The following is a 121,896-nucleotide window of genomic DNA, read 5'->3' as shown; positions in this document are numbered from 1 at the left end:
CAGACATTACCTCGTACGGTTACGAGTTGGTTCCAATTTTTTTTACAGTAGTTGGTTAAAACAACTAACAAAAACGTACTGCTGTATTCGATCAAACATGGCTACTTTGCGCCATTACGTAGTAAAATTATTCAGTCTTCAAAATGCTTGAAATAATTTGTAAATAATTGCCACATAGCCCATATTAAAGTGACAATGCACTTCCAAATAAATATGTAAATTAAAAATAATTTTACCATAATAATGAAAATTTTTACTTTATTTTCAAAATGAAAGATTAAAGAACAACTTGGGTAATACCACGTGATGGACGGGTATCTGAGCGAATATATATCATAAGAACCGCATAATAGCCCTATGTGAAGTTTATCCGTATTTACATAGGATAAGCTATGGTATATAAAGGGACTCGCACTAACTAGGACCGTTAAGTTCCACTAAGAAATGGTTCAATAAAAAAAAAAAAAAAAAAATGCATTTAAATAAATAAATATTTTTTTTAGTCATCAGGTTACTTAAACGACATCCTATGTTTTCGCAATACACATGATGAACAGTACCTTATTAATTTAACTTCAGTTTAAAATTGTGCTAAGAAGTTAACGAAACTTAGACACTTAAGCTTCGCCGTCAAAAAAAAAAAAAAAAAGAGAAGATAAGCGAAAAGCATACCCCGTGTTATGGGTACTAGCTGATATATCATAATATACGAGTACATTTATATAATACGTATAAATACTTTTATAATGTACATAATATACAATATATATATAATCCAGACACTGGAAAACAACAAACTACGCCGCGACAAACGTCCTGCAATTTTTCAAGATTTATAAAATATGCTTCTAAAATCTTTTCAAAATCCATGCACTTATCTATCTTAAACTGCAGAATTCGTTAAAAAGTTCACTAAGCTACCAACATAACGAATTTGCTCAACTTCCAGTGCAGTACTCGTAGCTAAGTAGGTACTGGTGATGATCTATCATAATAAGTAGAAAAGTAAATAGAAATTATTTGGGGTTTTTCTTTTTGTGTTCATTTACTAATAATTAACTAATTGCGCAATAGTATTACGCATAGATTGCACAAATGCAATAATAAGTGTTTGTGGGCAAACAATATCCTCACCTCAATCCTGATTGTTTTGTAAATGGTTTGTGTGACAGTGTGCGTTCGCATTATATGCGAATACCAAATACAAACCTCGACGCTCATCTGCAATAGTTAATTCGGATATCGAATGATCCCTATTTAATAAGCTGTGTGTGAAGTCACAAAACACTTTCCCGGTCAACGGGATATTCACTAATTAGCGTCATAATGTGATGCGAAATCCCATACCTAAACTTTAATGTTTGATATTAAAAGACTAGAAGAATCATTGAAATACATTCTACACCGAAATACTAGGGTTTCCTTAGTGGCCTACACAACTCTGGTTTCCACTCCACCTTAATAGTTTCAGATATTTATTACTCAAATCCAGCATGAAAATTTTCTACTAACATATTTCGAAGATCATCTTCTCTTATGTAAGAGTTTTACTGGCTGGTTCATCCAGAATCTATCTGTTCTGTGTCTGTCCTGATACTGGGCATGCTGACAGAACAATAAAACAGTCTATCACATCGCTGAAGCTATGGCATATTGCTATATCAATACATAACACCCACGTTTTTGAACCCTTTAAGCTTGTTTATCCTTTAAGCATGCTTACCTTCTTAATTAGACAATTTATCAGTGGTTGTAGTTGTGTGACTACAGCAATCTCAATCCCTACCGGTCAGACTTGTCAGCCTTTAAAGGTGACAATTATAAGTACTGTCGAATGGTTGAATGCTCATTCTTAGAAGGGCTTATAAACCAAAACCCCTAAATATTGTAACACTTGGGAACCTCAAGTTACCGATTATTCCTGGGAAGAATCCAAAGAATCTGGTAATTTTATTAGCACCTGTAGACAGGGTTCACACACTATCTTTAATAAAGTTAAATCTTAAATTGTTATATAATAACAGTGTCAAAATAATATCAACAAATATCATAAAATCTGCTGCTGCTCCAGGGACCGATCAGTCTGTTCTATTTTTGATATATCACACCAAACGTCGGATAATATCTGTTAAAAAAGATATTTAAGACCTTCGGGCACAGATTAGACTATTAATAACATACAAGTGATCCCATCAAGTGAAAGAATGCAAACTGGACAAGATCATCCCTCTATTTTGCCCGATCTTACTAAAACACTTCTTGGATAAAGCGGAATCCGCTAGATCCATATACATAAACTCTTAATATTGTTATATGGTAGATTGATAGTAATAAGAAATTTAGTTCTTGATTGTAACTCGAATAGAAATGAATGATAAAAATCATAATTATAACTAACTTATGATTTATTTCCAAACTTTCTCCCTTTCGCTCTTAACATCTACCTTTGTTTAATTATCATATATGAACAAGGATGCAAGGAAATATAATATATGATCAAACGAACTTCCAAGTGAAGTTCGATCATTATTATATGAGTTGCATCCTTGGAATATATGATCACCCACCTTCCCAGAAGCTCTCCCAAATAATACAGGAAAGTTTGTACAAGTTACAATACCTTCTCTTAAATAATGAGAGATATCCAAGATGGAGGTCTGAGGCGGCATTACGAGTAATAAGAAGTACTTTTTTGACTTCCTATTTTAATTTTCTTTAAAAATAGTGCGCATAGTTACCAACCAAATAAGGACACTACCTTTGTTTAATTATCATATATGAACAAGGATGCAACTCATATAATAATGATCGAACTTCACTTGGAAGTTCGTTTGATCATATATAATAAAGACCTACTTAATACAGTCATAAATCACATTTAAGTACATACATTTTGTTACAGTTTTAACTATAAATATCCGTATACATATTTAGATATATATAAATAAAGTCGGTTATATCTATTATAATTTGGTAAAACGGGAAGTTCAAAGGGGTTCAAAAACTAGCGGGGGAAAACGAGGCGCCATTTTGATATTTTTCGAAAATACATTATATTAGCTGCAATAAATCATTTCATCGACTTACATAAGAGCCCATGACATTCATAGAGCCTCCATGTCCTCATTGGTAAAAGAATTTTGGAAATCAGCCCAGCAGCTCCATAGATTACTGTCTAGAACCTCACTAATTTTACTTCTTTATAATTAACTAGCGGACGCCCTCCTTAATCCGATCCTCTTGCAAAATCCTTCTTAATTGTTCTTCTTTCTCCTTCAAAATTGTTCTTAGGGGACGTCTAAACTAACTATAAACTTTTTCTTCCCAGACAAATTTCATCTCTGTAATATGTCAAGTAGATTTCGTGATGACCTTTCGCATTTATATATTTAGATTATCTAAGTACCTACAGGTTTTTATATCCTCAAAATGTGCAATGGGACGGCAGTTAAAAAAAACAAAATGGCGTACAAATCGAACCCCTTTATTGCATTCAGTAAACGTATTTAACTATATGCTAGAAAGTATTAAACAATTATAGTTCTTTAAAGAAAATATTCGTATTAATAAATATTTAAAATTGACATGATAATAATTTACACTGAAATATTTCTAGAAATGTATTTTTCTATAATACTTTTTTTTAAACATTGCTTCACAGTACATCGTAATGATATAAATTTTATAACAAGACCTATCTAACATTTTTTATGATACGATTTTTTTTTGCGACCATTCGATTAAATGGACTCATAATTTCTGCTATAACAAACACATCCATATAGCCCAAAATATATTATATATCATATGTCTGTATCATTTAAATTTTATATATCGATATTTATTTCATATATCCAGTAATAATCGGTGGTCGCAGGCTATTGGGTGCTATTATAAAATTGTAAAAATTATTTCGATTCCAACATTTTGGTTTTGTATTGCAGTATGTAATTGGTATATCACATAATAAATTATATTCGTTATAAGCAAAATTAAACCAGTCGTAAAAATCCATTTTTTTGTCATTTTCTTCAGACATAAATGTCTGATGCGGTGGTTTTGGTAGTTTTTGTGGCATTTTTGGTAGGTTTTGTGGCGTTTTTGGTAGTTTTTGTGGCGTTTTTGGTAGGTTTTCGTGTTGACGTCTACCGACGGCCCAGTCCGGTCCACAGCAGCCCAGGGTCGTGGTGGTTCGCTCCAGGGTATCCATGCGCCTCCAAGTCCGATCTGCGGTTGTAAGATCTACGTACAAATAGTTTTTTGAATATGGGCGATAGTAAAGTCGATTGTTACAAGAAGTAACGTAAGTAAGTAAGTTTATTTAGTTTCTATTTGCTTATCAGTCCTAATAAATAAATGATAAGGAAGAAATGCTTACTATCGGTTGTTAGATAGTAAGCATTTTTACGGGCGGGCTAACTTGTTTGGAGTAGGATGAAATCCACACTCCTTTCGGTTTCTTTACGACATTGTACCGGAACTTTAAATTGCTTAGCAATACGTCTTTGTCGGTAGGGTGGTAACTAGCCACGGCCGAAGCCTTCCACAAGCCAGACCTGGACCAATTAAGAAAACCTCAATCGACCCAGACGGGGATCGAACCCAGCACACCACTGCGCCACGGAGGCCGTCAAAACTTGCTGTTTATAGTAATAATTGGTGGACCATTATGGTCAATGGAAAGCCATTGCCATTGAACAGAGAAACACTTGGTTAGACATGCAACGAACACGGCCTGTTAAATGCCGCCCTGTGACAGTCATCATTATCATCATTATCATCATTAACAGCTTTGGCTCAAATGTTAATTACGGACTTCTTCTCATATTGAGAGGGGTTAAGCCAATAGTCTACCACGCGGGCCCAATGGAGATTGACAGACTTCATAATATACCTAGAGAATTAAGAAAATTCTCAGGTATGCAAGGTTTCTTCACGATGTATTCTCTTTACCGACACGTGATATTTAATTTCTTAAAATGCACATAACTGAATAGTTGGAGGTGCATGCCCCGGACCGGATTCTAATCTATGCCCTCTGATTCGAAGGCAGAGGTCATATCCACTGGGCTATCACGGCTCAGGCCTAGTTCGGACTACTTTAGTATTTTATTCGAGTACGAACGATTTTTGGATTTACCGCTCAAAAATCGTTCGTACTTCACTAAAATACTTAAGTAGTCCGAACTAGGCCTTAGTAGTAGTCAGTCACTTAGTAGTAGGTACTACTTAGTAGTTTACAGTAGGCCATTGAAATTGGCTATATATTATAGACCTACACTCCCATTGCTTTCCATTACTCGTAAATACTGTTAAGATCGGACCTATGACTTCTGGCGAGTCCAGAATCGTGGAGCTATTGAGGATCTACAGGTAGACAAACAAACACTCACCTCATGTTGCCAGTGGGTCGCAGAGGTCGCAGTGCGTGGAGCCTTCGGATACCGCTTCCACCACCACCGCCACCTCCTGTAAATAGTCCTACTTATCACCAACTACATCATCATCATCATCATCATCATCATCATCATCATCATCATCATCATCATCATCATCATCATCATCATCATCATCATCATCAGCCTATGTTGCTGGCTCACTAAAGAGATTCACTTTTATAGGAGAAGGCTATGCTGCTCCAAATGAGGGTTTTTATTTAGTTAAAGAGTAACAAACATCCAAACAAACATACATCCAAACATCCATACAAACTTTCGCGTTTACAATATTAGTAGGATCTTTTTAATGGTCTAAGAGTAGGATAAAACCTAAAAAATACATAAGTTAATACATAAGTTAATACATAAGTACATACACTCAGTTATTAAAAATTCATCGTATACATATAGATAATTGTGTAGTCAGTGGGAATCTGCCATAACACTGAACCACCGCGCTATCTAATAGTAACTTTTCCAACACTTCCAGTCCCCGGCGGACAGACAGACATGCAACTAATTAAACTTCGATATCGAATGTCTACGTACATAATATTATGTGTATTTCACTTGGTCGTCAGTAAGTAGACCCACCGGCAAATTCACTAACATTGACGTAACATGCTAGGTACATTGCTAACTATATAATTAACATCAAATCAATATCAATCGCATTTTTTGTATGCCAACATGCACCTCCAACTTTTCAGTTGTGTGCATTTTAGGAAATTAAATATCACGTGTCTCAAACGGTGAAGAATAAATATCGTGAGGTAACCTGCATACCAGAGAATTTTCCTAATTTTCTCCATGCGTGAAGTCTGCCAATCCGCATTGGGCCAGCGTGGTGGACTATTATTAACCTAACCTAACCCGTCTCATTCTGAGAGGCGACTCGAGCTCAGCAGCGAGCCGAATATGGGTTGATAATGATGTATAATACTTTATATCTCCGGGCTTCTTCTGAGAACTAATTAGACGAACGAAAACTCGGGATCCGAGTCTCGAACCCAGAACCTCGAAGTCGAATAGGCTAACCCACTAATATTGTTAAGGCGAAAGTTTGTATGTTTGTTACTCCTTCACACCGTAACTATTGAACCGAATTGACTGAGACAGTCTAGATTAAAACATAGGCTACTTTTCATTACGGAAAATCCATAGCTGACGCATGGTTTGTGAAAACCGAAATTTCACGCTAATGAAATTACGGGCTTAGACTGCATGGGAAATAATTTTTCACATGAATTGGATTATGAATGAAAAATGTAACGCCTGTGGGAAAAGGAAACCCACTTTTTAAATTGGAAAACCATTTGCGAAATAGTTTTTTTTAATTCTTTATAAGTTATCCTTTGACTACAATCTTACCTGATGGTAAGTGATGATGCAATCTAATATGGAAGCGGGCATGAAGCGGGCTAACTTGTTAGGAGTAGGATGAAAATTCACACCCCTTTCGGGTGGTAACTAGCCACGGCCGACGCCTCCCACCAGCCAAGTTCCATTAGGTTACGATATGATGTCGCGTGGATACTCGAACCAGTCATATTATATAATTCAGTATTACATTATCAACCTATATTCGGCTCACTGCTGAGCTCGAGTCTCCTCTCAGAATGGAAGGGGAGGATAATAGTTGCCACCATGCTGGCCCAATGCGGATTGGCAGACTTCACACACGCAGAGAATTAAGAAAATTTTCTGATATGCAGGTTTCGTCACGATGTTTGATATTTAATTTCCTAAAATGCACACCTCCGAAAAGTTGGATTATAATAATGATAATTCAGTATTATAACATTAAAACCCTCGAAAGTAGTGCAGTATAAGTTTTATTTTCCTTTTCATCCCGCAATAATCATTAAAACAAAATCGATTAAGATAAGCGGAATATGGAATATTTGAAGGCTAAACAGTTGTTACAAGTATGTTACAAGTTTGTGCGAATGTAGAACAAGTTTTCCTATTAACTATTTATTGCGGCATTACTTGGAATGAAAATGGCCCAAACTGAAATATATGACATTGCGGAAAATGGTTGCTTGATAAGAACTTGAAGCAAAATCAAAATAGGGGCACCCCGAGACCCCGTCTTATTTGCCCTTTTCCCTTAGTGTTTTTGAAACAAAATTAAGGCCGATTAGGTGAAGCTGAATGAAAGGATGATTAAGCGATTCTTCTGGCGTAATCAAATTAAAACACTTGACGTTCTATTGTAGATTTTTAGTGGACTCAAAGGTGATTACTAAAATAAGAAAACTAATGTCGAACAAAGGTTATGATTCACAACACTTGACAGGACAACTTAATTAACAAATCAAACAGTAACCAAAATAAGACCCTACAATGGCAGAGAATGACCTTAAGTGAAGTCACGTACTTGTGAACGATGTGAGTAGGGTTAAAGGCGCCTTTGACATATATCTAACACTCCCCTTTTCCACTCAAGTCACTCTCCTCGCCTATCAATCAAGTAATTCATAAAGAATTACACAACCAGAGATGTGGACGGCTCGAACGCCACGAGCACACTGAAGCTGTCCGTACCGCAAGTCGTTGTAACACGGCGATAACAAGATTAATAACTTTTTAACCAGATTTATAGTTTAGTCTTATAATCATACGAGTACATATTATTAGTGCCTGTAGTAAATAGCATGTCAACAGCTTGCAGACTGTTGATATAAAAGAATTCAGGAATTCAGTTGTTACCGGATGTTATCAATATTCTGACAGCCGGATACAGTCTGTGACACGTGGTCATACCAGTGTCGAACACGATGTCAATATACCAACTATTGTAGTGACTAGTCTATAAATATAAGCGTCTCGTGACAGTGGGGCTCATTTTAGTATTACAACGATAGCAATAGGGTACTAAGTAGATGAAGTATTCAATTAAGTGGAAGTAATTAATTGAGTGATCAAATTAGTGGTTAAGTAAATTATCAGTTTGTACATTACAGTGCAGTAACCTATTGTTATATTCCTATTTCCTAGTAAATATGGACATCGTACCTGTAACTATGTTCCGCTATTTAACTATATCCCTAGGGATGAAGCTATCTCAGAATACAGAAAACCACCAGAAGCCACGTTTAGATGTCATTCTATAGTGCGCAGAGTGTCCAAAAATTGTACACAACAGCCTGCACTAGTCGCAATTCTCACCCGCGTAATGTTGCTAGTACATGAGGCTGTTAAATTTTTCCCTATTTTGTGGTAAAAAATTATAATGTTAAAAGGAAAACAATAAGTGTACAGTTCATCACATTAAATGTTAACTTGTATGGTAAATAATAAAAACAGTGGGACCGGTTTTCTAGTGATTGCTAAGAGTCAGCAAGAAAATGAACTCTAAAAAATTTAAGACAAGGACAAATAAATAATAGATATAATAAGACGGTTATTATAGAACTTATCAACTAACAAACTAAAGAAATACATATTTACAATAATAATTTTATATATTCCATATAATTATATTATATTATTATTATAAATATGTATTTCAATCGTGTGCACAGTTATTATTATCTCGTCTTATTTCTCTAATTTTTATGCCTCTTAAAATTCAAGTATAAATAAGGCCATTGAATTGGTTTAATATCTTTTAAGAATGTGTTTTGAAGATAAAAATATTTTATTTAATCCTCTTGCTCAAACAAACAAGCAAACAAGTAGGTACACAAACAAACAAAAGACCAAACAAGCACACGAAAACAAACAAATGTGCAAACAAACACACAAACAGACAAGAACGAACGAACTTATTATAATATAGCACGCCATTGTTATTTGTAAAATTTTAAAGCTTTAAGATTATTTTACACTTTCTTTATCTGCGCTGATTACCACAATTTTATTTCAACTTAATTGCCGGAACCTATGCCTACCTATTTAGTTGATTAATATTTTACATAAATAATAAATCCTTGATTTGAAATTAAAAGTAGGGAAAATCAAAACAATTACATTGGCAACACTTACAAAATGAAGTCATCGGTTTCTATGACAACTAAATTCACGTAAAAATTATTCATTATTTTAACATAAGAATATTTATTTGTGCTACTTACACGTGAAATGTGATCCTATTCAGTTTCTTTTTTTTACCAACGGCATTTTTACACGAAGGAATAGCACAAGACGGCTTAATTTAATTAAATTTGTCACCTGTATAGCACGTCAAACAACACGACAAACACAGAGTGAGTAATCGTAAAATGTGTACTTTAAATGGCTTCACTTCTTTGCGCTATCACTCCTTCTGGTGGTTTTCTGTATTCTGAGGAAGCTATATTACGTCTGTATATATATTATATATTTTTATATATATATATATATTTATATATATATATATATAGCCTTGATTATATATATATACACGAAACGAAACGAGTAAGTACCTACGTATTATTAAAGGATGAGATATTTGGATCAATTTTCAATATCTCAAGGTTTTGATTTTTAATCTGTTAGTGACTTTTCTCAGAAAATGTGACAAAATATAGGTCTTCTATCATCGGAAGACGGCTTGGCTTTAACTCGAAACCATAATAAGTAGGTAAACTAACAGTAGTCAACTTAGTGTGCTACAAAAAGCAACGAAAATTTTCGACAAAAAAATGTGCCCTTTTTGACTTTCGATTAAAATTAGACAGACGTTTCCTTGGACATTTTCACGTGACATTTCTGGCATTGCGAATATATCAATTGATGAATCAAAGACCTTGTGAAAAAGAGCGAACGAAATGATCAAAGCTTCTCAAAGTAGACGCCTAAACAAATCGTTTGAACATTTTCACTTACTAAAATGTGTGATTACGTAATCATACGTCAGTAAAATTTTGTAAAGTAGGTAATTGTGTTTAATATATTACATTTGGGATTAACCTTATTTATAGGTAGGAAAATGAAAAATAAAATATATTTCACCTTCCTACCCCTTCCTACCTTCCTACCTTCCATATTGATTTCAGTATTTTTGTATGTAAGAACACTATATCTCTCATTCACAGATTTTATACTATTAGATTTACTAGCGCGTCGAAACTGAGGCGAATAAAGGCGACTAAATTAAAAAAAAAGGACGAAGTTTACGAAATATAAGGGATTGGACTGGCATAAAGACAGTCGAATAACTTTTCCACATAGCCATGGAAAAGGACGAGGAAAAGTTTAGAAATCTGACCGCCGACCTTCAGTAACGGGGAGGCACTTTATGAATAAGAAGATGTATAGAAAAAAAAACATTAATTAACGTGTGGATTGCGACTACATATACCGGGCGCCGAGATTCTTTTGTATAATATTTTGTTGGCCCTATAAACGAATAGACAATAAAATAAACAACTACTAAGCAACAAAACATTAAACCAAATATATTAATGTCTAAATAAACATGAGTGTAATTGTATGAAGGATAACAAAAACATTGTTTAATTCTATATTTTGATAATAACGCTCGATGGCGTTTTCAGCGGAACGATGACATAACAGACATTAAAAGTAACTTAGCGTTTCCTATGACAACAGAATTATACGAATTTTGGTGGTTAATATTTACCTATTGCAAAAGTAAATAGATATTATGACCAGGGGCGTAGCTACCGTCGTATCAGCCGTATCAAAGATACGGCCCCTCGGTCTACAGGCGCCCCTTATGTCATCATCATCATCATCATATCAGCCGATGGACGTCCACTGCAGGACATAGGCCTTTTGTAGGGACTTCCAAACATCACGATACTGAGCCACCTGCATCCAGCGAATCCCTGCGACTCGCTTGATGTCGTCAGTCAACCTGGCCCCTTATGTGTGTAAGCAAAAATGTGTAAAATGTAGCCAAATATTTTGCCTAGTTAAGGTCCGTTTATATCTACAGACATTTACAGTGCCAGACGCGTGCCATGGCAGACAAAATAATATTCTTCTATACAGTGTGTATTGACGTATTTATATCCATCGTAAAAGGCTGCGCTTGACTTTGACGTTGACGTTGACAGACTATAGATATAAATACATTTGAATCGTTTTAGGATTGTCGCAATGTTGCTGGTTTGTCGGAATTTTACCGAATATTATACTTTGAAGTGTCTGTAGAGAGCCCACATTTTGTTCCTCCGTCCCCATGTCTCCCGTAGAATAGCAAGATACTAGTACAAAAACAACATACATTTACATAGGTAAAGTCAGTGTCATATTTGTTTTAAACAATCATTTTTGTTTCTTTTGTGAAAAAGTCATTGTTTCCTTAATTTGAGCCCTTTGATACTGGGCCCCTCCAAGACACGCTACGCCACTGTCTAGGATCCTACTATAGGATGGGAGAACAGCACGAGCGAAGAAGGAAGACCTGAATAAGCCTACATCAGGGTCAAAAGTATTCGGACATTTTCTTTCTGCCCAACAAGGGGACTTACTCAGTAAACAATAAAACATATTAGGTAATAAAGGTTTCTAAGGTCCAATCTAAGGTTTAATTTTTAGGTTTGCATGTAGTACTTCCTCAGAGAGCTATGTCACAAACTCTACTATTAATAAAACATAACAAGGTTAATTTTTGTATAGTGTTTATTTAGTATGGCAACCACGTCGCAGAGACGAACGTCTGTCCAGAGGAAGATTAATAAACGCGAATTAAAAGGTTAACGATCCGAACGTGTGGACGTTTTGTCTTGATGAACGTTCATTTCTGATGAAGAGATGCGTAGTTGGTTACTCTATGGAGTTACGTCACTTCTACCAACATTTGAAGCAATGTTAAATGAACTCTAACATGGCTGAGTTTGTTGTGAGCTCTTCTCGGACTAAGGCGCGTTTGGAACCCTCGTAACTTTAATTTTAAGTTTTGGACTATTATTACCACCATTACATTAATGGTAAGCTTTATTTTCACAATTTCACAAAAAATATATAATTATTTATGAATAATTCATACTATAGACAATAATATTTAACTAGGCTAAACTTATTATAAAAATAAAATAAAAGGAAATATCATTATATCTACCACTATAAAATTAAAATAAATTAAAAGATTAGATTAAATTAAATTATGACATAATCCTGATCTTTCAAAAGTGCTTGTTAAACTAAATGAATTTTGAACTTTCAAGCACAGCTTATACTGTTATTTAATAGACTATTTTCAAGTTAAAATTTTGATTACACACACATGCATGATAAAAAGAGAGTCATCTCTGTCCGAATTCCATAATTGGCTAGTTACCTATGGCCAAAGATTTTACAATAGAGATATGTCACTAACGTGTCAAAACTGGGGCGGACAAAAGCAACTAATTGTCTTAACTTCATAGAGACGTTATTAATTTCATAGAAAGTTATTTTTTTTAATACCTAAATATTGTATACAATGTCGAGTTGTGTGTTCAGGAACTATAAAAACTGTATATACAATATACATAAATAATATAAATATATATTTTTTTATTCTTTACAAGTTAGCCCTTGATTACAATCTCACCTGATGGTAAGTGATGATGCAATCTAAGATGGAAACGGGCTAACTTGTTAGGAGGATGATGAAAATCCACACCCCTATCGGTTTCTACACGACATCGTACCGGAACGCTAAATTGCTTGGTGGTACGCCTTTGTCGGTAGGATGGTAACTAGCCACGGCCGAAGCCTCCCACAAGCCAGACCTGGACCAATTAAGAGAACCTCAATCGACCCAGCCGGGGATCGAACCCAGGACCTCCGTCTTGTAAATCCACCACGCATACCACTGCGCCACGGAGGTCGTCAAAATATAAATATACAATGTAAGTAAACACAAAATTATGCGTAGTGGAATCGCTAAATTCGGATAACGTTTTGCGATGATTGTAGGCACGTATAACATGTCTATATAGTCCAGTTATTTTAGGTTTCATCTGGGGAAAAATTCCTAGTGAGCTGAATTTTTGTATACACCTTTATTGCGGCGTTATTATGAAGTTGTGAAAAATCGACATCGATATCGTGCCGGCTAAAAAAATTACAGAGGTCAAAAGGTCACGAAAATCAGTTTTTTGCAAATATTTCGCGACCTATTGCTCGGACGTCAATAGAGGTCATTATAAAAATTGTTCCTCATAAAATTGTCTACAAAAAATGTCTCTTATAGTTTTTCTGTAAAATTAACGGTTTTCCGATCATAGCGCTAAGAAAGCGACTATATTGTAACGATGCACTCGTTTCCTCACCACCTTCGAGGTAGAATGCAAGGCGCGTTTTTTACATGGTTTCCCCCGTAGGCATAATCCATGATATATAATGAAAGTTTATTTTAATTAACAATTAATATTTTTTTATCAAAATTTTGAAAAATACCGAAAAAAATAAATTTTTGCGAATAATTTTTTTTTTATTCATTGTCAATATTTTCAGCTTCACTATCGTTATTGGCTACTGACAAAATGTTAAGTGGAGTTATTTCTTGATTTAAATCTACATCTTCATCATTTTCATCATTCGTTGACTCGGCGTTTAAGCATGACTGGCCGCGGCAATGCCCACAAACTTTTGAGCATCTCAATCCAATTTTTTTGCATCCACATTTGCCGCCACAACCTTTTGTACAATTACAAAAGATTGTATTCAGTAGTTCATCGGGTGCTGGTGGTAATAAAGTCATTATTGGATGCAGCATATCATTTTTTGACTCCCAACCCCACTGTTCTGGATCGATGTCTCTTCCTAGCCAGGTTTGTATTTGGTAATATGCTCGAAAAATATGCTGTTGAGCTGAAGAAGTAGGTGGTAATGAAGGAAATTTTACAGCTGTACTTTGTCTTGTTAATTTAGCAAAGCTGTAGCTTTTATCTGTAATTATCAATTGAATTTTCTGATTTTGGAGCACCGTATACAGCTAGTAGAAAATGTATTCCAGTATTGACAATGACATCTCGAGAGCAATTTTCTTGTTGGAATATTTCTGTACAATTGTTTAAATCGGGTCTTTTTTCAAACATCTTCATGACTTTCAATTTTCCTTTCCCAAAAAGTGCTGAAGTTGTATCGCATCCGGTCATGGCATGCAGAAACAGAATATTTTTTTTGCAATGTGGATACTTGTTGAGGCTATCAGTCGAGTATATTTTTGTTTCAGCATTGTTTTTTCCTGGTTTTTTGAAAGAAATTGATGTAGATTGATCAAGTATTTGAGTGCGTGCTATGAGTATACTCAGTCTGACTGGCAGTAGCAGGTATAAAGGGACGGGTCTCGGAACAATGAAATACGAAACATCTGCCATTGAAGGTCATTAGAATGAGATATAGTACGTCTTACTAAAAACCTAAACCCCTATACGATAAATATATCTTTCTGGAAACATCTAAATGTAAAATAAAAGATTTAGAGACATTTACAAACATTACTAAAAAGCAATAGAGTTTACGCCTTGGTGTACGGTATACAATACCGTATGTGAGTGCATTCTTGCCGCTTTCTCAGCGCTATGATCGGAAAACCGTTAATTTTACAGAAAAACTATAAGAGACATTTTTTGTAGACAATTTTTATAATGACCTCTATTGACGTCCGAGCAATAGGTCGCGAAATATTTGCAAAAAACTGATTTTCGTGACCTTTTGACCTCTGTAATTTTTTTAGCCGGCACGATATCGATGTCGATTTTTCACAACTTCATAATAACGCCGTAATAAAGGTGTATACAAAAATTCAGCTCACTAGGAATTTTTCCCCAGATTGGGGTATAAAATGCCTAAAATTACTGGACTAATAGTATAAAATGCTGCATATGGCTATGACACTAAGACAAAATTTTAAGCCTTCATAAAATGAGGAATATCCAGCTATCACAGGCTCTCTGTTTAAGCAACAAAGTCAATTTTGTGTTTACGCTCTATAAAAGAACATATAAAACGATCGTTCGCGACCAGCCTTCGGAAGTATTGCACGCGACTTGCCTTTAAAATGACACGCCTTAGGCTGCCAGTCCACCGAAGCGGAGCGAGGCAGCGGAGCCGAGAAACGGAGAAATATTAACCAATAGGATTGCACGAAATCTCCGCTCCTCTTAAGTGGACAGGGACTTGCGTTGCGAGCCAGTTTAAAAATTCATATGTAACCTATAAGCGGAGCGGGGAGACAGTGGAGCGGATTACCAATATTTGATTAGATTTTTATTAATATAGAAAAGATTATATTAACCAATAGGATTGCACAAAATCTCCGCTTCTCTTACTTCTTACACTTACCTCCGTGGACAGGGACTTGTGAGCTAGTCTAAAAATTCATATAAAACCGGTAAGCGGAGCGCGGAAAGGGAGCGGGGCTTCTTTTTATTCTTCTTTGTTTAACGGGGGTTTGTTTAATATTGAACATGCCACCCTCATAGGAGCCACATTATACATACAATAATACCTTATTTACCTACTATTAATCGCTCTTACTTAAATTAAACAACATTCTAGCCTCCTTAGATAAGGTTTGGGCTAGGACCCTGTTACATTCACCCACTTCTCGTGAATTACTCGTTCCGAACACAATCCACCAATATGTGATAAACGTCTTCTATTATTCAATGTAACATTTAACATTGAATTTATTTTTTGCAACTCAGCTCCGCACCCTCGCTCTGCTCCGGTGGACAGATACACTACGCAACGGTGCTCCGCATTAGTCCCTCTCTCCGCTAAGCTCCCTCGCTCCGCTCTGGTGGACAGGCAGCCTTAGTGTAGTTTAAGGTCGCCTTTACTGGCAAATGGGAAGCGGGAAAATACGTACTCTTCATCTAAATACGATCCCTTATTGTTTGTATCCGAGAATAGTGTGAACATACCGGAAGTTGTGGTGTATGCTAATGATTTATTTGTGCTATGCTAGGGCATTGACGCAGGTGACTGCCGCGATGGTCCAGTGGTTAGACTATGTGGTTTCGGATCATGGAGTCTTGGATTCAAATCCTGAGTTTTTCTTTCTTCAAGGAAATATCAGTTAAAGTTGAGCCTGGAGTTGGATAGTTACACCCACGTTACGCCGTCGGTACAGATCATTTGATTCAGATCATAATCATAATATGATTTTAATATTATCTCCTTGAACCCGCTATCCGGCATTGAAGCAGCGTTGTGGGTCTAAGCTCCATATTCCCCTACTATAAGAAGAGGGGCCTGGCCATGTAGTGAGCCGTTGAAATAGTCTGAATACTGATTGCCGTAGATATTTGTAACGTTACAAAATTATAACTCGTATTGTATTCACAGATTAATCAATAATAATAGGATTGTATTGTATTTCTCTAAAAGAAGACACAAACGGATACCCGAATCGAAAAATATTGTTTTTTTTTATTATTACTATTCTTTACTAGTTAGCCCTTGACTACCATCTCACCTGATGGTAAGTGATGATGCAGTCTAAGATGGATGCGGGCTAACTTGTTAGGAGGAGGATGAAAATCCACACCCCTTTCGGTTTCTACACGGCATCGTACCGGAACGCTAAATCGCTTGGCGGTACGTCTTTGCCGGTAGGGTGGTAACTAACCACGGCCGAAGCCTCCCACCAGCCAGACCTGGACAAATTAAGAAAATCTCAATCTGCCCAGCTGGGGATCGAACCCACGACCTCCGTTTTGTAAATCCACCGCGCATACCACTACGCCACGGAGGCCGTCAAAAGAAGAAGAGAAGAAAAAAATTGTCTTAAGAACCTAGCGTTCTTTTTAAAGACCGCAGCAGGGCAGCTGTCAAATAATCTATCTATCTATCTATCTGTATTATTTATAATACCCCACACGTCTTTGTCCACATTTTAATGTAGGTACATACTCATAGTAAATTACAGCTATTTACTAGTTATAGTCTCTGACCTAAACTGCGGACGGGCAGACGTACATGGCAAAACTATAAAGGTTCTTTATTGACTACGGAACCCTAATGAAAATGAAATTGGTCCCCTACCACTTACACTTCTGACAATAAGGTTACGTCAAAACTGGGCATCCATGTCTTGCATTAATCTTTACTAATATTACAAAACTGAAGAGTTTGTTTGTTTGTTTGCTTGAACGCGCTAATCTCAGGAACTACTGGTCCGATTTGAAAAATTCTGCCAGTGTTAGATAGCCCGTTTATCGAGGAAGACTCTAAGCTATATATTATCCCCGTATTCTTAAGGGAACAGGAACCACGCGGCTGAAACCGCACGTCAGCTAGTTAAGTATAAATTACTTGCCCGAAGATGGAGCTTGCACCACGGTGGGAGGTTCCTGGAACAGGTTGGACCTCTGCTGAGGAGACAGAGAGGCCAGGGTCTCCAGGTTGTCGCGCAACGAGTCAAAGAATGAGCCCACGTCGTTCAGGACCCCTGAAAAATTATGATTTAAGCTCGTTTTCAACATGACATAGAGGGCTTCTCAAAGCTTCACGAACCCCTGTTAAAATTTCCACGTGACAGCGAAACCCTTAACTAATGGGAATCCCATTGATTCAATGTTAGAAGTAATTTTGGACAATGTTAACCTTAATTCTGACTTGGTATCAGTTACGTAAATCTTATCGTTAACCTCCTGCTGTCGAATGGCGAACCCCTAGGGGTTCGCGTACCTCACTTTGAGAAATTTTGACATAGAGAAGCAGTGAACATTGGGATCCTCATTGATATAGAATAGAACAAAGAAGAGCAATGTGTTAAAACCAGTTATAGCCAACTGAATTTCCAAAAGCGTTTGTAAAGTGACCCTACTTGAAAAATACAACCGACTTCAAAACCTAAAAACGTGCTTAACCACTTAACTAAAAAACGTAAAATAAAATCATAATGTTCTACCTGCTGATCAGTATGAAGGCTGTGTTAAGCCGGTGATGTGTTAATTAAAACCATGCAAGAATATATAGATTAAGGATTTCAGACAGTGCTGTATCATGTGGTCCTGTCAGAAACTACTTAAATTAAGACAACACCGGTATTAGTATTAGCCTACCTAGGTAGGGACCTATGGTAGGAGCAAGGGCCGACGATCAACTTTTATAAAATGGGGAACATCTGACTGCACAAACTCTTAGTACATATCAATACCTACTAGTACTACCTTATTAGGCAAACAGAATGTTTCCTTGTTGTTCAATGATAGTCCACTAATGACATAGAAAGCAAACTGGCACAAACAAGGCAGTAAATAAAAAGATTTATACCAAACTGGAGCAAGGTCGGGGTTTAGCTGCGTATTCTTTGTGTTCACAATAAAGTTATGAAATTACGAGTTTTGGGGAAGTAAAGCGCTGAAAATATGTCTCATTGTCTGCTTTTTGGTAACGTTGGGTGTCTTTTAGCGGTCACTTAAAGCTAAGTTACAGCGTTGACATATAACCTAACCGCGGAAAGTTTTCTATGTCGACGTAAAAAGTGATAACAGAGAGCCTAGTGGCAGTTTGTTACTGTGAATGTCACGTAACGTAAACGCGAATTTCTAAGGAATTGAAACAGCGCCATCTAGTGGCACTAGTGCACCACTGTTTCAATTTCATATAAATTTGCGTAAACGTCAACGTGATAGTAACAGTATGAAAATATTGAAAACTCCCACTAGGCACACAGTTTTAGGTTTGATTTGATATGCTCGTGAATCGTATTACTAATGATCTAGCATAATATAAAAGAAACATATTAGGCACACATATTATAAATAAAGCATAAACATTTAGTAAATATACACACGTGTAGTCATTATGTAGTTATGTACAGACGTGCATAGTGTAATGTCCAAGCAAAGCGGGTAAGTATATTATAGTTACCGAGACAGAAGTTGTCGAGTGACGCATATACAGTAATAATTCAGCGTTATTGTCTTCTGCACGTACCTATATGGCTCTACAGACGTGATGCGAGTGACAGGCGACGCTTGTATGTAAGCGTTATTGCTTGTAGAGTAAGTGTACGCGAAAGGCGAGTATTATGGTCACCGTGACAGATATAATAAATGCTTTCAACACCTACACGTGGTGTGACAATTCGAGTTTGAATGTTTTACACCACCAGTGGCAGACAGGCGTAGTGTACGTGAAACAGTATTATAGTCACCGTGACAGATATTGGTTGTCGGCTCTAATGTATTTTGTTGTATAGATTATATTCTGAAAGTTAGTTTACTACTAATAGTAAGGTACGGACAGGCGCGTTTGTTAGTGAAATTGAAGGACGGCGATTAAAGGTAAACTGAAACATGTTTATAAATTGTCTGTCTTTGAGTTGATTTGCTAAGCAACAGTTTTTTATTAAACGCACACGCCTTCTACTTCACTAAATCCCTACTATTGCCTTACCGAGCGCGGGCGTCGGAGTGTAAAAGCAAAGCGGGTATTATAGTCGCCGTGACCGACGTTGCTTACCGACGCCGACATACGGCGTGACTGCCTTACCGAGCTTGGGCGTCGGCGGCGACGAGTGTGCGCACAAGTGTAGTGTACGAGCAAAGCGGGTATTATAGTCGCCGTGACCGACGTTGCTTACCGACGCCGACATACGGCGTGACTGCCTTACCGAGCGCGGGCGTCGGCTGGCGTCTCCGACGGCCCCCGTTCAGGGCTGTAGCGACGGCCGACCTTTTTTCTGAGCCCCTGAACAATAATATTACTTTATCTATGCTGTATCAAAATATCCACAAAAAGAACATGGTGGTTCGATAAATTAATATTGAGATTTATAAGAGATGTTTGGTTGCTTGATTAAAAATTTATAACAAGTAGAAAATTCTCAACATGGAATTGTCATTATTATTATCCCACTTCTGACACCAAAAAAATGGGAGATGTTACATACTTTTTATTTATAATCTGTATTGTTTGTGTAATTGTCAATGTCAATGATATGTTACTTGTCTGTCTAATTTGTCTATTGTGTAGACAATAGACAAGACATGTCATGTCATAAAGTCTGTACACGTATCTATCTAACTTCTGACACCATGTAAGGTTTGTAATGATTAATAAGACGATTATATTACTTAATACTTACTTAATAGGATAGATACGTGTACAGACTTTATGACATGACAGTAGATAATAGACAAGACAATTAGACAGACAAGTAATATAACATTGACATTGACATTGACAATTACACAAACAATAAAGATTATAAACATTATGTATGTAACAATCATAATGATCGTTGAAAGTCAAACATTATCACAATTAGTCCGCCAATTCCAAAAAGTAAGCTTCCATCTTAGATTGCATTGTCACTAAACATCTGGTGAGGTGAGCAGTCAAGAGCTAACTTGTCATTAAATTAAATTGTTAGAAGATGGATGTGGATTATGATGACAAAAGAGTAGGTCATACTCGTTACCTCAGAACGTCATCATCATAGCTCCTAAGTCCTTCGTCCTCGGACCCCCTGTCGAGCCGGGGGTACGCATTAGCCAGTTCATCGATGTGCGGGGTCCTGTCCCAGCGGTGGTGGCCCACGCCCAGCCAAGGCTTCTCAACCAGAACACGTAGGAGGTCCAGCTTGTCAAGACCATAGTCCCTTTGTGCTGTGGTGATGGTTGCACCTGGTTTGGAAAATTTTATGTTTTTTTAATATTTTAATGGAAGGTACTTAGTGGTAAGTGTACATTCATTGTACATGCGTAGTGTCGGTGGTATATATAGTCTGGCAAGTTCGTTAATGACACTCCCATGATATGCGGGCGACGGGGGAAAAGACTGCGCGGGTGTGAAATTGTGCGTGCGGGGAAGTGAGGTGTGAGGAGATTGTTACACGCCCCCCGGCCCGCGCGAACTATCGGGAGTGTTACGAACGAAGTTGCCAAGCTATAATGTTGTGGTTGTTCATTCATTAATTAACTAAACTAAAATATGTTTTGAATTTTGAATAATCTATACTAACATTATAAAACTGAAGTTCGTTTGTTTGATTGAACGCGCTAATCTCAGAAACTACTGGTCCGCTTTGAAAAATTCTTTCAGTGTTATGCCCATTTATCGAGGAAGGCTATAGGATATATATTATGCACATATTCCTTCGGGACAGAAAACCACGCGGGTGAAACTGCGCGGCGACAGCTAGTACTTAATAAAATACATTAATTAAAATAAAGCGCACCTCACATGATGTAGGTATCCCATGATAAACTACCCTCTTCCCTACTTGTATCAATAACGAGGTTATTAAGTTGTTACTAACTAGCTGATTTTTAACTGTTGATTAATTAACAGTTATACAACTTAACAGCCACAATGTCCTACAAATTGCGTGGTATCATTCCAACCCTCAGCAATTTTTTATTTCATGGTAGCTAAGTTAGGTAACAGAATCAGGAATTTTCGTAAATAAAAAAGTTAATCGTCTCATCGATAATTTTCAATTAAATTAACTTGATAGTAATCTGTGGGGCAGGAGCGCCCAGACTCTCTACAAGGACATCAGTAAACGCCTCAGAGAGGCAACAGGCGACCCTCGGGCGGGCAGCTTTCTCACGCAAAGAATTTCAATCGCAATTTAACGCGGGAATGCTGCCTGCGTGATGGGCACCCTACCAAGGGCGGCAATGATAAGTATTTTTAGGTATGAGTTTTAATTTTAATTTATTTTAATTTTATAGTTGTAGATATATTTCCTTTTATTTTATTTTTATAATAAGTTTAGCCTAGTTAAATATTATTGTCTTAGCTAGTATAAATAATTGATTGTACTATTTATGAATAAATATGTTTTCATGACTATCATGAAGACTATCATGATTCCGAGACTTGGTCGCTAACTATGGGCCTCATAAGAAGGCTCAGAGTCACATAGCGGGCGATGGAACGAGCCATGTTAGGAGTATCTCTGCGTGATCGAATCAGAAATGAGGAGATCCGCAGAAGGACCAAAGTCACCGACATAGCTCAACGAGTTGTGAAGCTGAAGCGGCAATGGGCGGGGCACTTAGTGCGAAGAGCCGATGGACGTTGGGGTCCCAAAGTGCTGGAATGGCGACCCCGCACTAGTAAGCGCAGTGTTGGCCGACCCCCCACCAGGTGGACTGACGACATCAAGCGAGTCGCAGGGATTCGCTGGATACAGGTGGCTCAGTATCGTGATGTTTGGAAGTCCCTACAAAAGGCCTATGTCCTGCAGTGGACGTCCATCGGCTGATATGATGATGATGATGTTTTCATGAAAGTAATCTGTTGTAAAAAATGTTCTACGAATCCCGGAATAAGTATAAGAAAGATACGTGATACATGATAGCCTAGTAAGACGTGATAGCCTAGTGGAAATAACCTCTGCTTTTTATTCGGAGGATGTGGGTTCGAAGGCTGACCGGGGCATGCACCTCACGACTTTTCAGTTACGTCACAGAAAACATATGGTTACGTGCATTTTAAGAAATTAAATATCACGTGTCGCAAACGGTGAAGGAGAAACAACCTGAGGAAACCTGCGTAACTGAGAATTTTATTAATTCTCTACGTGTGTGAAGTCTGCTAATCCACATTTGGCCAGCGTGGTAGACTAAGGCCTAACCCCTTTCATTCTGAAAGGGGACTCGTGCTCAAGTGTGAGCTGATTACGGGTTTTTAATGAAGAAAGGTACAATTATTAATTAACAAATTTATTAACGGTTAGCAAAACTTCTAATTAACTTAGTTTTATATTGAAGTTAGTGTAACAAATTACTCTCACAAGAATAGTTTAATTATTATCCTTTGAACATTCCTAATTTAATGCTCGCAAGAGTTCACTCGATACTCGAGAAAATGTCATTTAAGCTCATCTTTGATGGAAATTTTCAAGGAAAATTTTAATATCAACTGTGGGAGTTTACTAAACTAGTTATGGATGATTGAAAAGATTTTCACCAAGTTGTTTAATTTTGCAGAGGCGATGCGGCTTTTCGCTTTGATAAAACTTGTTGTAAACAGGAATAATGCCTTATCATTATCATCTTATTTTAACAGTTTACAATAAACTCCTATAGGAGAGGGGATATGGAGCTTCAGCCCACCACCCACGTAAATAAAAGGGTTAAAATTGGGATGTAATGATTTTCTCGTTGACAAATTCGTAGGCTACTAGTTTATAATATATACATGGCCTGGTTTTATCGCTTTTTTATTCTTAACAAGTTTTTTATTCGTTACAATCTCACCTGATGGTAAGTGATAATGCAATCTAAGATGGAAGCAAGCTAGCTTGTTAGGAGGATGAAAATCCACACCCCTTTCGGTTACTACACAACATAATATCGGAACGTTAAATTGATACCGCCAGTACGTCTTTGTTGGTAGGGTAACTAGCCATGGCCAAAGTCTCCCACCAGTCAATCCTGCATTAAGAAATCCTCAATCGGCCCAGCTGGGGATCGGACCTCCTCTTTTAAATCCACCGCGCATACCACTGCGCCACGGAGACCGCCAAAAACTACAAAAATTGTGACTGCAAATAATAGTAAAATTCTATATTGCAAGCTATGAGACATCAGACAGGGAAGCGCAATAACTCATAAGTCAATAATTAAAAAAAAAAAACCCGACTGCTTAATCTGCTCGTACATAGTCATCTGCCTCGCGAATTCTGTAGAGCGGTTAATAAATAACGTTTTTCTAATTTTAATTTTATCAAACATGGCCATGATACCATTTTCAAATCCTCTTGATGAGCCCTTGAAAGTGATACCAATAAAGCAATTTTCGAAAAAAAAAAAAAAAAAAAATTTTACCTCGAGTCTATAGCGTCTCACATTCGTTGTATTAGGTTTTTTTAACTTAAGGAGTATGTAGGAGCACAGACATGATAGACAACATACATTCAGCCTTCCTAGAATGAGATATCCAGCTTCAAATATCCTCGAAAAAATAAAGGGAAAACGAAGGCCTGGTCATTGACGCAAATCTTGGCTCAAGAACTTACGCCAATGGTTCAATATAAGTACCAGATCTATGTTTCGGGCAGTGAATAAATAAAATTAGCCTTAATGATTGCTGATCTCCGATCTCACTCTCTCAATCCATGATCTATTTGATTTAGTGACAAGATTTTCGACGACCTCCGTGGCGCAGTGGTATGCGCGGTGGATTTACAAAACGGAAGTCCTGGGTTCGATCACCGGCTGGGCAGATTGAGATTTTCTTAATTGGTCCAGGTCTGGCTGGTGGGAGTATTCGGCCGTGGCTAGTTACCACCCTACCGGCAAAGACGTACCGCCTAGCGATTTAGCGTTCCGGTACGATGCCGTGTAGAAACCGAAAGGGGTGTGGATTTTCATCCTCCTCCTTACAAGTTAGCCCGCTTCCATCTAAGACTACATCATCCATCAGGTGAGATTGTAGTTAGCCCCTGGCTAACTTGTAAACAATAAAAAAAAACGTGGGATTTACACACTGGTTTTCTTTTACAAGCAATAGATACAAAACGTAGGAGTTAATAAGGGCGCTCAACCCCTGTAACGCGACCGTGATGAATCTCTACAAAAATGTGAACAATAAATCAAATTCGCATGCAAATTGCCGCTCGATTTTCATGTGAAAAGGACTTTTTGAGGGTCGTTGACGGAGGACAAATGATATGAGTAATGTAGATCGAGGACAAGCACCTACTTATATTACATTTGAATGATATGGAAAATAACAACCGCGCATTTATAATATTCACTAGCGGACGCCCGCGATTTCGTCCGCGTGGAAATCAATGTAAACTTTCAAGCCCAATTTCACACTTTATGGGTTGAATTTTAAAAATGTTTGAATTAATAATATATACATAATATTTCGTATTTTTTTTATGATTTATGAACAAATTTTTAAAACTCTAAAAATACAAACTTTCAAGCCATATTTCACCCCCTTTTTATTTTATTTTTGCAATAAAAAGTATCCTATAACCTTTTCCGTATTATGGTCTTAAACCGCGCCAAGTTTCATTTGAATTCATTCAGTAGTTTCAGCGTGATGCCCGAATATCAAAAAAACACAGACAGACATATAGACAGATAGGTAGACAGACAAAACATCAAAAAAAATATTTTTAGCTTCAGTATCGATAATGCCCCGCAGCAAAAATTTTAAAAATATCTTCAATGTACAGAATGTACAAAATGTACAGAAGTCGTATTATAAGTATAGATTCTAGATGGCGCTGGCTTCCTTTATGCCATGCTAACGTTTGTTGTTACAAATGGTACAAGTAAAATCTCAAATTGCGAATAAATGTATAGAAATCGGCGAGTTTTGTTATAAGTATCGATAGATATAGAAGATAGATTATTTTCATTCTCTTATCCCTCTACAGGGCCAAGCCTCTGTTGGTGGGCTGGGGGTTCGAATTTTAAATGATCATTCATCATCATTCAATTTCAACACATATTCGACCCACTGAGCTCGAGTTTCTCGAGAGTGGTTAGGCCAATAGTCCACCCCGCTGGCCCAATGCAGATTGGCACACACAAAAAGACCTGGCCGTAGACATACATCTTGGCACAAGAACTTACGCCAATGGTTCAATATGAGTACCAGATTACTGTTTCGGGTAGCAACGAATAAAGTAAAATTAGCCTTAATGATTGCTAACCTATCATAGGAAATAGCACAAACGGAAGAAGAAGAATGATAAAATAAACATAATTATATTCATTCATTATCAACCCATATTCGGCTCACTGCTGAGCTCGAGTCTACTCTGAGAACGAGAGGGGTTAGACCATTAGTCCACCACGCTGACCCATTGCGGATTGGCAGACTTCACACACGCAGAGAATTAAGAAAATTCTCTGGCATGCAGGTTTCTTCACTGTTTTTCCTTCACCGTTTGAGACCGTTTTTTTTTAATTATATTATATACCCTGTAACTATGAGGATAGAATAATTGGGTACGTTTTGTACTAAGACAATGAGTAATAAGCTATTTTTTCGTAATAGGCTCATTATTTATTGGTGCTAAAGTACCAAAGACAGAGCAGTAAGGCATCATAGAGAGAGTGTACATTAGTCAGAACTTCGTCATCTTATAAACTGGCCAACTGACTACTGTGGCGCAGTAGGATTTACAAGACGGAGGTCCTGGGTTCGATCCCCGGCTGTGCCGATTGAGTCTATTGATTGAGTCTGGCTAGTGGAACGCTTCAGCCGTGGCTAGTTACCACCCTACCAGCAAAGGCGTACCGCCAAGCGGTTTAGCGTTCCGGTACGATGTCGTGTAGGAACCGAAAGAACTGTGGATTTTTTACCCTTCTCCTAAAAAGTTAGCCCTCTTCCATCTTAGATTGCATCACCACTTACCATCAGGTGAGATTGCAGTTAAGGGCTAACTTGTCGATAATAATTACTATAACGATTGAGGGTCTAGACCCTTGAAACTTGCTGCCTCCCAAAACCACCAAAGCTCTAACTTCATAGTTGCTTTACTAATGGTAGGAGCATGAGCTTAATAATCTATAATAATATTATAAAGCAAAAAGTTCGTTTGTTTGGTTGAACGCGCTAATCTCAGAAACTACAGGCCCAATTTGAAAAATTCTTTCAGTGTTAGATAGCCTATTTATCGGGGAAGCCTATAGGCCATATATTATCATCACATCACTAAAATCAATAGGAGAGGAGCATCAAAGAAGAATGTTTCAAAATCGAGGGATTTTTTCCTAATGAGAGCTGCGTGTGCTACGTAAACGGTTAAAGTTCATAAAAATCATGTATGACAGAATTTTTCCCCTTTAAAAATACTAAAAAGTCCGCGACAGTTACCCCAAGATTTGTGAAAAACAGAAAACCACGCGGACGGAGTCGCTAGCGTTCACTAGTCTTTTATAGCTATCTGACCTCACTGGCTCCTAGTCTACACGTCGTAAATACAAGACGATCTATTATTCTTCCAACACGACACGTGTGAAGCCACATTACAGTGAGTAGTCGTCTACTTCGAAATAAAACGAAACAGACGCGCTGTCCATCAAGTTGCAATGCCCATAGCAAAAACCATCGCTGTAAATTGTATGGTTATTCATTTGATATCTATTAGGCACTATACCACCATAGATAGTCTAAATTTTTGAAGCGTATGTATTTATATTTAGAGATACGAAAAATCATGCTTAAGAATGTTGATATACAATAAATAATTAACCGTTTTGTCTATTCCGTTTTATATTTTTATATTGAACTAGCGGACTAACCTGCCCAGGAATATGAAGAATAATTGTACCAAGTTTAGTTTAAATCCGTCGAAAAGTTTTTGTTTCTATAACGAACATTATTATAAGTATAGATGTTCAAGCATTACATTATCAACCCTTATTCGGCTCACTGCTGAGCTCGAGTCTCCTCTCAGAATGAGAGGGGTTAGGTCAATAGTCCACCACGCTCGCCAATGCGGATTGGCAGACTTCACACACGCAGCGAATTAAGAAAATTCTCTGGTATTGCTCACGATGTTTTCCTTCGCCGTTGTTCAGGCATACATTGGGGCAAATAAAATTTCCAACTTGGGCTGTAGAATGTTTAAATTTTTCTCGGACAATGACAGGTTTGAGAACAACTATACACATATAGGAATGTTTCTTATAATGAACGCCTGCTTTACTATTTTAGCAAAATATTATAGAAACGAGTATTTATTCTGAAGGCTGGCAATAATTTATAATAATTTTGTAATAAAATCGAGCTCATTAAACGAAGTCTATAATTAATCTCCAAACTAGAAAAATCTTTCAGTATTTCCGCAGATTGATTATCAAGATGATTCATCTAAATAATCTACGGAATAATACGGACAGACATTTTTTTTCTAGTGAGAGAATCCTATTCTTTTTAACCCTTATTCTAATCGAGTGTCAGTTTATAAAAAAATCTTAACCCGTAATCGGTAGATTAAAGGAGTGTAGGGCTTTTTTATAATTTAGCCAGAGTTAATATCAATTAGCTACCCCGTTAACCTTATCATAACTACGTATAATCAAGCTCTAAGATTAGTTTTATATGCATCTTTATGAAGTTTTAATTAAAAATATCTAGCATCCTGTAGGGGATGAAAATGCTTAACCTTATTAAAATATGCGTTTAACGTTATTAAAATTAAATTTTAACAAGAAGTCAAGGATTTCACAGTGATGTTCACTATTATGAAAGTTATTTGATGTTTCGTTATATAGCCTTCAATAGCCAGACTCTCGTGATATATCTGATAAAAATGATTTTTTTTCAGTCCATTTTCCTATCATTATACTTATACGTATAGTAGACTTTTGGCTGGTGGGAGGCTTCGGCTGTAGCTAGTTACCACCCTACCGGCAAAGACGTATTTTATCTCCGTATTCTACGGGGATTGGGTAAAGCCACGGGGCGTCGGCTTATAATATACTTCTTAAAGTACGATTATTAATTCCAGTCAGCAAAATAACAAGTGCAACTGTCATAGTCATCATCATCATTATCAACCCATATTCGCAGCTCACAGCTGATCTCGAGTCTCCTCTCATATTGAGAGGGGTGAGGCCAATAGTCCACCACGCTGGCCCAATGCGGATTGGCAGACTTCACACACGCAGAGAATAGGGATGATGACAGTTTTTTAAATTGTATATAAATTAAGAATATACTAATAGTAAAGCAATTTTGTAAAAGGAACAGGGTATCTGCGATCATTACTTTCGGAGCTACAGAGATTTAAAGAATCAGATTTGCGGCGCTGCTGCGGATCCCTGAAAAACGCCCCATACAAAATGGCTCGAAAAATAGGTCAGTCATAGGCAATGTAATGATCGTTAGATTTGTATGCGCGTTCAAACAAAATTACTAATATCTTTGTTATTTGTGCGTTTATCTTTATAGTTCATATATTAAAAAATGTCACATTTAATGTAAGGAAGCTAAAACTGTATGAATTTTCATCTAATTACGATAAAAAAATTTTAGTAGTTTTTGAAATTTTATAATCTCATTTATTTTGCAAATATCCAGACAATCTTTGCTTTTTGTGTATAAATTACTTAACATTGACCCTATTTACCCGAATGTATCATAAAAATCAATATATTCAAACCTAGTCATCATCCCCATTGAGAATATTCTCTGTTGTGCAGATTTCCTCACGATGTTTTCCTTCACCGTTTGAGGCACGTGATATTTAATTTCTTAAAATGCACACAACTGAAATATTGGAGGTGCATGCCCCAGACCGGATTCGAATCTCCTCCGGAATTGGAGGCAGAGGTCATATCCACTGGGCTATCACAGCTCAGTAATGTCATTGACGGCCTCCGTGGCGCAGTGGTATGCGCGGTGGATTTACAAGACGGAGGTCCTGGGTTCGATCCCCAGCTGGGCAGATTGAGATTTTCTTTACTTGTCCAGGTCAAGCTGGTGGGAGGCTTCGGCCGTGGCTAGTTACCACCCTACCGTCAAAGACGTACCGCTCGTAGACGTAGCGTTCCGGTACGATGCCGTGTTGAAACCGATAGGGGTGTGGATTTTCATTCTCCTCCTAACAAGTTAGCCCGCTTGCATCTTAGACTGCATCATCACTTACCATCAGGTGAGATTGTAGTCAAGAGCTAACTTGTAAAGAATAAAAAAAAAATTACTAAATTTTCATTTCAGTGACAGTTGCACTTGTCATTTTACTGATAGGATGAATCCTCCGACTAAAGAGTAGATCGTGCTCACTGCATGCATTGTTCACAAGCCGTCTTTGAGCGTCCTTACATTAAGAATTCTTTATTAATTACCCTCAGAGTTATAAAAAGATCGCCACTTTATGAAAACACGACGGGATTGCACTTTATGAGCTTTCGAAGGTTCTATTACAAAGGCTTCGCCGGATCAGGTGTTTTATTAAAACTTTTCAATGGAAATACCGGTTTGAATTGAATGTAAGATGATTCTTGACAAATAGAGCTTGTATTGGCTTCATTTGCAGTATCACTGACGTAGAGAAAGGCTTTTAAAAATCGCAATGATTTACCTTTTTTTTATTCTTTACAAAGTTAGCTCTTGACTACAATCTCACCTGATGGTAAGTAAAAATGCAATACAAGATGGAAGCGGGCTAACTGTTAGGAGGAGGATGAAAATTCACACCCCTTTCGGTTTCTACATGACATCCTACCGGAATTCTAAATTGCTTGGCGGTACGTCTTTGCCGATAGGGTGGTAATTAGCCACGGCTATACCTCCCACCAGCCAGACATGGACCAATTAAGAAAACCTCAATTGGCCTAGCTTGGGCTCGAACCCAGGACCTTGTAAATCCACCGCGAATACCGCTGAGTCACGGAGGCCGTCAACGTCAGCGTTGAGGCAAGGTTGTAGTGCCGCTAACTTTCCAACTCTGCTGGGATATCATTAGAAAAAAGAAAAGCTCAGTATATCATAACCAAACCAAGGACTCAACCTTAAGACCTCCTGATTCAGACTAGGAGGTTATGGGCAAAATGTAATCTGAATTTGATTTTGGTCAAAGACCAAAATTTTGACAGAATTCAGTGCTGGAATCGAATTTATTAACGTCCAGTAAAAAAAATTTCGTGCGAATCAGGGCTAATACCACCGGTTCGGGTTTTTGGTTTAACTATCTCTTTAAAAGTATTTAAATACCACTTCGTTCGCGTGGAATTCAGTCTTAAACCAACCCCGCGGGAACCATTGATTTTTTAATTGAGTAAAATCTACTTCCATTCCAAATTTTAGCCAAATCGGTTCAGATCGCAAAACAGGAACAAACATACACACTTACATACACATTCACACACACTTCAACACAAACTTTCGCTTATAGAATGTTAGTGTTAGCTGTTCTGCAGCACAAAGATAAGATTTTAGGGTTGTCAACACAAAACCCACGCTCCTTTATTATGGGTAGCGTACGTGGGTGTTCGAATTAAACGCCTTGGAAGCTTATTGTTCGGCTCTTTGGTGCCGCTTGGAACGGTGTTCGTAAAAAGGATAATTATTTTTTTTTTAATTTATTAAAAAATTTGCAATTTCTTACATTTAAAGTCATGCGACGCAATCTAAGATGTTCCCTGCCGAACATTTTCACATCTCATTTCTCATTTTCAGGCAGGAATTCTCCTATAAATCGGTTAATAAATCTCACCCCGGAGTTGGAAAAGAGTCGTGATAGCCCAACTCAACTCAACCTCAGGCCCAAAAAAAATTCAAACGATACTAATCTGAAAATTGGCCATAAATTAGTACATAATAAGGAGAGCCGTGATAGCCTAGTGGATATAACCTTTGCCTCCAATTCCGGAGGAGGTTCGAATCCTCGAATCGATCGAATCTTATTCTGGAGGGTGTGGATTTGAATCCGGTAGGAGGCATGCAACTCCAATTTTTCAGTTATGTGCATTTTAATAAAATAAATATCACGTGTCTCAAACGTGGAAAAAACCTCGTTAGGTAATCTACATACCAGAGAAGTTTTTTAATTTTCTGCGTCTGTGAAGTCTGTCAATTCGCATTGGGCCAGCGTGGTGGACTATTGGCCTAGCCCCTCTCATTCTTAGAGGAGACTCGAGCTCAGCAATGAGCCGAATATGGGTTGATAATGATGATGACACCCCCGTGCTTCGGAGAGCATGTCATTAACATTCAACATCTGCTAGTGACCGTTAAATTAACATTATCACCCGCCAACCCGCACTGCAGCAGCGTGGTGAGTCAAAGCTCCATATCCCCTCTTCTGTAAGGAGGACGGCCTGGCCCTGTAGTGGGTCAATACAATAGGCTGATAGGGATGATATTCTCTCAATTTTCTTTAACTTTGATAACGAAGTGCTTTCATACAACTTTTTCACTTCCATAATTACCATTAGAGGTTTGCTACTTTTTGTTTTAACTTGAGGTAAAAAAGACAGGTGTTTTCGAGCAAAATTGCAATATACAAAACTTTTTATGTTCGCAACGCAAAGTGCATCTTTACTTTGAGTGTGTCGAAGAGTGCCTTTCTTTAAATTTTTACAACAATTTTACAACACAAACTAATTAGTCTTTGTTGTTAAATTACATTTTTTTTAATAACTTATTTTTTTAAAGTTTCGAGTCTACATATGTTTTCTGTGCTACTATTGACGAGACCATAATGTTAAGATGAATTTTATATTAAGGTTATTATGTACATGAAAATTACGAGACAATTTAACTACACTATCAATAAGTCAAGTTAATATTTATATATTTCAATTAGGCACTTTTAAAACATCAGGTAATAAATATTATAATGGTGATAATAATCAGTTAAAACCAGTTGCTAAAAGATGCTAGACGCCATCTATTTCCGGAAGTCAGAAACTTCACCTCCTCAGAAATCAATTTTAATCAAATCCGTCCTTAAAAGAAACCCCCTAACTTTCAAGTCTGTAGAGCTTTTGCGATTATGTCATTCATACTTGTGATATTTCATTATGTAAACTTAATTTTACTGATAGCTTTGGTTAGGTCATAATGTATGTATAAACCATTTCATTACTTGATGTACAGAGCTCATAAATTTTCTCTCATAAAAGAAAAACAACGCAAAGGGAATCATTCCGAATATATTATTCAAAGTTTTCATACATAGCTGATGAAAGTACATCTGAGGGGCTTAAGGAAAAATGCTGTTGGCAAAATTAAAAGCGTCTTGATACTTGACGAAGAGATAAGGGTCTTGACAGATGATAGACTTTTGGTCTTGAATTTATTGGTCGATATTATTCATTGTCTTCACTTCGTGTTTTTTACAATCGTCTTCGACTGACCACCTCACTTGGGAATGACTTTTTAACTGAGAAGTTTGACTTCTAGGTCGTGTCATTTAAACATTGCAATGGTAAAAAACAATTAGACTATTGTACGGTTATTAATTCCAGTCAGTTAAATGACGAGTGCAACTGTCACTGATATGTCATTTTACTGACTGGACTGGTGATTTTTGTTAAGTACCAATTATTAGTTCGAAAGCATTCGCCTTCACCTATGTGATATAGTTCGAATCCTAGGTCGAGCTATAAAATATTGAGCTTTTCTTAGTAGCGGTCCAGAGCTGAAAAGTTAGTGGTTTAAACTTGCTTCAGAAAGCAAAAATAAACACGGTAAGTAAGATTATGACATTTTTTCAAACACGCACTGAATCTTAGTTTTATATCCTCTCTCCCACAGGGACCTGGCCAAGAAGTGGGCCATTTAAATAGTCAAATAATGATGAGGATTTCAATTAAATATTTAGCTTACAGTTAGTTCATTACAGTTATTCGGCGCTAACCAGGCTGTTTTTAGCTCAGTGCGACAACAAACGGCAAAACTAACCTCCGACAATAGGTCTGTAGTTTTTAATTGTATGGACGAGAATAGACAAAGTATTTCGCTATCTTCTTAATTGGTGGAACATAACATGGAACTTGTTATTGTGGTATTTTGGGCGTTGTTTTGCGGAAGTTCTTGGTTGTTAGTTCGTTACAGTAAATAAATAAAATAAATAAAAAAAATTTATAACTCGATTATCAGAAGAGAATGCTTTCAATGGGTCTATTATGTTGTTTTTTTTGTAAAATTTTGTTATTTTGTTTTTGGTGTAATAAAGTGTTTAATTATTATTATTATTATTATGTTTTTAACTGACTTGAAAAGATTTAACTTTATCCATAATGTTATAAACGTGAGAGTGAGTTCGTCACAATTTCACGGCTAAACCATTAAACCGATTTAAAAAGCTCCTTCCCAACAGCAAGCTATCTCATCAGCGAAGGCCATATTTCTCTATTCCAAAGAGTACGCTAGTTTCCTATAAACGTATCTCGTAACCACTGATTACTGAATTATGGCAACATCGAACATCGAAAATGCAGAATCGTAATATAATATGTATGTGTTAGTCACCAAAATAAACTGTATAGGACATAAAAGTTGCATACGGAAAATAAGCAAAATTAGGCAAGAAAAACTAAGCAAAAACTATTAAATACAAAATAAACAAATGAAAGTAAGCAAAACTAAGTAACTAAGCAAAATGAAGGAAACCTAATGCACTTAAAATATTTTCAAGTCCAGCCTCTTTAATCGAAAAGTTATTGAACGTCAAACTATTGATACTATTCCCTTAATTTATAATGATATTTATTTAATCCTTGAATAATGATTAGGATTACAAATTATAAGCATTACGTATTTACCAGCGTTGAGTTGAGATCTGATAATTTCTAGATGGGATTATAATCACAAATTCCACGAATCCTTAGATTAAAGGCGTATTTACGTATCCCATAATTAATGCCATTTGTTTCTAACCGACTTACAGCAAAGTAAAATATAAAATATTATTTTAAAAAATAATTTATTATTAAGGTACTGTTTGTACACATACGTAAGGTATGTGTTACACATGCTCTAAAATAGCATATATATCCTGTATGTATGTATGTATGTATGTAGTATGTATGTATGTAATATTCTTTATTACCTCATATCTTCCAGACCGCTGGACGGATTTACGTAATTAAGATATCGTTAGATTTGTCTCAATAACCCAAATGTTCTTAGACAGGTTAAACTAAAAAAAACAACAAAACGACTGTGAGACGCTATAGACTCGAGGTGAAATTTTTTTTTTTTTGTATATTGCAACATGGGTATCAAATTCAAGAACTTTTTGTGAGGATTTCAAAATGGTATATCATGGCCATGTTAAAAAAATACTACAATTAGAAAAACGTTATTTATTAATTGTATATACAAAATACGCGAGGCGAATGACTTTATGGTGCGAGGTTTATGAAGTGAAGTTATAAACACCTAAAATAGACTAAATTAAATATATTGATTATAAAAATCGGACAAGTGCGAGTCGGATTCGCCCACCGAGAGTTCCGTAGATTTTTTGAATATTTACTTAACCTCGGTTGGACGTAGGTAGGTATACATTATCGTACTTTGTAACATGTAACAAACGTAACAAATAAATCCGAAATTCAACATCTATCGTAACTAAAAAGTGTGAAATAAATAAATAAATTAAACAAATAAAAAACCCGACTGCATAAATTATACAAAAACTGAGAAGAAAAAAACAAGCTCAGTCCAGAAGTGTAGAAAGCAATTAGAAAACAGTCGGGACCTATTGCATTGAATAGAATGATTTTCGTTTACATTTTTAAAAGGTAGTTTAATTAATTTATTTATTAACATGCACGTAGTAATCGTGAACTGTAATAAGCATGTACGTATTAAAGGAGCATGCTTATCATCAGTTTCATCATCAAATAAGATTTTTTTTCGTTTTAAAGCTGACATAAATGAGATAGTTCCTAACAATATATGATGCAGATCGAATAATCTAATCCAAAGATATCGGCGTATTTCTATTGTAATAGAAATAATTAATTGTGGGGATATTTTCATTTTTTTTATTTATTTGTACTAGTAGCGGACTAATAGTTATTTTGGAAATATATTTCATGTAATTCAAAATTCAATTTCAAAACATATTTACATGGATTTCCACTCATTACATTTTAATTCATTAATTGTATTTCAAAAAAAGTAGGTATTACGATGAACTTCCTGTGAGGGCCCATGACCAGTTTAATTGAAACCTCATCATTATAGCTGAAAATCAAAGAGAAAAGCTGAAAATCGATGTAATTGGTTCTTTGACACAGTACAGACGACTGGCTACGAATTTGTTTAAAAAGCGGAAAATTCGTTTAGTGCAACTTGCAATACAATATACAGCTTTATGGTAGGAATGGAAATGAGAATGTAGGAAAGCATGGGAATGAGAGAATGGTAGGAGAATGAGAATCTTTCATGATTTTATGAAATTACAGACTATATTATCTGACTTAAAAAAATGTATATAAGCGTCAAATATGTTTTTTATAGATAGTAGATACGAGTACATCAGGTGCGGGTTCGAACACATTCTTTCCGGCGAATTGGAGGAAAACAATAATAATCATATCAGGTTATAATTATGTAAAAAAGTAATGAGCAAAATTTTTTTTAAATTAAAAAAATCGGTTGTCTGTAAAGTCAGTTTACTGACGATAGTTGAACGTGACAACATCATAAGAAAATACTGATGGAATGGTTGCATTTGTGAAAAGAAAATGTTCGTTTTTTTCTAAAATATTGTTTAATAATAATCTTCATAGACTAGAATATACTTTATTTCTTGTAAAAAAAGTCGGCAACCCTAGAGCGAGGGAACGACGCATGACGTTTTTTTTTTTAAGTGTGCAGCCGGTTTCATCGAATTATTAGACGTTGTCACGTCAAAAAAATAGAAAAGCCTGTCAAAAAGACTTTAAGAAACAAACGTTTTCTTATAGTTTATATACCAAGATATGGCTTCGCTTATTGATTAAAGCTGTGGCCCCGCGTCAAAAGCCGGTAATTATTAGCTCCGACATGGTATTTAGTTAGTCAGTTGTGTTTATGAATGGGGTAATTTTACCCTTTTGTAACTTAAGTAGGGTAGCGTAGGGTGTGATATTTGGGACACTTTTATTACATACCTAATTAGTTTCTTTTGTTGACAGTTGTATGAAGTTGTAATTCGCCACTACGAATATCGGTCACGGCTCACAGAGTTATGAAGATTAAGGGCCGAATAAACTACCTTTGGATTAGTCTTTTAACTTTCCAGAAGTTTTGTCTTGGTCTTTTATACTTAATATTATAGCGCTGCAGCTAGCTTTATGCTAAGTGACCTTTATTTTTTGTAGCTTAGGTTAGTTTTACTGACCAAATAAAAATATTTTTCTTTCTTTCTTTCAAGCTTACCACTGCCCACTAGGGTTGCCAATTCCTAGCATATCGAAACTTGTCTATCTTATCGAACTCTGAACTTGAATGCACGAGTTGAATACCTAGGTTTTATTACGGCTATTTGAAAATTACACATGAAAAAGCATATGCCACTCTTATTTTAGACAAATTTTTTGAAAAATGCAACCAGGTTTTGTCACTTATTTCGTAAAATACTATATTTTCTTCGAGCGTTATATATTTTTTACAGAAAAATCTGAAAAATCTTATATTTTTCTCAAGATTGACAACCCTACTGCCCACTGGGCCTACCAATAATAAATATTACGTGTCGAGAAATAGAGATCAATCAACCAATGGCGACGGAGTGGATCCAGCCCCCATCTCTTTCTTTCCAACGCAATGAAAGAGATATCGATATTTCTTCAGCTATTGGTTGATATTTCTCTTCGCGATATAGTTAGTTATAGTTAGTTGCGTGTTAGGCCTTCAGAAGCTGGTGACAGATGACACTGCTGGTGGTCCTAAGAGGTTTGAGAGTCAATTTTCAAGAAAAAATCCATCAACATTAACTAGTTTATTTTTGTTTAAAAATAATTCTTGTTATAATATTTGTTATGACCAATATTGGTACCACAGTCCAACGGGCGAGGATCGAACCTACGACCTTTTGGAGGCTTTTTTCGAGACTTCAAATATTTGTTCGTATCTACAAAGTTGCCTTAAGCTTTTATCTACAAAGGTACTAGATTAAAGGCTAAAGGGTTATAACTTCTAGGAAAGAAACAAGTCAATTAATTTGAATTAACGATGCTTTCCAGCTATGCTCTGTTCTTGGTAACGAAAAATGAACTTTACACACGATATCTCTGAGTGACAAACCATTTCAAATTACCCTAATTTTCTACGTTTCGTAGTAAGAAAGTGGGCATGTTAATGGTTTCAAATGAATGATGATACATTCATTTTTATGATTCATTTGACACGTAAATTGTTACTGAAAAATAACAAGGAATTTTGGGAGCATAGTTTCTCAACTAGGAATAACTAACAAAGACTAACTAACTAAGACTAAGACTAACTAAGACTACTGAAACAAAAAAGTGGTATTTCCCACAAATCTTGAAGCTACTCGCAAAGCGCCTTGTAAAATCAATCGCCATCGAACTATAAGTCAAATCAAAGTTTTTGTTAGAAAATATGATAATTTTCACAATTTCATTTCTCTTTGTGCCGTATTTTTTTAAAAATATCATTATAAATCCATATTTGGCTAACTACTGAGTTCGTGTCTCCTCTCAGAATGAGAGGTCCACCAATGCTGGCCCAATGCGGATTGGGAGACTTCACGTAGGACGAAAATTGAGAAAATTCTCAGATATGCAGGTTTCCTCACGATGTTTCGAAAACGTTTGAAACGTGACATTTAATTTCTTATAATGCACATACGAGTAGGTATAACTGAAAAGTTGGAGGTGCATGTCCCGGACTGGATTCGAATCTATACCCTTTGAAATCGGAGTTAGAGGTAATATCCACTGGGCCACTGGCAATCACTTTTCGGTCATTTTAAAATATTTAAATATTCCCGTCGCTCTCCAATTAATTCGAAATTCTGCATCAGGATTGGGTACGACAATAGTCCAATAGAAAATAGGGATCGAACCCATGACCTTTGAGGTTTACCGTGGACCTATTGAGGCTCTAAAAAGCATCTCGTAACGGGGGAAATGATATCCCTAGGAAAATATCAAAAAATTACGTTTCATACTTGATCAATTGAAACCCTTGAAATCTGTTAATAATCCAAATCTCCTTCAGTCCAAACTTCTATATAAAATAACGAAGATCTGTCTCTCGCAGGTTTTTAGTCCAATAGTGTGACTTGCAACACGAAAGGAGAAGGCAGAAGTTTAATAGCAATAAAAGTTTGTTTTAAGTAATTGAAAAATATACATAATGCGAACTTTTAACAATATTTACACCCACAGTTCTTTATGAGTCGTAAACGTCGAAAGGGAAAATTTACACGCCCGTGAATAAAAAGTATTAAAACAAAATTTAGGGGAAACTTATTTATCTACGTGCCTATTGTTTTGCTTTACTAGCAGACGCGTGTGACTCCGTCCGCGAAAGATTGTCTTTTTTCCTGATAGGTAACTTTTTTCTTTTGCAGTTTACAGTAGGTATGGTTACTGGAAGGAATCATCACGTAACGAAAAAGTGTTAAACAGAACGTATGTGTGTGTGTAATAATAATTCAAACAATATTAATTTGGTGTAGTACATGGAATAAAAGTCCAAAATATATCGATATCAGTTAATAAAAGTTAAGGATTTCTTATAAAACATCTTGTTGTACTCTAGTTTTCGAACGAAAACGTTTCTAAAACTAGAAAAATGTATGGGAATGACATTTGCTATCGACAAGTCACGTGATCGAGATCTGTCATTCCCATACATTTTTCTAGTTTTCGAAGCGTTTGCGATCGTAGAAAGAGAATCGACGTGCCATTTGTCTTATAATATGGTTTGTATCACGAGAAGTACGGAGGGTGAGAAGTATGTGTCACGAGTACAATTCCTTCTTGAATAAAAATATTTAATTACCTAATTAACATATTTTCTGATCTATGTTATTTTTATGGCACATAAAATTATACACGATTGTTTTTACGAAAAACATTTGAGCATTATTATAAGTCCCGTATCTTCTCCTTGTCCTTCTTTAACGAAGCGATAATAAATGGTGTGCAGTGACAATTCAAAATGGGCAAGCACTGGGTAGATTTATTGATGAAAAAATAAATTTCCCCGCGTTGAGTTTGTCTTTGGGCTAATCACATTAATATATTTGAATGTTTAATTATCGTGTGTGTTTGTTTATTACGCCGTAAAGTTGCGGCGTAATAAACAAACACACACGATAGCTTTGATTTGGTTTTTAAGGTTGCATTCACAATGAGTTCACAAGTACAGGAAATTGGACATATTTTGCTGGCCCTACCTATATGGGAGAAGGGTAAAGAGACGATAATGATTCAAAATTCACACCAACAATTTTCCATTTACGAGTAAATGCAAGGTTTCCTGGAAGAAATCGCTACGTAGGGATAAGGCGCCTTTTGTATCCTACTTCTGTGCTTTACTTTTTTCTTTCTTGTTATTTCTTATGTTGTGGTGTACAATTAAAGTATAAATAAATAAATATCGAATAAAAAGACACCCTAAAGCAAAATAATAAAGAAAACACGTTATAAGTATCTTAAAATGGAAAACGACTTTCTTTTTAGAAAAATTATTAAGAAAATTAATTAAATTTAGATAAAACTATAAGGCAAGTTGGGGTCCCAAGGTGCTGGAATGGCGACCCCGCACCGGAAAGCACAGTTTTGTCGGACCGAGGATATCAAGCGGGTTGTAGGGAGCCGCTGGATGCTGACGGCTCAAGACCGTTGTGCTTGGAGGTCCATGCAAGAGGCCTATGTCCAGCAGTGGACGTCTATCGGCTGATAAGGATAAGGCAAGGCACCCTTTGTATTTAGACTAAACTCCAAATACAAAAGGTGCCTTACGGAACGGCATAGTTCAAAATGGACTCCCCCTAAAAATAAAGATTAAAAATAAACAATTTTATATTTAGATATTGGAAGACAGCTCAAAGCAAAATAATAAAGAAAATACGTCATATAACGGAAAATGACTTTATTCTAGAAATTTTCGCGGCGACAAAGCACAAAAGAACTGAAACGTACACCGTGGAATGGATAATACGTATAGGTACGCGTAGGTGTTATGTAGTAAGAGCAACAGGTGGGTGACCTATTCTTACGACTTGCTTATAGGAAGCTTCGTGCCTCAGTTCTTTTTTGAGGAAGAATGATTCATTCATTCGTTCATTCATTCATTACCAGAAAAATTCAATGATCTAAAATTACAGGGTCAAGCCTCCCTCCTAATAGGAGACGGGATAGAGAGCTTACACCCAAGACTTCACACTACCATTTTTTTTAATTCTCTATAAGTTAGCACTTGATGGTAAGTAATGATGCAATATCTAAGATCTAAGCGAGGTAACTTGTTAGGAGTAGGAGAAAAATTCACACCCCTTAAGATTTCTCAACGACATCGTACCGGGACGCTAAATCGCTTGGCGTTGCGTCTTCGCCACCCAGCCAGATCTAGGCTAATTAAGAAAATCTCAATCTCCTCAGCCAGGGATCGAACCCAGGACCTCCGTTTTGTAAATTTACCGCGCATACCACTGCGCCACGGAGACCGTCAAAAAGGCCGTGTTGGTTTTTAATTTCATCATCATCATTAACAACCCATATTCGGCTCATTGTTGAGCACGAGTCTCCTCACACAGTGAGAGGGGCTAAAGTCTTAGTCCACTACGCTGGCCCAATGCGGATTGGCAGACTTCACACATGCAGAGAATTAAGAAAATTCTCAGATATGCAGAGTTCCTCACGATGTTTTTCCTTTACCGTTTGAGTCACGTGATATTTAATTTCTTAAAATGCACACAACAGAAAGGTTGAAAGTGCATGCCCTGGACCGGATTCGAACCTGCATCTTCCTAATCGAAGTATCTATCCACTATCACATCTCGGTTTTTAATTTCAATTATCTAAATTTAAAACTTATTAGTACCTTACTCTCTCTAAAAATGCGAAACCAAAAGGAATAACAATAACAAGTAATGTTATTCTTTCTTTAATATTTTACCGACATTAGATTGGAACCCTATGGGTACTTTCCAACGATGAAAATTGTATGTTTACTTTACTTTATTAAAAAAGTAAAAAATCGTTTTTTAATTACTACGTGCACGGGTAGGTATCTAATATATAGAGTATATTTTAAGTCTACGCCGACGTTGGTCCAGCGATTAGCCTGTGTGGTTTCGAATTGTTATTAATTAAGTCTTAGGTTCAAATCCAGAGTCAAGCAATGAAATACTGAGCATTTAAGTAAAAATTCTTTACCCACAGTGAGCCAGTTAATGGTGTTATAGCGCCAAGCTTTATAGAGTACTATCTCGGTCATTATAATTAACATCTGATAGTATATCTCACGTTGAAAAAAAATAGTAGATTGTATAACAATCTACTATTTTAAGGGGCTAAAAAGACCCATTATATACGAGGTATTTTTAGGGCCCGAGACGAAGGCGAGGGCCGCCTAAATAGAAACCGAGTTTATAATGGGTTTAGCCCCACGTGTTACACTCTGCTTATCACTACGATTGCGAGAAAATAAAATAGTTTAGTACGATATTCAATGATTTATATTAATTGAAAATTAAATGTACAAAGTCTACAATTTTGGATATTAAGGGAGATGCTTTTATCCGGCAACATAATTTCCGACTCCTGTGTCTTTTTAGCCCCTTGTATAACAATCTACTATAAGTTTTTAGTTTTTAGTGTGTCCTAGCATAGTGAACGAAACCGCAAGTATGTTTTGTGTGGTATGGGCAATTTCATTATTTTCATTTTAATAAAAAATCACAGAACCAATTTTCATGAAAATTAAATGGGACCAATCTGGAAGTACACTCTTTCAAACAAGAAAAGAATTCTCGAAATTGGTTAAGAAATAAGGAAGATAGGTAACAAACTTAAAAAAAATACGCGTCAAATTGAGAACTTCCTCCTTTTTAGAAATAGGTTAAAAATAATAAAATAGATATTCAAACTATTAGTACCTACCTAAATATTAAAAAAAATAATAAAAGTTAAATTTTCAATAAAAGTTAATAGTTTTTCAATAAAACACAAAATTGCATTGCAGTTGTTAGTAGGTTTTTTAGAACAGCAATTACTTATTGTTTTAATATAATTACGCTTTAAAATCTGTAAAATCAGTGTTGACAAATTAATTAGTTAATTAACTCAATAGCCTTGAACAATGAATAAATAATTTTTTCCTTATTTTATTCCAAGAAATTTTATATAGATTGCGGGCGAAACTTACCCAAACTGTAAGTTGAATTTATGAAACTCAACAAAAGAAAGCTACTAGCATTTTAATATATTTCTAGATTTATACCTATAGAAAAGGATTTTAAAGATCTTAAAGTTTCTGAAATTCCAAAAATCCAATTTTAAAGAACAAAATTATAACCAAGCACAGATTTTGGAAGTCTTTTATTAAACTGTAATTAAGACCGAATTTAAAAAAGTAAGTACTCGTAACTCCTAAAAGTTTCAATATTAAAGTAAGAGTAAACACAATTTAGTTTTTCAGAAAAGTAAAATCCGAATTAAAAAAAATTTGAATAACAAAGTTGCAAGCATCCACTTTATTTAGGGAACACACTGAATCTAAACAGATTTTCGAACGAAACGATTTTTTTTTAGTTGCAAGTATCACCGAATTTGAAAATGGAACTCTACAAAAGTTTGAATAACAAAGTTGAATCCACTTTATTTAGGTAACACACTTAATCTAAACAGATTTTCGAACGAAACGATTTTTTTAAATTGCAAGTATCACCGAATTTGAAAATGGAACTCTACAAAAGTTTAAATAACAAAGTTCACTGTTCAGCTACTCACCAGCCAGTATCGCGAAGAGAGCTGCCGCGGCTAGAGTCATCGCTGCGGTGTAACGCACGGTGCGTCGACGAGTGCCGCGCGTTGTCTCCGAGCGAGCCTTATAGCAAGGGTGGTCCGCCCTCGACCGCCCCCGTACCACAGAATACATAATCCCGTACTACGTTATACGCAGCGGGTGATATGCAAAATGTAGTTACAGAATACAACCAATATTAATAAAATTAGGTAATAAATAATCTGGTGAAAGCTGAAAATGATATAGTATCAATACTTGGACCTTGCTCACAAGATGAAGATGAATGAATGATTGAGTTTTTATCTCTCATTTATGTATTTGTTCTTTTTTTTAATTTTTAACAATGTTACAAATACGAAATATAAAACAAAACACTATTAACATTTTATAAAAAAAAAATCAACGCTCCCACAGCGGAACATTTGAATGCTTAAGCAACCGGCGGTCAGGGCTCCAGAGTGAGGAACCTCGTCACAATACGCGCCGTCTCAAGAATCACTGCCTTCTGTATCCGACTCTTGATCCAACAGTTAAGCGAAAGCTTTTTAAAGTGTTGGTCGAAACTTTTCGCTATTAGACTGCAACAACTATTGGGACAATAATAGTTGCCTCAACATTCCACATCGCTTTACTGTTGGAACAAGGGTCGAATACAGAAGTAATCCTTGAGACAGCGCGTATTGTGAGGTTCTTCATTCTGGGGGCCAAAACAGTAGAGCTTGGGCTCTCAAAAGACTCGTAAATAAAGGGTAAGTACTTAAATACTAGAAAAATATTATTTACCTACTTAAAATAGCATTAGTTTGCATTTCGTCCAATTGCATTAAAATAAGCTTAATAGCGTTAAGCCTCATGCATGTAACTACAGCAACAAACATCTCTTCAGACTGGAATAGAGCAAACAACAATCGAAGCAGACAAAACAAAATTACGACATAAATAAGTATGGTGGTAGTACCTACAACCCCGAACGAGCTTCGTCACTAAAGCTCTATTCTGTGTTTACTCAGCGAGTATCTTTTCAGCCAGCAGTATGCATTTCAAAAATGCACTGCTTTCCCTCAGAACTCATTACTAATCTATATCGCAGCCCGAGTTTCTCTGCGTGATCGAATCATAAATGAGGAGATCCGCAGAAGAACCAAAGTCACAAACATAGCTCAAAGAGTTGCGATGTTGACGTGGCAAAGGGCGGGGCATATAGTTCGAAGAGCCGATGGTTGTTGGGGTCCTGTGGCGACCCCCCACCAGGTGGACTGACGACATTAAGCGAGTCGCAGAGATTCGCTGGATGCAGACGGCTCAGGATCGTGATGTTTGGAAGTCTCTATAAAAGTTCTATGTCCTGCAGTGGACGTGCATCGGCTGATATGATGATGAAATGATTGCAGCCCGCAATGGAGCAGTGGCCCATATTCCCTGAAGAAGGCCTGCCCCCCTAGCCAAGTGGCACGTCGATTCTCTTTCTACGATCGCTAACGCTTGTAAGTCTAAATGTATGGGAATGACAGATCATGATCACGTAACCTGTCGATAGCAAATGTCATTCCCATACATCTTTCTAGTTTTCGAAGCGTTAGCGGTCGAAGAAAGAGAATCAACGTGCCACTTGGCTAGAAGGCCAGGCCCTGAAGGAATTTTCCATTGTGTACATATAGTGCTTACCCTAGTTAAAACTTTGTGTACAACACTGTCTACGTCTCCCAAGCAGCGCGTTCAACCAGCGTGCGATGCGCAGTATCCTACATAACTAGCAATTGGACCTAGGAGTTACAATTTAATTACGTACAAGTAACAATTTACGTTCCAACGAGCGACTCGCCCACCATAACCGCGCAGCTAAACCTTTTAGAACGAGAGGTTGCGACAACCAGACTAACCTCATGAAGGCTGAAAGTTTGTCAGCCTATGACTACCATGAGCATATGCCTACCATATTATGGAGTTAATAAGACCGTGGTGCTTTTAGAGGTTTTCAGATCCTCAATGGTTCAAGTATAAAACACATTTTTTTTATAATACGGGATATCATGAGGAAACATGTCTCCAATCACTAGAACCTTAGCTGTGTGACAACTTTTTTCTAGAACCTTAGTTTCGGCACTTTAATTGGCTTCCATACCTACGGTAGGAGCATAGGCTTACAAAGTTTCGGTTTGTACTATTATGTATTGTGCTTTCAGACAAAAAGAAGTATGTCTAGCTATCGCGAGCTGTTAACACATTTATTTATGGCTAATAATAGTAATTTCTCCATGTGTTCTCTGTAGCTGGAATAAGGAATATTTAATAGTGGATTCCATTTAAACCACTTTTTGTAATTTAATTTGTGCGTTTGAATTTTCTCGTAAATTTTCCTTAATGGCCGCCCGATCGCGGTTCTTTGGAAAACAATTTAATATCTAAATCGCTGTCAGCTTTTCTAAAAACAAAATATTAGTTACAAATTATAATTACTAATTAATTGAGGGTTTGAGAAAAACTTAACTTTTAAGAGTATTTAGGGTTTCAAAAGAAAAGACGGATTCCTTATAAGATCACTGTGGTACCCGTCTGTCTTTATTTTTTTTTATTCTTTACAAGTTAGCTCTTTACTACAATCTCACCTGATGGTAAGTGATGATGCAATCTAAGATGAAAGCGGACTAACTTGTTAGGAGGAGACTGAAAATCCACATCCCTTTCGGGATCTACGCGACATCGTACCGGAACTCTAAATCGCTTGGCGGTAAGTCTTTGCCGTTAGGGTCCACCGCGCATACCACTGCGCCACGAAGGCCGTCAAGACCCGTTATCTCGGAAACGCGTGGAGGATACGAGTTGAAGTTAAATCCATATACAAGTAGGTACTCCGGAAAGAAATCAATCTTTTAAGATACTGTAAAAATATTATATTGTTTTCGATTTATGACAAAAAATTATTTGTACGGAACCCTGGGTGGACGTTTCCGAATCGCACTAGTCCGGTTTTTGATTGTTCCGAAACCCGGTGGTCGGGTATCTAAAAACATAATTCAATTAAATTCAATCTCATTTTTGTTTTTTAAATTCTCCCCTTGTGGCTTCCAAAACTATTAAAATAATAGTATACTATTTGAACCAAGCCGCAGGTAAGAGCTAGTATGTTAACACGTTCACTGCGGTACGAGGTCAATTAATCTCGTACCACACCACAGTTTTAGTGCGAGGTCAAAAAACCCCGTATTGTACGGTACGAGGTCAATTAACCTCGTAACACACCACAACAAGTTTTAGTGCGAGGTCAAAAAACCTCGTATTGCACGATACGAGGTCAATTAATCTCGTATTGTATTGGTAAAGTACTGAAAAATCAGTGACGCAGCGAACGTGTTAATAAAACATCGCCCTGTTATAAAACGTATATGTTGGGGTTGCATGAGTTATGGCGTTCAATATGTGGTTTCTATTATCAACTTATACATTTTCCCGTAGTCCAAGAGGATATTGCATGTAATGCTTTATGAATTTATGCGTTTGATTTCATTCACAGATATAGAACATCACAGTAGCATGGGGTTGGATATATTGATGGTGTGAAATCTTCGCGCCTCGTACATACGACTGAACTCAATGAATATTATTAAGGGTTAAGATTTGATTTCATTTTATTTAAGTTTGTTACGATGTCACACAAAAACTGAATTTAAAAATTCTTTTTCTCAATAATTATTTTATACTATGTTACGTGCCTGCAAAATCACACAAATTTGTCTAAATTTTAAAGCCTACACATTTTTAAACTTCTTAAACATACAACTCGACTTTATAGACAATATTTGGGTAATATGTGTATATATAGCTAACTTGTTGAGGTCACCTTAATGAAAGAAAAATAATTATTGCATTCAAAGCTTCTTCTACAAAACAAATAAAACATTATTTCAAAAAATAGTATTACGGTACATTGGTATATCCGCAATGTATAACAAAAATCAGATCATTAACATCTTCACTGCAATAGCTGTTGTAATTAATTAACAGCTACAGCATCGAAAAAACTGATTCAAGAAAGAAAAATTTGAAAAATCCGAAAAAAATATAACTTGGTCACCCTAGGGATTTTTGGAAATCTATTCAAATTAGTTTTAGATAATTAAGTGGTGTATCTATCTACCATTTGCGTATTATCCAATAATTACGGGACCACCTGTATATGTATATAATGCAAAATATAGGCAAAAAAAAAACAATGGGGATGATGACTAGGTTTGAATATATTGATTTTTATGATTCATTCGGGTAAATAGGGTCAATGTTAACTAATTTATACATAAAAAGCAAAGATTGTTTGGATATTTGCAAAATAAATGAGATTATAAAATTTCAAAATCTATTAAAAATCTTTTATCGTAATTAGATGAAAATTCATACAGTTTTAGCTTCCTTACATTAAATGTGAATTTTTTAAATATATGAACTATAAATATAAACGCACAAATAACAAAGATATTAGCAATTTTGTTTGAACGCTCATACAAATGTAACGATCATTACATTACCTACGACGTCATTTGTTTGTGCCGTTTTGTATGCGGTGTTTTTCAGGGATCCGCGGCAGCGCCGCAAATCTGACCCTTTAAATCCCTGTAGCTCCGAAAGTAATGATCGCAGATAGCCTGTTACTTTTACAAAACTGCTTTACTATTAGCATACTCTCAATTTATATACAATTTAAAAAACTGTCATCATCCCTATTGTCACCTGATAATGATGTATAAATAGCTACCTATACCTTCACAGAAGTATTATATTTTAACTTTGTATTTGCAGGTAAATGTTTCGATATTTTCGCTAGATAGTAGATAGGAAGGTATTTGCGAAGATGTCTCTATTGTCATTAAAAATACACTGCACAATGGTAAATCTTTTCCATTCATCGTGCTATAGCTTCTCACAACTTTTCCAGGAAAATGCTTGCAGTACTCAAAAGAAGAAACTCATATTACCTAGTATAAACGTTACATTAGGTATATTATAGGTATCCTTTAGAAACCTATCCATTCTTAAAAATAGGCTGATAAAATGTTAACTGTGATGACTTTAATGACAATATCATCATCATATTTGTCTCTTATTAGAATGACGTGATAGCCTAGTGTCATATCACCTCTGCCTTCGATTCGGAGGGCGTAGGTCCGAATCCGGTTCGGGGCATGCACCTCCCAACTTTTCAGTTGTGTGCATTTTAAGAAATTAAATATCACGGGTCTCAAACGGTGAAGGAAAAACATCGTGAGGAAACCTGTCTACCTGAGAGTTTTCTCAATTCTCAACCTGTGTAAAGTCTGCCAATCCGCATTTGGCCAGCGTGGTGGACTAAGGCCGTAACCCCTCTCATTCTGAGACTTGAACTTGTACTCAACAATGAGCCGAATATGGGTTGTTAATGATGATGATGATGACGTTCGCATTTGACTATGAACTCACCTGATGGTAAGTGTAGATGAAGTCTAAGATGGGAAACTCTTGCAGGGGGTAGCTACCGCTACTAGCTGATGCCGCGCGGTTTCACCCGCGTGATTCCCGTTCCCAGGAATCCGGGGATAATATATAGCCTATAGCCTTCCTCGATAAATGGGCTATCTAACACTGAAAGAATTTTTCAAATCGGACCAGTAGTTCCTGAGATTAGCGCGTTCAATCAAACAAACAAACACACAAACTCTTCAGCTTTATAATATTAGTATAGCTACGGGCCCCCCGGACAATCTCTTCTAATATGGTGCTTCCCGGGAAAAATAACTGCAGACTTTTCATTTCAGAAATGACAAAACCAAAAAAAAAAGAATTTCTTTTTTTACCTACAAGTTCGAAACATCCTATATAGGTCAAGTCAGTAAAATTCTATCATATTTATTTTAAGCGAGCATTTTTGTTTCTTTTGTGAGAAATCTTAAACCTTCATTTAGGGGCCCCCTCAACTAATTTTGATACAGGGCCCCTTCAAAGCACGCTACGCCACTGCACTCTTGCCTACTAGCATCTTGTTTTAAAGATACCCAAGTTATGTAACAATCAGGAAATATGACGCGGTTTCACCCGCTTAGTTCCCGATTCCGTGGGAATACGGGATCAAATATGACATTCACAAATATCGTGGCTTTCTAGTGGTAAAAGAATTTCCAAAATCGATTCAGTAGCTTTTGAACTATAAATGTGCATAAAAATATAATTATAATAAATTACCGCGAAGCATTAAGGGAAACGAAAACAAGTTATGTCATGATAATGGTGGCAATTAAAGTCGAAACCTTAAAATTAAAGTTACGAGGGATCCAAAGAGCCCATAACAAACTCAGCCAGGGTTTACTTTTTTGCATAGTAGGTAATTAAAGTATAATAGCATAGGCTAACACACTTTCACTTTAACCTTACTAAAATGTGTTATATCTGACTATACGCTAACCTTACTTCCCAAAACGTGATATGTCAGGTCATCGCAGGCCCTCGGTCCATCTTGTAGGTATCGACGTCACTTGAGGCGGGATTAGGCAGCATTAACAGACGTTAGTGTCGGCAAGCCCGGCCGACGGATTATAAGATCACTATGCCAATACAATCTGTTGCTCAAATATTTACATTATCGTACTACTGAATCGACTTTTTGAGGGTTATTTTGCGCAGAGCCTTTGATAGTCTGCGGGTTCGATACTAAGGGTATCGAACCCGTAGAACCGTATTCGTGGCGCAGTGATAGATGGTGGATTAAGGCGGCGGTCCTGTATTCGTTTAGTCCCGGCTGGTCTGATAGAGGTTTTTTTAATTGGTCCAGATCTGGTTGGTGGGAGGCTTCGACTGTGGCTAGTTACTACCCTACCGGCAAAGGTGTACCGCCAAGCGACTTAGCGTTCCGGTACGATGTGTAGAAACTGAAAGGGGATTGATTTGGTGTCTTCTCCTAACAAGTTAGTCCGCTTCCAAGTTTCGTCTATGGTATGTGATGATGTAATCACTTACCATTAGCTGAAATTGTAGTCAAGGGCTAACTTGTAAAGAAAAAAAAAGGTAGGTCATGTAAAAACATTACATAAGATAACTTCTTAACTATAGTTACAATTTATTTTAGGAGCATATCTACAATGCTCAATAGCTCATACTCTGAAAAGGCCTACACATTATGTTACACGTAGACTATCATCCCACGCATCCTGTGACGTCATACTGCTACGCTCTACGTGGCTCTACGCCACATAGTGTTTCCACGCGACTTAGTGCTTTCGTCAAAGTCATCCGGATTCCGGGAAATTTTTGAATACTACCCCAAATACTAAACCGAAAGGGGTGTGGATTTTCATCCTCCTCCTAACAAGTTAGCCCGCTTCCATCTTAGACTGCATCATCATTTACCATCCAGAGTCCGAAGAGCCGATGGACGTTATGGTGCTGGAGTGGGAACCCCGCACCGGAAAGGAAGTCGATACAAAAGGCATATGTCCAGTAGGCCTTGCAAGACAACGACATATTTCGAGAACAGAAATAGACAAATGTCAACCAATATCTGCGATACAGAAAATAGTCATTTATTTCATTGCGTTAAGCGAAAGAGATTGGCCTGGGACTACACCGACACTATTGGTCGACATTTTGTCTATTTCTCTTTAGGAGATATGAAAGTCAAACTACTACATGCTCCTCTATTACATAAAGGCTATACCTTACCCGGAAATTCAAAGAAAACTCACTGCGAAAGTAAAGTAGGACATTTTTCCAAGTAGGTGGGTATTGCGAATTTTCCAAGATATTAAAGCAGTTTCACTCGTGTTCTTGCACATTTTTACCCTGACGACGTTTCCAGTAATTTCAATCTCATCTGGAAAATCTCGGAAAACTGCCTTCTTTAATTACTAAGAAGACCCTGGATTTTTCATTACCATTTCTTTTCTGTTTTTTTTTTCGGATGACTTTTTTGCAGTCGATTTTAGTAAAACACGGTATTTAATTTTATAAAAAAAACTAATATATACTTAGAGGTCAGACTCATGACCGACAGGTCAGGGTTCGATCCCCGCCCGCTACACTATTGACGGGCTCCTAAGACAGCTTTTTTCGATTAGGTAAATTAAAAAGTTACATTTAAAAGATATGGCAAATATTCTTATCAAGAAAAACTTAGATAGTGTATTTGATTGCGGGTATATATTAACACTTATTAGTATTAACCTAACTACGTTTAAAACTTAATAAAAAAATAGGGTTTTGATTTGTCAGACATATTGATATCAAAGTGTTCCTATAGTATAGGCTCCGTTTAGGTACGAATTCCAACAATATTTCAGAGTCACAAAATACGACGATATGCACCAGTACGAGTTTTAGCAAGTAATGTCCCATAGCAGCATTTCTCTCAAATTTCCATCTTCTTACCATAAAATATTAGGTATCAGCGTGCAAGCCATAATCAACATAAAATATATGTATGAGACATGGATCAAGTATCAACTACACTCAACAAATTGAATTCAGTGGCATCTGAGCTTGGGAAACCCTTTTCTTTTTATTTTATTTACCAGTTTTATTTTTATTTTTTATTTTTATTTTGCTTACGATCCATACTACTTGAATAAATGCGTAAAAAAAATACTTTGCTAGTATTCGCGGAAAATAGCAAATAAGTATGTAATTCGATATGTAAAAAAAGAAAAGGAAATTCATACCGCTTGATACACACGCCGGTTTCTCATATACCTATTCATTACAATAATTAATATGTAATATAATAAAATAAAGAGTTTATTAATAAAACATAAAAACTAAATTAAAACCAACGGCTTCATAAGATTAATAATATAGTAATCTCAAGTTTGCCTATCGAAGTTCTATACGAGTATACGAATCATTCACCCTAATTTATTATGTTTTGTACGATTTCACGTTGCTAAGCGACTAATCATATCTCTTTACTATGTTTAGGAACGAGTAGATATATCTAAGTATATTTGGAAGACGATTAAAATAATATGGAAACCATTGGCTTGATCGGCTTCTTTTTAACAAGTTGAAATTAAAAATTTAAAAAAACCCTTGAACGTCATGATTTTAAACGACTTTTTTGTCAGAAATTCTTTTCATCTTATCAAAAAAGTTGAAATGGTGCATTAAGTGAGCTGGATTAAAGAAAATTGGTCACTTACCTACTGTTTTGTTAATTTTTACAAGTACGTTTCCTAATTTAAATAGCTTTATAACGTTTAGCAAATTGCAGATTGTATAAATTGTCTATATTATATCGATATGATTTAAAAAAAACAGTTTTAACTTTTAACTAACGCACGTTGAGCTATTTCTACTTTCAAAAATTTCATTTTAGAAGCGTGATTTTTCGATTTTTGATCCAATAACAAACTTAAAACAACGTTATAAGTACATTAACAATGAGACAATAGCTGTATTCTTGGAACTATTAATAAAAACGTTATTTTTATTATAATCTGGTGGGTGGGTGAAGGCAATAATTGAGAAATTTCATATCCCGTGACGTTCTGTGACAGAATGATTTATTATTCACCTGCCCTTTTAATTTGATATCCATTTCAAGGATACAAAGACGCGGAATTAAGTGATCCGCCCACCGCGCAATTGACATCGTTGAATCGGATGTAGGTATATACTGTTATGCATATCATTATTAGCAATCCATATTCAGCGTACTGCTGAGTACGAGTACCCTCTCAGAATGAGAGGGGCTAGGCCAATAGTCCACAACGCTGGCCTAATGCGTATTGAGACTTTACTAAAAGCGTTAGCTTTTAGCGATCTCTGTTCTGTGCTTCACACATATAGAGAATTAGCGGACGCCCGCGACTTCGTCCGCGTGAAACTCGATGTAAACTTTCAACTACCCCTACCCTACCACTACCCTAACCTACCCCTACTCTACCCTACTCCTACCTTACTATATAATACTCCTACCCTACTGTATAATAAAATATTAAATTGTCATCCATACGTCATTACATATCTGTCATTATACGTCAATTACATAGCTTTCATTTGCGTTTTGCGTTTCATGTCAAGTCACACGGGAATGCTGTCCAACGGGATAAAAAGTATCCTATGTCCTTCTCCTGGCTCTAAACTACCTCCCTGCCAATTTTCAGTTAAATCGGTTCAGCCATTCTTGAGTTATAAGTGGAGTAACTAACGCGACTTTCTTTTATATATATAGATTAAGAAAATTCCCAGGTATGCAAGTTTCCTCACGATGTTTTTCCTTCACCGTTTAAGACACGTGATACCATCATATTATCACCACTGAACATTATTGATACGAACTCATATGTTATTCTATCAATAAAAACACAACAATGATGTTTTATGATTAATTTATTGAATATATTACAATCAATCTTAAACCAAGTATCTGTATACTACAGAACTAATTAAATTCAGTACATTAATAATTAAAATTTACAATCAATAAAAATACGTTAACAAGTTCGCTGCGGTACGAGGTCAATTGACCTCGTAAGTCTGGCGTGTTCAAGAATCACGAGGTCGATTGACCTCGTATCGCACAAATAAAGTTTTAGCATGAGTTCAAAGAAACTCGTACCGCACCAGAGAAAAGTACAGAAAAATCAGTACCGCAGCGAAAGTGTTAACAGTATAATGAGAACCTTTAAGGTAATGTCACCTAACAGCAACAACACTGTGACAACGAGGCGATATAACCGGATCAAACAATTTAACAAGATAGCATTTTTCAAAACCATTTTGACACAAATACAATAGTCTATCTAACAAAATAACACTTTCAATGACTTGCGCCAAACATAATCTAACGAAATAAAATAAAACTATTCTTTTCCATTGCACATCCATGTTTTTATGTATATCTGTAAGGTAATTTTCGGGTAGACTTTCATATAGTCCGAGTTTTAGTATGGCGTCGGCCATTTTGAAATAGTCGTTGAAATTTTGACATTTAGACGAGATACCTTTGAGTCTACCTTCCGTTACAGGTAAGTTTGGTAAATGCTTTTTGATGATTACCTGTAACAAACATTTATGAGTGTCAATTAATTCTTTACTACTAACTTTTAAATGTGGTGTGTTTTTATTATTTTTTAATAGTGGTATAAGTAAGTGATGATGCAATCTAAGATGGAAGCGGGCTAACTTGTTAGGAGTAGGTTGAAATTGCTCCTTACGATTAAAAAAAAAGAAAATTAAAAAAAAATGTCAACAGCCTATTGCATCTACGCCATTGTTTACAAAACATACCTGAATTCAATGATGTTAAATACTGTTAGATGTGTTACTAGGTCATGAAAAATGTGGCGCTCAAAAGAGGAAATTTCCACATCTCAATGTTAGTTGTGGTCAACAACGAACGTTATTTAAACAAATAATACCTAAATATCGTCTACAATGTCGAGTTGTGTGTTTAGGAAGTGTAAAAACTATATATACATAAATATATAATGGAATTAAAGACAAAATTGTGCTCAGTGTAGCCTATTGTTCGGATCACTTTTTGGGATGATTTTGTGGGGACGTAACCGATCTATAGTATTAGAGGTTAAAGTATGAAATTGCCGATTTGTACTGAAAATCTAAATTGTTTATTTTTTAATTTTTAACAAATTTATTTGATCAAAATAGTTGCCATTATTATCTATACATTGCTGCCATCTAATGGGAAGGTCATTAATGCCTTTGCGATAGAACTCCGACGATCTAGACTGCACAAACTGTGTGAAAGCATTTTGTACTGCCTCCTGGAAAGAAAACTTCTTGTCACCGCGTCGGAACTCGTATTCAAAAATCACTTGAATTTTCGCAGTATCCATCTTTCTTGTCTAAATTGAATAACAAAAACAATTGAGAGCCGATATTCAAATGTTTCACATTTTTTAAAAAAAGAACATCATAGAGACCATTTGAAAAAAGTTCCATTCGAAAACCTCAAACCATGAAGATTCTATGTCAATTCAAAAAACTATTGCAATAAAACGGCAATTTCATACTTTAACCCCTATTATAAAATTATCATTGCCTGTAGTACAGCGCGGTAGAGCAGACTTCTGTCAGGCAGTTGTCTGTGGCGCACCACTCTGTCTATGGACTGCGCTGCCAGCATGCGGGCATTCCTCCCCAAGTTGTAACCTTCACAAATAAACAGTTTATTAGTTATCGTACCCATATTCGGCTCACTGCTGAGCTCGAGTCTCCTCTCAGAATGAGAGGAGTTAGGCCAATAGTCCACCACGCTGGCCCAATGCGGATTGACAGACTTTACACACGCAGAGAATTAAGATAATTCTCTGGTGTGCAAGTTTCCTCATGATGTTTTCCTTCACCGATTGAGTCACGTGATATTTAATTTCTTAAAATGCACAAAACTGAAAAGTTGGAGGTGCATGCCCCGGACCGGATTCGAACCCTCGCCCTCCGAAATTGGAGACAGATGATAGTTTATTAGTATTTATATATTATTTTAAGTTGTATACATTTAAAGTGAAGTTTATTTTTTTACATTTATTTAAAAGTTACCTCTCAACCGTTCCGACATAGGGAATCCCATCCCCCACTTCCCATCCCCGTAGTCCCTCTGGAACACGTCGAAGGCCATCTCGTCGACATCCTCAGTGAGCAGGTGGTAGCAGCACGGCACGTTGAGTAGCGCGGAGATGTGGCCACTGCAGGCGAACAGTCGTAGGGAGGTAGGGCCTAGGTTGCCACATGTGTGGAGGCCTAGAGAAATCAAATTCATATTATTTAGTAGGTTTTTAATTTTGTTTTGTCAATCTCTTTTCACTTGGTCCAACAATGTTAGCGCCACTGAACTTATATAGTATTAAAAACACATCCAGCTTCCGTTTCCTGCTATCTATGGGTATCTTTAGTCAATACACTCTCATGTCCTTTTACGGTGGTAGAATCTTTACAAACAGTTAACTTTTCAAAAGTGCTAGTAAACTGAGCCTTCATGAAATAAATGATTTTTGAGTTTCTGGGCACACTTTCCCAAGTATATACAATAAAAGAATATCTGATAGAATATGACATGTTGCGACAGTGCCGCAAAGTTTGCAATTTTGACTATGTCATCAGTTCATCACCAATAATACCCTAAGCAAAGCCATCCTAAGAGCCATGACCTAAGCAAATCAATATATTCCAAAGTCTACTTAATCAAAAAACGATAACGTACCCGTTAAAAGCAATTTCATGTCGTCATTCGAGTGTTCTGGAAACTTCTCCCGCACGATCTGCAGCAGGTCTGTGTCGTTAGTGATGTAACTTTGTGCAAAGCGATGAAGATCCGTATCGATAGCCTCCGCTATACGCTCCGCCGTACCGTTCTTTATCCTCTTCGCTATTGCGTGCCACTGTTTCTGTCATAACATCCATTGTTATTAGCTGGATTAATTTGTTTTACAGACCAACATAACCAAATTTAAAAAGATTAGTATTAAAATAATTTTTTAATACTAATCTTAAAAAAAAATTCACGGGCTCTGAGTCGCGAGGGTGGACTCCGTTTTGCTCGGCTACAAAGACACAGCATTCCCGACCTGTGGAACAGATTTCCATAACAAGCCAAAGGGAGAGCTGCTGACAGGGAATCTGCAGCAAAATAGCTCTCAAAGAAATCATTAAATGATATGATAATATCAGATAAATCAATGGCTTATTGCCTATGAGCAGATCGCCATGTCGCAAAATATTTTTTTACACGGTGTTTACTCATAAATAGATTGATTCATGAGGAAAGGTTTGGTACATACATAATTTGTTAAGATTTCGTGAAAATTTATTGTAATATGGCGATGGTTGTTGGAAGAGCCGGTAAAACTCGAGCCGCCAGAAAGCTTTCTTTGAAAACGCTGCCTAATCCGTTAGAGATAACAAAAACATGCATTGATGAAATACCTCTTTTATTAGTCTACAAAAAGTCCGTAATGACATATAGCTATATTTCAAGGTAGCTTACTATACCTACCCATTTTATCTTTCTAAAACACGATAGCGGACGTATAGTTAAGAATATTTTGTAAAATTGGCTAGGGTATTACAAAGTGCTGAAGTGCGCAGTCAAGGTAATCTCCACCTGTTAACGCCAAGCCTTTTCGTAATACTGGAACATTAAGAGGTCCAGTAGTCAGGATCTCATTTGTGTTAACTTAGTAATTTACATAATTGGCGACCGTGACAGGACTTGTACAAGTGTGACCTTATTGTGAGTCGCCGCCCACCGCTCGCCTGCACAGTCCACACAGAGCGTCGCGCCACTCGCCACGCACAGAGACGCAACTACAGGATGATCTCTACCTGTACAAGTGTGACCCTCTTGTGAGCGCTGGCGAGGGTGCGCGGGTCGCAGTCGATGGTGAGGCTGGGCAGGCGGTAGGCGAGGCTCAGCGCCAGTAGTAGCGGCCCGCGCCCCCCACCCGCCTCTACACAGTGCGTCGCACCGCTCGCCGCGCACAGTGACGCCACCGCACGAGACATCACTTGCACCTGACATAGACAAATACCTTTTTTTTTATTCTTTACAAGTTAGCCCTTGGCTAACCTGATGGTAAGTGATGCAATCTAAGATGGAAGTGGGTTAACTTGTAAGGAGGAGGATGAAAATCCACACCCCTTTTGGTTTCTACTAGACATCGTACCATAGTACCATCATAACTTTGATAGATTATAATATACCGAAAAATAACACGTAAAATTGTAATCTGTATGTACAGTTTACAATATATCGACAGATTTCTATATCGCGAGTGAGGTTATAAACTAACGGTAACAATTTAAAAGTAACATATATAATTAACTACCTACCTCATAACTTTTCTTGCTATTCATGAATTCAGAGATCTGCACTTCAGGCACCATGTCTGCACCCCAAGACTTGATTCGTTCTTGTAGTTCATCTGCTGAGAGACAGTACTCATTGTCCACAGATAAACAGTAACTGCGGGTTTCCTGCACCCATTTTGATAACTCATTGTGGTCTGTAAATAAAAATATATAATGATATATAATAGAAATGTATAATGTGTTTACTTGTCAAATTAAAATATTAATTTTCAAGGACCTTTTAACCTTTAATATTAAGTTATTTATTACCCTACATTATTTTTTACTCCATACCCTTTATAGCAATAAAATATAACCTATGTTATTCTGTGATTACAAAGTTAATCTTCTCAGACCAGGGTGCTCTTTAGTAGCTTTGTTACCTTAAGTTTAATTTTAAGTACTAGACTTTACTTAACAAAGAGAAAGTGCCTATAGACAGGGTGTACTTGAAATGAATTAATTTGGACTTTGAATTTCACAATGTGGCTGTCTACTGGTAAAATAATTTTCATAATTGGTTTAATAGATGTAGATATTTACTTTTGATAGTATTAGCATAGATTAATACATGCTTATTACTTACCCATATAGTTTCCTTCAGCACTACTCCAAAACATTTCAACAGCATTGTTAAAGTCACAGTCATCAAGATAGTCTCTCAATTTTCTGGGCAACAAATTATCCCAGTGGCTGTCCGTGAAGAACTCCACCATGTGACAGTTAGCAAGAGGTAGAAATGGAGTGAGGTATGCAATTGCCTTATCTATTTGGTTGTGCAACTTGTGTATTTTGGAATTCATTGCAGTATTACCTAAAAACAATTTTATCAGAATAACTTTCTAATTATACAGGGTGCTCTGGAGTATTTCCCATAACTCTGGGGTTATAATCTTTATTGAAAATTAATTAAAAATATTCAAGGAACATGTGTTCTAAAATTAATATTTTCGGAGTGAATAATATTTCTTTTGTAAATAGATCTTAAAATGTGTCGAATAAACACGCTCTTATAATTATGACGTAGCCAAGTTTGACGTATTTTATAATGCAAGCATATATAAAGGCGCGCGTTACATGTATAGTCAGAATTATTTGAATTACTTTGCGTGAAAACATAAAAAGTTTCTGTTTATAACTTTAAAAAAAGTTAGTATGCAGTTTGCCTCCTATAAGTGGACTCATCAACACCTTGAAGTTATGGGAAATACTCCAGAGCATCCTGTATATTTGAACTATTACATGCCTCTATAGTTTAAACAGCCAATTTTATTATTAAAGAATGAAGTGTTACACTTAAAACATACTTCTAACAGTTTTTGTTTTCATTTAATATAATTACAGTGTTTTGGATCTGTAATCATTGGAATATAGTTCTATAAAAAAAAAAAATACCAACCAAATTGAGAACCTCCTCCTTTTTGAAGTCAGTTAAAAATAAAAGGTATTTGATAGGTGTTCCATTGTTTAAAAGGTTGATAACCCCTGTTCTATAAATCAATTTAAAAAATCAACTATAATATATTAATTTATGAAATGAAATGAAACTAATTTTGATCTCGTTAAAAAATTAAAGGACTTATCTTACCAACAAAATATTTAAAAAGAGACAGTAGAATCATAAGGGTTAGCAGATGATATCTTCAACAAAGCACAGGCTTTCTTGTACTGTGCGCGGATCGTTTCAGCCTGAGCTAGAATGTCATGCTCTTCAGAGTTAGTACGAGGGAATGTGTTTATTAGTTCTTGCACTTTTTCCAATTGCTTCAAGAGCTTTTCTGAGTAAGTTGGAGCTTGCTTGTTTTGTATGTGATGTGTTACCACACCTAAATAGTAGCCTGTAAAAATATTTTTTTATATTACAATCAATACAGATATTTGTCGACCACTGTGGCGCTGTGGATTAACAAGACGGCAGGTCCTGGGATCGATTCCTGGCTGAGCCAATTTGTGGAGTGGCTCAGTATCTATTAAAATAGACCGACAATGGTGTTATATTATGTATGTGTATACTATATAATATACCTAATTCTCTCCCTAATTCTGCACCTCTGTGATATCCTAAATGATAACCTTCTGGATTTCCAGCTTCAGTGCCAGCTGTAAAACCCTCGTCATAACTTTTTTTACATTGTTTGTTCTCACTCAGGAATATGTCATCTAAAACATCGTTAAAATCGATGTCTTCAGCCATTTATTTATATTGAAATTAGAATAAATTTGTTATAAAAAATAAATCTAAAACTTTTTATAGGTTATGAAATATGTAAACAACACTGTCCTGTCCAATCTATTAGTCTGTGGTCCAGTCACAGATTAATAAACTTAAACACCTAAACAAAGAACACAGAATAATAAGATTTTTTTATTAACTGGCTCTGAGTTTTTATTTTTTCCATAGACTATTTATATTGCAAAAGCTTTTCTCTGTAGGAGATAAAATTTATCGCAAAAAAATACAAGCTGTCAAATGCCAATGTCATTGTCAATGTCAAACAAAAATCATATGACTTTGTCTACTTCCCTCATAGTTAGTAAAGTTAGTTCTTTCTAGTCTATAGTGATCTGTGGTTAGTTCCGAGTTCGTACTTCGTAGATTGCAATTTATTATAACATCTTGAATGATTTATTCTGTCTTTGAATTAAATTAAACAACTATTAAGTCAGTGATTGTAGTAATTTTATTGTATGTAGTTTATTACGCGTTAAAGCCCTGAACTGAATCTCCGCACACGACAGTCTATTTATTCTTTTCATTGAAACCTTGACCGTTTGTGCAGTTCTAAGTTCATACAATTTTAGTATTTTAACCATGACCGACCGCCCTGAACCTTCTGGATTGAAAGTTATATCTACGGCTGAAGTGGCGAAACATAATAGTAAACAAAATGGTGTATGGATGATAATTCACGACAATGTTTATGATGTGACAAGTTTTCTAGAAGAGGTTGGTACCTATAATTTAGAAAAAAATATAGTTTTTAAGGATATAGTGCAGGAAGGTGTCCTCCCAGTCCCAGGAGGTGCTAAGGGGTCCTCTCTTATTAAACATATGTTGCTAGGACCCATTACATGGGGTTTCTGCTGATTATTATAATTACCATTTATTGTAAGATGATAATAATCATAGTGAATGTACATAGCATGTTTTTCTAAATGCATAGTAGTAAACAAGAGACTTCCATAGTTTGTTTATTTCATTTAAAATAAAAAGGTTATTTTTTGTTATTATTATTGTAATTATGGGCTAAGCAGCTTTGCTGTTGTGTATATATTGTTGTGCTTCTTATTGCTACATACATCTATCCAGTCTGTTCTTAAAAAAATGCAGTGATTTTGTGGTTATACTGAGGTGTATCAAGGGTATAAGGGAAGCTCTTTGGCAGATGCCAAGTCTGTTATTATGTCCTCTCAATTTAGGGTTACTCTTTCTAGTGAATAATTCTGTTAACTCCTCTACATTATAATAATGGTTTAAAATCTTATATGTCTCTGTCAAATCTCCTCTTTCTAGTCTACTCTCGAGAGTGTAGAGTCTGAGATGATTTAGCCTGTGCTCATAATTGAGGTTCTTCAACTGTATAGGCAATTTAGTGTCTCTATATTATTTCTTTTATATCTCTAACTTAGTGGTGTTGCTTGTTTGTCAGTATTCTACAAGATATATTTCAGAGAGTGTGCTCAGGAACTGTATGATCTTATTTTTCTGCTTTCTTGACTGACAAAGACATCCATTGAATACATAGGCCTTTTGTAGGGACTTCAACATCATGGTCCTGAGCCGCATGTATCCAGTGACTCTCATGATGTCATCAGTCCACCTGGTGGAGGGTTGACCAACACTTGACTTGACTTGTAAGGGTGCGGAGTCGCCATTCAAGCACCTTGAGACCCCAACGTCCAACGTCTTTTCTAACTCATAACTCTCACACTCGTTATAACTTGTGATTTTAATTTGTAAAGCATCCAGGTGGTGAAGACACCCTGCTGGATGCGGCGGGAAAAGAAGCGACACAAGACTTTGAGGATGTGGGCCACAGTGATGATGCTATGTAAGGGAATTTTGTTAATATACATAAACTAAAAGGCACCTTCATCCTCATGTATTTTTTGGTTCATCATATTATGTATGAGGTAAAGGAGGCAATCACTGAGAGGTGGTGGTTCGATTCCCGCCTGTACTGTTGTTGTACTTTCTTGTAACATATTATTTTCTGAGTAGTTAGAAGGAAATGGGAATATTGGTCATAATTATTTAAAAGATAAAGCAAATATTCTTTACATTTTGAAAAAAATATTAATGAATGTGCTTGCCTAGAATTTGCCAATTTCTTGTTGTTTGTGACTTGATTATTTATTATAAATAGTATCCTAAAGTAGGGAAAATAGAAGTCAGGACAGCACCTTTGCAATGCAAATTAGAAAATTTATTTAACTACCCGATAATGACTATTATTGGTTATTCTTCTCTTTTGTTTGTTAATAATTTTTGTTCTTAAATATTGTATTATGTAATAATAACCAGTGCACAGTAAAACCAAATGTGGTTTGTATTGCACTATGGTTAGGCTTAATTGAAATGTGTTTTTTTTGTAGAATAATAAATAAATAAAATAAAAAAGAATAGCCAAAATGAACATCAACTGTGTAAGGGTGCAAATACTCAACTAAACAGATTTTTGATAAATAATTTTACATTTCAGAGAGCTGATGAAGAAATATCTGATTGGCACGCTACCATCTGCAGAGAAGTCTCAAGGGGGAAGTAAACCTGCAGACTCAACCACACCTGGACACAAGTTTGACCCAATCCCAGAGTTGAGGTAAGTAGTGCTGTGTACTTAATAACTTTTTATCTATTTAATAGAAAATCTAGTTTTTATGTACACTTAAATATATTTTATGTACTTAAATATATTTTTTGTATTGAATAGGCAGTAGAAATATACTGTGCACCTCAACTTATTTGCAAAAAGAGAAAGAAATTTGTTGCGATGGGAGAGAGTGATGATGTATGTTTGTTATTGTATTTAGTGTTGTGTTTTTACAAACATAATATGTGTTATGGATAAATATTAGCCATGTAATAATGTAGAATAATGTACTCTTTAGTTTAGTCACAGAAAACATATAGTTCAGTTAAACTAACTTTTTTGTTTTTAAAATCTTATTTTTTTAGGAGCTTGGTCCATATCGGACTAGTTGAATGTTGCTCCATACTTATAATTAAGTATGTCTCTCAAAGTTCTCTGTGTCCAGCATCTAAAGGCGCTAGCTGACGCTCGCGACTCCGCTCACGTGAATTTCTGTTTATCACAAATACCACAGGAGCAATGGATACTCCAGTATTTCATAGTCGGAATCTTTGTGAATTATCTAGGGAAGTACTACCACTGGCACTTTATTTGGCATGAAGTGTTGAGCCATTTTCTTCTTTAAATACTTTGTTACCTTGATATCATAGAAACTTCTTTTTAAAGTTCTTCTTAATTCTGACAACCTATAGGTAAGGCAGAAATTATGTTAGTGACATTTAATGACTTAATATCAAAGTGTTATTGTCCTGCAATCAAAATTTTCTTAAAATTATAAACAATTTTCCGAAACAAATAAAGGATTGCGTGGAAATTATTAAGTGCAAATAAAATTAAAGATTTTCAGACACTATGGCGTAAGTTATTTTTATAATAATAATAATAATCGTTTATTCTCTATAAAAACGTAACATGATAGGTAAAAATAGCTTAACACTATAATTAATGGATGAGTAACAGGTATCTAAACTAAGAAAGAACTTGTATTATAGACACCTGTGCTCTTCCCTGCTTAGATGTAACAATCTTATCTTATAATATATTCAAAACAGGTTAATAAAAAGTGGGAATGCTAAGTTATATGTGCCCCCCTTCAAAAAGGGGAAGGTTATTATAATTACTATCAAAGCCCCCTTTTTTAATTGAAGAAGAGTGAGATCTTGAGATCTAATGATTGGAACTCGAAAATTTTCGCTGAATCAAAATTGTTTCAACGAAAATTATTTATAAGCGAAGTATACACAATGTATTGTTTTATCAAAGGGTTTTCCGATACTTCCAACAATTAACGTTATAATTATTATTTATCTTGACAAAATATATAACAAAATATTTCTCATAAATCACTATATTGGTAAAATCCGTTCAGAGTTTTAGAGTTTATTGCTAACAAACATACAGGGCGCAGAACTTTGTTTTATATATATGTATAGTATAGATGTATAAAGAGCTCAGCGACGGGCAAATAGCTATTTATGTTATTTTCCGTTCCTTTTTCCTTACAGGTCAAATTCAAGGTCTCGATGCTCACTTTGTGGCGAATCCAGGTTAACTGTAAAACAACTGACATAACTTAAATTTATTAATTTCCAAGAACTATTTAATAATGATTTTTTCATTTAGTTGCCCACATTTACCGGCAAAATTGGAAAAAACTTGGAGAACATATGACGGGTCGCCGAGCAGGTCGTAATCTCTTTTTGTCTTATCTCTCATAATCATCAACAGCCGATGGACGCCAACTGCTGGACATAGGTCTCTTGCATGTACTTTCACACCACGGTCTCGAGTCCACCCAGTGGGGGGTCGACCAACCCTGCGCTTTCCGGTGTGGGGTCGCCATTCCAGCACCTAGCGACTTCAAAGTCCATCGGCTCTTCGAACCATGTGGCCTGCCCATAATTTTCGTCATAATTTTAATGCGAATGTATGCTTGTACATAAAACAGGAACATGGTTTGAAATAAGAGTAATATAAAAAAAAAACAGATTCGTTTGTTTAAAATAGGATTTACTAGTTTACAAGCAAGTTTATAAACAGTTGTACTCCTAGAACAACACGAATTTATGGTTCTTTTAGTATTAGAAAGCAAAATCTACTAGATTATGTATCTACTAGATTAAGTATGGACTATGTAAATGATAGTTATCCAATTATAATTATACGAAGTTATACGACGGGTATTTGTACGAAGTTGTTGCAACAGTGGTATAAATAAAAGGGTATTTGATAACTTGAGTTCAGTTCTTTGTTAGGCAGCGTGAACACCGTCACGCTGCTAGTCGCGTTAGTGATTTTGTGCAATAAAGTTTTGTTTTGTTATTGATAATGTTTTATGTTGTAATTGTTGATCAAAAATTGTTTAGTGTGGGCATGGAGTACATGTCGAGCAGGAGAGTGAGTGTTTATGCATTCTAAAGGAATCCCTTAAACCTACGCTCAAGGTCACAATTCCTGCGAACTACTCGAGGTGTTTCCTCGACACAAAATTATGGTACAATGACTGTCGCTGCTGTCCATCACGTTATATTATAATTATACGCAAAATACTTTCTATTATATACATATTAATAATAATCTACATTTTTTAAATGCAGTCGATCTATAGGATCGGTAAAATCGGAATATAAACCACCAACTACGCCGAGGCCTGAAGGAAGGGTGAAAGCAATTTACGTACCCAGGGAAAGGTTAACATTGTTTTTAAACTTTTAATTTAAATTCGATTAAGAGACTAGGCATCTGTTGGTACGAATTCCAAATAAATCTGCAATAGCTTGTCCAAAGAATCGTTAGTTCCTCAAAAATTCTCCGATTATTGTTCACATTGGTCACATCCAGTAAGTTACTGATTTGAAGGCGGTTCACTTACTATGTGTGTAACAATAATTATTAAAAGTAAAAAAGTGCTCACACTCGTGGCTGCGCTGATAATGAGAAAATGCACTTCGGAGTGGCAACATTTGATGTGATTGGTAGATGGAGAGTAAAAGCGAATATTATAATTTAAGTACATTATAATGTTATACCATGGCTAATATTTATAAATAACTTTCCAAAAAGGACCTTGTCTATTCTGCAAGTATGTTTTAAAATCACAACAATGTCTTATTAGATATAGGTACCATGGATATATCTAACTAGTATAGTGCATAGAACGAGGAACTAAAGCAACTAGTTGATATATCTTTATATTCAATGAATATGGATCTCCTCTTAGACGCTTTTATGCTATAGAGATGAGGAAAATAGTGAAATAGAGTGTATGCCTACCAGACCATGTAGTAACTAAGCAATTATTTTCAAGTTTCTTTAGATTGCGTAGTGATTAAAATGATTTCGATTATTTTTACCAACGTCAAAAACGATGGAGGTTTCTACTAAAGAACTCATTGCGACATAGCAAGTCCCAAAAAAAATTATAATTATGGTTTGATTTTGTACTATTATATGAACGAGTTGCGTCTAGCTAAAGATATATAAGGGGAGGTTTGCGTCGCTCAATTCCACTTGTTTTTATTGCAGAAATAACTAGGAACATTCACATATTTATAACTATTAAAATTATATACAAAAATCCTTGTTTTTAGGAGACCTCGTGGACGACCATGCGATTCTGGGTTATTATAATTTCTTAATTATATCAAATTAAATATAGTGACCATATAAGTTTTGGTTTCAAAAAGCTAAATGTAGTTTGTATCTATAAAAAAAAAACAGTATTTGGGCCACATATTACGAAATGAAATTGAAAAGTAGATATTTTTATTTGTTAGTTATATGTATGTGCGATGCAATAAAATTATAATATTTTTTAGGAGACGTCCAGAGCCAACAAGGTTATTATTTATTCAAACTTAGTATGGTAGTTTTTAGTTTTGGTATTTAATAGCAGCAAGCATTTCTTTTAACTAGAAAGCACAGTGTTGGTCGAACCCCCCACCAGGTGGACTGACGACATCAAGCGAGTCGCAGGGATTCGCTGGATGCAGGCGGCTCAGTATCGTGATGTTTGGAAGTCCCTACAAAAGGCCTATGTCCTGCAGTGGACGTCCATCGGCTGATATTATGATGATGATGATGAGATAAAAAACCAGGCAATTGTAATTAAATATGTTTGTCCCATTCGATAACGACCTGTCAGAAACGCAATTTCTGAGCTGCCGGATATTAACTTCGCCAAGCCGGAGTATACTTAGATGTTGATTATAGATAGATACACTATAGTCTGGCAAGTTGGTTAATAACACTCCCATGATATGCGGGCTACAGGGGGAAAGACTGCGCGGGAGTGAAATCATGCGTGCGAAGAAATGACGACATCAGTCGTGGGTGTGGGGAGTGTTACGAACGAAGTTGCCAAGCTATAGTACCTGTTTCGGGAACAAAGATATTAAAAATATTTTTTTTCGTTTCAGTTCAAATCTAAAATGGGCAGTAATCGCTCTAGCTGGCGCTGTGGTACTCGGTATTATATTGAAGAAATATCTGAACAAGTAAACCGTGGTGTATTAGTTGTATGGGGTCCACGTTATACCGGTTCAAACCTATAACAGTTAGATGTAAGTTTGTCCTATGCTTCGTCTGTGTTAACAAAACTACCAAAGTGGTAGAAATCAAAAATATATTTATTGGAGTTAGACCACTTTGTTTTTGGTAGTGACCTGTGTAAGTGTTACCATAATAATAATGTATATAAAGTACCAAAATAATATATGATATAGATGTATTTATTTAATATAATGAATAAGGTTGAAGATCTTTTTTACATTCGAAATATTTTCAGTTTTATACTTGTTTACATTTTTGATGAAACTTTTGTTTTAATGTAAATGGTTACTTATTAGTGTTGTTGTACTAGACAATAAAGAAGTTAAAAAAAATGTCTTTGGTTATTCTTTACTAGCATAATTTCCAATGGGAATATGGGGATAAAATATAGCCTATATTACTCTCTCATTGATATTGTGGTTTTTCATTGGTGTTAGAACTTTTAAAATTAGTTTAGTTACGTAGTGGTTTTGGTTTAGAAGTGAAAGCGTAACTTTTTAATTTGCTTTTATTATATCCAGTAAGAAAAGGCTTGGGTTTAGAGACAACAAAATCAATTCGTTTTAAAATAGTTTATTTTATAACAAGCAGGGCAACATTGATATATTATTTAATGAGGTAACAAAATCACTGTCCTTTTTTTCTTGTTCTTCTTTCTTGTTTAGCGTAACCTGTTGTACCTAGGACAATTTTTTACATAAATATTTTTAATTTTGCATTTGTATATTTATGAAGGCCAATTATTTGACTGTCCACCACCAAAATATCAAAAATATCCATTTAATTTTTACATAATCTAAGGTTATTTTATATTTACTTTTAAAAATAAATGCAGCCAAGGTATAACTTATTCTATGTACCTCGGCCAGTACTATAATGTATCTAGGACATATAAAGAAGAATACTTTGGGATAAGTATATAAAATATAGATATTTAAGGAACCTATTATGTTCACTAAAATACGCTCTAAATATGAAGGTTTTGGTACATTTAAACAACAAATACCTACAGCAAATCTATACATAAAATATTATGAAAATGTAAATTAATTTGTTAAATAATTAATTATTCAACAGATTCAATTATTTATAATGTATAAATTATGGTTTAACAAATTATAGCCTGGGTACAACAGGTTACTCTATAATAATAAAATCCTGTTCATTCATTATCATTATCATCATATAGTTACTTTTTTTTTATTTTATTAGCTTTAATACATAAATTTGTCTTCTGTTTTAATTATATACTTAAAATATATACTCTTTGGGGTTAATACTCTCATATTAAATATGAAATTTGTGAATGGCATGCATTAAAAAAAATATTAACTAAATCAGTATAACAAAGGATTTACGTTTTGAACAATAATAATCTCTTCATTTTGTACATTAAAATACTAAATAATATCTAAAATTTGTCATACAGTCATAAACTGAATCCTACCAATGTGAGTAGTGTTGTCATATATATGGCAACATTGATTTCTAGGGAATTACCTATACTGTAGGAGCCGATGTTCGCTGCGTAACATATCGCGTGGAACACGTAGTTTTGCTCGTGGACGTTGTGGAATAAATGGGCGTAAGGACCTGAAAATATGAAACTATATTTTCATTTCATTTAAACATTCATCTCCTTAAACTTATCATTCTTGTTCAAGGTTTGTAATTATCTTACGATATACAGAGCACGCTATGATAGAGTTGAAGGGTGTTTGGTAGAGCGCGTAGTCGAGATCTTATTTATTTGTTACAGTGCAAATAATAGGGACGATGACAGTTTTTTTTAATTATTTACTTATTGCAGGGATTTAAAGGGCCAGATTTGCGGCACGGCCACGGATCCCTGTAAACGGCCCATAAGAAATGGCACAAATTACTGACGTCGTTGATTCGCTGATCATTATTTTTGTATGGGCGTTCAAACAAAATTACAAATTATCTTTATTTTTGTGCGTGTGCTTATAGTTCGTATATTGAAAAATGTCACGTTTGATGTAAGGAAGCTAAAAATGTATGAATTTAGATCCAATTACTATAAAAAAAAAATTACTTTTTTTTATAGTCATATAGAGTTGTTTTTTACATATTAAAATCAATATATTCAAGCCTAGTCATCATCCCCATTCTTCCTATATCATCTATTAAAAAAGATTGTATTGACTCACCCCTAGCATATATTGCAACATCAACACCCCCATGGATATTCTCATCAAGGGGTATAGCTGACACCTGTTCGTACTTAAAGCTCTCTGTATCGACCTTATTAGGGTCTTTCCTCACTATATGGCCGCCGGTCGCGTTGGTTTCTATGGAATATTGGAAGGAGCCTGGCCCGCCGGTACCGTAGGACAAGATTGTGTAGTTCAAATTGTCGTACTTAGACGGACCTGTGGTTCCTGTAAATATATATTTTTTAGAGAGAAAGAAGGAAAGAAAATACGTTTATACATTTTAGTGTCACAAACAGTACTTACGTCCTATCTATATTAATATACTAGCTGACGCCGCGCGGTTTCACCCGCGTGGTTCCCGTTCCCGTAGGAATAGGGGGATAATAAATAGCCTATAGCCTTCCTCGATAAATGGGCTATCTAACACTGAAAGAATTTTTCAAATCGGACAAGTAGTTCCTGAGATTAGCGCGTTCAATCAAACAAACAAACAAACAAACTCTTCAGCTTTATTATATTAGTATAGATAAAGCTGCAGAGTTTGTTTATTTGTTTGTTTGGTTGAACGCGCTAATCTCAGGAACTACTGGTCCGATTTGAAAAATTCTTACAGTCTTATATAGCCCATTTAACAAAGAAGGCTATAGGCTTTTATTCTATTTTATCCTCGTATTCCTACGGGAATGGGAACCACGCGGGTGAAACCGCGCGGCGTCCACTAGTTTTCAAATATAACCTGCTTGAAGACCTTGACATCGCTAGCTAGTGGAACAAGTTCTATGTGAGGGCGGTTGCTTTAATAGGATCATACTAAATTTAGCTGTGCAGGGATAACAACACTAGCAAAGAAGGGCAATGTTAACTAGTTTTAAAGGAAATCAATCAAATCAAAATCAAAATCAAGTAGGCTCAGTTTACAAGCACTTTTGACACGTCAGTTGACTATTTGTAAAGATTCTACCACCGGTTCGGAAGGCAGGTTCTGCTGAGAAGATACCGGCAAGAAACTCAACAGTTGCTCTTTTGAAATGAAAAAGTCATACAGTATTATAATTTACAATTGATAACAATTACTGTTTACATTTCTTATAGTTTTACTTCCTGTGTGAAGGTGGAAGCTGATCCAACGGTCTCCAAGCATCTTTAATTCCTTAACGTACACATATCACAGGTTCCAGGTTCTGCTCGGAGTCTGCCACAGGATGAACCTCTAGGCCTAAGATGCACGCTCATTCGTCCCAAGGCAAGGAAAGAGAGCGATATTGCCGGGTCGACGCTATTGGACGCGACAAAAATGTCGTAGGTCGCACGTTATGTATTCTGGTATCCGCACGGTGAATCCATGGAATGCTACGAATTTCCTCTCTTAATCAAATTGAGAAACTCAATAGCTCAACGGTAAAGCGGACGGTGGATTGGATCGAGGGGTGGTGGTTCGATCCCCGCCCCGTTGGAATATTGTCGTACCCACTCCCTAATAGCCTTTTCCGACTGGCTAAAGGGGAATGGTCATATTAAAAAAATTATTAAGCAAATATTCTTTAAAAAAAAAAGGTAAATAAATAAAATTTGCCTCACCAAAAATGCTGATCCCTCGGTCCGGATAGCCGTTGATCTGCAAAGAGTGCGCGTGATCACTTGTCACCACGATGAGCGTGTCCTTCTCGTCTGTCATCTTGACAGCAAGTTTGACAGCTTCTTCCATGGCCGACGACTCGTTGATCGCGACCTTGGCTCGCCCGCGGTGGTGAGCCATGTCTATGTTGCCACCTTCTACCTTAAAAAGCATCAAGGATTTAATGAGAAACGTATTTTTTTTTTAATATAGAGTAACAGTGGTGATGGACGAAATTTTGATGAAAGGAAATTCATACAGCCTGATACAAATTCCAGTTTCTTATACTATATTTAGATACAGTACAACAATGAATCTGCATGGATTTTTAGAGGTAACCCAGCGGGAATCAGGTTGCATGAACTTTTCGCTGCTGTAGAGTAATGCCATATTGGCACTAGTGGTGGCCACTAGTGGTGCAAATGCATTGAAATGCGCGCCCACATCTTTATAGATTTCCTAAATTTTATTTTTTAATTGATTTACATAAATTGTAATTTTTAGCGTCCAAGCAGGTTTAAGATGGCGCCAAGGGATAACAAGATAATTTTGTGTACATCTTTCTCTTCCATCCCATAACAACGAAAGAGAGAAATATAGACAAAATTGTTTCATTATCTCTTGGTGTGAATTTTATATTCACTCAAAGTTGTTGCCAAGGGGATACAGAGGGTCATTGAAATAAGATAGGTAAATGCAAAGCAACGACGGCCTCGGTGGCGCAGTGGTATGCGCGGTGCATTTACATGACGGAGGTCCTGGGTTCGATCTCCGGCTGGGCTGATTGAGGTTTTCTTAATTGGTTCAGGTCTGGCGTACGACGTACCGCCAAGCGACTTAGCGTTCCGGTACGATATCATGTAGAAACCGAAAGGGGTGCGGATTTTCATCCTCCCCCTAACAAGTTAGCCCGCTTAGATTTTATAGCTTAGATTGCATCATCACTTACCATCAGGTGAGATTGTAGTGAAGGGCTAACTTGTAAATAATTAAAAAAAAACAAACCATAAGGAAGAATCCTTTAGAGTTCCGCTGCAGCACTTTGACAGCTGCTTCAACCATGTCGCTGATGGAAGGCATGCCGTCTGGTCCTTTATCTCTCTCACTCTCGTAGCGTAAATGCTCATTGGCAAATATACCTGAAGACAATATTTCTTTTAAAGTTAGGTATTAAAGTTATTCTCACCATTTCAATACGCATGAATAATATTCAACCAAAATCACGCTCTAACTTTTTTAAAAGATTATTTTCCACATCCTATAAATATGCACAATATTCGGAGTATTTCCTTCCAATTACCCCAAAAGGCTGTCAGGATAGAGTTTCCAGCACGTTGCGTTAGATTCAGTTGATTGTCGCGCCAGGCGTCATTATCATAAGTAATGAACCGTTAACATGGACGAAACTGCGCAAAGTTTACAACACCGACACAACGTCGCCTGTCTATCGATCTTTTACCGGATATACTTTGGAGAGTGTGCACACAAACTGTACAATCTAGTTCTTCTATCCCCAATCTTCCAAAAGGCAGCGAGTCACCGTGAATTACATCCTTTTGTTGACTTCCTGATTCCAAAACCCGCACGAAATGTTTTGCATCAACGTTTCTAATAAGAACTGCTAAAATGTGGAATGTCCTTCCGCCTTTGTGTTTCCTGACACGTATAATTTGAACACCTTCAAGGAAAGAAAAATAGGCACTTCTAGACAAGCGCGTTTTGTCTTACACCTCATCATTGCTTGCCATGAGGCATGATTTTAGTCAAGTCGAATAGCGGGCGGGGAGCGAACCTATGACTCGGCGTGAATCCGGCCTCTTTATTCTGGGGCTATTGAGACATCACCTCATTACATTAATGCCAAGACCATCAGGCTAAAACACCCTTCCGAAACGGGCCTCTAAGCTGAGGTCCGAGTCTCAGAGACGCCATCAGAGAGTCGTTTCGCCTATCTCATCAGCTTCTGTCTTCAAACCCCATCAGGTGATGCCCCGGTGACGCTGCTGAGGTCCCATTACATTAATAGAATTAAAAGAACTCACCAAGAAGATAATCCGTCTTATTGACATTAAATTTTTTCAGTTCTCTGTTATTTGACACGATGCTATACTTCAGTCCTCTCCTCTGTTTGTCCGCCTTGTACTCTTTGATCAGGTTTCTGCCGTCACTTCTGGAGCAAGCCCAAGAACTGATGGGGTCGGAGGGAGTCCCCGTACAGTTCGACATCAGGCCTTGTCTGCCACCACCCATGATCACCTGCCATAAAAAGGACCATTTTATGCCTTTTCGCCAGGTGAGATCCCAGGCAAGATAGCCCTTGACTTTTATGTCATGACAAGATAGCCTTTGGTTGCGAGCTCACCTGACAATAAGTGACGATGCAATCTAAGATGGAAGCGAAGCCTGATTTGGAAGTGATACACGTTTATCGGGTTTATTTGTACATCACAGTAACCCTGCTTCCATCTTAGATTACATCGTCACTTATCATCAAGTGAGATTGCAACTTACTTGGAAGAAGTAGAAGTTTATTTTATTCATACCTCTGAAGGTTTCGCCGTCTTTGTCGGTAGGGTGGTAACTAGCCACGGCTGATGCCTAACTGACATGAACTGAGCCTATTTAGAAAATTATGTACCTAATCTTAAACTGACTAGGGTTAGAAATCGAACCCAGGACCTCTGTTGAGAATCACAACACTACCATCTGCGTCAGAGAGCTCGTCAAATCGATCCTTTGTAAGAATTCTGATCTTAGATTCTAGTTTAACATGGTTTTCGCCCAAATTAGGTTTTTTTGAAGAGTATTTTAAATTATCTTTTAAATATGACCAATATTCCAATTTCCCTCCAAATAGTTGGGAACGACTGTATTAGGAGTTGATACGACAATAGTACGATGGGGATCGAACTACCACCCTCGGTGATGATTTCGACTGCTTTACCGTTGAGCTACTGAGGCTCTTACTCAAAGGAGGGAATAATAGTTTTCCTTACGTTGAGGTCTCTCCCGGGCCAGTCCTCCACTAGTTGTCTCGCGATGTCCTTGCACTTTTCAGTTCCCGTGGGCATATCACTGTCGCATTCCCACGTTCGTGCGGCGCTGTGGGCGTACACTGGTCCTGGAGTCGCGTGAGTCACGCGCATTGTGGTCACAAAACCTGGAAGTGGATATTAAAAATAGGAGAAAAACGTGTGTGAATCGGGACTCTCGACAGAAGTGATAAAAACCTGCTGTCCTTTGTGTGAGAGAAAGAGAAGCCACACTGGCGCCGTAACGCGTTACGTGACGAAGCGTCTTATTCTCCCATAATAAGTTATCACTTTAAAATGTATCTCGTTTGTCCAGTGGATCTGGAGTTATCCTACGTGGATCGGGTTTATATAGAGGGTATTCGTATATAATAGGCCAGGATATTGAACTTTTCTTTCTTTCAACAAATTCTCAATATTCTGAGTCCGTAGTTGGGAGACGACGTCGGCTGTCGGTACGGTTCATCGGCTGTGGTATCAACATCACGGTTATTATCAGATGTTTATGATAATGTCCTTATTGTCTGAACTCTGTCTAACAAGTTAGGCCTTGACCGCGAGATCATCTGATGTCATGTGCCAATGCAGACTTTGATGGAAGCGGGCTTACTATGAAGAAGTTTATTCTTCATACCTTTGATGGCTACTACGTACTAGTATCGTACCAGAGCTGAGCTAATTAGAAAGTACAAAATTCGAATGTGGCACGAAATCGACCTCAGGGCAGGTTTTGTTTAGGTCCGTAGTACTGCTAATTGCGTCAAGTGTCTCCACACTAGATAACCTGTATCGTATTACCAGCACTCTTCCCAGCCCTCAGAGCCAAAGCCGCCAATGAGTCCAGCTGCGCTTTAGGGTTAAGGGACGCCTTGCAGTCCTTGTGCTTCGCGCTGGAGTCCACGCCAACCGTGTTCTGGTTGACCTTGACCCCGCACAGCAGCGCTGTGGCTGTGCTGGCGGAATCCGGTACCATCTTGTCGGCTGAATATGTCTGGAGGAAGGAAAATACACTAAAAGTTTGTGGTTTCAGTTGCTGAGTCGCCATCCCAACATTTTGGGATATCATAATCGGTTCTTCGGACCATGTACCATGCCTATTACCAGTTAAACTTAGTGACAACTCTTGGATTGTAACGGTAACTTCTGTCCTACGGATGTTGTAATTTCTAATTTGATAACCCAACAATATCTACTACTAGTAATCGACTATCTATCTATCGCCCTCCGAGTTCTTACAAATTTTAATTACTCCTTTGTTAGTGACACCTTCTATCGGAGATTATTTAGTAATTGGCTGATTTAGCTTTGTTAATTGTTGCCCGAAACAGAGATCTGTGGCGCTAACATGCGATCGACGATATAATCTCATGAAGAGAAATAAACAAAATTTAACCAATGGTGGCGCAACCGAAACCCGTGCTACCTCTTTCATTGCGTTTGTACGAAAGAGATGGAACTGGGACTTTGACTATTTATACTAGACTGGGACAACTCCGACGCCATTGGACGAAATGTCGTCTATGTTTCTCTTCACTGGTCACATGTTAGCTGCAGTGGTATTCATCTTGAACCATTGCTAAATTCATAAGCCAAGATGTAGGTGACGACCATTGCCCATTTTATGCATAACTAGCTGGAGCAGGTTAATTGGTCAGGTATTTGTGCTTCCGCCTTTGAAATTTAAATTAGCACTCCTCAAATGTTGTCACTCTAGGCACAGAATACATAATCAATCATTAAATTATCCTAAACCTGTCATAGTCTAAAAAGCGCAGAGGGAATATACCTTTAAGAGTCCCACATGCGGGAACATCTCATATGCCAGCCTATGGGATTCTCCTCCCTTGTAAATCCTAGTGGCCGTCACAGTGTTGGGTCCCATGCCATCTCCTATGAACAGGATAACGTTTTTCGCAACACCCACGTTCCATTTTACGTTCAATGCTTCCTCCAGTTCGTCTACAGCTAATTTAGTCCAATAGTCTGCATCTGAAATAAAATGATTCATTAACAAGAAATATTGTATCAGGATGTTATTTTCTTCGTAGATAATTTTTACGAACTCTTTGGCTCAGTTGGTACTGCTGCTCTTGTTAAAAAGATCCTGGGTTCATTTTTTAGTTCATTTTACGAGTAGAACCTTATCTATACTAATATTAAAAATCTGAAGAGTTTGTTTGTTTGTTTGATTGAACGCGCTAATCTCAGGAACTACTAGTCCGATTGGAAAAATTCTTTCAGTGATAGATAGCCCATTTATCGAGGAAGGCTATAGGCTATATATTATTCCCGGATTCCTACGGAAACGGGAACCACGCGGGTGAAACCACGCGGAGTCATCTAGTATTTTCTAAATTCGCTCAGCTTTGGCTAGTTACCACTCTACCCAGTGGCGTGCGTTTCATAGATGCAAAATGCATGCGCTTCCCTGGAGACGTTACAAACCTGAACCTACTGAAGAAGGAGTTTTCCATTTTGTACCATGTATCATGCCTGCACTAGTTAACCCCTTGTGGATGCCTCTAGCTCTAACGGCAAAGACGTATTGCAAGCGATTTAGTTTTCCGGTACAGTGCCACGTAGAAGCCGTCAGAGATATGGTCAGAATAAACTTGTGCCTTTTCTAAATAAGCCCGCTTCCATCTTAGACTCGTCATCGAATAATAATAACAAAATAATACCTAATAATTTTGATGTACACTAAGGCAGCAAGAATAAGGCAAGCTGCAAAAACAATTTAATAATGGAAGGTTTTCTTTATTGCAAGGTATTAACATTGGTAAATACCTACCATGTTTACACAATTGCGAAGTGTGGATAATAAATGATAATACCTATTATTTGGGCCGAGGCTGCATTATTAAGGCTGTTACGCCTACAATATCACATAATATGTTGATGGTACCCTTTTTTTAGGTTAGTTACTAGTAAAAGGTGTGACCTTCGAAAATCTAACGATTTGACAGTAACGGAATGGAATGGGATGGTTCCAAAGTTACAAAAGAAAACACTTATATTTCAGTATCCGAACCATAAGCCACAAGCGTTGTTAATTTGTTACTTATTTGGAAGGAAATAATCGCTAATATTTTCTGACAATTCCAGTAAGCCGAAGTAAACAAAATCGCCTTTAAAGTCTTCAGTTTTTTTTTGCCACCACTGAAAAGGAAAAAGGTATAACCATTTATATTTCCTATCACCTATATTAGAAAATCTAATCGGTCCCCATGACGCTTTAGTAACTGTAAATTTAGCATCCCGGGCTCCCCTACTATTAGTCCGAACTACTTTTATTAGAGTTCTATGAGTACAACAATTCTGAAGTACAGAACCAAAAAACCCTAGAAACTGAACGTTGTAATTGAAAATGTCAGTTACAATAAAAATATTCTGATCAAGTCTGTATAAAGCCGGATTTACATTTGTCTGACGTGTCGTGTCCTGATGCATCAGAACAGAATCTACATTTTGTGTGCGGCACATCAGAAGCGATCACGACACGACATGACACAACACGTATAAGTGTAAACCAAGGAACATAACTCAGGAGGTGTAAACGTTGTCATATAAATGCATGATACCGATTTTGTTCAGTGTGCCTAATGGGAGTTTTCAATATTTTCCTATTGTTACTATCACGTTGACGTAAACACAAATTTATATGGAATTGAAACAGTTGTGTAGTAGTGTCACTAGATGTTTCAATTCCTTAGAAATTCGCGTTTATGTTACGTGACAGTAACAGTATCAAACTGCCACTAGGCCCCCTAATGCGTCACGACACGACACGTCAGACAAATATAAATCCGGCTTTATGTAACTCTACTTGTTCGTTATCTGGACGGCTCTATCAATGTACTATACGTAGGTACTTCAGTTATAAAACAAATTATTGTTCTATACCAGTTTTGTTAAGTTTCTTTTTATCTAATACAGTATTATTATACAGTAAATTGGTGAATATTAAAATTAATACTCTTTGTAGTTGACTAGCTTTAGCAATTACTTGTCAACTACTGTTGCCTCGCGATTCCACTTGCCAGACTAGACTTGAGCTAATTAAAAACTCGCCCGTTCTAAATCTCTTTATTCCGGCCCTGTCACAAAATACGCGGCTGTCTACTAACTAAAAATTTGTTTGTCCATCTTTGTACGGCGATCGGTTATCGATATCTCACTTTCGCTTTCATTTAACGTCTATAGATGAAATTATAAACTGACCCGAGGATGACATGGAATCGTACCCAGGACCTCTCGCGGTCTTTTTCTTTATAAGTCTTAACTATACTACGGGAGCTTGTACTAATTGAAATGGGTTTTTTTCAATCGTCAATTAACGTTTTTTTGTTTTAACTTTAATTTTTAATAGTTAGTTTTTTTCAGTATATTTGTTGATAAGATATTATAAGGTCCAGTCCGGTCAGAATTGTGATTATTTCAGGGTCCGTGATATTTATAAATTCATACTTTTATAATATTTGCACATTTAGCGATTTATCTACTCATAGTGCGATTTAGGTATCTTCTGCCCACTACCTAATTCGTTCATATCCTGTGGCGTGCATAAAGTATTTAACTAGGGTATGCACTAAAAGTTAAAATTGGAAAATTCCTTGTACTATGTATTCTGTGGTCCGACATATGTTTGTATTGAGTCCTTAGGGTATGCAATGCATTTTGCATGTATGAAATGCACGCCACTGTTCATATCCATTGTCTGTGTTCGTGGTTTATCAATAGTAAATTATCATATCACATAATTTAGCTACATAATGTTTCATTTTTATTTGCTAATGTTTATCAAGCTTAGGCGTGAAAATGTAGAGAGGAGAAATCTAGAATCACTAGATCCGATCCGATTTAAAATTTCAATATTTTGTATTACATTATCATTAAGATACTTAATTAACTTCGATTGATATTAATGATTATAATGATGGCGAATAACGGCATTATTTTTTTCTGGGTATTGAGTGTTAAAACCAGATTATTTAAATTAATCTAGCCGGAAATCGAATCTGATACATCCGCGGTATAATACCACAACGCACTATGTCTGGGAGGATTTAAAATTTAATCCTATTTACAAAAGTACGATCGTGCATATCACAATATCATCTCAACTGGAAGTTTCGTTTATTCGCACGTGGAAAATTATTCTTTCACTTGCCGTTTAAGAATACCTACGATAAAAAAACAAAAAATTAAACCAATCAACACATTGCACAAGTAGGAGTAAGCATTTTATAGTTACACAAATTACCTTTTCGTAAAGAACATCGCATCGGCACAATAAAACAAAGCACGACCAATACTACCACTCCGCTTCTATGCATTTTGACAACTGACAGTTGTAGCTCATTATTCAACCGAAACAAAATAATCGGCATTGCCAACTCCCATTTTCCTAATTCCCCACAAAGCGAAATCTATACTTACTTACTTATATTATAAAGCTGAAGAGTTTGTTTTCTTGTTTGTTTGATTAAACCCGCTAATCTGAGGAACTACTGGTCCGATTTGAAAAATTCTTTTAGTGTTAGATAGCCCATTTATCGAAGAAGGCTATGTATTATCCCCGTATTCATACGGGAACGGGAACCATGCGGGTAAAACCGCGCGGCGTCAGCTAGTTAGAAATAAAATGCACCTTATCTTCATCATCATTATTATCAGCCGATAGATGTCCTCTGTTGGACATACTCTTGCATGGACTTCCAAGAACAACAGCCGCCAGCATCAAGAGGCACCCTGCAACTAATGTTATACATATAAATAATGTACCTATGAGGTTGTTATTTATTATTTAGGCCTTTTAATTATCCTAATTGCCATACCTATTTACAATCACCCTGATTTTATTGAGTATTTTTTAGGTATATAGATAGATGTAACATTTTTTAAATGCACACCACATAGGGTAGAGGTCCAAAATTTTCAAAAGAGTTGAAATTTCCCGCAATTTGAGGAATTCCCCACAAATTGGCAACGCTGTTCTTGTTAGATGACAAATTCGAAATTTGAAATCGTCAACTACGCAACAATGGAACGTTGTCAGAGCTGTCAATGTCATTGAACTGCGAGCGTCCTTAATGCGCTGACCTTCATTTATTATAGTACCATTGTCATATTTGTATTTTGTAACGGTCGCATCCCAATACTGGGTCTTAGGCATGTGTCTCGCACATGTTGCAATAGGCTAGTTGACACTTTTTTTAAAGGGTCTTAAATTGATCATTATCGTTCTACTAGATAGAAAAAAATTATCATATTTTTTTAAGACGTTATTACTTATTACATGAAACTTTAAATTTTTAAATATTAATTTGACAATACGAGCCAAAACGCTGTCGGCCATGATGATCTATATTTCAACTGTTTCCTGACGTCACTTTATCTAATCCTTTACCAAACGGAGCGTTTGCATAATTTGACGTGTATTACATCAAATAACATTGTGACGTCACAAAATAGCTGTCGTCCATTTTGAGACGTTACAGTTTTTGAAGTTGGGAAAATTTAATTTTTAAATTAACTGTTATTAATTGATATCGATATATTTGGGACCCATATTCCATGAATTCTACGACGTGTTTATATTTGACATGAGTCAACTACCCCATTGGAGATTTTGTTTACATTTTTTTATAGTATAGGTATATTTACTAAAACAGTGAGAGATATTTAGTTTTCACTGGTAAATCTATATTTAAACTAATATTATAAAGTGGTTAAGATTGCGAGGTGGTAGGGGTAATCTCTACTGAAACGATTTTGAAAATTCTTATGCCAATAGAAAATTTGTGAGTGTCATCAGCATCATCATCATTACCAACCCATATTCAGCTCACTGCTGAGATCAAGTCTCCTCTCGGAATGCGCAGGGTTAGGTCAATAGTCCACCACGCTGGCCCAATGCGGATTGGTGACTTCACACACGCAGATAATTAAGAAAATTCTCTGGTATGCAGGTTTCCTCACGATATTTTCCTTCACCGTTTGAGATTACCTAGTCATAACTCCACTGATAAGCACATAATGCCAAGACAAATTCATGCGAAGTATTTTCAGTTTAGTAAAATTTCTACTTTAGAATTTAAACTATCGTGAGTGTTATTCATATTAAATGATTATGAAACACGGCTAAAACTCACGTGATATTACGTCGGAGTATGCCCGACTAGTTTCGAACCCATACGGGGCCCTTAGTCATGAGCTGGTTCTTGCATCGCGGCACGATCCAAACTGCGAAGCGGCTGCGCGACGCGCTGCTGCACTCATTGCGCGCGCGGAGAGGGGTTGAGTGATTGATTGATGAAAATTTCTACTCATAATTATCTGCTCCATTTACTGATTTTTATTTCGTTCGTTCTCGTTAGTTTCTATAGAAGACTAGCGACAAAAACGACTGAACCGCAGTATAACTACTGTGACTGAACACTTTCCCCGAACCGCCCGACGTTTTTAACGACTGTAAATATCGCTCTTGAACGATATATTGGCAATAATGTCTGGAGAAACGGTCGCTTCAGCGTTGGTAGAGATACGTGCCTAACGACTATTCGAGCGTGACGTACTCAATTTTAAGCGATACAAGCATACCTATACACAAGGCTCTAGCAATACGGTTCCTTGAAGTCTTTAATGTATTCGAATACTGTTCTTCCTTCATATATTTATTCATAATAGACAGAACCCTTGATTGGCTGTTTTGCTTTGGATTATGCAAACAATGGAATTTAAGATGGGAACCCAAAATATGACTGCCTTTGCAGGCAAAGCGGAAAATAAAAGTTTATCTAAAGAATATGGCAATCGAGTAACATTATGTGGAAATTATGATATTCTAGAAGAAACCGTCTGAAGATAATAACTGTCGCTAATTTCTTATAGATAGTTATACCTACGTGTTTATGACTAAAATGCGGATACATAGGCATGGTGTCAGAAAGGTTTTTATCCAGGCGCTACCTGGCATAAGGAGGAATTCCCTAAAAAAAACTTGAGAGGTACCCGGATAGAACGAAGTTCGCTATCGCAATCGAATTCGCTATCGCAATCGCAATCGCTATAGCTATCATCGCTACCCTTGGAGCTCACCTTCAGGTCTGTCTTCAGGTCACGGCTTACAACTATAGCAAAAACATTACCCTCCTTACGTAGTCGGGTAAAAAGAGTCGGTTCAATTTTTGGTCTTAATTTTTTCCGTGTAGCCCTCTTTCGCAACGCGCGATAAGGAACTTCGTTCCAAAAATAAAGTATGTAAGTATAAAAACATAACCTCGCTTTGGCAATCGGGTAATAATATGGAGTAGTAAACAGTAACGATGGTGTACCAATAGAAATATATTATCATGATCGGCTTGTTGGAGGCGATCGATGGCGCGCGCCCCTCTGCGCAGGATCGCAGCCTCCTCTTAATGGGAAGCTCTATGGGAAAGCATGGGACAACGTGATGACATCATCGTCATTTGACGGCTGAGTGAGGCAACGGTGGTGACCCAGTCTTCTGCATCCGAGTATTCGATGCCTAGAATCAGATAAATGTTTGTGTAATTTATTTGGATATTTTCTTGTGTCTGGGTGTTTATCTGTATTGTAAGTGTTTAAGTATATTATGTTTATTTAGCAGGTACGAATATCATAGAATCGATAACAGAAACTACACTTATTTTGCTACTAGATTGTAACGTGTAATCGGATGTTCACGACTTTGTACGTGTCAAATTCAGTTTTTCGCAAATCACGCGAGAACCGTGGATTTTTCCGGGATAAAATGAAGCCTTAATGTCGCTCAACATCTCTTCTATCTTCTAGTTTATAAAAGTAAGTCCCAGTAAATTCGTCTCAGCCATTTCAGCCTGGATAAATAGATAAACAAACAAAATTTTTAAAAAAGTTCGATTATGTTTTAGTATAGTGTAAATGAGTAAAAGCACTTATGAAATTGTTATTTTATAAACGCTACAAGTTTATAAAGTTGTACTCCTATGTATGTTAGGCTTATCCAAGTATGGTACTTATGTTTTTAGAATTCAGATGGTGGATTTGACACCCTCAGCCGTCCAAATGATTTTAATTATTCTTTATACAATAATATTAAGCCAAGATAAAACCTACTACCAAAGCAACTACGGTCCAAACTCCATAGTTATCTACCTAGTTGAACTTACAAATTTTTATATAATGAGGTAGGTCTGGCAAACACACGCCCTCATTCTATAAGTGACACTTCAGCCGACATCGTGAGAGAAATACGAAATGAGGCTAGTCTTTACTGGCCGAATAAATGCAATTACCAAGCACTCCCCCTTAACACCTCTTCCAACATTATCAAAACTCGTCCTTACATCGACGTAGTTCACAATGCTCTCGCATATACCATAAGATGTCAAATTACACCCGTTAGCGTCTCGGGCAGCAACAGTTGGGCTGAGTTATCAATTTTATCAATTATCAATTACCAGTGTTGTGAGTTATCAATTACTATTTTTATGTAAAATGGTAAGTTTATTTGTTGCATGCGTAGCCTTTGTCTCTATGCATTTTGCTAATCTGATATTGCGCATTACTTTCAAGTTATTTCTGCCTTATGGTACCATTTGTGCTCATAATACAGACAGATTTAGATATAGAGAATATCCCTTTTTCTTGTAATTAATATAATAGTTATTAAAACTAGCAGATGGTGGATTATCGCCAAAAAAGAGCATTGCTAAAAACACATACCTTCGCCCAATCTGAGGTGTTCCTCGAGTGCCTCACAATCGGATCTTTCGAAAGCAGAGCTAGGAATACGTCCTTCCATGCGTTGCCTTACGCCCAATCTGATGAATAGGTTTAAGCCTTGAGTGCCTGTAATTTCACAACAACATCTTTCGATGTGGTGCCTTACGCATCCAATCTGAGGAATAGGTTTAAGCCTTGAGAGCCTGTAATTTCACAACCGCATCTTTCGATGCGGTGCCTTACGCGCCCAATCTGAGGAATAGGTTTAAGCCTTGAGAGCCTGTAATTTCACAAGCGCATCTTTCAAACGTATTGCTAGGTGCACGTCCTTTAATGCGGTGCTTTACGCCAAATCTGAGGAATAGGTTGCCTTGAGGACCTGGAATTTCACCACTGCATCTTTCGATGCGGACACGCGGTGCCTTACGCACCCAATCTGAAGAATAAGTTTAAGCTACGAATGCCTCCAATTTCACAAAAGCAGAGCTGGGAATAAGTCCTTCCATGCGTTGCCTTACGTGCCCAATCTGATTTCACAAGCGCATTAAGTGCAAGAGCATGTCCTATGATGCGGTGCCTTACGCCCAACCACAGGAATAAATAGGCTAGGGTACATAAATATAGGCTACCCACAAATAACTTGACAAAATGTGAGCTTGAACAGTTTAAATCAACTTTTTTACTTTTTCCATCTATTTTTGCAATGAAACAAGTCTGTCATTGCTATGCAACTAGAAGGTATATATCGCAGCTGCTCACGTCCCGCTAGCGTCGCGTCGCCGTCCCGTTCCGTTCCATCGCGTCCGCTGTTTGTGCAAAAAATCTTTATTATTACTACTACTATAATATAAGCCGTGATAGCCCAGTTGATATGACACCTGCCTTCGATTCGGAGTGCGTGGGTTCTAATCCGGTCCAGGGCATACACCTCCAACTCTTCAGTCATGTGTATTTTATGAAATTAAATATCACGTGTCTTAACCAGTGAAGGAAAGATATAGTGAGGAAACCTGAGAATTTTCTCAATTCTCTATGTGAAGTGCGCCAATCCGCATTGGGTCAGCGTGGTGGACTCTTGGTCTAACCCCTCGCATTCTGAGAAGAGTCTCGCGCTCAACAGTGAGCCGAATAAAAAAATCTAGTCAGTACCTACTCGTACCTACATCGCAACTGCTCACGTGGTAACGTCGTGTCGCTGCCCCGTACCGTCTGCTGTCTGCTCAAACCGTTACAGCCGCTCTTAGCCAAGTTACACGTCGATTCTTTTTCTATAATCGTTAACTGTTCGAAAACTTAAAATACCTACTTAATAAAATAATGTAAAAAATGGATGTAAAAGCTCGCTTATTTAAAAGAAGATTTTAAGAAGATTTCTGAACTTATCTAAATACCTAATACATTTTTATTATTTCAGGGAAGAATGGAGCTCCCAGTTTTGGACAAGTGTTGCTTTGTACTGGATTTGAAGACGGGATGTATCGTCCTGGGTGTCGTGAATTCTGTAAGTTCCTGATAGTTATAATTTAATTAAATTGATGTATAGAACAGTACTATGTGTACTATATAGATATATTATGTAGATTGTAGATAGATAGATGTCTAAACATAACATTTGCATAATTTAAAAGTTCACCAAGACAATTTAGAAAAAATGTAAAAATTGTGAATTAAAAACTATAATACGCTGATACAATCCCTAAAATTACATTAACAGATTACTTTGAACATCCACTCTGAGTGCTTAAAGTCACTTATATAAGTAGGTAATTATTTCCTTTTTTCACCTTCGACTAAAAACCTTGTTATATTATTTTATATTATCAGATGCGACTCGACTTTGTATTCGAATTATTAAATAACAGACTTTCATACAAAGTTTGCCCCCAGCCTTTAAAAAAATATCCTATGACTATCTAACTGCTCAAGAGTGAGATAAGCTAAGATACATAAAAAATATTTTCACAATCTTACTGTTACTTCTTGAGATTAAAGAGATCACACAAACAAACTAACTACCTCTTTCGTTGTTTCATATGAGTTGGTATAGATTTATGTAACTCTTTCTATTATTAGAATCACTACAACCTGGTTGTGAATGTTCTAGATCCTAACGTTCGTGTTGGCGGTTATCCTGATAACGTTCGCGGTGGACTTGAAGGAGATGTCGCTGGTCAAACGTGAGTTCAGCGACGAAGGCGGCGTGTACTCCGTGCTCTACGCCTTCGTCGTGGTGTTCGTCGTGGTGCTGTTCGTCAAGTTCCTGCTCGACCTGGTGTTCGTCTGGGCTGTATATAAGGTAACTGAAGAAGATGACGAAAGAAATAGTAAAGGTTTATATTTAAATTGTGCCCCACGCCACAATACCTAAGTACTACTGTAGTGTCAAATAGATTTATGAAATAAACCTTTACTAATGTAGATGGCTAATTTGCTAACTTAGTAGACATATAGCCAGCTGGGCAAGGAAAGACGAAAACTCAAGTAGTAAAAGCATCAAAGACCACAGTGTCATGTTTAGCACAACATTGAAAAAGGTACCAGTTCAGCATTGAATCAAGCAAATGCTGGAGCACACAGCACTGATTTTCAGCTGTTACCCTGAATCAGTAACGAGATCCAGATCGAGTACACCCTTTTCACATGATATAGGCTTGCGTTAGACCACGATCTCACCAGATGATAAGTGTAAATGTGGCCAATGGTGGAAGACGCTTGCCCAGAAGATGTCTGTTCGTTCATGTCTTAAAGATACCCAATCAGGAAACACAGACTTCTGGTAAGAGTTCCATACCCTAGCATATGAAATGAAACACGATGCATTGATGTTTTCAGGAGAAGAGTGGCATCATAAAGAAGTACTGCATCTTCTGGATCGTGGTACTGGTCCTCCACGTGATCTGCTTCCTCAAATCTATGCCGCACATGGGCGCCGGACATTTGATTTCACAAACATTCTTTATAGGTATGTTTTATTTTATTGATAGTTAGAACAAAGACACTGATATCGCTCAACTAGTCGCATAGCTGAAGTGGAAATTGGCAAGGCACATGTTCGAAAAGCCAATGTACGTTGGGGTCTCAAGGTGTAATGGTGACCCTGCACCGGAAAGCGTAGTGTTAGTCAACCCCCCCACTAGATGGACCAATGGCGTAGATTGGCTTAGAGGGGCCCTGTATTAAAATTAGTTGGAGAGCCTAATAGACGTGCGGGAAATCCCAAAAATTTTTTTAGCATTTATGTTTTTTCTCCGGAAAGCACCAGCTTAAATGTGTGATTGTGGATTAAATTTTATTAATTTTTGCTTTCACACTAAAGTGTGTACCAATGTAGTCTGGCGGCTCCGTATCATTGTTGTGGCTGATACATTTATAACTGCGCACACTAGGTAGATCGATGACATCGAGCGGGTTGCATGAAGCCTTTGAATGCCGGCGACTTGAGACCGTTTTGATTCGGAAGTCATGTGGCGTGCTGATTCTCTTTCTGCAAACGTTAACGCTTCGAAAAATAATAAATGTATGGAATGACATTCAATATCGACAGGTCACGTGACCAAGTTGTCGATTGGATCTGTCATTTCCATACATTTTGTTAGTTTTCGGAGCATTAGCGTTCGTAGAAAGTGAATCTGACTTGCCACATGGCTAAGGCCTCTAGATAGAAAAGTTCCTGACCTATCTGTAAACTGTGTACTCGTAAATATTGTAGAAAACCAACCGATAAACAACCTTGAGGCGATGGAATTTTAGTCAGTGTTAATATAATCCCATTGTTTGTTTTCAGCTGAAAACTTCTACTACATTGCCGTGGTGCGAAGCTATTTGAAGTCAATCAACGAAGACGGGGTGTTGTAAACATGTCACGGTCTCGGCTATTTCTGTTTTACCGGGAATTTGTAATTTTTGAAACGATGTTAGACATTAAGGCTCGCTGCATACGTAACGTGTTTTATCTCGGGCGGGATTGATATGACATGTTATAGGATAGGCTAGACACTTTTTTTAAATGGTCTTAAATTTCTACTAGATTGGAATAAAATTATCATATTTTTTTGAGACGTGAATACAAAAAAAAAATATTTTTTTGACAATTAAATTAAATCATTTAAAAATATTTTTTTAACTATTCGAGCCAAAACGCTGTCAGCCATGGTAGTCTATATCTTATAGTTTCATGACATCACGTAAACACTAAACCTTGACCAAACGGTTTAGTTATTGTCAAAATTAATTAGTCATTAATTAGTTTGATGTTTATTCCTTTATTACATCAAATAATCTTGTGACGTCACAAAATAGACAACACCGTTTTTGTCGTTTGGAAAATATATAATTTTTAAATTGAGTTTTCTAAGGAATCCTTAACTTATTAATTAATATCGATATATTTCGAACCCTAATTCCGCGTAAGTACTATACGAAATTAATATTGTTTATATTAAATTTGATATGAATCTACTCTATAATTTTTTTTATTAACTACTCTACATTATTTTTTTTTTATGAAATATATACGAAAGTGACAGTGTACACTTCACGCGATGGACGGACGGACGGCGCGGCGACGGTACGTAATGTTGTGAAATCAGTATATCGTCGCCCCGTCCATGTCCGTCCCGTTTCGTATGCAGCGACCTTAAGTAGTCTGTAAACTCATAACAAAAATTCTATGGATGTAACGGTGAGTTTTTGATACATTTTAGAGTTTAAACTACTGTAAGTTGTTTCCTATTATTATCTATTACAAGATCCGAATTAGAGAAGTCCTATACCCATCCATTCCAATAAAGTATTGCGATTAAGTTGCTTTTACAAATTGAATTTCAAAAAAATTATTTACATTCGGTAAGTGGGTGAATAACATTTCTTTTTCATGACTATGACTACTCTTTTTATGAAATTGATAAAGTAAATTTTTTGGATTATGCCCAACTAATTTCGTCGGGCATATTTCGTGATTCCAACATATTTATACGGGTTTATTTATTTAGATACTTCCGGTTTTGTTAGTGAGTTGTATCCAATTGCGTTAGTTTTTTCTCAATTTGTATTTTAGTTGCAAAGTATTTAATAGTTTTATTGTAGCAGAATTTTTTTAATTTATTATTATATATTGTAAATAAATTTAGTTTCATATTTGAAAGTTACTAATACTATAGCAAAGACTTTTACCACGAAGTATTATAGACAGCGAATGTTCTCTATTACATGTTTTAGATTGAGAATTTCGATTTTTTTTCGATTTCGATTTCGAATTGAGAATAACTACAACTGTTTTACACGTTTCCCTGTTCAAAGATGATGATTATAATATGCAAACCGCATAATTATTTCTCACTCACTCGGTATGACGATATACTACAGCTCGTGCAGATTAACTTGACTCCTGGCCCGAATGATATTTTTGCAGTTTGTTTGGTTGCGTGTCAAGTTAATGCGCACGAGTAATAATGATTTAATTTCTAAATAAAAAAAGGGTTTGTTTCTACCGAGTTATTGATCAATAAAAGTGCAACTAAATATTACCTATAATCCAATAAAATGTAAGTAAAACACAATTCCTTGGACCTCTTCCAGAATAATAAATTTCTAAGTTAAGGCTCCTGATGTTCTTTATTTATTGTATTACAGATTATTGCAAATGTATTTTGATCTAATATTTATATACCTACCTGTATAACTTTCTGCGATGAATATTTTTATAGTTTTTTCTCTACAAACTTGGGTAAGAATGTAAATTATTCTTATTTTATTTACTGTATTGTTATAAGGCCTAATTTATGAGAAATCTTTTCCATCGAAATATACCTATATAATAATAATAATTTTTATACACAGTATACTAAATAATATTTTTTTAACAATAATGTAATTTTGTCATGTTTTGCACAGTAAATGTAGCAGTAAGTTGAAGGGACCCTAATTATTTTCTACTTTGAATGCCATTGGAAATGTTTCATAGGTTTTTCAAAAACTAAATTTGCCTCGTCGACAGGGTAGAAATAAGTTTCAAAATCACCACGAACTTTTATTTAGCTAGATGCCGCTTGTTCAATGAATAGAAACAAATCCAGTCATGTATTTTTTTTTGGTATATGGATGGCCTTGATAATGCCATGCATCATTATGAATCATCGATTCTATAAGTAATATAAAGATTTTGTAAGTTTATAATTTACTTATAAAATCGATTATCAAAACATTTCTTTTTAATAGGCTTAGTACAAGCACTTTTGAAAAGTCAGGTAGGTAATCAAAAGTAAAAGCGCATCAAATTTTATTGAAGCTGGGCGTTAAAAAATGGCGGCCACGCTGGTGAAGATGACATGCGGTATCTATCTTAATATTAAACCGTGGTTATTGCCAAAATTTTCAGAAACTAAGTATTTTTAACGCATTTTTTTGTAATACAAATTAAAATCTTTATATGTATATTATAGATTTTTTTATCAATATACTCTAACAAGATAGTTGGTATTATCTTTATATCACTTATATTTTAAATTTATATAAATCTACATTTCTATTATAATCTGTAATAATAATCTATAAATATATTTTATATTTTTACATTATTTATATGATGTATACTAAATATTTTTATAATTTATACGAACTACATTTTTATAAATACCACAGTCTAATGAGATTTCATGACCTTGTTGCTTAAAAATCTTTCACCGTCATATATTTTATGATAAACTTTTATATAAAATTGAAATTTTGTTTTATAAAGCATACATATTTAAATCATGTATCGTAAACGTTGTTTTAAGTTCGCCGTACGTAATATGTTTGTTTCAGACGAGAAGGGACGACAAAATATTGTTTTATACCAAATTCACACGAAAATCTATATGTACTTAAATAGGGACAGGACGGCGACTGTTAAATAAAAGCGATGTCGGCGCTGCGTCCTTTCGCATATATTTTAAATTACATGCCACATGAAAGCGTTGCACGTCGTATGCAACATCATTGTTGAAAGTGACTAGGTGAGTGCGTTATCCTCTTGCATTGTGATGCGATTGCGGCGACGCGCAGTCGTGCGTCAACGCAACGCAATGCAATGCGCAATGCAACGCACTAATGTGACCCTTACACGACGTCCCGTCGCCGATCCGTTCACCTCATATCTCTGTTCCGTATGCAGTGACCTTTATTTTGTTAACTGCATTGTTAACTGTTTTAGTGTATTTTTTATTAATGATATGGTCCGATGGAACCAAGTCGAAGATATTCTATATCCTTCTAACTATCTATCTAAGTGTATTATGTAAATACGTAATTACTAAATATTAAATTCATTGAAGAAATGAAAAAAAAAATATGTGAATAAAAATTTAAAAGAAGTAATTATTCATTGTTTATTTAAAATTGTTAATTTGTATGTTAAAATTGTTGTCCATTTAAATCGTGTCGAATATTTAGTAAGTTTCTAAGCTGCTATTATTTTAATGTGAGCTTTTTTTGAATTTAAGGGCTTTGGGGTAGTTACGAAAATTGTATTTTTTTTGGGGTTATTACGAAAATTTAAATTAATTACGAAAAAAAACCGTAAGTAGGCAAATTTTGCTCAGGTCTATGCAGGCTTGCACAAGGTTTTTAACTAGGGTAAGAATTAAACTTAAAATCGTCTATCTGGCATTAATAAGTCACTGAATACGTCTGTAGTTAGACAGGACAATAAAATTACATGTTAAATAATTATGAAACAGTTAAATATAAGCTGGTTAAATTTTCGTAACTAACCCACAGCGCTTTAATAAATAAAGAACGGAAAAGTGCTAACACTTTTTCACAGCACTGTTAATTAATATTTACACAGATTTTCACAAAAATATACATAGGTACTCGTATTTATTAGGTAACTACTGCTTTTCTTGCCTTGTTTTTACTCCAAAGTTCGTCTGCGACCACTTTAACGATAAGGCCGTCTTTTTACGCTCATTAAAAAATATTACCTAATTATTTTGTGAAATTCCGTGAATTTGTAATTTTGCTGTATCTATAGCGAATGTAATCTTTGTGTAAAAATATTTTGTGTTCAATTGTTATGTCGAATATATATTTTATATTTAGCATGATATTTGCTTGAAATGACTTGCTAAAAATAAATTCAGGTTTAATAAATTTATGAAAAATTATATTTATAACAGTCGCCTAGTATGGAATACGAAATTTGGTGTTAAAAAGAAATATAAATCAATAATGTTTCTATGTTATTGTCGATTAATATGTTAAAAGTTACTACTGCCTGTACAGTTGTAGATTGAGGGACTGTCATAGCCAGATCTTCTTCATTTTGTAAAAGCTGAATATTTGCCAGCTAGACCTCCTACCATAGATAAATACGGGAGGCAACTATGGAGTTTAACCATAGTGGCTTTAGGAGGTAGTCCTAAAGCCCTTTTAAAGTTAAAATGGTTATGGCTTGAAACCTGCTAAAAAAGATCCGTGTAAGAAACGACCTTCACCCATCTGTTTAATACATGAAAAGTGTTTTATACCAAAATTAGGATGTCAAAATATGTTGCGAGTAGGTTTCCTAAAAATCTCCTGGCCAGACTATCATTAATGACAGATAAGAACAGTTTGACCAGCAGATTTTTAAGCAATATTTTTTTTATTTTAAGACAAGTAAGCCCTTGACTTGACTGTTATCTTACCTTATGACGATGCAGTCTTAAATATTGTAAGCGGGCTTATTTGGAAGGTACGAGTTTATTCTACTCATACCTCTGACGGTTTCTACGTATCGGAACGCTAATTGCTGTGCTATACGTCTTTGTCGGTAGGGTGGTAACTAGACACGGTAGATTCAAAATCCTAAACTGACCCAAGCTGCAAATTGAACCAAGAACCTCTCTGTTGAGATCCACAGCACTACTAAATACGCCAGAGAGGTCGTCAAAAAACCTACGAATACTCGCAATATATTTTTTTACGTACTCGTACTATACTCGATATCAAAGCACTTTATCCATTAAACAGATGGGTGAAGGTCATTTCTAATTATCATCTTAGACTTTAAGTTTTCAGGGTTCAAGCTAAGTACAAAACGAAAGTTTAATATATTTTCCCCAACATAAAATGGGCATTCAATTATTCATATCCCCAGTCGTCAGTAAATTAGATTGAGGAAGGTCTGGCCACGGCATGTTCTAGTTCAGTACAGTTACTGTGTACGTAGGCACGGAGATAATTAAAAAATACGACAATAAGACGTCCTTCGCTTTAATTAGATCATAGATCGTGTCTATTACCTCTCTGTCCTCTATAAAACCGGAGGAATGACTATAAAATATACATCCACCATTTAAATAGAATATTTACACTTACATCCCCATATCTTGTGAACTGATTTTGATGAAACTAGGAGTGGACGATATACATCGATGTTTTAAAAACACTCGATGTATTGTATCGATGCATCGTATTGAACCGATGTATTGTTAATACTTCAACATCGAATACATATCGATGTTTTTCATTCGATACATCGAATACGCAAATGGGGATCCACACTGCGTATTTATCCCGTCAGATGGCGCATCGTCGATGGTTTGAGCAGCATTTCACCCCAGCATTGAAAAAAAGAAAGTGAGAAAGAGCTACAAAAATTATAACCTTTGTATCAACAGTTCATTCAAGTCTGTGCAAAAAACATTATAAAGACACGGATTATCACGGAAAATCTGCTATTATAGGATTGTAGAACTGCTTTTGTACGCTGCCTGTCTAACCTAAAACAATCGATGTTTAAGAAACATCGATGTATTTCTCAATACATTGGATTACCATCGATGTAACCAAACGATGCATTACATCGAAAAAAACATCGATGTATTTTTTTAATGTCCATCCCTAGATGAAACACTAAGAATCATCGCTGGAAAACCAGCTTTCAATAAAGAAACATAACGAAATAAGGTCACCAGTTTAAGGGGTTGAAAATATTCGACCGTTCATCCCCACTTATATTCCCATATCTTGTGAAAGGTTGAACTGATTTTGATGAAACATATCTAAGAATCATTGCTGGAAAACCAACTTTCAAATAAGTAGTGGTATGATGCCACAGGCGTGTTAACAAATAGACACACATAGCGGTCAAACTTAAGACACTTCTGTTTTTGTGTCTCGGTATACTTAATAGTCGATGATGGTAATAAAATTAATAATACTTACTTGTAGCCTTGCCAGGTCTCATGCTAAACATTGAGAGACACAAATACAAATATTACTATAAGTCATTCCTTTGGTAGTTCCAAATAAAATAAATATATCTATTACTCATAACTAAAACATTAAAAATTCGAGATAAAGTTATTATAAATGAAACTTCCTTCGTATATCTTGTTACATATCTAGAAGTTTGATGTTTATATATCGTCTATCCCTTTACGATGAATGTATCTACTACCTATATTAATAGGTTTCCTCAAAATCTTTTATATATAACATTATTGTAAGGGTCTGTTCACATATTTATCTACTAGAAATATTAGAACCCAAAGGCATTACAGAATTTCTATAAATACCGAATGTCTTACTATTTACTGTTTTTTTTTATGAAAACGCAACGAACAAAAATAAAGGCAACTATTGAACTATATTTTCAAAATATCCAGGGTCCAAATCAAACATACATGCAAAATATCATCGGCTTGACAGATTTAAATAGTCTTTTGTATATTTGGTAGGTAGGTAAAGGTTTTAAAGTATTTTTCACTCTCCTACCCTTAACCTCCATTTTCTAATCGTGATTTTAGTATTTTTGTATGAAAGGAATTTATATATGTACTAAAATGTTTTTCAGATAGCATGGGTATGTAGACAGTTGCCGTATGACGTTCATAATACGTACTGTAATCGTAAATTGCGGAAACTTAACTATTATTCTCAAAATTAATAATATTTAATATATTAAGGTGAGAATTTGGGGTTATATGATTAGGTAGATACATATTGTTAATATTATTTTTAGTACAGTATGTGAATGGACCCGTTAAAAGGATTTATATAAATATTACCCAACTAAATAAATCAATTGTTAAATGCTTTAAATGTTGCCATGATAGTTATTTACACAGATGTGACATTAACATTGGTTTTATAGACATTTGGTGTTTCTGACTGTTGTACAATCGCTTGGTTGAACGCATTGAAGTTAATATTGCAAAATAAATGAAATAAACAACTTTACTCATTGGTTTTATTCACATTAAAACGCATGAATCCCCCCTTGAAAATATTTTTCATCTCACTTGCTCGAAAAAGTTACTTTCTCTACTGCATAGGCAGGCGAAGTAACTTGGCACGATTCTATTCTACAAACGCTAACGCTTCGAAAACTAACAAAATGTAAGGAAATGACAGACCCGGTCGACAACTTGATCACGTGACCTGTCGATATCAAATGTCATTCCCATACATTTTTTAAATTTTCGAAGCGTCATCTATTGTAGAAAGAGAAACGACGTGTCATATGGGTACAGGCTCTGGTCGATAGTGAATGTCATTTGCATACATTTTGTTACTTTTCGAAGCGTTAGCGTTTGTAGAAAAAGAATCTAGAGTCCCTGGTAGTAGTTAAAGAATCAAACAGCGTGGTGGGTTTAAGCTAAAAGGACCAAGACAAGGAGGCCTGGTATACTGAGTCGTTCAAACAGACTAATAAGGATAAAAAATATTTCTTATTATTATAATCGTAACTAGATTTTATTCACATACAAAACAGTAGACAATAACGATAACAATATTAAACATATAAAAAGCGTATTTGATCACAATTGTTTGCCAGCAGTCTTCTACACATATAAACGACTGTTAGGTTAGGTTAGGTTAGGTTATTAATTAGATAATATTACAGTCCTTGGGTCTAGGAACAAAATTTTAGTTATGGCCAATCTGCTCAAACTTTGTGTATGTAATTTGTGCAATACAAGGAATAATAATGAGGTATAAGAAGGCTCGGAGTCACTCAACGGGCGACGGAGCGAGCTATGCTTGGAGTTTCTCTGCGTGATCGAATCAGAAATGAGATCCGCAGAAGAATCAAAGTCACGGACATAGCTGTTGAAGTTGAAGTGGCAATGGGCAGGGCGCATAGTTCGAAAAGCCGATGGACGTTGGGGTCCCAAGGTGCTGGAATGGCGACCCCCGCACCGGAAAGCGCAGTGTTGGTTGACCTCCCACTAGACCGAGGACATCAAGCAGTTTGCAGGGAGCCGCTGGATTCTGGCGGTTCGAGACCATGTCCAGCAGTGGACGTCCATCGGCTGATACTTATTGATGATGATAAATTTGTGTAAATCACAAAGGAGACCGACCATTTTGGGCCCAAACACGTTACAGATAAAATAAATTACAAGGGCCCAAGGACCATCATCATGTAGGTATGCTTCGAGGCAAGTTATATAGGCAAGGCAGTTTCACCGTCACCGTACATCTTCATCTTCCTGTAGAGACTGTTAACGACCGTTAAGTAGTAGATATAGTACACTGGAACAGAAAATAAATTAATGTAGGTAGATAACTCAGCGGGCGATTATGAAAGAAAGAAAATTGCGTTTATTTCGATATTTTGCCACACATCACAATATTTCCAGTACACCAGGTCAGCCAGGACAATACCCTGCGATGTGTGGCATAACCCAGAAAATGGCCCCAGTTCAGCAAAATGCTACGTGACCATTTAAATTAGAACACGTAGCGCTTATTTTCAGCTGGAACCACAGATTGGGTCCACCAACACAGCCAACACAACCTTATAATTTAAACTAATACCTACACAAACATTAAACTGAAAAATAAACTTAATAATAAACAAACTAAAGGAACTAAAATGAATAAAATATTGTAAAATTATTTCAATACTAATAATATATTATTATAATAAATGCATACGTACATATATTTTCAATGGATATATATTATGCGAGCAATGCTATAATTACGAGTATGTACGGCGTTATAGTATTAAAAATTAGATTCGCATTAGAACAAGTCATCTGATAAGTGACAACGCCAATGGAGGTTAGCAGTAGAGTAGCGTGCCTTGGAGGGGTAGGATCGTTCGTTCGTTATCAACCCATATTTGGCTCACTGCTGCTCGAGTCACCCCTCAGAATGAGCGTTTGGCCAATAGTCCACTACACTAACTAACAAAAATTCTTGTTTAAAGTAAATATATGAAAGTGACCTAACCTACGAGTACCTACGAGTATCTAGGATATTTACTTTAGGGCATACGCTTAAACCGAGAAAAAAAGAGATTGCTTTTTTGCCTTTTGTCATTTCCTCACTTTTGTCAAGTGAAAACTCTATAGGCAGTTTTTTATACAGTTTTTATTTGTGGGATGCACCAGATTAAGTGAAATTGTAGATTATATTTTACTAATTATAAAACACGGGGGCCGTATCATTAATACGGCTGATATTGCGGTAGCTCCGCCCCTGGACGTTAGGGTAGCAACCCCGCATTATAAAGCGCAGTGTTGGTCTTCCACAGTGGCGTAGCGTGCCTTGGATGGGCCATGTATCAAAATTAGTTGCGAGGCCCATATGAAGGGTAAAGATTTCTCACAAAACAAACAAAAATGCTCGCTTAAAATAAATATGACAGTGACTTAATCTGTGTAAGATGTTTTCAACTTTTGGGCGCATTCTTAGCCAAGGAAAAAAAAGAGGTTGTGGATTACCTACATTTTACAAAATTTTGCTTTCACGCGTAAGGGGCCCCTGTAGTCCGGGAGCCCCGTATCTTTGATACGGCTGATACAGCGATAGCTACGCCCCTGGTCTTCCAACTGTAAGTGGCCCTGTGGCACCTGCATCCAGCGGTACCTTTTTGAGTTCATAAAAAGTTTTTGACGGCCTCCGTGGCGCAGTGGTATGCGCGGTGGATTTACATGGCGGAGGTCTTGGGTTCGATCCCCGTCTGGGCAGATTGAGATTTTTTTATCGGTCCACGTCTGGCTGGTGGGAGGCTTCAGCCGTGGCTAGTTACCACCCTACCGGCAAAGACGTACCGCCAAGGTGTGTGGAGTTAGCCTGCTTCCACCTTAGACTGCATCATTACTTACCATCAGGTGAGATTGTAGTCAAGGGCTAACTTGTAAAGAATAAAAAAAAAAGAGTCTTACCTGCTTTAGCGAGGATTAGTATGATGATGAGCGCCAAGTACCCCGGCTGCTGTATGTAGGGCGCCAGCTCGTTACTGAAGAGACACGTCACCATGTCCACCAGCAGGATGCACAGCATGAACACGGAGTTGCACAGCAGTGACAGCTGTAGGAAGCCCGGACGACTCTGGAAGTGGGAGAGAGAAGATATGATATCATCTTCACATCAGCCGATGGAAGCCCACAGCAGGACATATGCCTTTTGTAGACACTTTCAAACACCACACAGAAATCAGAGCCAGTTCACATGGCGCGTTGCGTCAGTGTTGCGACGCTCCGTCGTTTTACATACTAATCATAGCATTCACACGATGCGCTGCGTCGACGCAACGCTCACACGACTGATATGCAACCCCCGAGACGTAGCGGTTTCTTGTGTTGATAGAATCCATGCTTTCTATAGACTGACTATGCGATGTGTTTACAAAATGCTTGTCACAACTGTGCGTAGCGTTGCGACGATGCAACGCGCCGTGTGAACTGGCTCACAGTGGTGCGATTCCGCTATTTTGCACTCGTCGATGTACCTATCTGTCGCTAATAACACGTCACATTCGATCTTTATGTTTAGAGGATGTCAAAATTTAAATGTCACTGACGACAAAGTTGCCATGGAATCGGACGATGTAACAGCTCTGTTACTTTATAGAATGCAGAGGCTGAGCGTGAGCTGCATACATCCGGTGTCACTGCGACTCGCTTGATGCCGACAGTCCACCGTAATAAACACCAGGGGCGAAGCTATCGCCGGATCAGTCGCGTCCATGATACGTGGCCCCCGGACTGCAGGGGGCCCTTACGTGTGAAAGCTAAAATTAGTAAAATGTAATCCACAGTCTCCTTCGGTTTAGAGTCTATGAATTGCCGTATATTCATGTGTTCGTCTGTTAATTACCTGCTTTTTGCCGTAATGAATGACATAAATCTTCGAATATTAACAAAAGTGTTTTGTAAACGACTTCGTCGGTATAACACTAAGGAATATAACATGACAATAGTTTCATAATGGTTAGACATTGACTCTTTATAACAAAGGCAGCAATATTTTAGATAAAAACGTTCTCTACCATATAATAATTTACCAGTATTTACGTAGTATGACTTGATCTTGACTTGTTTTAGTAATAAAAACGTTCTCTACCATATAATTTACCAGTATATACGTAGGTAATATGACTTGATACAAAAAAGCGTTAATAAAACACGTTTGTGTTTAACTTCTAAAGCTAATAAAAACAATTCGTGTTCAAAAAAAGAAGACGTCATAATGGAAAACAGTAAATAAAACTGGAATTACCTACATATCTAGAAACGGTACCTAAACTATGTCTAAGAAGATATGAATCCTACTAATATTATAAACGCGAAAGTATGTATGTATGTTTGGATGTTTATTTGAATGTCTGTTGCTCTTTAACGCCGCTACTACTGAAGCAATTTGGGTGAAATTTGGAATAGAAATAGATTTTACTTTATATCCCGAAAAAATCCGTGGTCTCCCGAGATTTGCAAAAACTGATGATTTTTATGATATGAATGTTTGTTACTCTTTCACGCCTCGACTACTGAACCGAATTAGCTGAAATTTGGTATTGAGATATATTGTAGCATGAATTAACACATAGGCTACTTTTTATCCCGGAAAAAATCCATGGTTCCCGAGGGATTTGTGAAAAACTAAATTCCACGCGGACGAAATCGCGGGCGTCCGCTAGTTACATAATATTTTTAATAGAATTATCATCATCATCATTAGCAAGTCATATTCGGCTCACTGTCGAGCACGAGTCTCCTCTCACAATGAGAGGGGTTAAGCCAATAGGCCTCCACGCTGACCCAATGCGGATTGGCAGACTTCAAACACGCAGAGAATTAAGAAAATTCTCTGGAGAGCAGATTTATTATGGTATTTCTCTGGTTTGCAAGTTTCTTCCCGATGTTTTTCCTTCACCGTTTGAGACACGTGATATTTAATTTCTTAAAATGCACGCAACTAAAAAGTTGGAGGTGCATGCCCCGGAACATGATTCGAACCCACACCATTCAGAATCGGAGGCAGAGGTTATATCCACTGGGCTATCACGACTCCGGACTCCGGGTCGGAGGATATAGTCAAAGATATTGTGTTCGGCTGATTTTATACCTTCAAAGATATCCTTTGTAGGTAGTTAATTTATTTGTGTCAATGTCAACTTACTAAGGTAACTCCTAACAGAACCACGATGTTACTAATAGCAGAGAGAGTGCCAAACATCACCATGGTCATGGATATCAGGTTGTCTTCCGGCTTCCTCTCTGTATGCTGCCGCATATACCATGACCCCGTGATGATGTAGGCAATGCAGCACAACTGGAAATTATAAATAATCTTTTTTAAAAAGAATACAATAAGGAACTTAAGCCTATATTTATCTTTGCTTATGGTGCCTTTATTTAACATTTGGGACATTATTACAAATCTTTTGACACCCTATTTATTAAAATCAGTTAAGTAGTTTACGCGCTATGGGGGAATCTACAACCATACATACATAGACTGCCAAATTCATTAACCTTCGATTTGGCTTAAAAATCAAGATTCAGAAGAAATAATACAATAAGGAACTTTAGCTAACTTATCCTAATAACTATACAAATCATGCCAAGAATACTGGCTGTATTTCCCTTCCCTTCTATTGACCCTTGGGCCATGGAGTCGCAGTGCCAAAAAATTTTAAAGAATCATTTCACCGCGGCTAGTTGCCTCGACTGGTGACAGAAGGGCTGGCTATCCAGCACGGAAATGCAGCCAGTGTTCTTGCCACCATTCCACGTGGGCATGATTTGTATAGTTATTAGGATAAGTTAACTTAAGTTCCTTATTGTATTCTTTCTTGATTTCTTTTATTATTTATTTATTTATTTATTATTCAACAAAAAACACGTTTCAATTAAGCCTAACCACAGTGCAACACAAACCACAGTTGATTTTACTGTGCACTGGTTATTATTACATAATACAATATTTAAGAACAAAAGTAATTAACAAACAGAAGAAGATAAATACCAAGAATAATTAGTAGAGGGTAGTTAAATAAATATCGTTAGTGTGAGTGAACCGCTGCAGCGGCGCTACACAGGCTGTAGTTGTAAGTTAGCAGAAGAAAGTAGAGATAAAAAAATATGAAATATAACTTACTGTGGAGAGAATGGACAAGATGAGACACCCTTTTTCTAAAGAGAGACAACCGCAACAGCGCCTTAACATCGGCAGCGCCATTTTGATACTGAAAATACGAAAGTACATAACTTAAAATTAGATTAATTAAGCTTAAAATAAACCTTGAGCTTAATTTGATATCATTTATTGAATAGGAGCACGCATTTATTTGCCAAAGTTCAGATTTTGCTAATATCCAATGAAAAACCGGCAAATACAAAAGCGACGGCGTCACCTATATCCGACAGAAATTTCTTTCCGTACGTTTCACTCCTAAGAATCTTCAGATGTTGTCTCTACAACGTCCAGTTGCGAAGTGACTCTTCGGAGTTCGGTTACGATTTCATCGTTATACGTACGTAGAGGATTTTCTGTCGGTTTTGAATGGCTTGGATTCGTCGGTTTTTCACGGAATATTCAGTTATTTAATTTAATTTAATTGTAATTTTAAATGCCTATAAGTTGCCTACGAATTAGGTAGCTTTTTTTAATAATAATTTTTATTTATATTACGTAAGGTATTTTGCCGACTTCGTCAAACCCACCTCCTCAGGTGAGATGTCTCTCAAAAAGTTCAGTGTTTATTAAACGCAAGCTTTTAGGAAAGTCTTATTATAGTGTTAATCTATACTAATATTATAAAGAGGTAAAGTTTGTAAGTTTGTAAGTTTGTCACATTTTTTAAATGGGGTAATCTTCGGAACTACTGGTCCGATTTCAAAAAATTCTTTCACCAGTAGAATGCTACATTATCGGGGAGTGCTATAGGCTATATTTTATATTAATATCATATATATTAGCCGAGTTATCACAGTTTTTGTCATACAGGTCGGACTGAAAATCCTCTTAAACAGACTTATTCGCATGCGCTGCCTTAACTATTGTGTAAAATTGAAATTAATGTATGGAGACTTTATGTATCTTTAAAAGTTCTACAAAAAAGTCCGCGACACCATATATCTTTTTGTACCACTTTAGTACTATTTGGATACTTATATATTTGGGTTTGAGTAAGGTATGTCGTGTCCCGGGTAGCGGTTATGGGTGATAAATAATAGTAGGCTCCACTGATAAAACACTTATATTGACTATCAGTTACAACGGTTAGGTAACGACTGGCGACAAACCGCCCGTATCGACTTCGTCATAATTACGAAAATGCTTAAGTAGCATTTTCATTTACAATCTATGTGTGTGTGTGACCACCACATCATTCCACCCCCTTTTTTTTTTTTTTTTTACAGAAAACAATGTATAGGTAGTATAGGGGTGTTTCATTCTTAACACTATAAGCACAATGCTGACAAAACGTTTCACGAGGAGCATACACTTGTTACACTTAAACTAATGAACTCTGTAAAGCTAACAACAAAAAAAATTTAAACAAAAAAAAAAATATAAATGACAATGTAAAATTTGTATAAGTGTAATATTATGTAAACAATTTTGTAGAACACCTTCAAATACAATTACTTTAAGCAGAATATGGTTTTTACTTTAACATTGCACAACTAATTTCTTAAAATTATAAACATGACGAAACAATTAACAATAATGCAACTAAGCATAACGTGCAGGTACGCGGCTGACGCGACCACTGCTCGTTGTTTTGCATTTTACACCGTTGGTATTATAAGGGACCGTACACACTGTGACTTTCTTTTTTAAAATCGGTTCCGTAGTTTTTGGCGACATAGTATTTTGGGAATTATCGTTTTCCTCCAAAATATAAGCTGGTTTCAACCGATCTATAGAAACTTTAACCTGACGTGTGGGTAATTGGACCTTAAAAACTTTCTCTGTCCTGCTAATTACTCGGTACGGACCGTCGTAAGGCGCTTGGAGAGGCTTACGCACCGCGTCGTTCCTGATAAATACTTTGTCACAAGTGTGTAAATCCTGGTGAACAAAAATTTTTCTCGAGTCTTTATTGACCCTTTTAACAGGTTTTAAATCATTAATTATACTTTTTAATTTGCTTACATAACTAGAGCTATCTAAAATATTATCCTTACTTATATCATAAAATTCACCTGGCAGCCTAATACTTGTGCCGTATACCATTTCAGCACAACTAACATTAGTGTCTGCCCGTACAGCGGCTCTTAAACCTAGTAAAACGGTTGGTAGTTCTTCTACCCAACTTTTAGTTGACAGTCTAGCCATAAGTGCTGCTTTTAAAGATCTGTGCCACCGTTCTATCATCCCATTACTCTGCGGGTGATAAGCGGTAGTGCGGATCTTTTCAATACCCATAAGATTCATGAGTTGCTTGAAAAGATTACTCTCGAAACAACGACCTTGATCGGAAGTACACTTAAAAAATACTCCGAAACGCGTTATATAGTTTTCATAAAGTGCTTTGGCTACTACTTCAGCTGTGATTTCTTTAATTGGGACAGCTTCTGGCCAACGCGTACCTCTATCTATCATAGTCAAACAGTATCTATATCCCTCGGGTGATGTATTGAGAGGGCCTATTATGTCAATCATTAAGTGACTAAAACGATCTACTTTCTCGAAAGTACCTAAATCGGATACAGTATGCTTTTGAATCTTAGATCGTTGACATGGGATACAGGCTTTAGCCCATCTTCGGATATCTTTATTCATACCTACCCAAAAGTATCTATCTCTAACCATTTTGTTGGTAGCGCGAATACCCGGGTGACTTAAACTATGAATTGCATCGAAAGCGATACGTCTAAAACTTTCCGGTAAGTATGGTCGGGCCTTATTAGTCGATGTTTCGCAAACAACGCAACTATCGGTGCCTGGCATCACGATGTTTTTGTATTGTATTTTTTTCTTTAGTTCGCTTAACTCTATTTGTTCGTCATCATTTTGTACACGTGCGAGTTCCGTGAAATCAATGACCGTAGGACAAACAATTTCTTCCACGCGGGACAAAGTGTCAGCTACTATGTTATCTAACCCGCTCACGTGGCGTATGTCCGTAGTGAATTCGCTAATGAACATTATCTGTCTAGCTCGCCTAGGTAGCTCTTTCACGCTACCTATCTTTGAAAAAACATAAATTAGAGGTCTATGGTCAGTATACACAATAAAATTACGACCTTCTATCATATATCGAAAGTGAGCTATCGCCGAATAAATGGCTAATAACTCTCGATCATAGGTACTATATTTCCTTTGTGCTTCCGAGAACTTTTTAGAAAAATAAGCAATAGGTTTCCAAACGTTACCTTCTCTTTGCTGTAGAACCGCACCCATGCATGACTCTGAAGCATCCGTCATAAGCGCCAAAGGTTTGTCTATCGCAGGATACGTTAACGTCGCGGCGTCACTTAGGCTCTGTTTACACTGCTCAAACTGAGCGTTTGCTGAATCAGTCCAAGCGATTTTTGACTTATCTTTTTTTTTTGTATTCGTTAAATAGCGATCCAACTCAGACTGCTTTTCAGCGGCACCTGGTATGTGTGATCTATAGAAATTTAACATACCTAAAAATCTCCGGAGTTGGTCCACAGTAGCTGGCCTCGGAAACTCGATGATGGCTTTCACCTTCTCGTCGAGTGGACGAATCCCTTCCGTTGTTACTTCATGACCTAAAAACTCCAATTTTGTCTGTTCGAAACAACACTTTGATATATTCAGAGTAATACCGAACTTCTCTAAACGACTAAATACTTCCTCTAAATGTTTTCTATGCTCGTCGACGTTGTTACTTGCAATTATTATATCATCTATATACACGAATAAAAAATCTAAGTCTGGGAGTACGCTATGACACATAAAACGCTGAAAACTTTGGCCAGCATTTCGAAGGCCAAAAGGAAGTCTGATGAACTCGAAAGCCCCGAAAGGGGTTGACACAGACGTCTTTTCAATGTCCATCTCGTTAACTGGTATGCAATTGTAAGCTCTGTTTATATCTAACCGTGAAAAAATTTTCTTACCAGCGAGTAAGTACGTGAAATCGCGTAACCTGGGTATAGGGTAACTATCGGGCTTAGTAATAGCATTTAGGCGCCTATAGTCACCACATGGCCTTATCTGCCCATTTTTTTTAAGCACTATATGCAGAGGGCTTGCCCACGCGCTTTTACTGGGTCTGCATATTCCCATTTCACACATTAACCGAAATTCCTCTTTAGCCTTAGCGTATCGGTCTGGCGGTAACGGTCTTGCTCGACATTGAACAGGCGGACCGTTCGTCTCGATGTGATGACAAACGCTATGCTTAGGAACTTCCTTAAAAGATACCGGTTTAGTTAAATCTGGATATTTAGCTAACAAACTATAATGTGGGTGTTGATTATGAATTGTAGTTATTGAACTTTCCATGCACTGTGACATACTAGCAATAACATTAAAATTTGTTACCTGATCCACTAGTTTCCGTTTACTAAAATCTACCACTAAATTATACTTAGTTAAAAAATCGGCTCCTATTATAGGTTGTCTAACGTCAGCAACTATAAATGTCCACCGAAATGCTCTCCTTAACTTTAAATTTAATACTAAACTATGCAACCCAAATGTCTTAATAGGTGTACCGTTCGCGGCATACAGTCTATAGTCCTCGCACGCTCTATTTTTCTCGCGCACTGCCCACCGGGGTAACACTGACACATTAGCCCCACTATCTATTAAAAACCGTAACTTACTGTTTTCGTCAGTTATACACAAGCGGTAATTTATCGATGGGTCACAGCCTCCCGCCGCAGACAGGACCGAAGCTAGTTTTCCGCACTGCCAGTAGGCTGGTTCGATGTCTTCCACGTACACGGTTGAACACATTTGTGTGCTCGGGCTCTAAACTTATAGTGGTAGTAGCAAAGCCAGTCTGGATCTGCCGGTGTCCTCTTCCTGCTACCGCTAGTGTTGCGCGTACGTGGCGCGCCGTGTGACCGTGATCGGCTTCTCCCACCGCTACGCTGGGAATTTTCAATTTTTCTTAGTCGTTCGCCCAGCTTGTGGATCTCCGCTATTACATCTGGAGAATCACTCCTTGCACTCCGTACTGCGGCCACCCCCTGTATAGGCATTGCATTTTCTGTCACCTTGTCTGCCATTCTGGCCAAAGCGTTAATATCGCTTAAACCTGATGCCGTGAGTATTCCTCTCACCCATCCCGGCAAATGGTTTTGCCAAAGGATGGTAAGGGTTTCATCTGTAACTTTGCCACTTGCCAGCTCTTGCATTTTCCTCAGCAACTGCGATGGCTTCTGGTCGCCAAGCTCCATTTCAGATATCAATTTTTGTACCTTTCTATTTTCTGACTCCTCATAAATGTCAAGTAATCTTGTTTTTAATGTATCATATTTACCATTTTCCGGCTGTTTGACTAATATGTCTGTCACTTGTTGTATAACGTCTTTTCCTAATTTCGATATGACAAACTGAAATTTCGCCTCGTCAGACATCTTCTGCGGGTGTAGCACTGCCTCCGCCTGTATGAACCAGTGTCGCGGCAAATCTGTCCAAAATTCAGGAATTCTCGCCGATACAGACACGCCGGAAACTGACACCTCTGGTTGAGCCATTTTAAATTCCAATGTGTGAGTCGTTACGTGTTGCTACCCGTGCAAAATAACCGCTAATAAAACCGAGTCGGGTCACCACTTTTGTACCACTTTAGTACTATTTGGATACTTATATATTTGGGTTTGAGTAAGGTATGTCGTGTCCCGGGTAGCGGTTATGGGTGATAAATAATAGTAGGCTCCACTGATAAAACACTTATATTGACTATCAGTTACAACGGTTAGGTAACGACTGGCGACAAACCGCCCGTATCGACTTCGTCATAATTACGAAAATGCTTAAGTAGCATTTTCATTTACAATCTATGTGTGTGTGTGACCACCACAATCTATCTTCTATATATTAGCAGATATAGTACCTTTTGTGTTTTAAAAATTATTAATTTCATATACTTAGGTTTACGTCATTATTTATACAACTAAACTTTAATCCTTATTAAAATAAATTATTTAATAATTACAAGGATATTATGGAGATAAGATTTGCCCTTTACAGTATGTTAATTACTTAAATAGTTTCGGAGATAATACAAAATCTATAGACGCTATATATATAAGCTATATGACGCCCAGCGCTTTCATTTACGTAGTTCCCGTTCCCGTGTGAATATGGGGATCAAACATAGCCTATGACACTCGCAAATAACGTAGCTTTCTATTGGTAAAACAATTTTCCAAATCGGTCCAGTAGTCCACACGAACTTTACCTCTTTATATTATTAGCATAGAAGTCTCTATTGCTCTTGGTCATACCACTACTCTCGAAGGACTGGACCGATTTTGCTAAGGGTAGGAGTAAGATAGAGAAGTTACAGGGTAGGGTAGGGTACGGGTAGGGAAGCGTAGGGGTAGTGTAGGGGTAGGGTAGGTTTATGGCCGGGTTTAGGGTAGGGGTAGAGGTAGGGTAGTGGTAGGGTAGAGGTACGGGTAGGATAGGGAAGTGGTAGGGTAGGGGTAGGATAGGCGTGAGATAGGGGTACGGGTGTGATAGGGGTAGGAAAGGATAGGGTACGGGGAGGGTAGGGGTAGGATGGGGGTAGGGTGTAGGTAAGGTAGGGGTAGGGTAGGAGTAGGTTTGGGGTAGGGTAGGGGTAGGGTGGGAGGTAGGGGTAGGGAAGGGGTAGGGTAGATGTAGTGGTAGGGTAGGGTTGGGGTAGTGGTAGGGTAGGGGTAGGGTACGGTAGGGGTAGTAGTAAAGTTGACATCGAAATTTACGCGGACGAAGTCGCGGGCGTCCGCTAGTGATTATATAAATTGTAAAAAGCTTGGTGTTAAACTGTATACGACCATGTGCTTAGTTTTAAATAAGTTTGTAAAATGGTGGTAAACAAAAAAAAAAATAAACCTTGTCTGAGTTTGTTGTGGGCTCTTCTCGGACCAAGGCGCGTTTGGAACCCTCGTTACTTTAATTTTAAGTTTTTGACTAATATTACCACCATTAGATTAAATTAAATTGTGACATAATCCTGACATTTCAAAAGTGCTTGTAAACTAAGCCTAATTGAAATTAACAATTTTTTTTGACCTTTGTTATCCCCTCAAATCCCTTGACATGAGATTTTCAAAATTTGTAATTATAGTAATTGAGTTAGATTATTTACGTAACAAAATTTGGATTATTATATTATTGGGGAAAATGACGTGTTGTTTTTCTTCAATACCTCCCTATGCGTGAGACTGAACGATCGGTTCCACTCTCCTCCCGCCCCTGATTCCTCACGCAATTAATGGACACTCCCTAAAGTACTTACTTCTAATATAAAAAAGAAAGCTCATTCTACCTACCTTACTATGCAGAGCCGTGATAGCCCATTGGATATGACCTCTGCCTCCGATTCCGGAGGGTATGGGTTCGAATCCGGTCCGGGGCATGCACCTCAACTTTTTAGTTGTGTGCATTTTAAGAAATTAAATATCACGTGTCTCAAACGGTGAAGTAAAAAGGAAGGTGAGGAAACCTGCATACCAGAGAATTGAGAAAATTCTCTGGTATGCAGGTTTCTGTCTGCCGATCCGCATTGGGCCAGCGTGGTGGACTAAGGCCTAACCCCTCTCATTCTGAGAGGAGACTCGAGCTCAGTAGTGAGCCGAATATGGGTTGATAACGATAAATATAATGCCTGCCCTGACGATTCATTACAATCATATTATAAATTGGAGAAGGAATTTTCAATTTTGTTTAATGTATGTTTAGTGCTTACTCTAGTCAAAAACCTGGTGCACGTTACTTATTATAGTAAGATTGCTTTTAACAAGGCACGACCCGAGGGGATAGTTACTTGACAGAAGTCACGCAAAACTATCGTTAATTACTTAGTTATTTTGCTTTTCGTGATTTAAATCATAGACATATAGACTAAGAGCTCGTAAACCAGACCTTCGACATTTTATAAAAGCTAAAAGTTTGTCAGCTCATGCTCCTACTATAGATAAGTACCGTAACCAACTATGGAGTATGGATCGTGGTGGCTTTGGGAGACAGCAGGTATCAAGGATGCAGATCTTTAACCGTCTAAGTATAAAGTATATTTTTTTATATATTTTGATCGGCACATTAAGAGAAATGGTAACCACATTCACCAGACACTTGACTTCATGGCAACCCTATAGTCTGTATATATCGATGCTTATATCACATCTTGAAAATAGTTTAAAAAACTAAAAAACTCACGCAATAAAAATTACAAATATTGGATTGAAGTCACGTGACAATTTTTTTCGATAATAATATTTATTTGATATCCATATCATGGGGGTGGATTTCAAACAGCCAGTCCGCCATCTTGGGGAGGCCGCCATGTTGGATTTGTAATGACGTTTCTTAACTAGTCATGTATCAGAGCTCAGAGCGCGTGCAAAATTTGCCACTTTGCATTATATTTAACAGATCTTTAAGAGATGGACAGTTTCCTGATGTTTGGAAAGAAACTAGAGTAGTTCCTATTTACAAGTCTGGAAAACAGAACGATGTTAAGAATTATCGCCCTATATCTATTATATCGACCGTTGCAAAAGCCTTTGAAGCATTAGTTTACCAGCACATGTATAATCACTTAGAAAAATACATCAGTGACAAGCAGCACGGTTTTATGTGCAAACGATCTACTAACACTAATTTACTGCTGCATGTAACAAATATTGCAGAATGCATTGATAATGGTCACCAAATGGATGCTATATATGCTGATTTCTCAAAGGCTTTTGACAAGGTAAATCACCGTCTGTTACTGTCCAAGCTCCGTGCTCATGGTATCTCAGGCACTTTGTTGATGTGGAGTAAATCATATCTTGCTAACAGAAAGTCAGTTGTGGTGGTCGACGGATTTAAATCAGGAATGTTTATAGCTCTATCAGGGGTACCACAGGGATCCAACTTAGGACCTCTCTTCTTCAACATTTTTATTAACGATATAACCAAAATATTTTACAACAGTAATGTGAGCCTATTTGCAGATGACCTAAAATTGACGAGAGTTGTTCGGTGTGACTCAGATATAAAATTGTTACAGGAAGATTTGGGGAGATTGAATTATTGGTGTAAGAACAATAAAATGTTTTTAAACGTCGAAAAATGTTACCACATAAAATTTACACGGAAAAAACACAAAATATTATCATTATATGATATTAATGGCAAGCAACTAGCTGAAGTTGAGACAGTTCGTGATTTAGGTGTAATTTTTGATAGCAAATTGACTTTTGTACCCCATATAGACAAAACTTTAGAATTGACTAATAAATCGTTAGGATTTGTAATGAGAAGTTCAAAAAACTTCAAGCACAAGTCCACTATAATTAGATTGTTTGATTGCTATGTTCGGAGTAAACTCGAATATTGCTGCACCGTGTGGTCGCCATATACTAAAATTCATATACAAAGGATTGAAAGAGTACAACAACGCTTTTTGAGACAGATATCTTATAAATTTAAAATCAATCTGCATAATTATAAAGACAGACTCTCTTACTTTAAGAGAGAGAGTCTTTTAGTTAGAAGAGGGTTAATGGCTATGACATTCTTATTTAAGTTATTTAACCATCAAGTTGACTGTTCTGATATGATTCAAAGATTTTCGATTAGAGCACCGCGCTCAAGTAGGCCTCGATACCCTTGTAATTTGTTGTATCATAAGACCTACAGAACAAAATTAGGCAAATTTTCTCCCATTCCTCGGGTATCGGACTTATTCAATGAGTGTGTGAAACATCAAAAGGATATAGATTTATTCCACAATAATCTCAACAATTATAAGCGCTTAGTAACGAATGTATTAAAAGCCAATGCTTAATATTATTTGACATCCAGTAATAATTGACTTTTAATTAATAATTGACTAATAATGACATGTAATAATAGTAATAACATAATATTTTAATTGTAATTGTATTGTAATCTTTAATAATGTAATTGATTTTTTTTTGTAATTTTTTTTTTGTTTTTTTATATTCAATTTTATGTGACTTGTTTTTTAATTTTATTGCTTTTAGTTTATTGTAGTCTGACATTTTTAGAATACTAATTTGCATTGTTTAATTTGACATCCATTCATTTCTGACAACTGGTATTGACATAATATTATAATTGACTTATAATAATGACATGTAATAATAGTAATAACATAATATTTTAATTGTAATCTTTAGTGTAATGTGTAAATGTAATTTGTTTTTTTTTTGTAATTGTTTTTTTTTTTTTGTAATTTTTGTAATTTTTTAGATATCATTTTTTTTTGTTTTTTATATTTAATTTTATGTGACTTGTTTTTTAATTTTATTGCTTTTAGTATATTGTAGTCTGACATTTGTTGCATATTAATTTGTATTGTGTAATTTGACATTCATTCATTTCTGACAACTGTAGTATTGACATAATATTAATTTGTGTATGCTGTGTTAACCTATAATTAGCTGTGCAATAACTACTCATATATTTATTTCAATGTAAATCTTTAACATGTGAAATTGTAATAGCTGTTGGTTATCCTAATAAAATAAATAAATAAATAAAATTTCATCCTACACGAAGACCGGGAAGTGGTCCGGGTCAAATTAAGAATTCCAGATTTGTCTTTCCTACATAGTTAAAGTAATTGAAGAGGCCGCCATATTGGATTCGTAATGACATTTCTTAGCTAGTCATGTATGTCATCAGAACTCAGAGCGTGTGCAAAATTTTATCCTAATCGAAAACCGGGAAGTAGGTCAAATTAAGATTCCAACAATTTCTTACATACAACAAGAATTTCTTACAAGTGAAGCTAATATAAAGCGTGTAAAAAAAAATTGATACAAATCCTAAAGTATAGGTAACAATTAAATGTAATAAAATAATGTAGTTAAGGTTAAAGTAAAATTACTTATTAACCACTTATGTAATTCGCAATTCAACGCGGGAATGCTGCCTGCGTGATGGGCACCCTACCAACGGCGGCAAATTTTGATAAGTATTTTTAGGTATTAGTTTTAATTTTAATTTATTTTAATTTTGTAGTTGTAGTTTTTTTTAGATTTTTCCTAGTATTTATTATCTTCATTAATAAAATAAATAACTTATGTAATTTTATTAATACCAAATGTATAGGTAGGTAGCTACGTACTTTAGAACGAAAAAAAATATTCTTCAGTCACTTAATTTTTTCCCGATAAAAGCCAAACAATCTCGCCATTACCCCAATGTAAACATTGGAACGAAACGGTGTTGCCCTTGTTATGAACAATTTAATATAGGTAAGTGTGTCGGCCATTACGCCAGCAGTATTAAAATGTGCCGCCAATATGTCGACGAAAATAATACCGACCACTCCACGTCCACTTTATATCCCCGGCTTACGTCATCGCTGTTTGATGCTCCTCGCGGTTATTATACCCTGGTACTTGCTACGCCGAGCTTTTCACTTTACTAAACTTTAATAAAGTAGAATTAATTAATTCTCTCCTTTATTTATTTTGCTTTTCTTTTAATTTTTAATGTAATTTAAAAAAACACTATTAAAAAATTGTAAAAAAAACGTTTTAGTTTATATCCAAACTTTGATAAAGTAGATTATCAATAACAGCTCATTTTTAATTTTAATTGCTTTAGGGCCAGACGTAGGAGAGGTTAAGGAGCTTAAACCATCGATTGTAGGCTTAAACCCACCACGCTGCTGCGATGCGGGCATATGTGATATTGTTAAATTCTTTGACGACCACAACCGAGATCGACCTAGATTGCTCTCTGAATGTCTCGGAGGTTATTATTAATTAATGAATATTTATAATATTAATTTGTCTTGACAGCGAATTCGGCCCGGCCAGCCAGAATTGCACGGGTAGAATAACAATAAGAAGACCGGCCGTGGTCACAGACAAACCGTAGTTTATACGACCACGGTCAACGACTAGTCTTGGTCGTGGCCGCATAGTGCACGAAGACCCTAAAACGGTTACGTCCTTGTAAGGTACTCGCGCCATCTATTAGAAAAACTCTACACTACGCCGACTTTGAGTAAATTGTTTGGTAGATATCACATACAAAATAGCATTTTTGGAAACAAAATCATGCCATATTCAGTCCAAATTCAATACCTTCGATACAATTATAACCGACGTCAAAAGAAACAGGGAAACAAGAAACATAAATATATCATGCCATATTCAGTCCAAATTCAATACCTTCGATACAATTATAACCGACGTCAAAAGAAACAGGGAAACAAGAAACATAAATATATTTCACATATATTTATTTTTCTTGCGAATTCTCTTTCTTTTTTTATGAAAAGGCTATACAATATGTTATTAGTATTTTAATTTACTGATGAGAAATAAAAATAAATGAACATCTTAGAAACATTGACTCCTGGACCACGAAACGATTAGATTTTAAAAAACGTTTTTTTTGTCTGTAAAATAGGATATAATTAAATTCTCAATGTTTATTAATAGAAATCGTAAACGATCGTATAAACACATAGTAGATATTCTATTTTTGTTTTTAGTAGCAACTATGAAACCCTGAGCGCCTAAAATCGGCTTGTAGCACAGATTAAATAACATTAAACTCGTAGTATTCAGTTTGTAGCGTACCTCGATGGACACAGGCGATTGTTGTTCTTTTTTTAAAAAATCTTAGAGGAAGTCACTCGTTGATTCTTTTTTTAAATCGCGTTTTACTGTTTTTATTATCACTTCGACCTCAGACAAAAACACTAGCACAGAATCAAAGAGTTTGAAAATAGAACATGTGTTCTATTTACACCACGTTCGAATTTTAACAGATTAAAAACACACGGCACTATGTATTAATGTTTATAGGTTAGGAATAGGAACTTTGCGATATATGAAAATGGGAAAATCGGCGTTTTCTTTGGCGTGTGGTAACGTACTAGCGTACGGCGACAGAGATGCTTCCTACATTATGACGACTGTCCTTGTGGCTGAACGCCATTAATTAAATGTGTTTCAATTACTTCCTAACGTGTGGTATGTATGCAGTTGTATTGGGATTCTGCATTCCTGGTACATTTTCCATTTTAGGTACCTATATACCTATTTGGGTAATTTTACATTTATATCTAGTAATCTAGGTATATTATAAATCAAAGTATGTCTGTCTGTTTACGTTAAACGCGAAACTATTAAACGGACTTTTATGCAATTTTCACCGATATTGTGAATTGGTTTAACTATATAATATATCAAGGCTTGTGTCAAACAAATTAAACAATAAATCAAACCACCTGGGAGCTTTCGTCGAAAACGTTGCATAGTCGCTTTGTTAATACCTTAGTAGGATACCCATTTCTCTGTTATTTTACAAATCATTATCGTCATTATCAGCCCATTTCAACCTCCACTCTATCTATATCCCCTTCTATCTATATTAAGGGGATTGGCTTAACCCACCACGCTGCGACAATGCCAGTTGGCGGGTTTAGGTTCTCGACCACTGAACGACCGAGACCGACAGCTTAACTTACTATACTTACTCGTACTTATACGGATTATCAAAAATTTAAAAGTTTTAAAATGATAGAGATATATAATTTTAAAAATCTACACACAATTTTTTTTTATTTTTGGGTCGATTTTGATAACATTTTTTGTGTAGAATATTTTTAAAAATGTTAATTTAGGTCTCTTTCATCAGAAAGACAACAAATGGGAAATCTTATATTTTTTAATATACGTAAATATTTGTATTATACATAATCACCTTTTAAATATAAGTAGATACCTACTGTAAATTGGTGATTTAACTAGCTTATACCTCAAAACTACAATAAAGCGTGGTAAGATCATAATTATAATCTACAGTTAATATAAAGCAAAATAATATTTTCACTACTCTTGCTCAAAAACATTGTCATATTACCACTCCACAGCGGGGCTAAACAAGCATATTAGCCTCTAGGGGCTAAAGTAATTTTGTTTTTTTAATTATTGTCTGTTACGAGTACTAGCCTACTTTATATCGAAGGAGGTTATACGGCTCCGCGCGTCGAGCGATTGAGACAGAGGTAAGGTCCTGACTGTTTGATAAAAATAAAACTTGGAATTGGAATAAAATGCAGCGTTTTTGTCTATGGAATGCGGTTATTTTTTTTTATTTGATTTTTATTGAGTTGCGAATTTATAGAGCGAGATTTGAAGACAAGGATGCACTGTGTAATACCTTTGCTTTTTCTTCATGGGAAAAAAATATATTAATAAAGAAAATAAAATTAAAGAGCGAGAATTTAAAAACAATTATTGTCGTGAATAATCTAATTACTTGATATTTTTAAATAAATTCATTGTGAATTTGTGAACGTAATTTAATGTTTCGCAACATTAATTGTTATGTCTTCATCTAGTAAGAATGGTGACCCTAATTTGGAGATGGATCAAAAAAGACTTACAAATTAAAACTTACGAAAAATTTAATAAGACGAGAAAAGAACAACAAGTGCATTCTTACTTACAACTTACGCATGGTGTTTTTTAAACAATTATCTAACATGTTTACCCCTCATATTCATTATTCAATTTCACTGTAGTCGGAAATTAAGTTACCGGGTAAAAGCATTTCCCCGAAACATCCAAAGTTATACATTTTGTACCTACATTTTAATTTTCAAATAAAATATATCATTGAATATTGTACTAAACTATTTTATTTTCTCGCAATCGTAGTGAAAAGCAGAGTGTAACACGTGGGGCTAAACCCATTATAAACTCGGTTTCTATTTAGGCGGCCCTCGCCTTCGTCTCGGGCCCTAAAAATACCTCGTATATAACGGGTCTTTTTAGCCCCTTGTATAACAATCTACTATTTCATTGTTGTAATAGGAATTACCTAATAATTAAACTTTACATGATAATATATTAACTAGAAGTTGGCTAATTTATTGTGGAATTTTGTGATAAACAAAATTAAATTATTTTTATCAATAACAGGAAACTAATTCATCACTCCACACGTCCATACATGCTTTAGGTAAATTACCTTTAAAATACTTGATATAACAATATTAATTAAACAAATTAGCAATTACAAAGTAGGTACACTTTGCTAGATTGATAATTAGTTTGTCCCTTTTTTATGGAATTCGTCTAATTACTTCTAAGTAGACAATAAATCTACTGTTTAATAGATAATATAAATAAAACAACCATAACTAGATTATTTACATTATTTATTTGTGATTCTTTTACAAAATGATCTTTTTAACACAAAAATGGAACCGACTTGAAAGATGTATTTCAGATATTTTGAATTTAACACAAAATTACTAAATTGATTTTCATGAAAATGAAATGGGACTAATCTGAAATCTTTTTCTAACAAACAAAATATATAATTGGTTCATAAATGACGTAGTTAAGAGGTAACAAACATAAAAAAACATACGCGGCGAATTGACAACCTCCTCTTTTTTTGAAGTCGGTTAAAAATAATAGGTCATTTTTCTTGATCAAGTTTATTTGGCATATTAAATTTAGGATTATCCAGTACAATTCAGTAGGACGATATAAAACTTATTGCGGGACGAGATACTGTGTGACCCAAATTGAAGTCTTAGTTCAGATGAGCAATTCTATAAATAGGCCGCAGACATCAATGTTATGGTTCTAGACAAAGATTTTATGCTATTAGATACGTCAGTAGCATGTCGAGACTGAGACGAACAAAGGTGGCTAATAGGGATGATGGCTAGGTATAAATATATTGATTTTTATGATACATTCGGGTAAATAAGGCCAATGTTAACTAATTAATACATAAAAAGCAAAGATTGTCTCGATATTTGCAAATTAAATCTATACTAATATTATAAAGAGGTAAAGTTTGTAAGTTTGTAAGTTTGTCACATTTTTTAAATGGGGTAATCTTCGGAACTACTGGTCCGATTTTAAAAATTCTTTCACCAGTAGAATGCTACATTATCGGGGAGTGCTATAGGCTATATTTTATATTGGTATCATATATATTAGCCGAGTTATCACAGTTTTTGTCATACAGGTCGGACTGAAAATCCTCTTAAACAGACTTATTCGCATGCGCTGCCTTAACTATTGTGTAAAATTGAAATTAATGTATGGAGACTTTATGTATCTTTAAAAGTTCTACAAAAAAGTCCGCGACACCACATATCTATCTTCTATATATTAGCAGATATAGTACCTTTTGTGTTTTAAAAATTATTAATTTTATATACGTAGGTTTACGTCATTATTTATACAACTAAACTTTAATCCTTATTAAAATAAATTATTTAATAATCACAAGGATATTATGGAGATAAGATTTGCCCTTTACAGTATGTTAATTACTTAAATAGTTTTGGAGATAATACAAATTTTCTAAAAGACGCAGAAATTTCGCTATATGACGCCCGGCGCTTTCATTTATGTAGTTCCCGTTCCCGTGTGAATATGCGGATCCAACATAGCCTATGACACTCGCAAATAACGTAGCTTTCTATTGGTAAAACAATTTTCCAAATCGGTCCAGTAGATCCAGAGATTACCTCCTACAACCACACGAACTTTACCTCTTTATATTATTAGCATAGAAGTCTTTATTTCTCTTGGTCATACCACCACTCTCAAAGGACTGGACCGATTTTGCTAAGGGTAGGAGTAAGATAGAGAAATTACAGGGTAGGGTACGGGTAGGGAAGCGTAGGGGTAGTGTAGGGGTAGGGTAGGTTTAGGGCCGGGTTTAGGGTAGTGTTAGGGTAGGGGTAGAGGTAGGATAGGCGTGAGATAGGGGTACGGGTGGGATAGGGGTAGGAAAGGGATAGGGTACGGGGAGGGTAGGGGTAGGATGGGGGTAGGGGTAGAATGGGGGTAGGGGTAGGATGGGGGTAGGGTGTAGGTAAGGTAGGGGTAGGTTTTGGGGTAGGGTAGGGGTAGAGTAGGGTAGAGTTGGAGTAGTGGCAGGGTAGGGTAGGGGTAGGGGTAGGGTAGGGTAGGGGTAGGGTAGGGTAGGGGTAGGGTAGGGCAGAGGTAGTAGTAAAGTTGACATCGAAATTTACGCGGACGAAGTCGCGGGCGTCCGCTAGTGAGATTATAAAATTTCAAAATCTATTATCGTAATTAGATGAAAATGTATACAGTTTTAGCTTACTTACATTAAATGTGACATGTTTTAATATATGAACCATAAACATAAACGCACAAATAACAAAGATATTAGTAATTTTGTTTGAACGCCCAGACAAATCTAACGATAATTATGTACCTACGATGCGCGACGTCATTAATTCGTACCATTTTGTATGGGGCGTTACTCAGGGACCCGCGGCAGCGCCGCAAATCAAAAATCCCTTTAAATCCCTGTATCTCCGAAAGTAATGATCGCAGTTTATTTATTTATTAGGTTTATTTACAATCACTTACACAACTAAACACAGCATGAAATAAAGAAGACCAGTAAATAAAAGATAACCTGTTACTTTTACAAAACAAATAGCATACTCTTTATTTATATACAATTTTAAAAAACTGTCATCATCCCTAATTTTATTTAGTCTCAAAGTAAATAATGAAAATTGTTTAAACAAATAATAAATATCTACAGTCTAGAATGTCGAGTTATGTGTTCAGTTGTGTTATGTATTAACCTAAATTTATAATGTAAGTAAACATATAATGCAAGTGTGCGCTCAGTAGAGTAGGTAAAGTCGGATCACTTTTTTTGGTTATTTTAGGCACGTAACATATCTAATAGTAAAAAATCGTTGGTTCTAGAGATAAAGTACAGTCATGCGGATGTACTCGCAACAGATACGCCTGCTTTGTTGAAACGAACGGAAAGCAGACGAATTATTGGACTGTTTATCTTAGTTTTAATTAAAACTACAAATATCCCCGCACTTATGCACGCCTGGTACGAATATGCCACATAGAATATGGACACAAGCAGATCATTGCGTATTTTCTCATACAATAGCGATATCAAATCCGTTAATAATACTTGTAGACAAGTAACAGTTACCAAAACGAAAGCCATTAGAGCTGTCTTCAATAAACTTTTAACTTGTCTCTGTTTATCGACGGTTTTGAAAGAAACATGAACGATTCTAATAAAAATCAAGGCGTTGATAATGCAAACACCAAACTTGACATAGGCGTAGACTTTGTAGAAGATGCTAAAAGAACCATTGCGAAGACTAAGCAGCAAAGGACAAAGGATGCCAACAGGAATTGAAGCCGACCAAACAATTGCCGACACTAAAACAATATTGTACGACTTCAATGGAAACACTACAACAACTTTGTTGTATAAGTTTTTGGTAAAAACAAACATTAAAAACAGGGATACTACATCAAAATATACATAGAAGAAAAATATAAATAATTTGGTCACAAAAGTATCTGTTTCCACATGGTAAGTGAAGTAGTATTCAAAAACTGTATACATAGTTCTGGCTAATGACATTTGGAAAACAATGATTTCGTCAAACTTCCTTCCTTTACGCACTTTAATGAGTAAAGTTATTTGCAATAGCAATCCGAGATGTGATGCAAAAATGCCGAGAATCCAAAAGGTCTTTATAACTTCTTTGTAAGTTGAATCGATCTTTTCGCTGCTTTGATGTTCTAAGGTTAAATTTTTCATATGATATATGGAAACATTTTCTTTTAACGACTCCATTATTATTGCTTATTTGCTTCTTGTTATGTCATATAGAAGTATACTTAGCGCTGATACTAGTTTGTTACTATCAATTTCAATTATGTTGATAGTTTTCGTTTGTATTATCTCTGCTTGATTGTTTTTATTCGCAAATATTACAAGTTTTTCAGGCACTAGGAGAAATTTTTCTTCTTCTGTTTTATGTTATTAAACTACTGGATCTATAATATGTACATTCTACTTCACTGTTAGAACTTTTACTTAATTTAAAAGCTTTTTGCCATTGTCTGTAACACTTCCTGATAATGTAATATCACCAACATTTATAATTATTTTGGTATGTCTAATTATAGGTAAATCTAGACATTTTCGTACGAAACTTCGAAAAGTATGATACAGAATGGTTACGTATTCAGCTGGCTCATTCGTTTACACAGGCATTTGAACTAATAAATTAATAAAAATAAAACATCTGCGAATGTGTATTTTAATATGGGCTCAATTGTGTGAACTAATTGTAGTGTAGTGGTTCCGTATCCTGTTACCTAATTAAAAGTAATTTATATTCGTTTATTTTAACAAGGCTTAGCACTAGCAATTTTGAAAAGTTCGTTTTGTAGAAATCAAATTCTATTTATAAGGGAAGGCAAGAGACGCAGTAAGTAGGTACCTAATTTTTTTAATTATTCTAACTTTTCTCGCTGCATAATCTATACTTATAATAAATCTGTAGAGAGATAAATTCTGTACATGAAATATATTTCCAAAATAACCAGGGGGTGATTAGTGATCGATACTGATGCCAAAAATGCAATCAGTAAAATTTTTGTCTGTCTGTCCGTATGTTCGTTATAGAAATAAAAACTACTCGACAGATCTTTACGAAACTTGGTACAATTATTCTTCATACTCTTGGGCAGGTTATAGTATACTTTTCACCACGCTACGATCAACAGGAGCAGAGCAGTGAAGGGAAATGTTGGGAAAACGGAAGAAGTTACTCCATTTTTTAAGCTTCCGTCGCGTGGTAGGGTAGGGGTAGGGTAGGAGTAGGATAGGGTAGGGGTAGGGTAGGGGTTTGGTAAGGGTAGGGTAGGAGTAGGTTAGGGGTAGGGTAGGGGTAGGGTTGAGTCCCTACTCATCCCCTGTATGGTAGGATAGCTGTAGAGTGGGAGTAGGGTAGGATAGTAGTAGGGTTTCATGCGGATGAAGTCGCGGGCGTCCGCTAGTTATTTAAAAACAACATATTAGATCGATGGTTTAAACCAAAAGAATATTAGTAGTAGTATTAGTAGATATTGCGAGGATCTCTATGGGTAGTGTTAGATAGGCGAGTAGGTATGTACGTTCCGCTTTGGATTTTTATCTCTCGGCGTAATAAATTCTGTTCAAAGCTTATGTTATGTATATGTAGATGTATTTTTA

The 121,896-nt window shown here is 36.3% G+C and overlaps 6 protein-coding genes across 9 annotated transcripts; 2 read left to right on the top strand and 4 right to left on the bottom strand.

Moving 5' to 3' along the window:
* Positions 1-3,436: 3,436 nt before the first annotated feature.
* On the bottom strand, positions 3,437-43,856 carry LOC112052585 (uncharacterized). Its single transcript, XM_052886339.1, has 6 exons — positions 43,709-43,856; positions 20,767-20,971; positions 19,927-20,033; positions 17,653-17,784; positions 5,394-5,469; positions 3,437-4,242 (listed from the first exon to the last, which is right to left on the bottom strand). Exons 1-6 carry the CDS (start codon positions 43,854-43,856, stop codon positions 4,146-4,148), a joined length of 765 nt encoding a protein of 254 aa, XP_052742299.1. The 3' UTR covers positions 3,437-4,145.
* A 10,194-nt stretch (positions 43,857-54,050) lies between these two features.
* On the bottom strand, positions 54,051-60,302 carry LOC112054414 (probable methyltransferase-like protein 25). Of its 2 annotated transcripts, none has more exons than XM_024094193.2 (8): positions 60,136-60,302; positions 59,134-59,361; positions 58,530-58,702; positions 58,023-58,211; positions 56,902-57,085; positions 56,241-56,441; positions 55,744-55,853; positions 54,051-54,737 (listed from the first exon to the last, which is right to left on the bottom strand). In XM_024094193.2, the coding sequence occupies exons 1-8, from the start codon at positions 60,167-60,169 to the stop codon at positions 54,375-54,377; spliced, it is 1,482 nt and encodes a 493-aa protein (XP_023949961.2). In that variant the 5' UTR covers positions 60,170-60,302; the 3' UTR covers positions 54,051-54,374. The 2 variants fall into 2 exon arrangements, with proteins under 2 accessions (XP_023949961.2, XP_052742110.1); XM_052886150.1 differs by lacking the exon at positions 60,136-60,302 and adding an exon at positions 59,947-60,043.
* Positions 60,303-61,099: 797 nt separating this feature from the next.
* LOC112054409 (cytochrome b5) lies at positions 61,100-68,118 on the top strand. The gene is made up of 4 exons (XM_024094188.2): positions 61,100-61,494; positions 62,511-62,599; positions 63,251-63,370; positions 67,780-68,118. Exons 1-4 carry the CDS (start codon positions 61,360-61,362, stop codon positions 67,859-67,861), a joined length of 426 nt encoding a protein of 141 aa, XP_023949956.2. The 5' UTR covers positions 61,100-61,359; the 3' UTR covers positions 67,862-68,118.
* Positions 68,119-68,469: 351 nt separating this feature from the next.
* LOC112054408 (alkaline phosphatase) lies at positions 68,470-82,009 on the bottom strand. Of its 3 annotated transcripts, none has more exons than XM_052886149.1 (10): positions 81,891-82,009; positions 80,387-80,493; positions 76,523-76,725; positions 75,535-75,727; positions 74,701-74,864; positions 73,747-73,960; positions 72,710-72,843; positions 71,668-71,866; positions 70,084-70,314; positions 68,470-69,505 (listed from the first exon to the last, which is right to left on the bottom strand). In XM_052886149.1, exons 3-10 carry the CDS (start codon positions 76,616-76,618, stop codon positions 69,342-69,344), a joined length of 1,395 nt encoding a protein of 464 aa, XP_052742109.1. In that variant the 5' UTR covers positions 76,619-76,725; positions 80,387-80,493; positions 81,891-82,009; the 3' UTR covers positions 68,470-69,341. The 3 variants fall into 3 exon arrangements, with proteins under 3 accessions (XP_052742109.1, XP_023949953.2, XP_023949952.2); XM_024094185.2 differs by lacking the exons at positions 80,387-80,493; positions 81,891-82,009 and adding an exon at positions 80,000-80,136 and having other exon boundaries at positions 68,470-68,592; positions 69,413-69,505; XM_024094184.2 differs by lacking the exons at positions 80,387-80,493; positions 81,891-82,009 and adding an exon at positions 80,000-80,136.
* Positions 82,010-83,970: 1,961 nt separating this feature from the next.
* LOC112054412 (uncharacterized) lies at positions 83,971-95,673 on the top strand. The gene is made up of 5 exons (XM_024094191.2): positions 83,971-84,240; positions 85,880-85,966; positions 86,570-86,761; positions 87,298-87,427; positions 88,250-95,673. The coding sequence occupies exons 1-5, from the start codon at positions 84,238-84,240 to the stop codon at positions 88,318-88,320; spliced, it is 483 nt and encodes a 160-aa protein (XP_023949959.1). The 5' UTR covers positions 83,971-84,237; the 3' UTR covers positions 88,321-95,673.
* Positions 95,214-114,743, bottom strand: LOC112054411 (uncharacterized). The gene is made up of 5 exons (XM_052886154.1): positions 114,432-114,743; positions 101,833-101,920; positions 100,852-101,004; positions 98,616-98,781; positions 95,214-96,972 (listed from the first exon to the last, which is right to left on the bottom strand). Exons 2-5 carry the CDS (start codon positions 101,911-101,913, stop codon positions 96,884-96,886), a joined length of 489 nt encoding a protein of 162 aa, XP_052742114.1. The 5' UTR covers positions 101,914-101,920; positions 114,432-114,743; the 3' UTR covers positions 95,214-96,883.
* Positions 114,744-121,896: the final 7,153 nt, after the last annotated feature.

The sequence above is a fragment of the Bicyclus anynana genome, chromosome 16 (assembly GCF_947172395.1).
Source record: "Bicyclus anynana chromosome 16, ilBicAnyn1.1, whole genome shotgun sequence".
Classification (NCBI taxonomy): domain Eukaryota; kingdom Metazoa; phylum Arthropoda; class Insecta; order Lepidoptera; family Nymphalidae; genus Bicyclus; species Bicyclus anynana.
Note: the sequence above shows the minus strand (reverse complement) of the source record. Positions and strands in the feature narration are given on the sequence as shown.

Bases quoted from the DNA above. Each gene is read 5' to 3' on its own strand.
- LOC112052585 (XM_052886339.1), bottom strand. From the start codon at position 43,856: ATGTATTCTGTGGTACGGGGGCGGTCGAGGGCGGACCACCCTTGCTAT. The intron at 20,034-20,766 runs GTAACGAGTATG...ATTATTGTTCAG, and splicing joins TATGATGATGACGTTCTGAG to GGGCTCAGAAAAAAGGTCGG. The intron at 4,243-5,393 runs GTGAGTGTTTGT...ATTTGTACGTAG, and splicing joins CGACCCACTGGCAACATGAG to ATCTTACAACCGCAGATCGG.
- LOC112054414 (XM_024094193.2), bottom strand. From the start codon at position 60,169: ATGATTCTACTGTCTCTTTTTAAATATTTTGTTG. The intron at 58,212-58,529 runs GTAGGTAGTTAA...TGTCTATGTCAG, and splicing joins ATAGCAAGAAAAGTTATGAG to GTGCAAGTGATGTCTCGTGC. The intron at 54,738-55,743 runs GCAATGATAATT...TGTTTGTTACAG, and splicing joins TCTACCGCGCTGTACTACAG to GTAATCATCAAAAAGCATTT.
- LOC112054409 (XM_024094188.2), top strand. From the start codon at position 61,360: ATGACCGACCGCCCTGAACCTTCTGGATTGAAAGTTATATCTACGGCT. The intron at 61,495-62,510 runs GTTGGTACCTAT...TAATTTGTAAAG, and splicing joins TGACAAGTTTTCTAGAAGAG to CATCCAGGTGGTGAAGACAC. The intron at 63,371-67,779 runs GTAAGTAGTGCT...TTTTCGTTTCAG, and splicing joins GACCCAATCCCAGAGTTGAG to TTCAAATCTAAAATGGGCAG.
- LOC112054408 (XM_024094184.2), bottom strand. From the start codon at position 80,126: ATGCCGATTATTTTGTTTCGGTTGAATAATGAGCTACAACTGTCAGTT. The intron at 72,844-73,746 runs GTGAGTTCTTTT...TATTGTCTTCAG, and splicing joins TAAGACGGATTATCTTCTTG to GTATATTTGCCAATGAGCAT. The intron at 70,315-71,667 runs GTGAGGCAAATT...ATATATTTACAG, and splicing joins CCGAGGGATCAGCATTTTTG to GAACCACAGGTCCGTCTAAG.
- LOC112054412 (XM_024094191.2), top strand. The intron at 85,967-86,569 runs GTAAGTTCCTGA...TGAATGTTCTAG, and splicing joins TCCTGGGTGTCGTGAATTCT to ATCCTAACGTTCGTGTTGGC. The intron at 87,428-88,249 runs GTATGTTTTATT...GTTTGTTTTCAG, and splicing joins TTCACAAACATTCTTTATAG to CTGAAAACTTCTACTACATT.
- LOC112054411 (XM_052886154.1), bottom strand. From the start codon at position 101,913: ATGGCGCTGCCGATGTTAAGGCGCTGTTGCGGTTGTCTCTCTTTAGAA. The intron at 101,005-101,832 runs GTAAGTTATATT...TATAATTTCCAG, and splicing joins TCTTGTCCATTCTCTCCACA to TTGTGCTGCATTGCCTACAT. The intron at 96,973-98,615 runs GTAAGACTCTTT...TTTCTGTTCCAG, and splicing joins ACTAATCCTCGCTAAAGCAG to TGTACTATATCTACTACTTA.